This window comes from Triticum urartu, chromosome 2, assembly GCF_003073215.2.
Source record: "Triticum urartu cultivar G1812 chromosome 2, Tu2.1, whole genome shotgun sequence".
NCBI classification, from domain to species: domain Eukaryota; kingdom Viridiplantae; phylum Streptophyta; class Magnoliopsida; order Poales; family Poaceae; genus Triticum; species Triticum urartu.
The window spans coordinates 674,394,568-674,538,746 of NC_053023.1; positions in this window are offsets into that span (position 1 = coordinate 674,394,568).

Genomic DNA, 144,179 nt, shown 5'->3' on the forward strand with positions numbered 1-144,179 from the left:
GATCCCTGACAGCGAGCTTGAAGAGACCGGCACATTCCAAGGAATCAACCCGGGAAGGAGCAAGCCGAAGGGGAAGGTCACGTTGCCAGTAACATTTGGCAGCGAGGTGAACTTCAGGACTGAGAGGGTCACTTTTGACGTTGCCGATTTTCCATTGCCTTACAATGGGATACTCGGCCGTCCAGCACTCGCCAAGTTCATGGCCGCCTCTCACTACGCATACAACATGCTGAAGATGCCACGCCCGATAAGCGTTATCTCTGTCCCTGGCGACAAGAAGGATGCTCTTATCTGCACCGACAAGATCTACCGGGAAGCGGCAGCCGTAACAGATCGCAAGTCACTTGCCGTTGAAGCTCCCGGGGGGAAGAAGAAGACCAAGTCCGGCAAGATTTCTGATGCCCACTCCGGCAAGCGCACCTCTTAGGAGTGCTGCGCTGCCGTCGAGGACGCACCATCGAGCTCCACCGGCAAGTGTAAGAAGACAATGGCAGCTCCGCCAGAGACCAAGAAGGTGTCCGCCAAGGAGGACGGCACTGGTGGTACCTTCACCATCAGTGCCACTCTCGACCCTAAATAGGAAAGCGCACTCATTGCTTTCCTGCGGGCGAATGTCGACGTGTTTGCGTGGCAACCGTCTGACATCCCCGGTGTTCCCAGGAAAGTAATTGAGCACCATCTTGCCGTTTGTCCTCATGCGCGGCCCGTCAAGCAGAAGGTCAAGAAGCAAGCAGTAGAGCGCCAAGAATTCATCGCAGAAGAGATCAAGAAGTTGGAAGCAGCAGGCCTTGTCAGAGGAGTGCTCCATCCTACGTGGTTGGCCAATCCTGTAGTCGTGTGCAAGGCGAACGGGAAATGGAGACTTTGTATCGACTTTACCGATGTTAACAAAGCTTGTCCCAAAGACCCATTTCCTTTGCCACGCATTGACCAGATTGTTGACTCCACAACCGGATGTGACTTGCTTTCATTTCTTGACGCATACTCAGGATACCATCAGATCTTCATGGCAGAAGAGGATGAGGAGAAGACCGCATTCATTACTCCATGTGGCACGTACTGTTTCATACGGATGCCTTTCGGTTTAAAAAATGCTGGTTCAACATTTGCAAGGGTAGTCCATGTCGCTCTTGAGCCACAAATACACAGAAATGTAGAAGCCTACATGGATGACATAGTGGTCAAGAGCAAGGACAAGGCAACTCTGATTCAAGATTTAGACGAGGCCTTTGCAAATCTACGCAAGATCAGCCTCAAGCTCAACTCTGAGAAGTGTGTGTTTGGAGTCCCCTCCGGCAAGCTTCTCGGGTTCTTCGTGTCTCAGCGGGGAATCGAAGCCAATCCCGACAAGATCAAGGCCATTGAGCAGATTGAAGCACCAAAGAGCGTCAAGGATGTACAAAAACTTGCCGGTTGCGTGGCTGCTCTCAGAAGGTTTATTCTAGGTCTGCTGAGCGCGCCCTGCCGTTTTTCAAATTATTGAAAAAGGCAGGTCCAATAAAATGGACTCCGGAAGCGGAGGCTGCGCTGCAAGACTTGAAGAGATACCTGTCCTCCCCTCCAACACTTGTCACACCTAAGCCACAAGAGAAGTTGCTGCTGTATATAGCGGCAACCAATCAAGTGGTTAGTGCTGCGTTAGTAGCAGAGAGAGAGGCAGATGACGAGCCAGCAACCATGGCAGGCGCATCCAGCGACAAGCAGGGGGCTTCCCCGACAAGCTCTGGTCCCGACAAGGATGGATCTGCGCAGGCGCGCGAGGAGATACAGAAGAGAATGGTGCAGCGCCCAGTTTACTTTGTCAATTCCCTTCTGCAGGGGGCTAGGTCAAGGTACTCTGGCGTGCAGAAATTGCTTTTTGGCCTTCTCATGGCCTCGAGAAAGCTGCGCCATTACTTCCAAGCACATGAGATCACAGTTGTCACTCGTTTTCCACTGAAGAGGATACTACAAAATCCAGAAGCGACAGGCAGGATTGTTGAGTGGGCACTGGAACTGTCAAGCTTTGGCCTCAAGTTTGAGAGTACTTCAACTATCCAAAGCAGAGCATTGGCAGAATTCATAGCAGAATGGACGCCAACACGAGATGAAGAAATTCCTGAAACGAGCATCCCCATCAAAGAAGCAAGCAAAGAGTGGCTGATGTACTTTGATGGTGCCTTTTCGCTGCAAGGCGCCGGCGCTGGCGTGCTGCTTGTCGCACCCACCGGAGAGCACCTCAAGTACGCAGTCCGGATGCACTTTCCCAAAGAGCAAGCAACAAACAATACTGCAGAGTATGAAGGCTTGCTTGCCGGTCTCAGGATCGCGGCAGAACTTGGGATCAAGAAGCTCATTGTCAGGGGTGACTCGCAGCTTGTCGTTCGCCAAGTGAACAAGAGCTATCAGAGTCCGTTGATGGAAGCATACGTCGATGAAGTGAGAAAGCTAGAAGAGCACTTTGACGGCCTACAGATGGAGCATGTTCCAAGAGCTCAGAACGCCATTGCCGATGGCCTATCAAAGTGCGCCGCACTTAAGTTACCTGTGGAACCAGGGACCTTTGTGCTCAAGCTGACTCAACCATCTATAACGCCATCAACTAGACACAGCAAGAAGAGGAAGTTGATTTCTGGTGACTATTTTCCGGCAGAGCTTCCCGAAGCCGCCGCCAAGAAGGTCCCCAAGATCAACGCCAAGAGTGCTGAGGAGCAGTCTGCTCCGGCAAGCCCTAGGGTTTGTTCCGTTGAAGCAGAAGCCCCCGACAAGTTTTGCTCCGGCAAGCTTGCCAGGGAACGTCAAGCTCCGGCAGAGCCGCAGGTTCTCGCCGTAGAAGCGGACGTTCCCGCAGCAACAGATTTGCCTTGCGCTGAGGAGCAATCTACTCCGGCAAGCCCCAGGGTTTGTTTCGCTGCAGCAGAAGCTCCCGGCAAGTTTTGCTCCGGCAAGCTTGCCGGGGAACGTCAAGCTCCGGCAGAGCCGCAGGTTCTCGCCGTAGAAGCGGATGTTTCCGCAGCAGCAGATTTGCCTTTAGTCCTTGTTGTCGAGCCGCAAGCTCCAGCATGGGCGCAGCAGATTGTCCGTTTCCTTCAGAGAAGAGAACTTCTCGAAGAGCAAGAAGAAGCGGAAAGAGTAGCCCGGCAGTCAAGTATGTACCAGTTTCTCGATAAGACACTGTACAGAAGAAGACTCAACGGTGTGAAATTGAAGTGTATTCACCGGGAAGACAGACAAAAGCTGTTGGCAGAGATACATGGAGGCATATGTGGACACCACATTGGCGCAAGAGCACTCGCCGGCAAAGCATTCCGGCAAGGTTTCTTTTGGCCGACAGCCCTCCAGGATGCAACTGCACAAGTAACCAAGTGTGAAGCGTGCCACTTCCATTCCAAGCAGATACACCAACCAGCTCAAGCTCTCCAGACGATCCCTTTATCCTGGCCATTTTCGGTCTGGGGGCTCGACATCCTCGGCCCCTTTCCCCTAGCAGTCGGGGGCTTTGAGTACTTGTACGTTGCAATCGACAAGTTCACAAAGTGGCCGGAAGTGGAACCAGTGAGGAAGGTGACAGCACAGTCAGCAGTCAAGTTCTTCAGGTCGATTGTTTGCCGCTTCGGGATCCCTAACAGGATAATCACCGACAACGGTACGCAATTCACGAGCCGCACCTTCATGCAGTACGTCCAAGATCTTGGCGCCAAGGTCTGCTTCGCTTCTGTTGCTCACCCGAGAAGCAACGGTCAAGCGGAAAGGGCGAATGCTGAAGTGCTGCGTGGGCTCAAGACCAGAACTTTCGACAGGCTGCACAAGTGCGGAAGAAACTGGATCGAGGAGCTGCCGGTGGTTCTTTGGTCGATCAGGACGACGCCAAATCGAGCCACTGGCCAGACACCTTTCGCTCTAGTCTATGGAGCAGAGGCAGTTCTCCCCACGGAACTCGTATACGGGTCACCTCGAGTGCTCGCTTATGATGAGCTTGAGCAAGAGCAGCTGCGACAAGATGACGCGCTGCTCCTTGAGGAAGACCGTCTTCAGGCTGCTATACGAGCTGCACGCTACCAGCAAGCTTTGCGCCGCTACCATAGCCGCAAAGTTAACGCCAGAAGTCTCGAGGAAGGCGACCTTGTTCTTCGGCGTGTTCAGTCCGCCAAGAATTCCAACAAGTTGACGCCGAAGTGGGAAGGCCCTTACCGGGTGAAACGAGTCACTAGGCCTGGCGCTGTCCACCTTGAGACCGAAGATAGCATTCCGGTGAGCAATTCCTGGAACATTGAGCATCTTCGTAAGTTTTACCCGTAAGGCGCGGTTGCCGGAACCTATTCCGGCAACCACCTTTTGTACAAGTCTTGTCGCTATTGCATGTAATCCTTTGTACAAAGCCGGGCCCAGAACCCGTGCATAAGTAAAGCTCATGTGCTCCGCACATCTTGTCAATTTCATGCTTTCTATTTTTTGCATATGTGATCTGACACATTGTGCAGCACCTACTCCCCGGTAAGCAATAAAGAGCCGTAAGGCTCCATATCTTTATTTTCTCTTCTTTCTTTTTTCTCAAGGAAAGGAAGGTTCCCTCACGCACAAGTTTGCCGGGGGGGGGAGAAGATAATGGTATGGACCAGGCGTCGTTCAAGAAAATTTCGCCTTACTGGGAAGCAAACAACAGAAAAGCTAAGTTGCCAAAGTTTGAGCAATCAGATTTTTTAAATTTTTAAGTTATCTCCCTTGAACGACCGCACTTTGTATGAAAAACCTGTGCGCGGAAGAACCAACTCGTAGCTAGTTGCGCCCTTACTTTGTTTCGAGTCCGCTCAACAACTTAAGTGAGCTGCGACTAGTTATGACAAGGTTTCTTGTCGGTAGCGGCACCGCCAGCAGGCTGCTGACGTTCCGCACTCAGCGCTCGCGGCTAAGGTGCCTACACCGGCAAGTTCCCTAAAAGCGTAGGGCAAAAACATACAAAGGGAGGAATCAAGTAAAGGGAATAACGTTGCAATCATTACCCGAAATAGAGTTATATTACAAGGTAGCTTGTCGCGGCTCTAATAGATTGTTTTCATAACATGACCAACAGCGACAAGAAAAGAAGAAAGTGGGCGGCCTAGTCTACGCGATCGCCCTCGATCCTCTTGATCCCGCTCACCTTGTCCACAATGGGTGCGACAAGGGTCTTGAGCGCCTCCAGATCGGCATCCGGCGGCAGGGTCTTGAGGACGTTGGTGAGGTTGAGGCCCGGGTTGCGGAAGGCCACCTTCACCAACACCTTTTGAAGAGCTCCCGCGCAGATCTTGCGCGACTCGTCGGCCAGCTGCTTTGGGATCTTCTCTCGGAGCCGCTGGAGGGCCGTCGCCACGCCTTTGAAGAACAAGATGAGCTTGGCGCTGGGTTGGAGGTTCTCGTCGGAGGGATACCCGAGACCCTCCATCCCCAGCTGTGCCAGCTCCCTATCAATGTCTGCGGCAACATTCACGAGACCCTCCGTCCAGTGCTCCACATTCTCCCTGAAAGCATTCTGGGCGGCGGCAGCACTTTCCAGCAGCGCCTTGTCGGCCTTGATCTCATCCTTCAAGGCCACCTCCTGCTTCTTGGCGCTGTCCAACGTCTTGGTCAAAGTGGTCAGCTTCAACTCAAGATCTGCATTGGAGTCCTTGGCGGCGCTAAGCTCTTTGCCCTTCTCGGCGAGATCGGCCTCCAGTTGCGCCACCTTCGTCTCCAGCTCCTTCTTGGCGGCCTCGGCAACTGCGGCAGCATCCTCTGCTTGCTTAAGGGCTCCGCCAAATTGTTGCTCACGCGCGGCAAGCTCATCCTCGTGGGCGTCAAGATTGACTTTCCGCTGCGCCAGCTCGCCCTCCTGCGCAGACAGCTTCTCAGCATCAAGCTGTTGTTGCTCTTCAACGTCGGCCTTCTCAAGGAAGAAGGCCTTTCGCTCTTCGGCGAGTTGCTCCCGCTCCTCTGCCAGGGACCGGAGAGCTTCCTGGTTGAGACTCCGACGCTCCACCGCGCGCTTCTCGATGTCCGCTCCCGCCTTCGTGACAAGCGCCTCATGGGATTCCAGCTTGGCTTGCCGTGCGCGGTAGAGCGACAACAACTTCCGCAACAGCCGCTCCTCTTCAAGCTCGCCGCTGCTGCTGCTCGGCGCGTCAACCAGCTTCAGCCCAGCGGAGGCGAGCACCTCTCCGTCGAAGCTCTCCCCTTCAACCGGCGCCCTGGAGCTCGACGCCCAGGGGAGGTTGATGAAGACGCCATCGCCGGCCTTCAAGTGGACGCCTGGCTGGGGCACTTCGGAGCCTGGCGCTGTGGCAGCGGCGGACGGGTCGGCGGTCAACGTAGCGCCTGGCGCTCCTGCGGCCTCAGGGCCGTCAGTACGATCGCCAGACCCCTTGCCAGCTGCTGCGGCGGTAGCTTTGGCGGCCTCTGCGCTGGCGGGATCGTCAGCACCGGCTGCTCCCTCGGTGGCAGCGGCGTCGTCGGCGGCAACCTCGGTCTCCATCGGCTCCGCAGCAGATGGGTCTGACGGCTGGAAAAGGGAGAAGAGTCAAGCAAACATCCAAAAAAAAGAAGATCAAAAGAAGAAGAACCCAAGGGAAGTTTTGAAGCGAGAGGATTACCTGTGCCTGGTTCTGCAGTCGTGGTCTCCGCCGCCGGGGGGCCGCTGGTACTGTCCCTTGCCGGAGAACTCTCCCTTGCCGGGGACTTCTCCGTTGCCGGAGAACTCTACCTTGCCGGAGGACTCTCCCTTGGCTCCTGGTGGGGCTGCTCTGCTCCTACACAAACCAACAGTTAGATATCAGCAAAGACAGAGTATCCATGCGCACTTCACAGCGGAAAGCGAACCATATACTTACGCTGGGGGCTGCTCTGGAGAAAAGTTGCCGGGTCCGGCAAGGTTGTCTCGGGCGCACCCCTGCTGTCGCAGTGGGTTCGTCCTCGATGACAATCACCGGGACCTTGGCTCTCTTTGCTGCTCTCTGCGCCAGAGTCCTAAAGAGGAACAAGTTCAGAGTAAAGCAAATGAGGTACAAGACAAAGCAGCAAGAATTGAAGAACTACAAGTACAACAAGGGAATCTTACTCTTCTTCCTCGTCGGAGCTGAACACGGAGAAGTCGAAGTCCGGCTCACGTCCGGCGCGAGGAGGCGGAGGAGTAGTTTCCCTTGGCCGTTTGGCGGGAACAGTGGCGGTGGCTTGAGATGACCCTGCTCCGGCTGCCGCCGCGGCGTGAGAAGCGCCAGGAGCAGAAGCGGTGGTCTGGGAGGTCCCCGCTCCAGTTGCCGTCGCAGCGTGAGGTGCTCCCGCGGCAACAGTGCTTGCCGCGGTGGAGCGTGTCACGCGGCGCGGCGACTGTTGACTCGCCTGCCGCTCCGCTACGTCACCGGCCTTGCGGAGACGCCTTCTTGGTGGGGATGGAGGCTCTGCTTGCGGCGAGCTGCCTGAAGATGAGGAGGAAGAGGAGTTGATCTCCAGCGAGCCGCTCGTATCCTTGGCGGGCTCGCTCGACTCGACGCCATGCCCGGCAAGCTCTTTCTTGCCGACGGGCTCCTCTCGCTCGGCACGGCTTGCCGCCTCTGCTGCATCTGCCTCCTCGACGGTGAATCCAAATTCACCCGCGGCTGCGACTGCCGCCGCCTCTTCCAACCTAGTGGCAATGCGTGTCATCTTCGCATCGGTGGTGTCGCGGGTGAGGCTATCCTTCTTGTCGGGGCGGACCGGCACTTCTACCAAGCCGTCGAAGAATTGCTGCACGACGTCGTCTGCAGACTCTTGCCAAGTTGGCACAATTCCATGCGAATCGCACAGCGGCATCATTGCGCGGATGCGGTCGAGCGAGGAGTTGTTGCACAGCGGAACGACACCCCCCGGCAACATGAGAAAGGCGGGCAGAGCCCGCAGTAGAAGAACAAGGCGAAGAAAGGATATCCGTTTGGAGCCGTTTTCCAAGCGGCGGCTGGAAGTACCTTCGTGCGCGGATGCGTTCGCGTCTCCGTCGACCCGAAGAGGTAGTAGTTCTCCCTCAGCTCCCTCGCGGCGAGCTTGGGGGGAAGATTGCCCGCTCCTTTCGCAGCGCCGCAAGCCGCTGCGCCTCGGTCGACTTCACAACCTTCCCCTTGTCGGCTTTCGGAGCCATGGCGGAACTGGTGGAGGAGGTCGACGGCGTTGGTGGTGCTGGTGGTGATGGGGGGCGGGGCGCTGCTCTCCTTCAGCTTTGAGAAGACGAGGGAGCGGCGGAGATTTCCGAGATTGGAGTAGCAACCGGCGAATGGGCGAACTACCCCTGTTTCCCCTGCTTATAAAGAGGGAGGGGGCGGACGTTCCGCCTTTCCGAATAAAGAAACCACCCACGATCTCTTCCACGACGCCGCATTCAACGCGTGCCGTTCGGGGAGGGCGCGGTGGATACGGAGAGAGATACGGCGTAACCCAGGCCGCACGTGCCCGTGCCCTGTTTTGGGCCTGGCCCAACAGCGCTCGGCACCGTGTATGGCCCAGGCCCGGGGGCTCCTGTCGGTGTACTAGAGTAGGGGTACCCTAGTATCCCGAACTTGTGCACGGGCAGTCGCAGCATCCCGCGGCAAGGCTTGCCGGGTGACCGCCAAGGTCCTCCGTGGTTCCTTTGGAGCCATTCAAGGACAAAGTATCCAAGCCAAGGAGACAAGACCCCGGCAAGAGGAGCTTGCCGGGAAGGCCAACCAAGGCATCTCAAGACCCCGGCAAGAGGAGCTTGCCGGGAAGGCCAACCAAGGCATCTCAAGGAACTTGCCGTGACGCGCCACGCGTCCCGGCAAGGCCCGGTGAGCGACGAGTTCCCGGATGCGACAAGACAACGACCGCGGCAAGGCGCTTGCCGCGGCAAGCCACCACTCTGTGCCCGCGCTCCAGCACATCCACCAACGTGTCGCTCTGGGACCCTTCTTGGCGTACGTGGCGGGAGGCTGTGCAGCCAGGGGTGCGCGCTGGCAAGCGGCGCTGACAAGATTGCCATCGTGGCGAGCGGTGGCGTCCCTGACGGTCCCTTTTGCACTGTTTAGGCGACGCAGATGGGCATTTAATGCCCTTGTCCCCTACCGTCAGGGTTAGGTATGATACACTGTGGCAGGTAGCTGTACCTACCGCAGCACCTTTCCATTTTTACCCTTTGTCTCCGTTGCCACCTGTCGGTGACCCCTTGAGCATATAAAAGGAGGCCCATGCGCAACGTGGAGGGGGGTTCGGAAAAAAGAGAGAACACTCAGGCTCGGTCTCGTTAGCTGCTGGTGTGTACTGTAGCACTCCGCGCTCCCGAGCAATAACTCAATACAAACCACAAAGCAGGAGTAGGGTTTTACGCATCCGTGCGGCCCGAACCTGGGTAAACTGCTCGTGTGCTTCGCCTCGATCCGCTCTTCGTGCGACCCTTGCCCCCGCCGAACCGAAAGGGACTCGGTCCGCCGGTCCCATAGGTGCTCGTGAATCAGACCCCCGGCACTCTGCTCCTACGGAGGACATCAAGCCGGATCTACCTCCTCGCTACGAGAACACCCCCGCCCCCGCGGAGTTCCTGTAGCTCTACGAGCTGAGCATCGAGGTGGCTAACATCAACGAAAAGGTCATGGCAAACTGGTTTCCAATGGCTCTCAAGGATGGCGCCCGCTCATGGCTCCTAAACCTTCCCATGGGATCAATCTCCTCCTGGGGTGAGATGCGCAACCGCTTCATCGCAAACTTCCAGGGTACTCGCAACCGCCCTCCAGCTGCGGGTGACCTGTGCCGCATCAAGCAACAGCCGGGAGAGACCCTGCAGAACTACGTCTAGTGCTTCAACAATGTTCGTCTCAAGATCCCCAAGGTGACAGATGAGGCCATCATCTCAGCATTTTCCAATGGCGTCCGCAACATGAAGATGAAGGAGGAGCTCTCCATCCATAAGGAGCTATGCAAGACTCTGGAGCTGTTCAACATAGCAACCAAGTGTGCAAGAGCTGAGGAGGGGCGTCTCTCCCTCCTCGAGCTCCCTACTGCCGACCTAGAGGAGAAGAAGGCCAAGGTCAAGGATGTGAAGCGCAAGGGAGTAGCCGTACTCGCGGCAGAGCCGGACATGAAGCGCGGCCGGGACCATCCCGAGTCGTCCAAAAGCAGCCGACCATTCTGTGCCTTCCACAACATACACAGCCACAACACCAACGACTGTCAAGAGCTCAGGGCCATTCGAGATTGACGCTTCGGCTGACGACCCGAGCGCAACGACCGGGGCTACGGCCGAGGAGGATGTCACATCCCTAGCTTCTAGTACTGCTTAGTGCTAGCATCTGGTGTTGCATCATGTTTAAATTCCTCAGAAACTTGAAATGGGGATGATAGAACCCGCAGCACCCCCCTTAAACCAACTAGGGTTTACTCAAATCTTTTTCAATGATTTCAAAATGCCCTTTAAAAATGTTCATCATTTCTGGATCAAGGTGGAAGCATCTACCGAAAATGGTTGACATTTTTGCAGGACATATTTGGCCTTTGAATTAATTGAACCATATTTGAATTGGAGCTATTTAAATGATATATATATATTAGTTGCTCCAAAAATGTTGGAAATTGTTAAGGGTCACTAGAATAACTCAGAAAGCACCCATAATTATTTCCAAGATTTTGTGAATGATTTACTATTTATTTTAAACCAGATCAGAAAAACAGAAAATAGAAAACATAACAAAAATAAAAGAGAGAGACAGAGGAGCTACCTGGGCTTACCTGGCGCCCCAACTGGCCCACCTCTGTAGCAGCCCAACTGGGCAAAGCCAGCCCAGCCCACCAGGGGCAAGGTTGTCTTCAACCTTGCGCCAGTAGGACGCAGAGCGTGTGCTCGCCGCACGGGCGCCCACCGAGCGCCACCTCCTCTCTGCCTGCTCACCCGAATGCTTCTAGACGATGCCGCGCAGCTCCCCCGACCTCCTCTCACTCTCGCTCGCCCTCATCCCCTCCTCTGCTTCCTCCCTTCTTTCTGTTCGTGGGTGCCGAGACTGCCGACGAGCACCACCGCGACCACAGCCTTCCCTGTGCCTCTCCGACGTGACCTCGAGCTCCGTTGTTGACCCATATGCCGTCTCCACCGAGCCACGTGACAAGAGCCTCGGAGCGCCGCCCCGACGTCTTCTTCCTCCTCGGGTCACCGAGATCGCCGGTGACCGTGGTTCCGCTCTGACGCGTCCCCGAGCCCGTTGGCCTTCTCCTCCGCCCCCAGTGAGCCCCTGATCGCTTCCCCCCTGTCCCCTTCTTCGATAGCACGCCCTATCCAGGCCACCGTTGAGGTCGAGATCTCCCTACCGCCGGCCATGTCACCACCATGGCTACGGCCGCGCAAGCTCACGTCCGAGCTCACGGCTGCACTCACCGCACTCCCTCGAGTCGAACACGACCATCCACGGCTCCTTTCGTGCCCCGCATCGCCCAAACCATTGTTAGCCGAACTCCGGCCACCGCACTCGTCGTCGCCACCGCCGCCACAGTCCACTTCGCTCCCTCCCGTGGCCACCACTGGATGCGCGCGTGTGCCAGCAACCCATAGCCACAAACCTCGCCCGAAACCGTCGCCCGTAGCTCAATCCCGAGCAGACTCCGCCGCGGCTTGAGGTCGTCGCCGGCCAAACTCCGGCGTGCTGACGTGGTCGAGTAATTAGTGCTAATCACCGCCAGCTAAACCACTTTTAGACGCTGACAACGGGCCCCGCAGCGGGTCAAATCCCAAGTCAACGCGGGATTAGTGCCTCTGTCACTGACCAATGGGTCCCGCAGGTCAGGTTTGACCTGGCTGACCAGTTGACCCGCTGACATCACTGTTGCGCATTGCTGATGCAGTAAAGCTTTTCTGGGATTTTAAATAAATCAGAAATGATTTATTTATTTCAGAAAATAGCTAAAACTTCTAAAAATCATAGAAAATAATCTATAACTCCAAATGAAATAAATTATATATGAAAAATTATCAGAAAAATTCAAGGAATCTATTTATTGCATTTGCATGCATGTTTGAACAACCTAGGGTTGCTGTACAGGGCAATTTGCATAATTGGCATTTAAAAAGCACATATGGAGTTTGAATTCGAACCCTTGGTTCAAACCAACTTCATTTAATATGATTGCTAGTTGCATTAGCTCAATCAACAGCATATTGCCATGACATTATCATGCATCATAATTGTTGCATTGCATTGATTGTGTTCCTCTTTGTTTGCCGGTATTTGTCCCCTCTCGATAGACGTGGTTCCGACGATGAGTTCGATGACACCGATGAAGAACTATACTATCATCAGAAGTGCTAGGCAAGCAAAACCCCCTTGTTCATTCCGATACAATCCCACTCTCTCGCTCCTGCTCTCTTTTACTGCATTAGGACAACAATGATTCAACTGTTACATGCTCAGTAGTTGAACCCCTTTCCTCTGCATGACCTGTCATTGCCAAAGTAAATAGATGAAACCCACTAGCATGAGTAGGAGTTGTTTGAGCCCTGATGTGCCTACTCATTCATGCTTGTTTGTCATCCCCGCTATTGCATAGAGTTGTGTCAGGTCTGATTCATCGGGGATGAATCGGAGGTGTGTGAACATGTCCTGCTGTGTGTGAGCTAAGTGTGTGAACACGATTTGGTAAAGGTAGCGGTGAGAGGCCATGTAGGAGTACATGGTGGGTTGTCTCATTGAAACCGTCCTCAGGAACTGAGTTCTGTGTCTGTGATCCATGAATAGCTACTACCACTCATTGGGATCCTTAATTGACCCTCTCGGCTTCTTAATCACCCTAGTACTCTGTCCAGGAGTTGCAACTAGTTTCTGGTGTTTGTAGGTTATGTGTTGGCGGCCGTGCGTAGCGCTGACCCTAGGGGTGGGCTATGATGCAGTAGATACACCGTGGCACGGTGTACCGGGCGCCCGTTTGGTGTCTCGGGAACCCTGTTCACATCATTCGGGGTCGTATGTGGAAACCTCGGCCGGACTCCCTGCGGATGGAACCTGGAAAGGCGATAAACCTGGACTAGCGACTTAAGTGTTTAGGTAGGCCGTGGCCGACACCCTCATTGGGCTTTCGCTTGAAGGTTGCCGAGTACATGTCGTGTAAACGAGGGTAAGTGGTGGGAGCGTGTGTGAAGAAGTACACCCCTGCAGGGTTATCATTATCTATTTGAATAGCCGGATTCCTTGGATATGGAAACTTGGACCCCTTGCATAGTTCATAGACAAGTGAAAGTGGATACTCTAAAACTCGCAAGATAAGTGTGAGTGCTATGGATGGCCTTCTCGTAGGTAGACGGGAGCGGATCCATAGTGGTGTATTGAATGGTGAATATGTGGACTCGTGTGCGCCACCTCAAAAGAATTGCTTGGAGTCGTAGTTCAGGTTAGCCACTGAGTCAAAGCTGGCTTGCTGCAGTTAAACTCCACCACCCCTCTTTGTTGATACCGATGCATATGTAGCTAGTTCTGATGTAAGTATTGCTGAGTACTTTTGTACTCATGTTTGCTTAATTTATGTTTTGCAGAGAGACTTCAGTCTCGCTAGTACTTTCGCGTGGACTTCGATGTTTAGCTTGATAACTCAGCTACGATCTTGTGCCCTCGGTAGGATCTGGTACTTAGTCAGGCTTCTTAGCCTTTTTCATTTGTAGATGTCTGTACTAAGACATGTTAAGCTTCCGCATGTGCTTTGATTTGTATGCTATGATTGTTGGGTCATGAGACTCATGTTTGTAATTTCTCGCTCCTCGGAGCCTAATGAATAAATACTTGAGTTGTAGAGTTATGTTGTGATGCCATGTTGTATTTACACATATCGAGCATATTGTGTGTATGATTGTAATGCTTGGTATGTGTGGGATCCGACAATCTAGTTGTTTATCCTTAGTAGCCTCTCATATGGGAAATGTAGTCTAGTGCTTCCATGAGCCATAGTAGTCCGCTACAGCCCGGTTCACCGGAGTCTTGTTAGCCCAGCACTACTGCTTAGGACACTTGACTGGCCGGCATGTGTTTCACCTCGTTCCTGTGTCTGTCCCTTTGGGGAAATGTCACGCGGTGACATCCGGAGTCCTGCCTAGCCTGCTATAGGCCGGGTTCCCGGAGTCCTATTAGCCCAGTGCTACAGCCCGGATTCACACACTGCTGACCGACATGCTCGATGTGATTCATGTATGCCTGTTCCCATAGGTTGGTGCCGCTTTGGGTTCACGACTAGCCATGTGGGCCCGGGTTCTCTGTCATATGGATGCTAGCGATACTATCATATACGTGAGCCAAAAGGCGCAAACGGTCCCGGGCCATGGTAAGGCGACACCCGTGGGAATACCGTGCGTGAGGCCGCAAGGTGATATGAGGTGTTACCGGCTAGATCGATGTGACTTGGAATCGGGGTCCTGACAGCTTTGGTATCAGAGCCTGACTGCCTGTAGGTTTACCAAGCCAACCGGTCGAAGTTGATTCTAGAAATACTTTAGTTATGTAAGGGAACTGATTGTGGAAGGGAACGTAAGGCTCTTTTTACTCCTTATCCTCATGACCTTCTGATCTAAGTCATCTTATCTTTTCTACGGGGTTAAGAACTAGGCTTCCCTTCTATCTATCAGGATGACGTGTTACTAAAACCGTAGTTGCCTAGGATTGTTGAGTTCAAGCCTCAGTTCCGTTCCTACTACTTCCGTATGTTGACAGATGATCTCAGAACATTGATATTGTGTTGTTGAGTGGTTATGCCACCATTTTTGCAGGACGTCTGAAATAATTTTGAGCATTTACAGCCGTTATGCTGTCCGAGTCATCCCAGGACTCTAAATAGTATGATGCATTTGCAAATCCCTTCTTCCCGTTCCTGATGTCCCTTTGGGCCAGTTCAACCACACTAATCGATGAGTTGAGGTACTCTATTGCCTCGACATATATGTTGGAGCTATTTTTATGGCCCTAGGTGTTTTAGGGAGTCACCTAGTGATCTAGCCATGTTTGTATTCCCAGTGTGTGATTCTGGCCATTATTCTCGAAAGCATCCCGTGATGCCATGTAGTAGTAGGTACTCTATTCATGGGTTCTTGAACCCGAGATTAACCCTACTTACCTCATGTTGATAGTGCTGCTAGTTCCTTTAGGCTATTAGTAACATTTGCGATAGTCCTCGAGGTTCGTGGTACATCCTTCTTCCAATTATCATGAACCATTCTTGGCAGGAGTTCTTTTGAACCAAAAGGTCACGACAGAGTGCTCCTGATGAGTTCTCCATTCTATGTTGTGACTCTGCCAACCCTACCTTTCTGCATGGGTTATCCGGAAGAAATATGTTGAACTCGTTCGACATACTAATCTATGAATCCACAACTTAGAAAGTTATATGTTCCTTTGAGTTGTCCTCCTTCAGTTATATTCCGACCTTCGTCTATCAATTGATAGTCAAGAGTATGTGAGCATTCGTTCATCGGTGCCTATTACTCTCGTGGTCCGTCGAGCCGTTCTATTTCAGAATGACTAGGAGAAACAAACTCCAGTACCTCATCCATATCTAGGATTGGGTCAAAGCAGTTGTATTCCGAAGATCAAATGCCAATCCAGCTTTTGATTTTGTTCTACCCTAAAGTATTGCCCTCGTTATGTTAGGAATAGCATAGGCATTGCACAACCTCCTATGAACTCTTGATACAGTGATACTTCTCGCCATCATTATTCATTCCTCGGTCCCGTGTTGTTGCAACCGGAGTGCCGACAAGTGAATCGTGATGTGTGAAATCAATACTCCTAGCAACTCTTTGCTTGGTAGTTAATGGACATTAATATCATTCTTAGTGTGCTGATTATTGAATCATCACCCTAAGGTTGATCGTGCTACCTAGTCCTTATTTCCTGGTGCACTCTTCGATCAACGGGTTAGGATTTTGCCAATACCTTGCTCTTTTGGTCATATCTTCTTGCCCTGAAGAGCAAGATTGAGCTCGAGCTTAGTATCATGACGGTGGTTCGTGATTTCCCGAATATCTTCTCGAAAGTATTACCAAGTTGTCACCTGACCACTATGTGGAGTTCGTGATCAAGTTTGTTTCTTGCAAACCAGCCATTCTCCAAGAATCTGTGTCGGTTACCCCCTAAGCTAGTTGTTTAAGCTAAACAATAACTTGGAGAGTTGGAAGATAAAAGCTTGCCAGCTTAGTTCATCTCAAGGGATATATTTGCGAGTGTTGAAGAAAGATGATATCTCCATCGATTGGTCCTCGTGATCAGTTGTTGGATCTATTGCCTTGTCAAAACTTTGAATTGAGTATGGGTTATCGTCAAGTCAAATCAGAACCAATGATGTTCGTAATGTTGTCTTACTCGTGGTTGATCCCTCGAGCATACACCATTACATCTTTGGTCTGACCAATGCTATCACCGTGTTCACATGATGGTGAAACTCCAGTGATATGGAAATTCCGATGAGTTGCTGTTGAACCCATCACCAACATTTTGTCTCCCCCATGACTCATGTTGAACATCAACTTAGTGTTGGAAACTTGTGTAAGCATTCCTTCATGTTTCGTTCATGGAGCATATGTTTGGATGAAAGTAGTGATTTCCTGTAATTCATGTGAATCTGATGCAAGTTGCCGCCGTGGATTAGAGAAAGTCAATGTTTCTTCTTTTGGAATCATCCCAAATCGGTCATGCATACGTGCGAAGTATCCTGTGGTTTGGAGACTTGCAACCTTCTTTCTATATGTGTCCCTAGCACACCAAGCCACTGATTGATTTGTTCAAGGAAAAGGAGTTGTTGTGCCAATCCTAGGTCATGCACAAGACTTCGTTACCTAGATGATGGTTCCCCACCTGAACTCGGTAGTATTTTATCATAAGACTACTATATGGTCATGCTTGTTTGGGATAGCGTGTTCACATGTGTTTAGCAAAACTAGCTCATGTTTTGGAGCTTCCTATCTTAGTTCATTTCCCGAGAATCTCGCAACATTATCTCGTTAATTTGAGTTGTAACTGTTCCTTCTCTAGACATGCTGTCTGAAATATCTTGTTTCCAACCAGATCTGAATCTCAGGCAGATATGATGGTTGAAACGTCTTCCAAGAGCTATAATATTGGTCCCTCTGTAACCCGGTAAAGTGGGTGTCGTGACTGACACACCCAGCCGGAAGACCTATTATTGTAGTATCTTGATTGAAGAAGTTGGCCACCTTCCCATAAGGATTTCGTAGGGTTTAGTCCAATAGTTGTTCCTTATGGATTTTATTGCTCCCGAAGTCCGACCTTTTACTTGATGTCCTAGGTACCAAACCATTTTAATAAATGAGTTGCGCTAGCACATCAAGGAGAACACTAGAAGCGGAGTGCTAAATGTCTCTCGGTCGATTATCCAGATTTTGTCCCCTTGGCCTCGCTAAGGTGAAATCTGAGAAAGTGTTATCTTCCTTTGCATCCGCATCCTCCACCAATTTCCATCACGGTGGTATGTTGTGTTGCCAGGATCCTTGTCACGGATATTGGTAAAACCTTGATGAATATGGAATCACTCTCTTCTGTTGAGTTTCTCCCAGTTACTAGAAACATTCCCAACATTTGCATTTTGTTCCCAGCTTGCACCGCCATTGTGCCATTCAACCATGGACTACCCTCCTCAGTAAATTCTGGTCAGATCATCTTCAAAAGTGGTCCTACCATGGGTCCCATCCATTTCTGTTGATAAGCAAAAAATTCATCCAATGGGTTGTCTTCAACAAGGTAGTCCACATCATCCATCCTAGTTTGAGTATGCCATTCTTCTGAACTTCCTCAAATGATCGATTGTGATTTACCTTAGGCTGGTATAAAGAGTTTCAGTGATCTAGATATCAAAAGTAATTCTTTTTGCCACTTAAGGGAATAATTCTATGAGTCACCTCCCCCGAGGTGTCCTGTAATGGGATCATGGCAGTTTCTCCTCGCTACTTTGAAACCCTCATCAATTGTTTCTTCCATCCTTTTAAGGTGTGTTTTCTGTCTCAGCTCAAGAGATGTTCAACGTCTCATTCCGCGAGTTGATCATGAGTTGCTCGGTCTTTAAGAAGATCGATTCCTATAGAGTTATCTTACTCTTTTATCCTCGTGTTGGGTGAAGATCTCACAAGCAAAGATGCCAAGATCAATATGACGCAAGGAGTCGACATCTTTAAGAAGGGCAGTTGGATCAAGAAGATCATGTTAGCTTGTGTCCCTCTGTCTTCTTACCTCACGACTTGAATCTCAGGACGAGATTCTTGTTTAGTGGGGGTGAGCTGTCACATACCTAGCTTCTGGTACTGCTTAGTGCTAACATTTGGTGTTGCATCATGTTTAAATTCCTCAGAAACTTGAAATGGGGATGATAGAACCCCCAGCACCCCCCTTAAACCAACTAGGGTTTACTAAAATCTTTTTCAATGATTTCAAAATGCCCTTTAAAAATGTTCATCATTTCTGGATCAAGGTGGAAGCATCTACCGAAAATGGTTGACATTTTTGCAGGACATATTTGGACTTTGAAGTAATTCAACCATATTTGAATTGGTGCTATTTAAATGCTATATATATTTTAGTTGCTCCAAAAATGTTGGAAATTGTTATGGGTCACTGGAATAACTCAGAAAGCACCCATAATTATTTCCAGGATTTTATGAATGGTTTACTATTTATTTTAAACCAGAACAGAAAAACAGAAATTAGAAAAGGTAACAGAAATAAAAGAGAGAGACAGAGGAGCTACCTGGGCTTACCTGGCGCCCCAACTGGCCCACCTCTGTAGTAGCCCAACTGGGCAAAGCCAGCACGGCCCACCAGGGGCAAGGTTGTCTTCAACCTTGCGCCAGTAGGACGCAGAGCGTGTGCCCGCCGCACGCGCGCCCTTCGAGCGCCATCTCCTCTTTGGCTGCTCGCCCGAATGCTTCTGGATGACGCCATGCAGCTCCCCCGACCTCCTCTCACTCTCCCTCGCCCTCATCCCCTCCTCTGCTTCCTCCCTTCTCTCTGTTTGTGGGCGCCGAGACTGCTGACGAGCACCACCGCGACCACAGCATTCCCCGTGCCTCTCCGACGTGACCTCGAGCTCCGTCGTTGACCCATACGCCGTCTCCACCGAGCCACGTGACGAGAAGAGCCTCGGAGCGCTGCCCCGACGTCTAATTCCTCCTCGGGTCACTGAGATCGCCGGCGACCGTGCTTCCGCTCTGACGCGTCCCCGAGCCCGCTGGCCTTCTCCTCCGCCCGCAGTGAGCCCCTGATCGCTTCCCCCTGTCCCCTTCTTCGATAGCACGCCCTAACCAGGCCACCGTTGAGGTCGATATCTCCCTGCCGCCGGCCATGTCACCACCATGGCTACGGCCGCGCAAGCTCACGGCTGCACTCACCACACTCCCTCGAGTCGAACACGACCATCCACGGCTCCTTTCGTGCCCCGCATCGCCCAAACCATTGTTTAGCCGAACTCCGGCCACCGCACTCGTCGTCGCCACCGCCGCCACAGTCCACTTCGCTCCCTCCCGTGGCCACCACTGGATGCGCGCGTGTGCCAGCAACCCATAGTCGCAAACCTCGCCCGAAACCGTCGCCCGTAGCTCAATCCCGAGTGGACTCCGCCACGGCTTGAGGTCGTCGCCGGCCAAACTCCGGCTTGCTGACGTGGCCGAGTAATTAGTGCTGATCACCGCCAGCTAAACCACTTTTAGACGCTGACAACGGGCCCCGCAGCGGGTCAAAGCCCAAGTCAACGCGGGATTAGTGCCTCTGTCACTGACCAATGGGTCCCGCAGGTCAGGTTTGACCTGGCTGACTAGCTGACCCGCTGACATCACCATTGCGCAATGCTGACGCAGTAATGCTTTTCTGGGATTTTAAATAAATCAGAAATGATTTATTTATTTCAGAAAATAGCTAAAACTTCTAAAAATCATAGAAAATAATCTATAACTCCAAATGAAATAAATTATATATGAAAAATTATCAGAAAAATTCAAGGAATCTGTTTATGGCATTTGCATGCATGTTTGAACAACCTAGGGTTGCTGTACAGGGCAATTTGCATAATTGGCATTTAAATAAGCACATATGGAGTTTGAATTTGAACCCTTGGTTCAAACCAACTTCATTTAATATGATTGCTAGTTGCATTAGCTCAATCAACAGCATATTGCCATGACATTATCATGCATCATAATTGTTGCATTGCATTGATTGTGTTCCTCTTTGTTTGCTGGTATTTGTCCCCTCTCGATAGACGTGGTTCCGACGATGAGTTTGATGACACCAATGAAGAACTATACTATCTTCAGAAGTGCCAGGCAAGCAAAACACCCTTGTTCATTCCGATACAATCCCACCCTCTCGCTCCTCCTCTCTTTTACTGCATTAGGACAACAATGATTCAACTGTTACATGCTCGATAGTTGAACCCCTTTCCTCTGCATGACCTGTCATTGCCACAGTAAATAGATGAAACCCACTAGCATGAGTAGCAGTTGTTTGAGCCCTGATGTGCCTACTCATTCATGCTTGTTTGTCATGCCCGCTATTGCATAGAGTTGTGTCAGGTCTGATTCATCGGGGATGAATCGGAGGTGTGTGAACATGTCCTACTGCGTGTGAGCTAAGTGTGTGAACACGATTTGGTAAAGGTAGCGGTGAGAGGCCATGTAGGAGTACATGGTGGGTTGTCTCATTGAAACTGTCCTCAGGAACTGAGTTCTGTGTCTGTGATCCATGAACAGCTACTACCACTCATTGGGATCCTTAATTGACCCTCTCGGCTTCTTAATCACCCTAGTACTCTGTCTAGGAGTTACAACTAGTTTCTGGTGTTTGTAGGTTTTGTGTTGGCGGCCGTGCGTAGCACTGACCCTAGGGGTGGGCTATGATGCGGTAGATACACCGTGGCACGGTGTACCGGGCGCCCGTTTGGTGTCTCGGGAACCCTGTTCACATCATTCGGGGCCGCATGTGGAAACCTCGGCAGGACTCCCTGCGGATGGAAGCTGGATAGGCGATAAACCTGGATTAGAGACTTAAGTGTTTAGGTAGGCCGTGGCCGACACCCTCGTTGGTCTTCCGCTTAAAGGTTGCCGAGTACATGTCGTGTAAACGACGGTAAGTGGGTGGAGCGTGTGTGAAGGAGTACACCCCTGCAGGGTTATCATTATCTATTCGAATAGCCGGATTCCTCGGATATGGAAACTTGGACCCCTTGCATAGTTCATAGACAAGTGAATGTGGATACTCTAAAACTCGCAAGATAAGTGTGAGTGCTATGGATGGCCTTCTCGTAGGGAGACAGGAGCGGATCCATAGTGGTGTATTGAATGGTGAATATGTGGACTCGTGTGCGCCACCTCAAAAGAGTTGCTTGCAGTCGTAGTTCAGGTTAGCCACTGAGTCAAAGATGGCTTGCTGCAGTTAAACTCCACCACCCCTCTTTGTTGATACTAATTCATATGTAGCTAGTTCTGATGTAAGTCTTGCTGAGTACTTTTGTACTCATGTTTGCTTAATTTATGTTTTGTAGAGAGACTTCAATCTCGCTAGTAGTTTCGCGTGGACTTCGACTTTAGCTTGATACCTCAGCTATGATCTTGTGCCCTCGGTAGGATCTGGTAGTTAGTCAGGCTTCTTAGCCTTTTTCATTTGTAGATGCCTGTACTCAGACATGTTAAGCTTCCGCATGTGCTTTGATTTGTATGCTATGATTGTTGGGTCATGAGACTCATGTTTATAATTTCTCGCTCCTCGGAGCCTAATGAATAAATACTTGAGTTGTAGAGTTATGTTGTGATGCCATGTTGTATTTACACATATCGAGCATATTGTGTGTATGATTGTAATGCTTGGTATGTGTGGGATCTGACAATCTAGTTGTTTATCCTTGGTAGCCTCTCTTATGGGGAAATCTAGTCAAGTGCTTCCATGAGCCATAGTAGTCCGCTACAGCCCGGTTCACCGGAGTCCTGTTAGCCCAGCACTACTGCTCAGGACACTTGACTGGCCGGCATGTGTTTCACCTCATTCTTGTGTCTGTCCCTTTGGGGAAATGTCACGCGGTGACATCCGGAGTCCTGCCTAGCCTGCTAAAGCCCGGGTTCCCGGAGTCCTGTTAGCCCAGTGCTACAGCCCGGATTCACACGCTGCTGACCGACATGCTCGATGTGATTCATGTATGCCTGTTCCCATAGGTTGGTGCCGCTTTGGGTTCACGACTAGCCATGTGGGCCCGGGTTCTCTGTCATATGGATGCTAGCGACACTATCATATACGTGAGCCAAAAGGCGCATACGGTCCCGGGCCATGGTAAGGCGACACCCGTAGGAATACCGTGCGTGAGGCCGCAAGGTGATATGAGGTGTTACCAGCTAGATCGATGTGACTTGGAATCGGGGTCCTGACAGAGGAGGACAAGGCGGAGGACGCTGGGACGATCGCAAACCCCGCCAGGAGTGGCGCGACCGGCCTCGCGAGGACCGCCGGCAGGACCAGCCTAGTGAGGGCGCCTAGAGGGATCCTCCCCGCGAGGACCGCCCTCAAGGCAATGCTGGTCTTCCTCCACTGCCGCTGATGTCGGTGTCAAAACCGGCGGATCTCGGGTAGGGGGTCCCGAACTGTGCATTTAAGGTCGATGGTAACAAGAGACAAGGGGCACGATGTTTACCCAGGTTCGGGCCATCTCTATGGGGGTAATACCCTATGTCCTGCTTGATTGATATTGATGAATATGAGTATTACAAGAGTTGATCTACCTCGAGATCGTAATGGCTAAACCCTAGAGGTCTAGCTTGTATGGCTATGATGATGAGTCTCCTATCCGGACTAAGTCCTCCGGTTTATATAGACACCGGGAGGATCTAGGGTTACACAAGGTCAGTTACAAAGAAGGGAATCTACATATTCGGTTGCCAGGATTGTCTTCCACGTCAACGGGAGTCCTATCCGGACACGGGTGCAGTCTTCGGTCTTCATATCTTCATAGCCCATCAGTCCGGCCCATGTCTAACAGACCGGACGCCTGAGGACCCCTTAGTCCAGGACTCCCTCAGTAGCCCCTGAACCTGGCTTCAATGACAAGGTATCCGACGCGTAGTGCTGTCTTCGGCATTGCAAGGCAGGTTCCTCCTTCCGAACTCCAAAATAGTCTTTAGACGAATTGATTGTGTCCGGGCCTGTAACATACAGCTGTAGAGCATATAGCATTCTACGAATCCAATCTGCTGACAACTTTTAGTAATGTGACGTCATGCTTCTTGGCCATTATTTTGAACCGTTTCCCGTCCCGCCATCCCATGTTTCGGGGTGTGGTTGTCATTGACATGTCTTGTCGAAGCAGAGATCGTGTCCCCTAATTGCAGGATTTTCATCAATTACGAGTGTGGGTAACCCAACCGTCCCGCGGGAAAGATTCCTTAGGAATAGGCAGGTTCTTAGGCTTAGGAGGAGGCGTTTGATACCCGCTAGCTTTATAAAGGACCCAAGGGCCGTCTTTTATGCCAAACATCTCCTCAGCCTTCCCGACCTCGAGTTCTAGCACCCAAGGTTCGACTTCATCGTTTTGAGCCTCCCCATCCTGTCCGGACCCAACTCTCAAGGCCGATGGGTGGCTTCCTCCGTCACGGAGGAGGATATCGCAAAGCTTCGGGAGGCCAGATATTTGACTACGGAGGTCCACCATAGGCTTCCTGCTCAAGGACTGGTTATTCCGACCACCAGATGTGGCGAGAGGGTCGTATTCATCTCCCACTTCCTTCGGGGGCTAGGGTTCGCTCTTCAGCCCTTCGTCCGGGGGCTAATGTCTTATTACGGACTAAATTTTCATGACCTAGCCCCGGACTCTATCCTCCACGTCTCGGCATTTATCACTACATGCGAGGCCTTCCTCCGAATCACCCCACACTTCTGCTTATGGCTCAAGACCTTTAGTGTGAAGCCGAAGGTGGTTGATGGGGAACAGGTGGAGTGCGACGGTGCTATGATCAGCCAACTCACCAGCACTCATTTGCCAAAAGGTTCTTTTACCGAAATTTCCAATTACTAGCAGCGGGAGTGGTTTTATGTTACAGAGCCCCGCAGCACCAAGTGGGTAGCTGCACCCACATTCCGTCCTGCCCCATCATTACAGCTTGCATCATGGGTCAACAAGGGGCTGGACTGGGGATCAGTTGATGAAGTGCAGACTTTACAGAGCCGCATCCGAACCCTCCTCGAGAGAGAGATCGATATTGTCAATGTGATCCAAGTGATGTTAGTTCATCGAATCCTGCCATGCCAGCGCAGGTCTCGCCGTATGTGGGAGCTTAATCCAGAAGGACCACAAACCCTCCAACACTTCTTTGGCACCACACACAAAGGGATGTGGAAGTTATTCTTCGGGAAGCGAAACATTGGCCGGACACCACCGAAGATGCTGGCCTTAACTGCAACCGTCCGGATACCCCGGTAAGCACTTGGCTCCCGAACACTTTGTAATTATGCATACCGTAATATGGTACTGAGCAAGCTATCTTCTTCCAAGGTTGGAGAAAGAAGGTGGAACTAATTATGTGTTCGGCCCCTCTGCCGGAGGGCCCAGCGAATCCTATTCTAACAAGGATGCTGGCCCTGGCACCATACCAGATGCCTGTGAAGGAGGGCGAGGCGAAGAGTGAGAGGACCAAAGATGGCCCCTATTCCAAGGGTGCATCGGACATTGTGTCTGGAGGAATCAAAGTCCCCTCATCCGAAGAAAAAAGTGAAGAGGGGGCACTGTCTCCCTTCCTCCTAGGAAGAGAAGGGCCGCCTCTGAAGATGGGGAGAAGAGGGCTTCTAAACGAGGCAAGATGCCTTAGGTGGCTGGCTCGGGCTTGGAGGACGTCGAAGCGTAGTCTCATGACGAGGACAAGCCTCATGCCAAATCATAAGTGAATCAAGGTTGTTTTAAACATGTCCCGTTCCTTTCTTATAATGCCCGGAATATATATTCTTTGTTTTTGCAGTTCAGCACATAGTCTTCCTCAACAATAATCCTTTTCCTCGGGGGACATTCTCCCAGAGAGGATGGAAAGCGAAACGCCCCCACCGGATTCCTCGTCCAATAGGCAGACGACTTGGAGGTGTCATCGCGGAGGGTCTCCCCCGACCAACAAGTGGTGCAAGGGATGATGAAGACATTACCCGAAGGAGATACTTCGGTGGCCCAAGGTCCAGGGGACAACAATGAGGGTCCCAAACAATCCGATATACAGCTGGAGACGTATGAACGGATCCCTTCAAAGGGTGGCCATACTCTTATGGAAGCCTTCGGAGACCTAGAGGCACCGGATATCTTGATGAACATGCTGCAGCAGGCGTCCGTCTCAGAGGAACATCATACCTTAATGGGCACGGTGGTTGAAAAGGTCCAGTCTGCGAAGAGCGGATTGGATGAGGCCTTTGTGAGCCCACTAAGAGGCTTCGAGGTTTGTACTACAATATGTGCAATTGTGTTTTATTCGCAAGATACACCTGTGTATAGATAGTAGCCCCTGAGACTCAGGTTAGCTTCCCATGGGAGGCGAATGGAGGATCAAGAAGAAACATTCAAGGACTAATATGATTGACTTGAACACAGGCTTCTTCTTCCTAGACTATGGATATTGTCGAGCTGCAACGGAAGCTTGATATGGCCGGGGATGACATTGCATTAATCAATGTGTGTCTTGACGAATCGCAAGGTATGTATTCGGGGCGATCCCTTCACATACATTTTTGTGATATACGCATGATGCTGAAATTTATATACTGTAATATGCATGACTGCAGATGGTGTTGCCGCCGTTGAAACTCTTTGGGCGGAGCTGGCCTGGGCCAAGGAGCAGAACCGGTGTAGTAATGTAGCTGCCAAAAAGGCATTGGCTGAGTTAAAGGCAGAGCGAGCTGCTCAGCGTCAAGACGGGAAGAAGATATCCACGATGGTGCTCGAACTAAAAAATGCTGCTAGCCGCTGTGAGCTCCTTGAGAAGGAGAATGAAGCCAAAACGGCTGAAGTTGACAAGGCCTTACGAGAGGCGAGGGAAGCGCGGTCTGAATCCAGAGCCGCCCATGAGGAGATCCGCAAGCTAGGGAGATTGCGGCTGGTGAGCCATTTTTTGCTAAACACTAAGTTTGGCGATCCGAAGTATGCTCAGCTTAACCAATTATGGATTTCTCCGGACGAGTTTTTAGACTTGCCGAAGAGTTCTTCCGATGCGGTGCAGTTTAACCAGGTGCGAGAGGGGTATGTAACGGAGAAGCTTTTCTGGTCACAATTCAGCGCGTCGAAGCGCCCCCTGTTGCTAAATGAGCAGATGTCCCAGTGGGCTGAGCTTCATAGGATATCCGGCAGTGCCATGAGGAACGTCATAACCCGGTTATGGAAACTGAGCATGTTCCAAATAGTTACTTCAGCTTGGTGCAACGGCTTGTTGATGCGGTGCCACGTATCGATGCTGTGAAGCGATCGGTGTGCATCGAGGGTGCACGGATGGCCTTTGCCCGAGTCAAGACATTCTGGGGGAAGATGAAGGCCATCGATGTTGCAGTGAAGAGTCCACCCTAGGGCAAGGACCACCAAGAACCGGAGCATTATTTTGAAGACGTCCTAGTGGCTGCCTGCTTGATAGAGGGCCAGTGCTCGAAAGACATAATGTTCGAGTGAGGTGTATGAGAATTTTACGAGACAATTTTACAGTTAATCTTATTTTATATATTGCTCGAAAGTTTGTGTTCCTCCTGTGTGGCCGTTTTAATATAACCTGAAAGTTTTCCAGTCGTCGGCTTCAGCCCCCTCGTGGGAAGTAAGGGGGTGTTCGGAAAAGCATTTGATCACTCTTGACCCAATGTCTTGGTCCGTGAAGGAGGTGTCAATGCGGCAAACCAGGCAACCAGACTATAGGGCATTAACACTTTCACTTAGCCATAGGAGTTTTATGGTGGGTCTACGACATAGCCCCTGGTATGTATGCGGCTTATTCATATGATGCGTGTACATATTTGACCGAAAAGAGGTCCTTCGTATGAAACGGAGGAATCGCTAGAGATTCCGATAAGTCATCGAGTGGTTGACCAGCTCTCGCCGCATCATGACAGTCATTTTTCGGCTTTCTCTACTGAGGTGCTGAGCCAGGTGAACCGGAAGCACAATCGCAGTAGTTCTCCCTTTACTACCCTAGCCGATAGAGCGAAACATAGGATGGCAAGCACAGGAGCCGGGCAACCCAACTATTGACCAAACTCGCGATGCCAAAGTATACTGCAAAAGCTGTTCGGACTTTGTTGGCAACTCAATTGTTCCCGTACCGAGCCCCTAGCAAGTTTAAGCACGGGTATATCTGTGAAACAACCATAGGAGGTGTGTTCAATTGCGGAAAGACGCGGATAAATAATACTGGTAATGTGAACTGGGACTGAGCGATATGCCAAAGATTACTTGATATATATAAAGGCCACGACCCCGGCTATCTGATATCCCTGGGTCGAAGGCAGAGGAAAAAGGCATGTTACAGGCTCGAAAAAGAGTGCGGTCTACAAAAAGTTATTTTGGACCTCCCGTCGCACGTCTGCGCCGCCTGTCCTCGGCGAGGGGAATCCTTGAAGGAAGTAGCCCCGTAGGTGAGTGTACGGATCCGAAGTCCGATAGAGTCGGTTTTAGATGTTTCTTCTTTGCGCCACCTGTTTTTAAGAGGTAATGAAGAAAGAAAGAAAAAAGGAAAGTAGATAAAAAATGTTACTGGAGTGCTTGCAGACCTGTCCGTATTATGCTTCCGCCAATGACCATGGTATCTTAAGTGCATAGTTATGTATGCGCAGTAGAGTTTTAACGGGTATATGAGATGGGAAACGAAAACCGAACTGCTATTTCTGCTCCGGATTTGATCGATCTTCGGGGGGAAATTGCTTCTGGCCTTCGACACTTGGTTGGTGAACCGCGCCGGCGTCACTATTGCCTGGCGGCCCCCTTCCCTTGTGTTCGGCGTTGAGCTTGCCGGCCTGCTTGAGGACCCAACAATTTCTATTGGTATGATTAGCTGGTTTATTGTGGTGGTCGTGAATCTGGGAGGGGCGGTCCAGTATTCTATCTAGGTTGGATGGTCCGTCTCTGTTCGCCTTGAATGGCTTTTTCCATTGACCATGCTTAGGATTGTTGAATCCGGCGTTGACCGCCGTGTCGCGTGATCTTTCATTATCATTGCGATTGTTGTGTTTACTTTGTCGTGGCCTGCCGTTGCCATCTCGGATTTCGGAAGTGCCCGAGTCACTGGCGCTATTGCTTCTATGAGCGAGCCAGCTGTCTTCTCCCGCGCAAAAGCGAGTCAATAGAGCGGTAAGGGCTGTCATGGATCTAGGTCTTTCTTGACCGAGGTGGCATGAAAGCCATTCATCCCGGACGATGTGTTTAAAGGCCGCAAGGGCTTCCGCGTCCGGACAGTCGACGATTTGGTTCTTTTTAACTAAGAACCTAGTCCAGAGCTGCTTGGCTGACTCTCCGGGCTGCTGGACAATGTGACTTAAGTCATCGGCGTCCGGTGGCCGGACATATGTTCCTTGGAAGGTTTCGCGAAAGGCGTCCTCCAAATCTTCCCAGCTGCCAATAGAATTTTCGGGCAGACTGTTTAACCAGTACCGAGCTGGTCCTTTGAGTTTTACTGGTAGGTATTTGATGGGCCATGTGTATATGGAGGAGGAAGTCCTCGATCCATACCGTGGGATCTGTTGTTCCATCGTATGATTCAATATTCATACATTTGAAGCCGTCTGGGAATTGATGCTCCATTACTTCGTCTGTGAAGCAAAGAGGGTGCGCAGCGCCTCTATGTTGGGCCACACTGCGACGTACCTCTGATGGAGTCTGTTTGCGGTTCTCGGCCCGGGCATGGCTAGGTTTGTCACATCCGAATAGGTGGCCGTCATCGCGTGTCGAGGTATGTCCTCGCGATCCGTAGGTCGCTCTTGGGTGTCGTGCACTATTACCCGGGTCCTGGTGACGGTCGTGTGCACAATCCTGAGCTGTTTTGTTCTTGCCTTTACGGCGAGGTGGGGCGGTCTGGTGTTCGGCTTGAGTTGCCGCTTTACCCGGACCAAGTTGTGCTTGACCTGACGTCCTGTGCGATAATGGCGCAGGCTCGAGCGCCCTGTCGTTGCCCTGGGGTAGCAATCTACTCTTTGGGTAGCTTTTGGCTGGGCCACTAAGGCCGTATTCTTCGACAGCTAGGACTTTGGTCCATCTATCATTGAGCAGATCTTGGTCGGCTTGATGTTTTTGCTGCTTCTTTTTCAGGCTCCTTGCGGTGGCTATTAGTTTTCGCTTGAAATGCTCCTGCTCAAGGGGTTCCTTACGAACGATAAAGTCCTCAGTGCCGAGGCTCACCTCATCCTCAGAGAGTGGAAGGTAATTGTCGTCCTCTGAATCTTCGTACTTGGCCTGCTTACCAGGGCTAACCTGCCCATCTTCCCGTTCATCCTGGTCATTAGCCGTATCAATGGGGTCTTCGCTGTCTTCAGCATCGTCGTCCATACAGTCAATGTTCTCGGAGTCGCAATCAAGTGTACCGGTCGAATCCTTGATCGTGGCTATGAAGTGGATTGTGGATGGGAAGCAAAATTCTCCGCCGCCAGCCCCTGGTTTGAGCCGGATATAGTTCGGTTGTGAGTCCTCTGTCAAGGACATGTTCTTTAAAGAGTTTAGCACATCACCCAAAGGCGAGTGCTGGAAGATGTCCGCGACGCCGAATTCGAAGATCGATAAACAATCAAGCCCGGCATCCGCAGGCTCACGTGGTTCAGAACATACGGACGGAGATGAGTCCGGAGTTCCGGTGACGAAGACATCATGAGAGGTTGAGTCCATGCGCGGCTCCAACACCGTGGAATCTGTGGCCTCCGTAGTGGGATCAATCCTCCCATCCTTGGATGGCGCGGCTTGCTCCGGATCTAGGGCAAGAGCGGTTATAGGAGCAATCTCCTGGATGCGTCCAGATGACAGATTTAGGTCATGATCATCTGGGTGACCGGGAGCGGCTGCCGCGGTCTCAAATCCGGCGAAGATCAAGTCTCCATGGATGTCCGCAACGTAGTTCCGGCTCCCGCATCTGACCTGATGGCCAGGGGCGTAGCTTTCGATCTGCTCCAGATGGCCAAACGAGTTGGCCCGCAATGCAAAGCTGCCGAACACGAAGATCTGTCCGGGGAGGAAGGTTTCTCCTTGGACAGCGTCATTATTGACGATCGAAGGGGCCATCAAACCTTGTGGCGACAGCACAGAGGAACTCTCAATGAAAGCACCAATGTCGGTGTCAAAACCGGCGGATCTCGGGTAGGGGGTCCCGAACTGTGCGTCTAAGGTAGATTGTAACAGGAGACAAGGGGCACGATGTTTACCCAGGTTCGGGCCCTCTCTATGGAGGTAATACCCTACGTCCTGCTTGATTGATATTGATGAATATGAGTATTACAAGAGGTGATCTACCTCGAGATCGTAATGGCTAAACCCTAGAGGTCTAGCTTGTATGGCTATGATGATGAGTCTCCTATCCGTACTAAGTCCTCCGGTTTATATAGACACCGGGAGGATCTAGGGTTACACAAGGTCGGTTACAAAGAAGGGAATCTACATTCGGTCGCCAGGCTTGTCTTCCACACCAAGGAGAGTCCTATCCGGACATGGGTGCAGTCTTCGGTCTTTGTATCTTCATAGCCCATCAATCCGGCCCTTAGCTAACAGGCCGGATGCCCGAGGACCCCTTAGTCCAGGACTCCCTCAGCCGCCACCAAGAAGGAACGACGACCACCATCAGGACGAGTGGGCTGGGGGCTTCCAGGAACCGCGTGCTATCGCCTGCATCTTGGGCAGAGCTCAGGCCCAGGCTTCCCAACGTATCTTCAAGCAGTTTTCTCGTGAGGTGAATGCAGCCCTTCGCAAGCTCGAGGCCACGACTGGCATCCTCCCGATGCTCTGCTCACCCGTCATCAGCAATGACCAAGTCACCAAGACCCTCATCGACTGCAGCGCGGGGCTCAGTGTCCTGTCCATCGAGACGTTCGACAGCCTTCAAGTACCCTATGATAAGTTGCATCCTACTAAGCCCTTCTCAGGAGCGACCGATGGCTCCACCACCACGATAGGGCAAGTTCGTCTCCCTGTCACCTTCGGTCAGCGCGACAACTACCACACTGAGCTCATCAACTTTGACGTTGCTCACATCCGTCTGCTGTACAATTCCATCCACGGGTATCCGGCCCTGGCCAAGTTCATGGCAGTGACCCAACACGGCTACAATGTCCTCAAGATGCCAGGAAGTGGCGGGATCATCACAGTCCGCTGCGAAGAAGGAGATGCGGTGTGCTCCCTCGAGCGCGCCTTCTAGGCCGCAGCAATCGAAGACCCTGACAGCAAGGGCGTGTACCCTCCTGAGACCACCCCCAAGAAGAAGAAGCAACTACTCCGCACAGGGCCTCATGGGAGTGGTGCCTCTAGCAGTGCCACATCAGGATCGACACCCGCACCTGGGGCGCCTCCCTCCCTCGCATAGGAAGGCACGCCCGACACCCTCCTCGGGCAAGGGCTCATGGACTCTCTTCTGGAGGGCCTCAGACCTAGCCGACATCACGAGGGAGGCGCTTGGGCACCACGTGGAGGCGTGCTTCGTGGCACGTTTCCCTCAGGAGGGCACCGGGCGAGGAGCGCCCGGCGCTCAGGAGTTCACCGTCAAGGCCACCCAGGAGCTTCAGGAAGCAAGGGAAATGCGCGGCGACCGCCGCCCACCTGGTGCAGCTCCCCACCCAGGCGAGGGTGGCGAGCTGCGCGTCTGCATTGATATCCCAAGACTCAATAGGGCCGCATCTCAGGGGCGTTTCAGGCCTTCGCGCGCTGGCCGGTGCGAGGGTCCACCTCATAGCTACGTTCGCATGCCGTTTGGCCTGATGAGCATGGCAGCCGCCTTCCAGCGCAACCTACGAAGCATCCTGGCAACCCAGGAGGCCAGGCATCATGCGGTCCTGGCAGAGATGGAGACGGTCCTCAGGGAGCCACCTGAGCCCCCAGATCCTCCCGAGGCTCAGGGTCTTGGCGGCTCATGAGGAGCGACTTCTTCAGCGCGCACCTTCACCTACCCAATGCTCATTTGGCAACGAAACCAGGTGACACTTTCCAAAGCTTATTCAGCTGGGAGAGCCCCTAGGGCTGCATTATTCCTAGGACGCGAGGGCACCTGTCCAGCTGCAGGAACTCTGCCGACGAGACGGGCTGGGAAGAAGAGATGTTGGAAGCCGAGGCCTTCTACGAGCCACCCAAGAGCCTCGCCGACCCACCGACGCCAACCACCACTGGGTACCGCTGATAACTCAGGAGCAGGATTATGCTAACCATGGATCACAGGTGGACCAGGCCGCATCTCAGGGGCGCTTCTGGCCTTCGCGCGCTGGCCAGTGCGAGGGTACACCTCCCAGCTACGTTCGCATGCCGTTTGGCCTGTTGAGCGTGGCAGCCGCCTTCCAGTGCAACCTACGAAGCATCCTGGCAACCTAGGAGGCAAGGCATCATGCGGTCCTGGTAGAGATGGAGACGGTCCTCAGGGAGCCACCTGAGCCCCCATGGCCTCCCGAGGCTCAGGGTCTTGGCGGCTCATGAGGAGCGACTTCTTCAGCGCGCACCTTCACCTACCCCAACGCTCCTTCGACAACGAAACCACGTGACACTTTCCAAAGCTTATTCAGCTGGGAGCGCCCCTAGGGCTGCATTATTCCTAGGACGCGAGGGCACCTGTCCAACTGCAGGAACTCCGCCGATGAGCCGGGCTGGGAAGAAGAGATGTTGGAAGCCGAGGCCTTCTATGAGCCACCCAAGAGCCTCGCCGACCCACCGACGCCAACCACCGCCGGGTACCGCTAATAACTCAGGAGCAGGATTACGCTAACCATGGATCACAGGTGGACCAGGCTGTGTCGGCATATGGAGCCCCCAGCGCTGCGACTCCACCCCAGCTAGGGGCGGCACACTGGGGGCTGCGCAGAAGGGGTGTGGAGCAAGGCCCACCCTCATGTCACACGGGACAAGGCGTCACCCGGAGGGAGGTCCTCTGCCGGGGAGGTGCCGCCGAGCCCTCCCCCCCGGCAGAGGACCCATGGTTGCCGAGGGTGCCGCTGGCGTCCCCTCTGCCCCTTGGTCTCGTCCTGGTTTTCGGACGCCCCAACGGTGGTCGAGGGTGGCACAAGGCGGGCCCCTCGTCTGGCGATATGAATCAAGGCTCGCGCCTATGAAGGTCTTCGCCCATGACACTCTCACGTAATAATGAGTGGAGTTGTACACGCCTCGAAGCCTCTCGAGAGCCACCCTCGGGCCTCGGGGGCTCCCTCCCACGTCCTAGTGGCAGCACTTAGCTCCGCGCTGACGAGAAGACTAGACTAGGTGCCGGACGTGGCTTTTCATTGCTTTCCATAGTTGACTTGCCCCTCTTTAATAAAAATTTGATTTCTGGCGTTCCTTGCCGGCTTGGTTCCATCGCCTTTTTGCCTCCGTTTCTGCCCTCGGTTCATTGTTTTGACCCGTGCTCTCCCTCGCATGCCTCGCGAGGGGGCTGGACAGGTGCCCTCGTGAGCGTTTTTCCTTTTCTTCGTGAGGCACCCTCACTCGAGCTTGCAAGCAGGGCACCTCTCTCAATCCGTGCCCCTCGGGTACCGTGATGTGAAGCGCTGGGTTGTGGCCGGCTGCGCCTGCGACTAGGGCTTGGAAGAATAAGAGTTTCCTAACGATTTTTGGCAGTTCCTAGATGCATCCCGAGCCAAGGAGTGTCGGATCACGGGTTCTGGCGAAACCCTCAAGGTTCGAACACTCGGGTGCACGCGAAGATCTCCCCCTACCGATCCACGTCCTAGCTTCGCTAAGATCGACGAAGTCGCAACACAAAGGACAAAAGATTTATACTGGTTCGGGCCACCGTTGTGGTGTAATACCCTACTCTAGTGTGGTGATGGTGGATTGCCTCTTGGGCTGAGGATGAACAGTACAAGGGGGAAGAACAGCCTCCTGAGGTGAGGTGTTCTTGTGCTTGGAGAACTTGTGGTTGTTCGAATCCCTCTCTCTAGCTATGGTGGTGGCTAGTCCTATTTATAGAGGCCTTGGTCCTCTCCCCAAATATTGAGCGGGAAGGGAGCCAACAACGGCGAATTCAAAAGGGGACAGCTAGTACAGCTTATCCTGACAAAAGCAGTCTTCTCCTGCCAAAGGCTCTGGTGCTGACGCCGTCTTGGGCTCCATGGTGACCTCCGTCTTGCCGTCCTACTAGTCTTGGTCTCGTTGCACCGATATGGAAACCTTTGCTTGATGCCTCGCTACTCTACGTCTGCACTTGCCTTCTTAGCACCAAAGAGGAAACAAGGACAGTATGCGTGCTGGCACCCACCTAGTCTCGATCGTCATGGCTCACGTCACTGGAACCTCGCGAGGTTTGTCTTGCCTTGATCTCGCCGCCCCTCGTGAGCTAGCTTGGTGAGGCCGCTCCTAAGGAGGTCTTGTGTCGTCCGCCTCGCGAGGCTTGGCCCCTCGCGAGGGTCTTGAGTCCTTGCTGGTGAAGATGGGCCGTACGGGCCCGCTCGCAGAACCACGCCGTGGGCCGTTGGCAGGCAAGTCTGGGGACCCCGTTCCTAGAATGCCGACAGTAGCCCCCGGGCCCAAGGCGCGCTCGGGCTTGGCTTTGCGGTGAAGCCAAGGGGGCAAGTGCGGAGCGCCGTGGGCCCCAATAGCCTGCGGCCTTGGTCGATGCATGCCGGTTGATTGAACGTGGGCGTCTCCGCTTCCCCACATCACCTCAACAACGGCCCTATTTGGCGAGTCCGTGTGATCGTGGGGGCGCTGGTTGGCCTTCTTCTGCTTATAAATGCGGAGGGGGCAGAGGCCCCGTCGCCCATCCCTTCCCATTCCGCTCGCTTCTTCCCCATTGCTCCATCATCAGTTGTGACACCCATGGCACCGTCGAAGAGGTTCTCCGCCATGGAGAAGGGGAAGGCCCCTCGCTAGGGGCCCAGCTCTCCGGTGCCCAAGCGTGGACGCGGCCGTCCTCGCAAGCACACCACAACCCCCGCTACGGCTCCGTGCAGCCGTGGCGGTGCCGCTCCGCGTGGCAGGGGTCGCTCTGGTCGTGGCACTCCTGCTGATGAAGGGAGACATGCCGTGGTCACGCGGCCTCCCCGGCCATGCTTCCACTCGGCCGAGGTGCTGCCGGAGTTCATCATCTGGTCGGAGAACCTGGCCGGCAACTGGCTTCAGCTCCCACGTTTCTTCGTCGATGAGCTGCCAGCCTCTGGTCCAGGCAGGTTCTGGCTGCAAGCGGACGATTGTTGCAGCAGGGCTTCTTGGGTCACGGTCGAGGTCTCCACCGCGGGCAACAAAGCTCTGGCCCACGGTTGGCAGACGTTTGCCCGCACGCCCGGCCTGGGCAGGCGGTGCACCCTCCATTTCAGGTACGATAGTGACGCGACCCTCTATGTGAGGGTGTTTGGGGAAGATGGTCGCCGCGCTGGGTGCTGCCCAGAGGTCAATGACGGCGAGGAGGTGCTCGGCCTTGGCGATGGTCGTGATGAGGATGAGGGCGAACCCGCCCTTGGGGCCGACCACATCTCGTCCAGCTGCGGTGGCTCTTCCTCCGGCGACAGCTCCAGCAGCGGTGGTTACGACCAGCCGCCGCGCCCACTTCGAATGCGACAGTGGGTCGTCTCGTCGCCGCGTCTCCATGAAGCGCGAGGAGGGGTTTGGCTGAGCTCGCGACGGCACTAAGAGCCTGCCCTCGCGGATCGCTGTAGGGGCATGCGCCACTTTTATTTTGCTCTTCCTTTCCTTCATGTATCAAAAAAAAACTAGAATGGGCCCCGGAGGGGCGTGTATCGAACTATGATCTCAACCATTTTGCTATGTTTGTTGTTTCTGTGATGTGTCGTTATTTTGCGAAGAGGTAACTTAGCTAGACTTGCTCGGAGTAGCCTCCTCCTCAGGAGGCGCTTGCTTCCTGGTGCCTGCCGGGGCCTCCTTGGCCTGGTAGGCGCTTAGGAACTGCAAAAAATTCATTATGAGGCTCATCGTTCACCCGAGCCTTGGTCACACGCGCTGCCGGCCTTGACCCAGTGCTTTGTATCATGGTACCCGTGGGGCACGGATTAGGAGAGGTGTTCTAGCTTGTGGGCTCGAACAAGGGTGCCTCGCGAAAAGCAAACGAAAGGCAGAAAAGGAAAAACGCTCACGAGGGCACCCGTCCAGCCCCCTCGCGAGGTATGCGAGAGAGAGAGAACAGGCTAGACTAAAGACGGAAATAGAGGCAGAAGGCGACGGAACCAAATCAGCGAAGAACACCAGAAGCAAACTTCAATTAAAATAGGCTAGCCAAATACGGAAAGCAAATGAAAAGCCACGTCCGGCACCTAGTCTAGTCTTCATGTCTTCTCACGAGCGCAGAGCTAAGTGCTGCCACTTGGACGTGGGAGGGAGGCCCCGAGGCCCGAGGGCGGCACTCCTGAGACTCCAGGGTGTGTACAGCCCCACTCTTTATTACGTGAGAGTGTCACGGGCGGCGATTCCTTACAGGCACGGTGCCTTGCTTCACAGGCGCTGGTCCTTGCTTCACAACCCCGTCCTGTGTCTCCAGGCGCGTGGTGCCGGTCCTGGAGACATGGACGACCTTGAACGGGCCCTCCCACATGGGTGAGAGCTTATGCAGGCCTTCCCTGGAGAGCACCCACCTCAGGACGAGGTCACCCACCTCGAGCATCCTGGAGCGGATGCTGTGACAGTGGTATCGCCGCAGCGCCTGCTGGTATCTTGCTGCCCGCAGTGCAGCTTCGCGGCGGTGTTCCTCCCCCAGCACGAGGTCCATCCTCCGTGTGGTGTCCTGTTGCGTCTCATCGAACGCCAGGACCCGTGCAGAGCGATGCCTGACCTCGTGAGGGAGAACCGCTTGTGCTCCGTAGACGAGGAAGAATGGGGTCTCGCCTGTTGTCTTAGTGGCGGTGGTGCGGATGGACCACAGCACGGACTAGAGCTCGTCGTGCCAGCCCCTGCCACAGGCATCGAGCTTCTTCTTGAAAGTCCTAGTCTTGAGGCCTCTCAGGACCTCTGTGTTGGCGCGTTCAGCTTGACCATTGCTTCGGGGTGCGCTACCAAAGCGTAGCAGATCTGCGTTCCAAGGTTAGCACAATACGTTTTGAAGAGATTACTGGTGAACTACAAACCATTATCGGTGATGATGCGGTTGGGGACCCCGAAACAGCTCACGAGACCCTTGACGAGCTTGACTGCAGAGCCAGCTGGGATGGTGCGGACGGCTTCGACCTCCGCCCACTTAGTGAACTTGTCGATGGCGATGTAGAGGTATCGATAGCCCCCAGGCGCCCAAGGGAATGGGCCCAGGATATCCAGTCCCCAGACTGCGAACGACCATGAGAGTGGAATGGTCTGGAGGCCCTGAGCTGGCTGATGGATCTGCTTGGCATGGAATTGGCAGGCCTCACAGGAGCTTCACTAGCTCAGCTGGGTCACTGAGCGCCATCGGCCAGTAGAATCCGCTGCGGAATGCCTTGCCGACAAGGGTTCGTGACAACAGTGGTGCCCGCAGTCCCCACCGTGTATGTCGGCTAGCAGCTCCTTCCCCTGTTCCGTGGAGATGCAATGCAGTGAAACGTCATTTGGCCGCTTCCTGTATAACTCACCATCCTGGATGCAGTATGATGTGGCTTGCCGGGCCACACACTCCGCGTCCTCCTCCTTCTCCGGCAACGTCCCTTGCATCAGGTATTCCTTGAATTCCTTGGTCCACCATCCCTCCTAGGGCTCGAGTGCCAAGAGTAGGCACGCTCCCGAGATTGGGCCACAGGCTGGGGCTCCTGTGCCAGGCGGCTACGGGAGTTCCTCCCGAGGCTGAGCTGTTCTTGAAAGCGGTGGTGTTGCTGATGGCTTGAAGAGCCGCTCCTCAAAGACGCCAAGATCTTGGGGTTGCCGCTTGGATGACCTTCTGGCGATGTCGTCAGCTTCCTTGTTGGTGCCATGGGGCACATGCTGCAACTACAGGCCCAGGAATTGCTTCTCCATCTTGCGCACCTTCGCGAGGTATGCTTCCATGTGCTCGTCCTTCGGCTCGTATACCTTGTTGGAGAAGTTGACGAGGAGCTGTGAGTCGCCCCTAACGGTGAGGCGCTTCACCCCTAGTGCCGCCGCAGCCTTTAGGACGGCTATGAGGCCCTCGTATTCTGCAATGTTGTTGGAGACCTTCTCGCCTTGCTGGAAGCAGAGCTGCACTATGTAGTAGAGCTTGTCCTGAGTGGGCGAGATGAGCACTGCTCCAGCCCCCGTGCCTTGGCGCGCGAAGGCACCATCAAAATACATGACCTAGTCATCGGGCGCCTCGCTTCCTTGTGAGAGGGACTGGTCCTTGCCTATTTCGAGCACTGGGGCGTCCATCCATTCTGCCACAAAATCGGCGAGCGCAGCCCCCTTGATGACCCTGGTCGTGCTGAACTCCAACTGAAATGCCTGCAGCTCGATGTTCCACTCGACGATCCTCCCGGCGGAGTTGGGGCTCCTGAGCACCCTCTCAAGTGGGTAGGCCGAGACGACCTTGATGGGGTCTCCTTGGAAGTAGTGTTGCAGCTTGCGCGAGGCCACCAGGAATGCAAGTAGGAGCTTCTGAGGCATGGGGTACCATCCTCTTGCATCCCGCAACCCCGTGCTAACGAAGTATACCGGGTGCTCAATGAGGGTAGGCGAACTGATGAGGCTTGCACCTTCCGGGAGTTGGGGTGCCTCCTGAGGTGGTGGAGCCCCCAATGCTTGATCGCCTGTCGGGGCCTTTGAGGGTTCGGGGGCGTCGTCCTGCTGAGCTTAATCCTCTGTTGTCGCTGCTGCGGCCCTTGTGGCGCCCTCCTGGTCTTGCATCGTCCCTGCTGGGGGCGTAGCTCAGAGCGATGTGCCCTTGGCCTGGTGTTCTTCCCGAACCACCACTCGAGCCGCGCTGGCGGAGTAGGGAGTGGCGGGGAGATAAAGCACTAGGGGCTCGAGAGGTCGCGATGCCACCATCACTGGAGGGCTAGTCAGGTATCTCTTGAGGTCTTGAAATGCTCGGTCGGCCTCCAGGGTCCACTAGAATGGGCCCTTCTTCTTCATCAGCTTGAAGAAGGGTAGGGCATGCTCTCCCAGCTTGGAAATAAAGCGTCCCAATGAAGTCACCCGTCCAGCAAGCTTCTGCATTTCCTTGAGGGTTTGTGGTGGACTCATGTCTTCAATGGCCTTGACCTTCTCTGAGTTGGCCTCGATCCCCCTATGGGACATAAGGAAGCCTAGCAGCTTGTCAGAAGGGATGCCAAACATGCACTTCTTCGGGTTGAGCCGCAAGTCCACCTGGCGGAGGCTTTCAAAGGTCTCCTCCAGAACTTGGATCAAGGTCCTTGCCTCCCAAGACTTCACCACGTTGTCGTCGACATAGGTTTCAGCGTTCCTCCCGAGCTGCCGAACCAAGGCGATGTGCATGAGCCGCTGGAAGGTTGCGCCTGCGTTGTGCAGTCCGAAAGGCATGCAAGTGTAGCAGTACACCCCACACGGGGTAAGGAAGGCTGTCTTCTCCACATATTCTACCGCCATCTTGATCTGGTGATATCCTGAAAACGCATCCAGGAAGGACAGCAAGTCGCACTCGGCAGTGGAGTCGACGATTTGGTCAATGCGTGGAAGCTGGAACGGATCTTGGGGGCAGGCCTTGTCGAGGTTGGTGAAGTCGACGCACATCCGCTCCTTCCCGCCTTTCTTGGGGACGACGACAGGGCTCTCCAGCCACTTGGGGTACCAAACCTCGCGAGTGACACCCGCAGCCTCCAACTTGTGGGTTTCTTGGACGATGAAAGCTTGCTTCTCCGTGGACTGCCGCCTCGCCTTCTGCTTCACGGGGCGTACGTTGGGGCACACCTTCCGGTGGTGCTCTACCACCCCTCTTGGGACCCCCACCAGCTGATCGGGCTCCCAAGCAAACACTTCCTTGTTCGCTCGCAAGAACTTCACTAGCGCCTCTTCCTAACCAGGCTTGAGGTTGGCGCCTATGGTAAAGGTTGCCCCTGAGGACCCGTCCTCCTCCACTGGCACTCGCTTGCTTTCTGCCTTGTCCTGAGTGAAAAACTGCTTCTTCTTGGTTGGCGCGGTTCTGTTGGCCTTGGAGGTATCCGCGTCGGCGGGCTGCGCTATTGCGGCGGTCTTGAGGGCGAGCTTGAGCGTCATCAAGGCTTCCTTGGTGTCCCTGTTGGTGTCAAAACCGGCGGATCTCGGGTAGGGGGTCCTGAAATGTGCGTCTAAGGCGGATGGTAACAGGAGGCAGGGGACACGATATTTACCCAGGTTCGGGCCCTCTCGATGGAGGTAATACCCTACGTCCTGCTTGATTGATCTTGATGATATGAGTATTACAAGAGTTGATCTACCATGAGATCGTAGAGGCTAAACCCTAGAAGCTAGCCTATGGTATGATTGTATGTTGTCCTACGGACTAAACCCTCCGGTTTATATAGACACCAGAGGGGGCTAGGGTTACACAGAGTTGGTTACAAGGAAGAAGATCTACATATCTTTATTGCCAAGCTTGCCTTCCACACCAAGGAGAGTCCCATCCGGACACGGGACGAAGTCTTCAATCTTGTATCTTCATAGTCCAACAGTCCGGCCAAAGGATATAGTCCGGCTGTCCGGAGACCCCCTAATCCAGGACTCCCTTAGTAGCCCCTGAACCAGGCTTCAATGACGATGAGTCCGGCGCGCAGATTTGTCTTCGGCATTGCAAGGCGGGTTCTTCCTCCCAATACTCCATAGAAGATTTTGAACACGAGGATAGTGTCCGGCTCTGCAAAACAAGTTCCACATACCACCATAGAGAGAAAAATATTTCCACAAATCTAATCTGCTGACACGTCTGACAGCATGACATCATGCCATGGCCCGGTCATTATTTGAACCGTTTTTCTCAACCAACACTGCACATATCGTGATGCGCTTTTCTTGACACGTCTTGTCGAAGCAAAGATCATGTCCCCCTTATTACAGGATTCTCATGAATACGGACAAGGGTAACCCGATCGTGCCCGTTGGTATGACTCCTTGATTTTAGGCAAGTCCGAAACGGCCACAAGGAGGACGCTTGATATTCACCCTATTTATAAAGAGGCCAAGGCCTGTCCTTTTTCCCTCTCGTACTCAATCGAATCCTTCCCCTGCCTCAGGTTCCAACACCCAAGGCTCAGGTCAGGCGCTTCAGACCTTCAACCATGTCCGGATCCAACCTTCAAGGTTGGTGGATGCCTTCCTATGTCAGAGAGGAAGACATCAAGAAGCTAAGAGAGGCCAAGTATTTGACCAGCGAAATCTGGCACAGGCTGCCTGCTCGAGGGCAGGTCATTCCCACTCCCAAACTTGGCGAGAGTGTTGTATTCATCTCTCACTTTCTCCAAGGGCTAGGCCTCGCTCTGGATCCCTTTGTTAGGGGGCTCATGTTTTATTATGGGCTGGATTTCCATGACCTGGCCCCGGATTCCCTCCTTCACATCTCGTCGTTTATCGTCGTGTGTGAGGCCTTCCTCTGCATTACCCCACACTTTGGCCTGTGGCTCAAGACTTACAATGTGAAGCCGAAGATGATCGAGGGGCGACAAGCAGAGTGTGGAGGAGCCGTAATAAGAAAAAGCGCTGATGTTCCGTGAGAGTGGTTTTATATCACAGCTCCCCAGAGTCCCAAGTGGGTATTCGCCCCAGCCTTTCGCTCGGACCCCCCATCACAACTGACGTCATGGATCAACAAGGGGCTGGACTGGGGGCCAGTAAATGATGTGCCGATGTTGCAGAGTCGCATCCGAGATCTCTTAGAGAGAGATGTCAGCCTGGTCACAGTAATGCAAGTCATGCTAGTTCGTTGAGTCCTGCCTTGCAAACGTCGACCCCTCCGTATGTGGGAGTTCAACCCAGAAGGACCACAAACTATTCAGCACTTCCTCGGCATGACGCTCAAAGAGATGTACAAATTGTTCCTCGGACCACAAATAAGGTGTCCGGATACTACCGAGGATGCGGGTCTGAGCTATAATCGCCCGGATACCCAAGTTAGTAATCTCGTGGCTGAACATGTTGTCTTTTTATTTATCATAACATCATTCTGAAAAAGTCGCTATTTGACCATGACTGGGTAACAAAGGCGAAGATGATCAGGTGTTCGGCCCCCATTCCCGAAGGCTCGGCCGATCCAGTACTAGCCAGAATGCTCGAGCCGGCACCTTATCAGACACCCTTAGGGGAAGATAAAGGGGGGAATAAAGAGGCTGAGAGCAGGCCTCACTCATTATTCATCCAAACCGGGGGAATTAGCGCCCCCGCGAAGGAGGATAACCAGGGAGAAGAATCTGAAATTCCTTCTCCTCAAGGAAGGAAGAGGACCACCTCTGAAGACCCGGAAACAAAGGTTTCCAAACGGGGGAAGAAATCTTCGCCGGGGGGTCCTGCCTCGGAGGGTACTCTTGCCGCACAGTGCTCGCAAGGGGATCAGCACTCTACCGAGTTGTAAGTAAACAAAAAGTACTTTAATAGTAAAAATATCCTGCATTACTTCTGAAGACAATAAGCGAAGCATGTATCTTGTAGTTCGGATCGTAGCCCTTCTTGACAGAGTTCGTCGATCTTCTTCCGGAGATGATGGAGAGCAAAACACCTCCCCATGCCACCCCGCCTCATGAGGCGGGCGACCCTGAAGTGTCGTCCCGGAGGGTTTCTCCTGATCCCCCAAGGCTAGAGGGTAATCCTTCGGCCACCCGAAGCCCTCAGTATTCGGCTCCTAAAGAGAGCAACAGAAAGAGTCTGGAACCGTCCGGTGTGCGATCGGACGCACTGAGGGATCTTCTGGAGCAAGCGTCCATCTCAGAAGTGCATCGTACACTAATGGGCACGGTGATTGAGAGGATTTCATCCGCCGAAAGCGGGTTGCATGAAGCTTTGATGAGTCTGCTAAAAGGCTTTGAGGTACGTGAAATAGTGTATGTTTTAGACGGTACCGCACATGTTGGGTGTGCCCTATGCAGATAGTAGCCCCTGAGACTCTGGTTGCTGTCGAGAGCGGCAGCAAATAAAGGATCATAGTCCCAGGAATAATCAGGCCGCCTTCATATGCAGGTGGCAGAAGGTCCGGTGGCTAGCTGGACTGGTGAGGTTGCCGAGCTTAAGCGGCAACTTGATGCGGCTGATGTCGACATCGTGCTTGTCAACAAGCGGCTCGACGAGGCACAGGGTATGTGATTTCTCCGGTGATCAACACATAGTAAGAGGATCATGATGCTAGTATCTTTAATATGTTGTGACTGCAGATGGAGCTGCCGCCGTGGAGACCCTTTGAGCGGAACTTGCCCGAGCCAAGGAACAAGCCAGGAATAGTGATGCGGCCACTCTAAAGGCGGTCGAAGAGCTGAGAGCCGAACAGGCTGTGCACTGCCAAAGCAAAGAAAAAAATAGCCAAGATGGCCGTTGTGTTGAAAGATGCCACTGACCGTTACCAGCTTCTTGAAAAAGAAAGCCGAGCGAAGGCGACGGACCTGGAGAAGGCCATGGTAACGGCTAAGGAAGCCCGCTGAGGGAGTCCTAGATTAGGGGGTGTTCGGGTAGCCGAATTATACCTTCAGCCGGACTCCTGGACTATGAAGATACAAGATTGAAGACTCCGTCCCGTGTCTGGAAGGGATTTTCCTTGGCGTGGAAGGCAAGCTTGGAGATATGGATGTTCAGATCTCCTACCATTGTAACCGACTCTATGTAACCCTAACCCTATCCACTGTCTATATAAACCGGAGGGTTCTAGTCCGTAGGACAACATACACATCTACAATCATACCATAGGCTAGCTTCTAGGGTTTAGCCTCTCTGATCTCGTGGTAGATCAACTCTTGTACTACCCATATCATCAATATTAATCAAGCAGGACGTAGGGTTTTACCTCCATCGAGAGGGCCCGAACCTGGGTAAAACTTCGTGTCCCCTGCCTCCTGTTACCATCCGGCCTAGACGCACAGTTCGGGACCCCCTACCCGAGATCCGCCGGTTTTGACACCGACATTGGTGCTTTCATTGAGAGTTCCTCTATGCCGTCGCCGTCAGGCCCGATGGCTCCTACAATCATCAATGGCGATGCAGTCCAGGGTGAGACCTTCCTCCCCGGACAGATCTTCATCTTTGATGGCTTCACGCTGTGGGCCGATTCACTTGGCCATCTAGAGCAGATTGAAAGCTACGCCCCTGGCCGTCAGGTCAGATTCGGAAGTTTAAACTACACGACCGACATCCATGGGGACTTGATCTTCGATGGATTCGAACCACTGCCAAGCGCGCCACACTGTTACGACGAGCATGATCTAGCTCTGCCGCCGAATGGAGCCCTGGAGGCTGCACCCGCATCGGCTCCAACCCCTAGTTCGGAGCCGACCGCGCCGATCGAGGATGGGCGGTTGGACGCCACCTCGGGGGCTGTGATCCCAATGGCGGTTGAGCCGAACACCAGCCCCGTACTCTGCAAGAAACGTGACTCCATGGAGCCGGATTCTTCTCCGGACTCCGAACCCTCCACGCCCCTGCTGAGCGAATCCGATTGGGCGCCGATCATGGAGTTCACGGCCGCGGACGTCTTTCAGCACTCGCCTTTCGGCGATATCCTGAAATCACCGAAGTCTCTCTCTTTGTCAGGAGAGCCCTGGCCGGACTACGGTCAGCAAGGTTGGGGTACGAACGATGAAGAAATTCAGAACCCACCCACCACCCACTTTGTAGCCACTGTTGACAACTTAGCCGACATGCTCGACTTCGACTCCGAAGACATCAACGGTATGGACACCGATGAAGGAGACGATGAAGAACCAGCGCCCACTAGGCCCTGGAAAGCCACCTCGTCATATGCCATATACATGGTGGACACCCCAAAAGAGGGAGAGGGCAATGGAACAGCGGGGGATGACCCCTCCAAGAAACAGCATAAGCGCCAGCATCAGCGGCGCCGCTCAAAATCCCGCCAACACAAAAACGGCGATTCCAGCACGGGAGATAATAATACCCCGGAAAGCGCCGAAGAACATCCCCCCGAGCAAGATTTAGCACATGAGGATGGAGAAACCAGCCCTCATGAGAGAGCGGCCGACAGAGAGGTCGAGGACAATAATTGTATGCCTCCCTCCGAAAACGAGGCAAGCCTCGACAATGACGAATTCGCTGTGGCAGAGGATCCCGCCGAACAAGAGCATTTTCAACGCAGGCTTATGGCCACGGCAAGCAGCCTCAAGAAAAACAGCAATAGCTTAAAGCTGATCAAGATCGGCTAGTCGATAGATGGACTGAAGTCCTTGCAGCCGAAGAGCATAAACCCTAACGCCCCTCCAAGTGCTACCCCAAGCGCAGGTTGCTACCCCTATTAGAGGAGGAAGCACTCGACGCGGCCGACAGGCCACCTCGTGGCCGCGACAGAGAGGCCTCATGGCCCTCCACCCAAGCCGCACCCCGTACCAAGGCACGGGAACATGCGCCGGACTTACGAGACATGTTGGAGGACAAGACATGGCAAACAAGATCGATCTACGGATCGCGTAAGCACCCCACGGCTTGAGACGACAACCGTCACGCCGGCCACAAATTCGGCAGGGCCGAACATAGTAGACAAAGCTCATTGGAGCTACGTCATGATATCGCCCAATACAGAGGCGCCGCACACCCATTGTGCTTCATAGACGAAATAATGGATCATCAAATCCCCGAGGGTTTCAAACCCGTAAACATTCGAATCATATGATGGCTCAATAGATACCGCGCTATGGATCGAGGATTATCTCCTTCATATCCACATGGCCTGCGGCGATGATTTCCACGCCATCAAATACCTCCCACTCAAGCTTAAAGGACCAGCCCGGCAGTGGCTTAACAACCTGCCAACAGGGTCAATTAGCTGTTGGGAGGACCTGGAAGCCGCATTCCTCGACAATTTCCAGGGCACTTATGTGCGACCCCCAGACGCTGACGACCTAAGCCACGTAATTCAGCAGCCAGATGAATCGGCCAGGCAATTCTGGACATGGTTCCTAACAAAGAAAAATGAAATCTTGACTGTCCGGACGCAGAGGCCTTAGTAGCCTTCAAGCATAATATCCGTGATGAGTGGCTTGCCCGGCACCTAGGACAAGAGAAGCCGAAATCTATGGCAGCACTCACGGCACTCATGACCCGCTTTTGCACGGGAGAAGACAGCTGGCTTGCTCATAGCAACAATATGACCAAGAACCCTGGTCGTTCGGACACCAGGGACATTAGTGGCAGGTCGCGTCGCAACCAACAGAAGCGCCGCATCAACGGTGACAATGCTAAGGATACGGAAGTTAATGCCGGATTCAGAGGCTCTAAATCTGGTCAGCGGAAAAAATCATTCAAAAGGAATCCCAGGGACCCGTCCAAATTGGACCGAATACTCGAACGCTTGTGCCAGATACATGGCACCCCTGAAAAGCCGGCCAATCACACCAAAAGGGACTGTTGGGTGTTCAAGCAGGCAGGCAGATTAAGCGCCGACAATGAAGACAAGGGGTTGCATAGCGATGACGACGAGGAGCCCCGGCTGCCGAACAACAATGGACAAAAGGGTTTTCCCCCACAAGTGCGGATGGCGAACATGATATACGCCACCCATGTCCCCAAGAGGGAGCGGAAGCGCGCGTTAAGGGACGTATATGCGGTAGAGCCAGTCGCCCCAAAGTTCAACCCATGGTCCTCCTGCCCGATCACCTTTGATCGAAGAGACCATCCCACTAGCATTCATCATGGCGGATTCGCCGCATTGGTTCTCAACCCAATTATTGATGGATTTCATCTCACTAGAGTCCTTATGGACGGCGGCAGTAGCCTGAACCTGCTTTACCAGGATACAATGCGGAAAATGGGCATAGATCCCTCGAGGATTAAGCCCACCAAAACGACCTTTAAAGCCGTAATACCAGGTGTAGAGGCCAGCTGTACAGGCTCAGTCACACTTGAAGTGGTCTTCGGATCTCCGGATAATTTCTGAAACGAGGAGTTAATCTTCGACATAGTCCCGTTCCGCAGTGGCTACCATGCACTGCTCGGGCGAACTGCATTCGCCAAGTTCAATGCGGTCCCGCACTACGCATACCTTAAGCTCAAGATGCCAGGCCCTCGAGGAGTAATTACGGTCAATGAAACACCGAACGCTCCCTCCGAACGGAGGAGCACACGGCGGCCCTTGCAGCGGAAGTACAAAGCAGCCTCTCCAGGCAGTTCTCCAGTCCGGCCATTAAACGTCAGGACACAGTCAAGCGCGCCCAGATTAACCTACAACAAGACCGCCTGGCACGTTCCGAGCAGGCGTAGCAATGCGGCCCCAACCCCAACCCCCGCAAAAAGGCGACGCCAGTACTTCGCGTACATAACTACGCCCTAGGAATACCATGGGCATAGGGGGAGGGGCACCATCACGACACGCCCAAAACACGGCTTAAACCGCACCAGGGGCTGTCGACTTGTTTTTACTTTTCTCTTACTTCCAGGACTCTACTCTTTGGAAGGCTTGTTCGGCAGTTCAATTTCCGCACAAATGATGCAAGGACCAGGGAAGCAGACAAGCCATGCCGCATACGAAAATCCCAGGTGGTCTCTATCACAAGCAGTATACCTGTTTCGCATACTATCCTGCAACTTGCCCCTAAAGCAGACATGCTAATAGTCCAACTTTTCGTTTATCGCATCACTTGTAACGTTCTGCTTTGATCGCAGCTATTTTAATGAACAATGCATAGCTTTTGTCTATTTTTTGCATTACCTTTTTTTAATATATATATATGTTTCTTAATGACATGTTGCACCCGTACACTTTGGTACGGCCAAAATATGCCAGGGGCTTCAGTACCCCTCAACATGGTGTGAGAAGTCCGAACACTTTAACAAGTGCGGCACCCCGAACTTATAGAATTATATGCATCGGGTCCGAATCATGTCTTGGGTCAATAGTTGGGTTTGCTCGGCTCCTATGTTTTGTTGCCTTACGTTCCGCTATATCGGCTAAGGTAGCACTAGGAGAACCACTGCGATTGTGCCCCAGTTGAGCTGGGCCGAGCACCTCAGTGGAGAAAGCTAAAACTGACTGTCATGATGAAGCGAGAGCTGGTCGCTGTTCGAGAGGTTTTTTTGAGTCCCTAAAGACTTATGCCGCTTCGGGCGCGGAGTAGCTCTATCCGGCCAAGGCGTGGATAGCGCCCCGAAATCGGTCTTCTGAATACTAGGGGCTTCGCCGAAATTTAAAATTATAGAATTCTATGGCTAAGTGAGAGTGTTCACGCATTATAGTCCGATTGCCTCGTTCGTTGGGCTGAGCGCCTCCCTCAAAGGACCCAAATATGGGAAAAAGAGCGCCCAGGTTTATCCCCGAACACCCCAGCACTAGCGGCATGGGGGCAGAAGCCGACGACTCGCCATCTCTCAGTATTGACAAACAGCCGCATAGAAGGTAATATTTTAAATTCAAGCAGCATTGCTTAGCGCATATGAACAAGTTTTCAGCGCACAGGATAACACGAGCGGGTTTTACTCAAAAAATACATCCTTGGTACATTCATCCGCAACAAGGCGGGCACCCTTCAGAACATCCTTATAATAATTCTCGGGCTTGCGATGCTCTCTCCCCGGCGGTGGCCCGTCCTTCACAAGCTTCTCCGCATCCAACTTGCCCAGTGCACCTTAGCACGGGCAAGGGCCCTACGGGCACCTTCAATGCAGACGGAGCGCTTGATGTCTTCAAGCCTCGGACAGGCCTCCACCAGCTGCCGCACCAGCCCGAAATAGCTCCCAGGCAGAGCCTCTCCAGGCCATAGCCGAACTAGGAGGCCCTTCACGGCCTGTTCGGCCGCCTTGTGGAGCTCGACCAGTTGCTTCAGCTGGTCGCTCAGGGGCACGGGGTGTCCGGCCTCAGCGTACTGAGACCAGAACACCTTCTCCGTTGAGCTGCGCTCCTCGGCTCGATAGAATGCGGCGGCATCAGATACACTCCGGGGAAGATCTGTGAACGCTCCTGGAGAGCTCCGGATTCGGGTAAATAACAGGTAACTCACGTTTATGCGTTTTCTTTGCATAAAGAATGCCTTACCCGCCGCAATCTTCTTCACCTCATCCAACTCCTGGAGGGTCTTCTGGGACTCGGCCTTGGCATACTTGGCATTTTCTATAGCTGCCGCGAGCTCAGACGCTCGCGTCTTTGAGTCAAGCTCCAAACTCTCATGTTTCTTCATGAGAACCTGGAGCTCTTGCCGCACCTTGCCAACCTCAGCCTCATACCTCTCCCGCTCGGTGCACTCCATGGCCACACTCTTCTCGGCCTCGAGCAGCACTTGCTTAAGGGTCGCCACCTCAGATGTGGCTCCTGCAATAGACATGTCAATCTTGTCATTTTTTGCAATTGCACCTTTTTATATACATATTCAAATAGGGTATTTCTTACCTTCCTTCTCCTCGAGCTGCTTCTTGGCACTCCCAAGCACTTGCTCGGACTTCTCGAGACTCTGCTTCAGCACGTCCACTTCGGCAGTCAGTGCGCCGGACGCTAGCAGAGAAGCCTGCATACGCATATTGACTCCTTTTGTTAAAGTCCTGCGAATTCTTTGATCCTCTATTCGTCTTTTCTTCCTGAACGACCAACAGAGCATCAGGGGCTACTATCTATGCGGTAACATTTTTTGAACATTCTTTACTTACCTCAAAGCCTGTTAAAAGGCTTGTACAAGCTTTAGTCAGTCCGCTTTTGGCGGACTGAACCTTCTGGATCACCGCACTCATAATAGTGCGGTGCCCCTCATCGATGGAGGCACCTTGGAGCGCCTCCAAGATATTGTCCGGCGCCTCCGGTTGGACGGAGGCCACCGGCACGGTAGGCTTGCTCCTCTTGGAAGGAGGTCGCCCGCCAGACTCTGGAACCCTTGAAGATTCCGGAGCTGTGTCCGGCCTCAAGCCGGACTTGGAGCCCTGGGGGGTTTCATCCCCTTTACTCCTGGAGTCCGGGAGGTCGCCTTGCGGCGCCTCCAGGACCACCTCCTCCCGGCTTCGAACCTGTTGGGACAACACATCGGTGTCGTCCGTAGGGCAGGGGATGAAGCCGTCGGAAGCGAGTTCACCTCCGACGGGTCCAGTGAACCGCTCGACGATGCGTCGAGTCGGTCTTTGGGTGGGCTGCATAAACATATTCGACATGAGGAAAAGCTGTGCGAAAAACAAATACTATGAATTACCCCGGTATCCGGACACTTACGATTTCACCAGGGGCTTGGCCCTAGGCTGCCACTCCTCTTCGTCGTTGTTGGTGTCGGTGGAGCAGTCCGGAGGAAGGGTTTTCCCCTTCTTGGACCCTCCGGCCTCCTCGGAGAGGGCGACCTTCCTTTTCTTCTCTCCTCCCGCTGGAGGGGGAGAGGTCTCTTCTTCTTCCTCCTCATCTTCACGAGAGGAAGGCGCTTCGGGACCGTCGGATGACGAATCCGACACCTCCTGGCGCCGGGCACTCTTTCGAGTCCCCGTGGCCCTTTTCGTGGCCTTCTTCTCCGGCACCACATAGGGTGCCGGAACCAGCAGCTTCGCCAAGCGAGCGTCCGCTGGGCCTTCGGGCAGAGGAGCCGGATAGTTGATCTGTCCGGACGTCGCCACCCAATCCTATCAAAGATAAGGGAACACAGATCTCGCATAGAGTCAAACTATGAAAAACTGATACCCTGTAAAAGGACAAAAACGGCTTACCGCATGAGCGTGATGCTGAGTACTGAATCCGCGATCCTCGGCAGCGGATGCGGGAGCCTCGGCGCCCTTGAAAAGCACCCTCCAGGCATCTTCGTACGTCGTGTCAAAGAGCCTGTTTAGAGTTTGATGTTGCGCCCGGTCGAATTCCCACAGGTTGAAGGCCCGTCACTGACACGGGAAGATCAAGCGGATGAGCATAACCTAGACTACGTTGACAAGCTTGAGCTTCTTGTCCACCAGGGTTTGGATGCATGTTTGGAGTCCGGTCAGCTCTCCTTTTTTACCCCACGACAGGCCGGTCTCCTTCCAGGAGGTGAGCCGCGTAGGGGGTCCGGAACGAAACTCGGGGGCTGCGACCCATTCGGGGTCGCACGGCTCGGTGATGTAAAACCACCTTGATTGCCACCCCTTCAGGGTCACCACCAAGGAGCCCTCGAGCCACAGGATGTTGGCCATCTTTCCAACCATGGTACCGCCGCACTCCGCCTGGCTGCCACGCACCACCTTCGGCTTGATGTTGAAGGTCTTTAGCCATAAGCTGAAATGAGGGCGGATGCGGAGGAAAGCCTCGCACACGACGATAAACGCCGAGATGTTGAGGATGAAGTTCGGGGCCAGATCGTGGAAATCCAGGCCGTACTAGAACATGAGCCCCCGGACAAATGGATGTAGAGGGAAGCCCAGTCCGCGGAGGAAATGGGGGAGAAATACCACCCTCTCGTGGGGCCTAGGAGTAGGGATGAGCTGCCCCTTCTCGGGGAGTCGGTGCGCGATGTCGCTGGCCAGATATCCGGCCTTCCTCAGCTTTTTGATGTGTCCCTCCGTGACGGAGGAGACCATCCACTTGCCTCCCGCTCCGGACATGACTGGAGAAGGTCGAGGTGGTAGTGCGGACTTGGGCGCTGGAGCTCGAGTGTGCAAGAATGGATAGGCAAAGGAGGAAGAAGGCGTGGGTGAAAAGGTGGATCCTTATCCCCTTATATGGGTGGGTGCGACTGCATGCCCCCACCAGCCTGGTAAAACTTGCTTATCTCCAAGCGCTGTAATCAAAGGCGCGGTTGGGTTACCCACGCCTGTATTGATGAGAATCCCGGAGGGACACGATCTCTGCTTTGACAAGACGTGCCAAGGAAACCGCCTCGCATAACGCGCTGAGGTGGGATAATGAAACAATTTGGATAAAGGCTTGGCCGTGGCGTGTCGCAGCACGGAATATGTCAGCAGATTAGATTTGTATTAATATTATTATTCTCTCTATGGCAATCTGTGGAAACTTATTTTGCAGAGAAGGACACTATCTTTGTGTTCAAAATCTTCTATGAAGTGCTTGGAGGAGGAACCCGCCTTGCTATGCAGAAGACAATTTAAGCGCCGGACTCGTCGTCATTGAAGCCTGGTTCAGGGGCTACTGAGGGAGTCCTGGATTAGGGGGTGCTCGGGTAGCCAAATTATATCTTCAGCCGGACTCCTGACTATGAACATACAAGATTGAAGACTCCGTCCCGTGTCTGGAAGGGATTTTCCTTAGCGTGGAAGGCAAGCTTGGCGATACGGATATTCAGATCTCCTACCATTGTAACCGACTCTATGTAACCCTAACCCTATCCGGTGTCTATATAAACCGGAGGGTTCTAGTCCGTAGGACAACATACACATCTACAATCATACCATAGGCTAGCTTCTAGGGTTTAGCCTCTCTGATCTCATGGTAGATCAACTCTTGTACTACCCATATCATCAATATTAATCAAGCAGGACGTAGGGTTTTACCTCCATCGAGAGGGCCCGAACTTGGGTAAAACTTCGTGTCCCCTGCCTCCTGTTACCATCCGGCCTAGACGCCAGTTCGGGACCCCCTACCCGAGATCCGCCAGTTTTGACAGCGACACCCGCTCTAAAATCAGGGCGGCATAGGAGGAGCTATGTCAAGCTGGAGATATCGCGGCTGGGAAGCCCTTTTCGTTGCGGACGAAGTTCGGAGATCCAAATTATGCCCCTCTTGATCAACTATGGAGTTCTGCAGACGCATACGTGGATTTGGCAGCAAGTGCTGCTGATGCGGCCAAGTACTTCAAGGATCAAAAAGATTGTGAAGTGGAAAAGCTATTCTGGTCACACTTCCATGTTCCAATGCGTCCGTTGCTGTTGAATGAGAGAATGACCAAGTGGGCCGAGCTCCATAGGTTGTCCGGGCTTGCCATGAGGTCTGTTGTGGATCATCTGTGGCCAGAAGGGCCATGGCCGAATAGTTATTTTAGTTTAGTGCAACAGTTCCTTAGTGTTGTGCCGCACATTGACGCTATGAAGAGGTCGGCATGCATAGAGGGTGCGCGTATGGCACTTGCCCGTGTCAAGACATACTGGGCAGAGATGGAGGCCACCGCTATTACAACCCAAAGTTCGGCCGTAGGCGGGTACCTGTCGAGCACTACTTTGAAGAAGTCCTTGAAGGCGCTCGTTCAATAGAGGCTCAGTGCTCGAAGAATATTATGTTCTAGTGACATGTATTCCCATTGTAAAAACAATGTTTTATTGAATTATAAAGGCTGTGTTTATACTTTTGCCTGAATGTATTATGATGCCTCCTGTGCGGCCGTTTATTTATATATGTATATAACCTGAAAGTTTGTGGTCGTCGGCTTCAGCCCCACGCATATAATGTGGGGGTGTTCGCAAAATATGCGTATTCAGACTTGATCCTACGTGTTGGTCCATTAAGGAGGTGGTGGCACAGCGAACGAGGCAATCAGACTATATTGCTTTGACAATTTCACTTAGCCATAGGAGTTTGACGGTGGGGCTACAATATAGCCCCTGGTACCTCCGTGCTCATTCGAAGACGGTGCGCGTACGTACATGACCGGGAAACGGCCCTTCGTTAATGCAGAGGAATCCCGAAGATTCCGCTAAGTCATCGAGTGGTTGACCAGTCTTACGCTTTATCATGACAGTCAGTTTTCGGCTTTCTCTATTGAGGTGCTCATCCCGATGAACCAGGGCACAATCGCAGTAGTTCTCCCAGTGCCGCCTTAGCCGATAGAGCGGAACGTAAGGTACCAAACACGGGAGCCGGGAAAACCCAACATTTGACCAAACACATGATTCGGAGCTGATGCATATAAGGCCAAACTCACGAAGACGAACACTCCCTAAGGTATTCGGTCTTTATACCATATTCCAGGCTGAACAATGCCCTTAAAAATAAACCCCGAGTGTCCAGGTACGTGCAATATTCTGACGTGGTGAAATGCCAATAACGCCAGCATCCTTCTCGGTTGTATTGAGTATCCGGAGGATGTGAACAACAAGAGACAGTAAAAAAGGTTTACGCAGGGTCTTAATCTGAAAAGAAACCATTGAGCGGGTCCCTGCTGCACGTCTGCGCCTGTATCTCCGTTGTGCCGTGTCCTGGACGGGTGCAGCACGATTGTCATCCGTAAAAGAGAAGAACTTAGGTGAAAGTTGTCGTGCCCAGAAATTTTTTGATTATTTTCGATAAACCATTAAAATTCAAGATAAGTCAGGTTGAGCCGAACTAGCCCTGATTACACGAGGGGAGCCCCTAGTGCCGTCTATGAGGGTTTAACCATCAAACCAATCTCAGGTATATCTAGTGATGTGCCGGACTCGTCTAACCGTGTCCGCGGTCTTGACGACCTGTCCTTTATTCTGGTTGGTGAGGCCGTCTAGTGCTCGGCTGTTAAAGCGGCCGCACGTTCTTCCGCGCGTAGAGAACACTCAATATTTTCACTGACTGTGATGGTGCCATATGGACCAGGCATCTTAAGCTTAAGGGAAGCGTAATGTGGTACCGCATTAAAACAAGTGAAAGATGTTCTTCCGAGTAGTGCTTGATATCCACTTTGGAATGGAGCAATGTCGAAGTCTAACTTCTCACTTCGGTAATTGTCGGATGAACCGAATACAACCTCTAGTATTAGAGAGCCCGTGGAGCGGGCCTCTGGGCCTGGTATTACTCCTTTGAAGGTAGTATTACTATGGCTGATTTTTGTTGGGTCTATCCCAATTTTGCGGACTCTGTCCTGATATATCAGATTTAGATCACTGCCGCCGTCCATAAGGACTCATGTGAGATGGTATCCGTTTATTATTGGGTCTAACAGCAAGGCAGCCCATCCTTCATGTCGGATGCTTGTCGCGTGATCCCTGCGATGAAAAGTGATCGGGTAGGCCAACCAAGGGTTGAACTTGGGGGTGATGGGCTCTACGGCGCGTACGTCTCAGAGTGCATGTTTGCTCCTGTTCTTCGTTACGTGGATCATGTTTACTGTTTTAACCTCTGGTGGGAATTTTTTCTATCCTTCAGTGCTTTGCTGGCGAGGTTCGTCCTCATCTTCGCATGGTGTCTCCCTCCCCTTGTGTTCGGCGTTTAGCTTACCGGCCTGCTTGAAGACCCAGCATTCTCTGTGGGTGTGATTTGCAGGTTTATTGGGGGTGCCATGAATCTGACATAATTTGTCTACAATCTTGTTTAGGCTGGACGGTCCATCTCTGCTGCCTTTGAAAGGCTTCTTTCGCTGACCTGGTTGAGAGCCCCTGAATCTGGCGTTTACCTCCGTATTATATGGGCTATCTTCTTTATTTTGACGCTTGTTTTTACTACGTCATGGTTTTCCATTGCCATCCCTTACTTCGGATGTTCTTGGGTCACCGGTTCTACTGCAGGCTAACCTGCGATCTTCGCCCGCGCAAAAGTGGGTCATGAGGCCTGTCAGGGCTGCCATTGTTCTCGGTTTTTCTTGGCCAAGGTGTCTGGCGAGCCATTCGTCTCGGACGCTGTGCTTGAAAGCTGCTAAGGCTTCGGCGTCCGGGCAGTCGACGATTTGGTTCTTCTTAGTGAGAAACCCGTTCCAAAGCTTTTGGGCTGACTCTCCAGGCTGTTGAATTATATGACTTAAATCGTCTGCATCCGGAGGTCGGACATAGGTCCCTTGAAAATTAGCCCGAAAAGCATCCTCGAGCTCCTCCCAACTTCCAATTGAGTTTTCAGGGAGGCTTTTTAGACAGTGTCGATCTGGTCCTTTAAGCTTGAGGGGCAAGTACTTGATGGCGTGGAGATCGTCTCCGCGAGCCATATGGATATGGAGGATAAAGTCCTCAATCCAGACCCCAGGGTCTGTGGTCTCGTCGTACGCCTCTATGTTCACTGGTTTGAATCCTTCTGGAAATTCGTGGTCCAGCACCTCATCGGTGAAACATAGGGGGTGTGTGGCACCCCTGTATTTGGATGTATCATATCGTTCGGACGGTTGTAGTATTCGGTTTCGATTTTGTGCCGAAGCGCGCTTCCTAGATCCATAGATGGATCTGGTCATATTGGGTTTTTGGCGCGAGTCCTCACATAGATCGTGTGTTGACTTATGTGCTGCCTTGTTGGCCACTCTGTCATGGTCACAAGGTGGTTGATCCGGCCAGTTGGCCATTTTATTTTTCGGCTGTGTGGGCTCTAAGGCCTCATCGTCGAATTCAGGTAATAGCTTGCGCTTTGGATGGCTCTTTGTGTGGTAACTTCCACCATACTTTTCTTCGTTGTCGAGCACTTTGTTCCACCTGCTGTTGAGCGTATTTTGTGCGGCATTAAGCCTTTGCTTCTGTTCTTCAGACTCATCGCTGTGGCAATAAGCCTTCTGCGGATGTTCTCTTGTTCCAAGTGTGTTTCCGGGATGATGTGTGCAACTTCGTCCGGACTGTTTTCCTCCCCCGAGGGGGGTTGATGAGATTTATCCTCGGCGTCGCCGTGTTCGGACATCGGATCCGTATTATTTTCGCCGTTTGCAGTTTCATCGTGCTCTGCCACTGGGTCAATGTGGTCATCGTTTCCTCTGGAGTCGACTGGAGTGTTATTTTCTCTTGCGCTGTTATCGCTGTTTTTGCTATGGCGGGACTTAGAGCGGCGCCGCTAAAGTCGGCGCTTGGGTTGCTTCTTGGAGGGGTCATCCCCCGGTGTCTCGTCTCCATTGCCTTCTTTGGGGGTGTCCACCATGTATATATCATATGATGAGGTGGCGGTCCAGCGCCCCATGGGCGGTGGTTCCTGTTCGTCTCCTGCCTCGTCATCCATACCGTCGATGTCTTCAGAGTCGAAGTCGAGCATGTCGGTTAAATCGTCGACAGTGGCTACTAATTGGGTGGTGGGTGGGGAGCGAATTTCATCGTTGTCCGCATCCCATTCTAGCCGGACATTGTTCAGCCAAGGTGAGTGCTGAAAGGTGAGTGCTGAAAGATATCCGCGGAGGTGAACTCCATGATCGGCGCCCAATTGGATTTCATAGGCACGGACGCAGGCAGCTCGGAGTCCGTGGCCGGAGATAAATCCAGTGGTTCGGCAACACGGCTCTCGTGAGTGGTGAAGTTAGTATCCGGCACCATCGCCACTAAGAGTGCTGCCTCCATGGCAGGGTCTATCCACCCGTCTTCGGATGGTGCAATTTGCTCCGAATTGAAGGCCGGAGTAGTTGCAGGTGTGATCCCCCGAACACTGTCCGACGACACAGCTAAATCATGCTCGTCGTGATCGTGCGGTGCACCTACATGGGCTCGAATCCGTTGAAGATCAAGTCTCTGCGGATTTCGGCAGTGTAGTTTAAGTTTCCGAACCTGACCTGATGGCCAGGGGCATAGCTCTCGATCTGCTCCAGATGCCTAAGTGAGTTGGCCCGCAGTGCGAAGCCGCCGATTACGAAGATATGTCCAGGGAGGAAAACCTCACCCTGGATAGCATCATTACCGATGATCGAAGGAGCCATCAAGCCTTACGGTGACGGCACAGTGGAACTCTCAATGAAAGCACCAATGTCGGTGTCAAAACCGATGGATCTCCGGTAGGGGGTCCCGAACTGTGCGTCTAAGGTGGATGGTAACAGGAGGCAGGGGACACGATGTTTACCCAGGTTCGGGCCCTCTCGATTGAGGTAATACCCTACGTCCTTCTTGATTGATCTTGATGATATGAGTATTACAAGAGTTGATCTACCACGAGATCATAGAGGCTAAACCCTAGAAGCTAGCCTTTGGTATGATTGTATGTTGTCCTACGGACTAAACCCTCCGGTTTATATAGACACCGAAGGGGGCTAGGGTTACACAGAGTCGGTTACAAGGAAGAAGATCTACATATCCGTATTGCCAAGCATGCCTTCCACGCCAAGGAGAGTCCCATCCGGACACAGGACGAAGTCTTCAATCTTGTATCTTCATAGTCCAATAGTCTGGCCAAAGGATATAGTCTGGTTGTCCGGAGACCCCCTAATCCAGGACTCCCTCGGTCCCCATTGATGGTGAGGACACCCTTCTTCCCCGACATCTCCATGAGGTTGTAGGCCGGATGGGTCGCCGCCATGAACTAAGCCAAGGCCGGGTACCTGAGGATGGCGTTGTACGGGAGGCTGATGTGGGCGATGTCGAAGTCGATGAGCTCGGTGCGGTAGTTATCTCACGTGCCGAAGGTCACGGGGAGGCGGATCTGCCCCCGGGAGCGGGCGGAGCCTCCACCAACCCTCGAGAAAGGCTTTCTAGGGAGGATCCGTTCGAGCGGTACGTGAAGAAGGCTAAAGTCCTCGACGGAGAGCACGTTGAGGCCGACGCAATTGTCGATGAGCGTCTTGGTGATGGACACATGGCAGATGGTGGGCGTGCAAAGCATTGGGAGCGCACCCATGCCGAAGGTGGAGGCGGGATGATCCCCTGAGTCAAAGGTGAGGTCGGCCTCGGGCGCGGCCCAGCCTGGCGGAGCGCCCGGGCGCTTGGAAGTGGCACCGATCTGGCGAAAGAACGGCTTGACGTGATGATCCGAGGGTGGTGCTTGTGAGTCATCGAGGAGGGCCACAACCGCTTGGTGCGCTGGCGCCACGTAGCGCGCGGCGAAGAGGCCACGCAACTCCTCCCAAGATGCCACCGTGGATCCGGGGAGGTTGAGCAGCCAGGCACGCGGTGCGCCAGTGAGGGGCATGGGAAGCTAGTTGGCCATGACCTTGTCGTCGCCCCCGGCCTTAAGGACGGCCTCCTCATACGCCAGCAGGAAAGCCGTCGGGTCTGCCGCGCCGTCGTAGCGCAGCGGCATCTCTGGCTTGAACTTGGGTGGTCATTGCACCTGCCGCAAGCTAGGAGCAAGGGCTCGGAGCCCCCGATCGCCACTGTGGGTACCCGTAGACCCAGCCGGAAGGGCGGCGCCAGCCATGGGCGATGGGTGCGAAGATGGTGGAGTGCAAACCGAAGGAAGGAAAACTCCGGCGCACCCCTGGCACGCCAAATGTCGGATCACGGGTTCTGGCAAAACCCTCAAGGTTCGAAACTGGGGTGCGCGTGAAGATCTCCCCCCTACCGATCCACGTCCTAGCTTCGCTAAGATCTCAAAAGGACTAACTCGACGAACTCGTAACACAAAGGACACTAGATTTATACTGGTTCGGGCCACCGTTGTGGTGTAATATCCTACTCCAGTGTGGTGGTGGTGGATTGCCTCTTGGGTTGAGGATGAACAGTACAAGGGGGAAGAACAGCCTCCTGAGGTGAGGTGTTCTTGTGCTTGGAGAACTTGTGGTTGTTCGGATTCCTCTCTCTAGCTATGGTGGTGGCTAGTCCTATTTATAGAGGCCCTGGTCCTCTCCCCAAATATTGAGCGGGAAGGGAGCCAACAACGGCCAATTCGAAAGGGGACAACCAGTACAACTTATCCTGACAAAAGCAGTCTTCGCCTGCCAAAGGCTCTAGTGGTGACGCCGTCTTGGGATCCATGGTGACCTCCATCTTGCCATCCTGCTGGTCTTGGTCTCGTTGCACCGATATGGAAACCTTTTCTTGACGCCTCGGTACTCTGCGTCTGCGCTTTCCTCCATAGCAGCAAATAGGAAATGAGGACACTGTGCACGCTGGCACCCGCTTGGTCTCGATCGTCATGGCTCACGTCACTAGAACCTCGCGAGGTTTGTCTTGCCTTGATCTCTCCGCCCCTTGCCAGCCAGCCTGGTGAGGCCGCTCCTGAGGAGGTCTTGTGTCATCCGCCTCGTGAGGCTTGGCCCCTCGTGAGGGTCTTGATTCCTTGCCGGTGAAGATGGGCCATACGGGCCCGCTCGCAGAGCCATGCCATGGGCTGTAGGCAGGCAAGTCTGGGAACCCCCGTTTCCAGAACGCCGACAAGGAGGCCTCGCCAGGCACTGGGAAATGCACGCCTCACGAGGCGGAAACTACTTCGAGCGTGCCAAGCTAAGTTATTTCTACACGCCTACATAAAACGCCGATGCTGCAACGCGACATAGGAACGATAAACATAGCATAGCAACTTGGAAATCATGGTACGTTGCACGCCCCTGTGGGGCCCTGTCGGTGTCAAAACCGGCGGATCTCGGGTAGGGGGTCCCGAACTGTGCGTCTAAGGAGGATGGTAACAGGAGGCAGGGGACACGATGTTTTACCCAGGTTTGGGCCCTCTTCATGGAGGTAAAACCCTACGTCCTGCTTGATTTATTCTTAATGATATGGGTATTACAAGAGTTGGTCTACCATGAGATCGGAGAGGCTAAACCCTAGAAGCTAGCCTATGGTATGATTGTATGTTTTCCTATGAACTAAAACCCTCCGGTTTATATAGACACCGGAGAGGGTTAGGGTTACACAAGGTCGGTTACAAAGGAGGAGATATCCATATCCGTACTGCCTAGCTTGCCTTCCACGCCAAGTAGAGTCCCATCCGGACACAAGACGAAGTCTTCAATCTTGTATCTTCATAGTACAACAGTCCGGCCAAAGGATATAGTCCGGCTGTCCGAAGACCCCTAATCCCAGACTCCCTAAGTAGCCCCTGAACCAGGCTTCAATGACGATGAGTCCGGTGCGCAGTGTTGTCTTCGGCATTGCAAGGTGGGTTCCTCCTCCGAACACATCACAGAAGGGTTTGAATACCAGGATAGTGTCTGACCCTGCCAAATAAATTGCACATACCACCGTAGAGAGAATAATATTTCCACAAATCTTAATCTGCTGACATGCTTTGGCAACATGACATCAGGCCATGGCTCGGTGATTATTCGAGTCGTTTTTCTTCAACTAGCTCCACACATAACGCGAGGTGGTTTCTTGACACATCTTGTCAAAGCAGAGATCGTGTTCCCCTAATTACGGGATTCTCATCAATACGGTCGTGGGTAACCCAACCGTGCCTAGGACTCCTAGATTTTAGGAAAGTCCCAAACGGCCACTAGGAGGACGCTTGATATTCACCCTCTTTATAAAGGGACAAGGCTTTTACTTTTTTTCCCTCCCGTGCTTAATCGAATCCTTCCCCCGCCTCGAGTTCTAACACCCAAAGCCCAGGTCAGGTGCTCCAGACCTTCAATCATGTCCGGATCTAGCCTTCAAGGCCGGTGGATGCCCTCCTCCGTTACGGAAGAGGATATTAAGAAGTTGAGGGAGGCCAGATATCTGACCGCCGAGGTTTCGCATCGGCTACCTGCCCAAGGGCAGGTCGTCCCTACTACCGAACCCAACGAGAATGTTGTGTTCATCTCCCACTTCCTCCGAGGTCTAGGCCTCACTCTGGATCCCTTTGTTAGGGGTTTGATGTTCTACTACGGGCTAGATTTCCATGACCTAGCCCCGGACTCCTTTATCCACATCTCGGCATTTATTGTCGTATGTGAGGCCTTCCTCCGCATTACCCCTCACTTTGGCCTGTGGCTCAAGACCTTTGATGTGAAGCCGAAGATGGTCGAGAGGCAGCATGTAGCGTGCGGAGGCGCATTAATAAGAAAGATCGCTGGAGCTCCATGTCCAAAGGGTTCCTTTCCAGAGGTGTCCGGATTATGGCAACGGGAGTGGTTTTACATCACAGCTCCTAGAAGTGCCAAGTGGGTGGCTGCCCCTGCTTTCCGCTCGGGCCCTGCACCACAACTGATGTCATGGATTAGCAGAGGGCTGAGCTGGGGCCAGCCAAGGATGTGCCTATACTGCATATCCGCATTCAAGATCTCTTCGAAGGAGATTTCAGTCTGGTTATGGTGGTGCAAGTCATGCTGGTTCGTTGAGTCCAGCCTTGCAAACGCCGGCCCCTCCGCATGTGGGAGTTCAACCCAGAAGGACCGCGCACTATTCAGAATTTCCTCGGCCTGACGCCCGAGGAGATGTATAAATCATTCTTCGGACCCCAAATAGAGTGTCCGGATAATACCGAGGACGTGGGCCTAAGCAGCAACCGCAGCGCCGACCAAGTAAGTAATCCTCTAGCCGAGCACACCGTCTTTCGTTTATCATGACGTCATTCTGAGAAATCACTCTTTGACCAGGACTGGCTAACAAAGGCGAAGATGATTCGGTGTTCAGCCCCCTTCCTGAGGGTTTGGACATTCCGGTACTCGAAAAGATGCTCGAGCTAGCACCTTGCCCGGAGCCCTCAAAGGAAGATAAAGGGGGAATAATGAGGGCGAAAGTGGGCCCCCACCGCTACCAATTCCAACCGAGGGAATGAGCGCCTCCGTGAAGGAGGATAACCAAGGGGAAGAATCTGACATTCTCTCGCTTTGGGGAAGGAAGAGGACAACCTCTGGAGATCCGGAAACAAAGGTTTCCAAACGGGAGAAGAAACCTCCAAGAGAGTCCTGCCTTGGAGGGTGCTCTTGCCGCACAAAGTCCGCACGGAGATCAGCCCTCTAACGAGCTGTAAGTAATCAAAAGGTACTTTAATAGTGAAGATGTAATACCTTACCTCTGAGGAAAATAACCGAAGCATTTATCTTGCAGTTCGGATCTTAGCCCTTCTCAGCAGAGCTCGTCTTCGGGGGATCTTCTTCCGGAGATGATGGAGAGCAAAACGCCTCCCTCAGACTCCCCCGCTCAAGAAGCGAGCGACCTTGAAGCGTCGTCATGGAGGGCCTCGCCGGATCAGGTGAGGCCAGAAGATAATCCTATGGTCGCCCGAAGTCCCTAGTGTCCGGCTCTTGAAGAGAGCAGCCAAAAGAATCCGACACCGTCTGGTATGCGGTCGGACGCACTGAGGGATCTGCTAGAGAGAGCAATTATCTCAGAAGAACACCGTACATTGATGGGTACGGTGATGGAAAGGATTTCGTCCGCCGAAAGGGGTTGCATGAAGCCTTTATGAGTCTACTGATGGGTTTTGAGGTACATGAAATGATATAAATTTGTGATAGTACCGCACATTTTTAGGTGTGCCCTGTGTAGATAGTAGCCCCTGAGACTCTGGTTGTCGCCGAGAACGGTGGCAAACAAAGGATCGTAGTCCCAGGTAATAACCATACCGCATTTATGTGCAGGTAGTGGAAGATCCGGTGCTTAGCCAGACTAATGAGTTTGCCGAACTGAAGCGGCAACTGGATGTGGAGGATGCCGACATCGAGCTTGCTAACAAGAGGCTTGACGAGGCATAGGGTAAGTGATATTTTCTGGTGAATGTCACATAGTAAGAGCAGCGTGATGCCAGTATCTTTAATATTTTGTGACTGCAGATGGAGCTGCCACCGTGGAAACACTTCAGGCAGAACTTGCCCGAGCTAAAGAACAAGCAAGGAGTAGTAAGCCTAGAAGGCCACGCATTGCGAGATCAAAGAGAAGATGGCTGAGATGGCTGTAAAGTTAAAAGACACTGCCGACCGTTGCCAGTTCCTTGAAGAAGAAAACCGAGCGAAGGTGACGGACCTCAAAAAGGCCACGATGGTGACCAAAGACACCCACTCTACCATGAGAGCGAAGGAGGAGCTGCATGAAGCTGGCGATATTGTGGCTGGGAAGCCCTTTTTGCTGCGGAGGAAGTTCGGAGATCTGCGGTATGCCCCTCTGGATCGGCTGTGGAGTTCGGCGGACGCATATCTGGATTTGACGGCGAGTGCTGTCGATGCGGCCGAATACTTCCCAGAGCAAACAGATCGTGAAGTGGACAAGCTATTCTGGTCGCAGTTTAACGTTCCAGAGCGTCCGCTTCCACTAACTGATTAGCTTGCCGAATGGGCCGAACTCAATAGATTGTCCGGACTTGCCATGAGGTCCGTCGTAGATCATCTGTGGCCGGAAAAGCCAAAGCCGAATAGCTATTTCGGCTTAGTGCAGTAGTTCCTTGGTGCGGTTCCGCGCATTAATGTGATGAAGAGGTCGGCGTGCATAGAGGGCCCGGGGATGGCCCTTTCCCGTGTCGAAGCATACTTGGCGGAGATGGATGCTATCACTGTTGTGGCGTAGGGTTCGGCCATAGGCCGAGTGGCTGCCGACCACTATTTTGAAGAAGTTCTTGAGGGTGGTCGTTTGATAGAGGCCCAGTGCTCGAAGAATATTATGTTTGAGTGACATGTATTCCCATTGTAAAAACAATGTTTTATTGAATTTATCAAGGTTGTATTTATACTTTTGCCCGAAAGTAATATGATGCCTGTTGTGCGGCCGTTTATGTATACATGTGTATAACCTGAAAGATTGCAGTCGTCGGCTTTAGCCCCCACGCATATAATGCCGGGGTGTTCGCAGAAGCCGCATATTCACACTTAATCCTACATCTTGGTCCTAATAAGGAGGTGATGGCACAACGAACTAGGCAACCGGACTATAGTGCTTTAACACTTTCACTTAGCCATAGGAGTTTGACAGTGGGGCTACTATATAGCCCCTCGTGGATCCGCACTCATCCGAATTCGGGGTGCGTACATGCCTGGCCGGGAAACGACCCTTCGTTAAGGCGGAGGAATTCTAACATTCTGATAGGTCAACGAGTGGTTGACCAGTCTCACGCTATATCATGACGGTCAGTTTTTGGCTTTCTCTACTGAGGTGTTCGTCCGGATGAACCAGGGCACAATCGCAGTAGTTCTCCTGGTGCCGCCTTAGCCCATAGAGCGGAACGTAAGGCAACAAAACACAGGAGCTGGGCAAACCCAATATTTGACCCAAGACATGATTCGGAGCTGATGCATATAAGGCCAAACTCGAGACGACGAACACTCCCTAAGGTATTCGGTCTTTATTGTGGGCCTGAATAGTGCCCTTTGTAAGAAGCCCCTGGTGTCCAGGTACGTGCATTGTTCTGACATGGCCACATGCCAAGACGTCAACATCCTTCTCAATGGTACTGAGAATCTGAGGGATGGGTATCAACAAGAGACAGTAAAAAAGGAGGACGCAGGGTCTAAATCTAAAAAGAATCCTTTGAACGGGTACCTGCTGCACGCCTGCGCCCGTGTCTCCGTTGTGCCGTATGCTGGACGGGTGTAGCACGATGGTCATTTGTAAAAGAGAGGAACTTAGGTGAAAAGTTGTTGTGCAAAAAGGTAGGTTTTAAAGAAACCATGTACAATTCAAGATGAGTAAAAATTGCCACTTGTCTACGCGCGTTGAGCCCCTTGTATTTGTAATAGGGGTGTGGCCATCAAACCTTTATGAATTACATATAGCTGCGCTGGACTCGTCTAACCGTTTCCGTGGTCTTGACGACATATCGAATGCTTTAGTTGGTGAGGCTGTTTTAGTGTGCGGCTGCCAAGGCCGCCGCACTCTCTTTGGCGCGCAGGGATCGCTCAATATTTCCATTTACTGTAATGGTGCCACGTGGACCGGGCATCTTAAGTGTGAGGGAAGCGTAATGCGGTATTGCATTAAAGTGAGTGAAAGCTTCGTGTCCGAGTAGTGCTTGATAGCCACTTTGGAATGGAGCAATGTGGAAGGTCAAATTTTCGCTACGGAAGTTATTGGGGTAGCCGAATATAACCTCTAGTAGCAGGGAGCCCATGCAATGAGCCCCTGGGCCTGGCATTACTCCTTTAAAGGTAGTATTGCTATGTCAAATTTTCGTTTGGTCTATCCCCATTTTGCGGATTGTGTCCTGATATATCAGGTTTAGACTGCTGCCACCGTCCATCAGGACTCGTGTGAAGTGGTATCCGTCAATTATTGGATCTAATACCAAGGCAGCCCATCCTGCGTGCCGGATACTTGTCGAGTAATCCTGATGATCGAAGGTGATCGGTTGAGACGACCAGTGGCATGACTCCGCGGTGATAGGCCCTTGGGCATATTTCTCTGGGAGTGCCGCTTTGTTTCTCCCCTTGATCACGTGTAACACGTTTACTATTTTGACTTCTGGTGGAAATTTCTTTTGTTCCCCAGTGTCTTGCTTGAGAGGCTCATCCTCGTCTTCTCTTGGTGTATCCTCCCCATTGTGTACGGTGTTGAGCTTGCCGGACTGCTTGAAGACCCAACATTGTCTGTGGGTATGATTAGCGGGTTTACCAGGGGTGCTATGGATCTAACATATTTGGTCCAAAATTTTGTTTAGGCTGGACAGTTCGTCTCAACTGCCTTTAGAGGGCGGCTTTTGCTGACCTGGCCGAGAGCTTCTGAAATCGGTGTTTACCGTCGTGCTCTTTGGGTTGCCTTCTTTATTCCGGCGCTTATTATTTTTGTTGCGTCGTGATTTCCCGTTTCCATCTCTAACTTCGGATGTACTTGGGTCGCTGGTGCTGCATCGGGCTAGCCAGCTGTCCTCGCCCGCGCAAAAGCGGGTCATGAGGCTTGTTAATGCGTCCATTGTTCTCGACTTTTATTGGCCGAGGTGTCTAGCAAGCCATTCGTCTCGGATGCTGTGTTTAAAAGCTGCCAAGGTTCGGCGTCTAGACAGTCGACTATTTGGTTCTTTTTAGTAAGAAACATGTTCCAAAGCTTTCGGGCTGACTCTCCAGGCTATTGAGTTATATGACTTAAATCGTCCGCATCCGGAGGTCGGACATAAGTCCCTTGAAAATTTGCCCGGAAAGCGTCTTCGAGCTCTTCCCAGCTTCCAATGGAGCTTTCGGGGAGGCTTTTAAGCCAGTGCCGAGCTGGCCCTTTGAGTTTGAGGGGTAAATACTTAATGGCGTGGAGATCATCTCCTCGAGCCATATGGATCTGGAGGATATAGTCCTCAATCTAGACCCCAGGGTCTGTTGTTCCGTCGTATGCCTCTATGTTTACGGGTTTGAATCCCTCTGGAAATTCATGGTCCATCACCTCGTCGGTGAAACATAGGGGGTGTGCAGCACACCTATATCTGGGTGTACCGCGTTGTTCGGATGTTTGTTGTGTTGCATCGTATGCTGGAGCGCGCTTGCGTGGTCCAAAGATGGATCTGGTTGCGCCGTCCTTTTGATGCGAGTCGATGCGTGGATCGCGTATTGGCTTATGTGCGGCGTTATTTGCCGCTCTATGTTGGCCGTGGGGTCATCTATCCGGCCAGATGGCCGTTTTAATTTTTGGTTGCGGGGGATCTAAGGCCTCCTCATTGAATTCAGGTAGCAACTTCCGCTTCGGGTAGCTCGTGGTGGGGCGATTACCGCCGTACTTCGCTGTTGTGTTGAGTACTTTACTCCATCTGATTCTGAGTGTGTCTTGCGCAGCCTTGAGCCTTTGCTTCTGCTTTTTTAGACTCCTCGCGGTGGCAACAAGCCTTTGATGGCCATTCTGTTGCTCCGGGTGTCTGTCTGGTGTGATGTCGTCCGGATTATTATCTTTGACAGAGTCGGGTTGCTCGGTTTGATTCTCCGTGTTGCCGTGGTCCGGCGATGGTTCACCCTGCTCTAACGCTGGGTCTATATGATCGCTGTTTCTGCTGAGGCAGGATTTGGAGCGGCGCTTACGCCGCCCCTTTGACTGCTTCTCGAGGGGACAACACTTCGATGTGTCCTTCCATTCCTCGTCGTCGTTTTCTTTTGGTGTGTCCACCATGTATACGTCATGTGATGAAGTGGGCGTCCAATGCCCTGTGGGCAGTGGTTCCTGTTTGTCTCCTACATCATCGTCCATACCGTTGATGTCTTCGGAGTCGAAGTCGAGCATGTCGGTTAAGTCATCGACAGTGGCTACTAAGTGGGTGGTGGGTGGGCAACGAATTTCTTCGTCATCCGCATCCCAATCCTGCCGGACATAGTTCGGCCAGGAATCTCCTGACAAGGAGAGAGACTTTAATGAATTCAGTATGTCGCCGAAGGGTGAGTGCTGAAAGATATCCGCGGAGGTGAACTCCATGACTGGCGCCCAGTCAGATTTGATAGGCACGGGCGCAGGCGTTTCGGAGTCCGTGGCCGGGGAAGGATCCGGCGGTATGGCAACATGGCTCTCGTGAAGGGTAAGGTCGATATTCGGCTCGATCGCTGCTAAGGATACGGCCTCCGTAACGGGACCTATCCACCCGTCCATGGATGGCGCAAGTGGCTCCGAATTGAGGCTCGGAGCGGCTGCCGGTGCGATCTCCTGAATACGGTCCGAAGGTAGAGCTAAATCGTACTCATCGTGACCGCATGGCGCACAAAGCAGGGGCTCGAATCCGCCGAAGATCAAGTCTCCGCGGATATCGGCCGTGTAATTTAAGCTTCCAAACCTGACCTGATGGCCAGGGGCGTAGCTTTCGATCTGCTCTAGATGTCCAAGCGAGTTGGCCCGCAGTGCGAAGCTGCCGAACACAAAGATTTGTCCGGGGACAAAGGTCTCACCCTGGACTGCATCACTATCGATGATAGAAGGAGCCATCAAGCCTAACGGCGACGACACAGAGGAACTCTCAATGAAAGCACCAATGTCAGTGTCAAAACCGGCGGATCTTGGGTAGGGGTTCCTGAACTGTCCGTCTAAGGCGGATGGTAACAGGAGGCAGGGGACACGATGTTTCCCAGGTTCGGGCCCTCTTGATGGAGGTAAAACCCTACGTCCTGCTTGATTTATTCTTGATGACATGGGTATTACAAGAGTTGATCTACCATGAGATCGGAGAGGCTAAACCCTAGAAGCTAGCCTATGGTATGATTGTATGTTTTCCTACGGACTAAAACCCTCCGGTTTATATAGACACCGGAGAGGGTTAGGGTTACACAAGCTCGGTTACAAAGGAGGAGATATCCATACCCGTACTGCCTAGCTTGCCTTCGACACCAAGTAGAGTCCCATCCGGACACGAGACGAAGTCTTCAATCCTGTATCTTCATAGTCCAACAATCCGGCCAAAGGATATAGTCCGGCTGTCCGGAGACCCCTAATCCCGGACTCCCTCGGGCCCCATACTTGTCTCTCTCTTAATGCAGGAAGAAAAGGAAGAACAAGACAAAAGTGGTGCTGCCCCCATAGCCATTCGCGAGGATGGGCGCATGGCGCTCTCCTCGCCCCAGCCATGGGTCATGAAGATCTTGTTTGGGGAGATGGCTTCAACCTCCGCTCTGGTCGCCGGGGCGTCGCAGTCGGTGTGCTACAGCCAATGCTCGAGGGGGCTCCTCGGCGGCATCTCGGCGGAGAAGAACTGCGGAAAGAAAATCCAAGTGCGTGGAGGCATCACCGCCCACATCACCAGTTCGCGCGAGGATTCCGCGGCGTGGGCACCTAGGGCGACGATGTGCGTCACCACGGCGTGGCGACCATGGCCATGGCGTGGGCGGCGCCCCTCGCTGCCTCTCCCTTCGGAGCCCTCGGATTGGGCGTACAGAGGCAGTGGATATCCGGGAGGTGGCCGCTTGCACAAAGGCCTCGACACCTCTAGCCTCACGACTACGTCACGGTGATGGGCCAGCCTCTTCTTCGGTGGAAGTGGCCCGAGCTCGTCGCGGGGGTTTTTCCTTTCTCTGCGGCCGAGAACCTCCGTATCGGCGCCATGTGTGTCGTTTCTAGCGATGAAGCGAGGGAGAAGAAGCGAGCGGAGCAGGAAGGGATGAGCGACGGGGGCTCCGCCCCCTCCTCATTTATAGCGGGAGAAGGACAACCCGCGATCCCCACGATCACAGGTAAGGATGATTTCTCTCTGCATGCTGCAGGGACTCCTCAAGTCGGGCAGTTGCCAAGGTAGCAAGGGGAAGCGGAGATGCCCACGTCCCATCAATCGCCACGCGTCAACCGAGGCCACAGGCTATTGGGGCTCATGGCGCTCCGCACTTGCCCCTTGGTTTCGCCTCGAAACCAAGTCCGAGCGCGCCTTCGGCCTGGGGGCTACTGTCAGTGTCCTAGGAACGGGGGTCCCCAGACTTGCCTACCTGCGGCCCACGGCGTGGCTCCGCCAGCAGCCCCGTATGACCCATATTCACCAGCAAACACTGAAGACCCTCACGAGGCGGACAATGCAAGACCTCCTCTGGGGCAGCCTCACCAGGCTGGCTCACGAGGGGCAGAGAGATCAGGGCAAGAGGCACCTCGTGAGGTCCTTGTGACGCAAGCCATGACGACCGGGGCCAGGCGGGCGCCCGCACGCGCAGTGTCCTCGTTTCCTCTTTGGTGCTAAAGGGACAGGCGCAGGCGAGGAGTCCCAAGGCATCAGGCAAAGGTTTCCATATCGGTGCAATGAGACCAAGACCAGTAGGACGGCAGGACGGAGGTCACCGTGGAGCCCAGGACGGCGTCACCACCAGAGCCTTCAGCAGGCAAAGACCACCTTTAGTCAGGATAACTTGTACTAGTTGTCACCTTTCAAATTTGGCCATTGTGGCATCCCTTCCCGCCAGCATTTGGGAAGAGGACCAGGGCCTCTATAAATAGGGCTAGCCACCACAGTAGGAGGAAGACGAACCCAACTGATGCGGGACACTTTAGACCACCCTCAAACACACTTGCTCACCAAGCACAAGAGCACCTCTCCTCAGGAGGCAGTTCTTCCCTTCTAACTGTTCATCCTCAGCCCAAGAGGCAATCCACCACACCACACTAGAGTAGGGTATTACACCACAACGGTGGCAACCCTGTGTCCTTTGTTCTGCGAGTTCGATGCGCTGAGCCTTGAGACCGCGGTGAGGGAGAGTGCGAGGGGAAGGAGAGATCTTCATGCGCACCCCACTGTTCGAACCTCAAGGGTTTTGCCGGAACCCGAAATCCGACAACTCTAGCAACCCATCATCTACTTATTACTTCCCATTGCCTTCCCCTAGGCCCAAATAATGGTGAAATGTCGTGTAGTCGATGTTCACATGAAACCACTAGAGGAGAGACAACATACATCTCATCAAAATATCGAACGAATACCAAATTCACAAGACTACTTATAGCAAGACTTCTCCAATGTCCTTAGGAACAAACATAACTAGTCACAAATCATATTCATGTTCATAATCAGAGGGGTATTAATATGCATAAAGGATCTGAATATATATATAATCTTCCACCGAATAAACCAACTAGCATCAACTACAAGGAGTAATCTACACTACTAGCAACCCACAGGTACCAATCTGAGGTTTTGAGACAAAGATTGGATACAAGAGATGAACTAGGGTTTGGGAGGAGATGGTGTTGGTGAAGATGTTGATGGAGATTGACCCCCTCCCGATGAGAGGATCGATGGTGATGACGATGGTGACGATTTCCCCATTCCGGGGGGATGTTTCCCCGACAGAACAGCTCCGCCGGAACCCTAGATTGGTTTCGCCAAGGTTCCGCCTCAAGACGGCGGCGCTTCATTCCAAAAGCTTCCTTCTCATTTTTTTCCAGGGCGAAAGACTTCCTAGAGAAAAATATGGGCACCGGAGGCCTGCCAGGGGGCCCACGAGACAGGGGGACGCGCCCAGGGCACTACTAGGAAAAGGACTATAGATAGGATTGATACTAATGGTGCACCATGGAAGCAGTGCGCCACTACTATATACTAATGGCGCACCGGTTGGTGATGCGCCATTAGTGTGGAAGACACTAATGACGCACCAGAAACAGGGTGCGCCACTAGTATTAAATTATTTTTTTCCATTTTTCCATACATACTAATGGCGCATCAGGTCGAAGTGCGCCATTACTAGTTCTAAGTCAGTGCGCCATTACTGTAAAAAAATTTATTCTTTTTTTTGCAAAACTACTAATGGCGCATCGTTTCACAGTGCGCCATTACTAGTTTAAACTAGTAATGGCGCACTATTACCCGGTGCGCCATTAGTATATATATTTATTATTTTTTACTTTTTTGCAAAACTACTAATGGCGCACCACCTGCAGGTGCGCCATTAGTAACCAGGGTTACTAATGGCGCATTTTCTGGTGGTGCACCATTAGTAACCTAGGATCCCAACAAGATATTTTGGACAGCCCCACACCTACCCACTCACTTTCCCCACTTCATTCCCTCCACATCCTTCTCCAAGCTTTCGGCCATCTCCTCCTCCTCACCTCATTTCCACCATAGATTCATCAAAATTAAGTGGTGAAATTACCTTTTTTTGGATAGGTAAGTAAGGGGAAAGCTATCTTCATGATGTAGATCTACTTTTTTTCTCCCTAGCTCGCTCCAACAACGTGCACATGCACTTTTTGTGGCCTAGCTAGATCTATGTATGTTTGTGGTGTTGCATGTGTTTGTGGTGTTGCATATATGTTTGTGTTTGAAGGTACCGGTATTTGAAATGCGATAGTTTCCAATATTTTGCCGGAATGTTTTGATTCATTTCCGTTTCGGCGAGAATTTTGGCACTATGCATTCTTTTTTGTCCTATTTTTAGGGAAGGTCATGCCAAATTTTTTCTTGGTTCTAAAATATCGTTTTGCTCTACCCCGCAGGCGACCATGGTCCGCACGATGACTGAAGGCATCGTGAATAGGTTTTTGAGCTCCGCGAAGGCCGAGATGCTTCAAAAGAACGAGACGGAGATAAGATGTCCGTGTCGAAGATGCAAGCTGAAGAGCCTTATTGCGGACCCGGATTCCGGGCAGGTGCGGGACCACCTGCTCTTGCGTGGTTTCATGGATGGCTATCGGTGGCAAGGTGATGAAGATGACTATGAAGTCATCCATGGGGCCGGGCAAGAAATGAGGAAGGCCAACAAGACAAGTACCACCGCGGCGAGGGCGGGCGAGAAGACAAAGAATCTCCAGGACATGATCACGACGGTGATGCTGTACACAGTCATCATGTAGAAGATGTCGTACATGATGATGAGGAAGATCAAGACGAAGGGCATGATCATGAAGATGAAGATGCCGGAGCAGACGACGATGGAGGCTGGGTGCAGGACCCTCATATTCAAGAGCTGCTTCTCAAGCAGACGGATAACGCAAGAGCTGCCGCCCGAGAGAAAGCCAAGCTGGATCAACTGGAGATAGACGCGGTTACTCCATTGTGTGAAGGATGCAGGCCCGAGGATACCCGCCTGAAAGTATCGCTCATGGCTCTGGAGATGAAGGTAAAACACAAAATGACCGACGCATGCTTCGACGAGAACATGTCATTCTGGCACGAACGTCTTCCCAAGGGGAACAAGTGCCCGACCAGTTTCGAGGAGGTGAAGAAAATCGTGTGTCCTCTGGATTTACCGCATGTGAAATACCATGTGTGCATGAACAATTGTATCATTTATCGGGACGAGCACGCGGAGTCTACCATATGTCCGGTGTGCAGCGTCACTCGATACAAGAAGAGGAAGAAAACTCCTCGAAAATCGGTGTGGTACTTTCCGATCACTCCTCGTCTGCAGCGGTATTTCGCGGACCCTAAGGTAGCAAAGCTCCTGCGTTGGCACGCGGATCGGGAGGAGAAGAAGCGGGAAGATGACGAAAATGATCCGGAGATAAATAAAAAAGACAAGATGCTGAGTCACCCTAAGGATGCGAGCCAGTGGCAAGCGTTGAACTTCGAATACCTAGAATTTGGGAAGGATCCAAGGAACATCATGCTGGGCGCGAGCACCGATGGAGTCAATCCGTTTGGAAGCCAGAGAAGCACACATAGCACCTGGCCTGTGTTTGTGTGGATGTACAACCTTCCCCCCTGGTTGTGCATGAAGAGGAAGTACATTCACATGAGTATGCTAATTGAAGGGCCGAAACAACCAGGGAACGACATCAATCTGTATCTGGGGCTGCTGAGGGAGGAGCTAGACACGCTGTGGAAAACGCAAGCCAATACGTGGGACGCCGTAGAGAAAGAATATTTCCCTATGAGAGCCGCACTGCTCACGACGGTGCACGACTATCTCGGTTACGGATATCTCGCGGGGCAGGTAGTCCATGGATTTTCTGGATGCGTAAGGTGCATGGATGACACAATGTATCGCCAGCTAGATAGAGATCCCGGGTCTTCGAAAACCGTGTTCATGGGACATCGTAGGTGGCTTTGCGACGATGACCCGTGCAGGAAATGCAAGGATCTGTTCAATGGTGAAACCGAACCCCGAAAACGCCCGTGTACGAGGAGCAGCGAGGAAATAGACGAGCTGTTGAAAAATTGGAAAGACTGCCCACTGCCGGGAAAGAAGCAAAAGGCGCCAGAGCCGGGAAAGAAGCGAAAGGCGCCAGAGCCGCTGCTGAAGGTATGGAAAACGAGGTCTGTTTTCTGGGACTTGCCGTACTGGAAGATCCACCATGTGCCTCACAGCCTTGATGTGATGCATATCACGAAGAACGTGTGCGAGAGTCTGCTTGGTACCCTGCTCAACATGCCAGAGAGGACCAAAGATGGGCCGAAAGCAAGGGCAGACTTGAAATCAATGGGCATCAGGCAGGAGCTTCACGCTAATGATGATGATGATGATGATGATGATGATGATGATGATGATGATGAGGCGAAGCAGGACACAGAAAGTCATCGCAAAGGCAAAAAGGCCAAGAAGACCAGAAATGACTACCCTCCCGCGTGCTTCACTCTAAGTTAGGAGGAGATCGAGCAGTTTTTCACCTGCCTCCTAGGAGTAAAACTTCCTTACGGTTACGCGGGGAAGATAAGCAGATACCTAGACCCAGCGAAGCAGAAGTTCAGCGGGATGAAGTCTCACGACTGTCACGTGCTGATGACGCAGATACTTCCAGTTGCAATCCGTGGGATCATGGACGCGCACGTCCGTGAAACGCTATTTGGCCTATGCAACTTTTTCGACGTCATCTCTTGGAAGTCAATTGGCGTGAGGCAACTCAGAAGGCTACAGGAAGAGATCATGGTGATACTATGCGACCTCGAGATGTACTTCCCACCCGCATTCTTCGATGTTATGGTGCATCTGCTGGTCCATATCGTGGAGGATATCATCCAACTCAGGCCGACGTTCCTGCACAGCATGATGCCATTCGAAAGGATGAATGGTGTCATCAAAGGATACGTTCGCAACATGTCACATCCAGAGGGAAGTATAGCCAGGGGCTTTCTGACCGAAGAGTGCATCTCCTACTGCACGAATTATCTAGGCATCAAGAACCCCGTTGGTCTGCCCGTCAACAGGCACCTCGGCAGGCTTGCTGGATGGGGTCACTGTGAGGGTCGCCGCGAAATGCATGTCGACTTCGAGGGTCGACTCGCCGACTTTGAAAGAGCAAACCTAGTCGCGCTACAACACATAGACGTGGTCGATCCTTGGGTGGTAGAGCAAAAAACCTTTATTGAGAAGACGTACAATGACCGAGGCCAACAGAGGACGGACAGAGATATACTCAAAGAGCACAACTCATGTTTCATGCGTTGGTTCAAGCAAAAGCTTCTGTCGTACCCTTTACATGAAGATTCTTCCGCGGAAGAACAACTCATATTCGCCTTGTCACAGGGCGCCGAGAACAAAGTGATGACCTATGAGGCGTACGATATCAACGGCTACACATTCTACACCGAGGACAAGGACATGAAGAGCGATGGTTATCAGAACTCCGGGGTAACGATGGAATCCTACACCGGTAACGACAAGGACAGATACTACGGAAGGATCGAGGAGATCTGGGAGCTGAGCTACACTGGAGAGAAGGTCCCGATGTTCCGTGTCAGATGGGCCAAGAGCGTCCTAAAAGAAGACCGGTATTTCACCACCATGGTTATACCCGAAGCCAAATCCAAGACCACGGGCGCAAACGTCACCGCGAAAAATGAGCCATGGGTACTGGCTTCCCAAGTGGACCAATGCTTCTTCATTACTGACCCATCAAAGCCCAATCGTGTTGTCGTGAGGAGAGGCAAAAGGAAGATCATCGGAATGGATGGAGTAGCCAATGAGCAAGACTTTGACAAGTACAGCGACCCGAAGATCGAACATGACGACGACGATGAAGTAGCAGCACACACCACAAGAAGAAGCAGGACCACCCTACCTAAAGGACATCCGTTCCACAGAAGAACTCCATTTGCGAAAAAGAAGGGCAAGAAGATTGTGAACAGATAGCTAGCTAAGATCGATTGTATTTAAATCCTAGTCTTCATTTCTCGATTGTATTTCATGGGCACTTTTTGATATCATGAATATTTTTAAATTTCATGGGAACTTTTTGAATTCATGAGGACACTTGATCTCGATCCGCCTCCATCTCGATCTCAATTCCCCCTCCATCTCAATCTCGATCCCCCTCCATCTTGATCCCACCCGCACCCTCCCCCGCTAGCTCCACCGCCGCCGACGACCCACCGCAACCCTCCCCCGCTCCACCGCCGCCGACGAGCACCCGGCCCCCCGCACCCTCCCCTGCTCCACCGCCGCCAACAAGCACCCCCCGCACCCTCCCCCGCTCCACCGCCGCCGCCGATGATATTTTCAAGTAACAAATTTGAACAAATTTTTTAAAAATTATTACTGTTTTTATAAAAAAATATTACTATTATGATTTAAACAAGTTTGAACATATTTAAACACAAATAAATATCAAAAACAGCATTTAAAATGCATAAAAATATTGGGGAGCCTGGGAATCAAACCCAGGACCTCCTGGTGTGTGTGCTGCGTGCTGACCAGTCAGGCTAGTGGGTGGGTTTTGTTGTAGATAGGGTTAGGCTGTAGATATGGTTAGTGGGCTAGATTAAAACAAAATTCTAATGGCGCACCGAGGGGAGGTGCGCCATTAGAATAGTCATACTTATGGCGCCCGGCTGGGTGGTGCGCCATTAGAACCCTCCCCCTAGCTATCCTCCCTCTCCCTCGCCATATCCCCTTCGACCCTCTCTCGCTCGCCACCAGATCCACCCGCGCGCTGCCCCGACCCATGACGCCGCCGCCCCGACCCTCACCGGACTCCACCCCCGCCGCCCCGACCCTCGCCGGACTCCTCCTCGCCGTCTGCGCCTTCTTCCACCTCCGGCCACCGCGGCCTCACCGTCTGTGGAGGTATCTGCTCGACGGACGCGCTCCTCGACGGCGGCGCGAGCCTCCCCGCGCGGCTGCTGCTCATCGACGACGGTTAGTCTCTGTCCCTCCCTCCCTCTCTCCCCCGCTCATCCCCATGCTCCCACGGGGCGGCGACCTAGGGTTAGGAGCAGGAGCTCGCTGCCGCCGCCCCGTCGTGCCGCTGCTGCTACTTCTTGCGACCGCCTTTCCCGCGCGCTCGTGCGCGGACGCCGGGCCCCACGTGCTCGTGCGTTGCCGCCGCCGCCGTCACGCGGTTGCTGCTTCTTGTTGTCAGTTTGCTGCCATACCTTCAATTCCTGCCATGCTTATCTTCAATTAACCATAGGGTTCCTAAGGTTTCTCAAATAGAGATATAAGTAATGGCCATTATAGATAGATGCGTGCAAATCACATGTTGTTAATATTTCCATACATGTAGCTACCATTTGGTCATACAAATTGGTGCTCCTGCATATTGTTTTTGGTCCTTATAAATTGTTCAGTAGTGTTCCTGGAGGATGACTAAGGAATTAGTGCTCTGTTATGATTTCTTGATAGAATTGTCGAACTACTGTCCTATGTATTAGTACTGATTATTTGGGTCCTTATCCTTGCTTGAAAGGATACTGGTAGGTAAATCGGTGGCCTTATTAACCATGCTATGCCATTGTTAGCTGTATTAGTACTGATTATTTGGTTAGCTGTAGTAGGAGAGTGCCTGCTGATTAGTGTTTATTTGCTTTTTTTGGTGCTTAATTGGTTATTTGTCTGAAGTAGTGTTAGTTCTGATCATGATTGTTGTGCTTATGGCTTTAGAAAATGATAACTGTTTGAATCTGATAGGCAGGTGTCCTTTCAGATTTTGTTGGTAAATCTGTTTTATTCAATGGTTATTGACAGTAGATTATCATTCCTATTTTAGGAAGGTCTATTCCTGCAATATCATTGTTACCTTTTATTTGGACTACTACTGCTAGGACTTGCTCCAGATTTTAGGATTTCTTTTCTTTTAGGATTTATTTTCTTCTAGGACTAGGTTTTTATTATTTTTCTATTGTGATTGTTTTTTGAGCTCTTTCTTTTTCATTTCCTACTATCCTTATCCTAATTAGCATAAATTGTTATGATGTGTGTAACAGGATTAGATCTTGGATTTGCTAGTGGACTTTGGGAGTTTCTTAGCCAGCTTGGTGACTCCATATTTTTCACTATTTCAGCAAGTCTTTTGTAAGCATTAAACTTTCAGCACTACATTTCTATCTTATGTGTACATCTGTTTGCTTCCAATTGCTATATATGTATTGTTGTTACTAAAAATGATGAAGCTCCTGTCAATTGCTATACATATATATGTGTATGATGATCCTCCTTTCCTGCAGTAGTATAACTAGGATATAAAGCACATTGAACTAACAATCTTGTATGGTGCCTAAACTACAATGATTCAGGAACATCAGATGACCCGAGGGTTGCAGTACATGGAATGCATTTGCAAATGCAGCCAAAACCTGATATATATACCAAAAAGATTGTTATATTCCTCCCTGGTACAATAAATAATAAACTAAAATAGTTCCTGGTACAAAAAGAATAAACTATACATAGTTAATTTCTTCTCTTCAGCATCTTTCTGAATGACCCTAATAGTCACTGACAATATCTGGACAGATTGAAAACAATTTAACTTCAGTACTTCAAGTAATTTGCATGAAAGATTTTTGAAGTCCAACTTCTGAATCCAGAATTTGATTAGTTCCATAAACTTGTATGACCACAGATTTAGAAATTTTTTAAAGATTTGTATGACCAAAGATACAGTTCAGATTTGATTAGTACCATAAATTTGTATGACCAAATATATATTTCAGATTTGTATAGTTTCAGAGATTTGTATGACCAAAGATACAGTTCAGATTTGAATTCTTTCAGAAATTGGTATGACCAAAGATGCTATTCTATATAAATGGGCTGCTGTAGAACTGTTCTTCATCTTTACAGTGCTGTTGTATAGAAATATGCTGAATATTCTGCTTTGATTGTTGCTCAAAGAAATTTAGCAAAAGAATGGGGTCTTGGGAGACGCCGCTACTGCTTGAGGCCCTTGAGAGGCCCTTCGTGTCGTGATGATTTTGCAGGTACCCCGAGAGGCCCTTGAGTTTGCCGGAATGTCGATTAACTTCCGTTCCGGCAAATTCGGGTACTCCATATGTCCTATTTTCAGCAAAGGTCATGCTGAAATTTTCCGTGAATTTTAGCATGACTTTGCTAAAAATCGGACATATGAGGTACATGCTACTAATGCATGGGCCGGGGTATCTTAGTACTTAATTAAGTAGGATCAACTGCCCCTTTATTCTTGTTGTATTAAACCATAGGTGGCAATAGAGCCAAGTGATTAGTGCCAAGTGATTAGGCCCAACCTAGGGTGCCTCGGCATCAATAAACCCTAAATGATGAAAGCTTAACTTGGCTGCCCCGGATGCCTCGATGTCGATGAGAACCTAAATGATGTACGCTTAGGCTTTTAGGGTGCCTCGGCGTCGACAAACCCTAAATGATGAAAGCTTAGGCTTTTAGGGTGCCTCGGTGTCGCCAAACCCTAAATGATGAGACCATGATCTTGTTCCTTGACAATAACCAACTTTTTGACCAAACTTTTTTCCTATTTAGAGCGAAACATGGCCCACAACGATGAGGCCGGTGGTTCGAGCGGCAAGCAATTCTGGGAGCTGTCCCAGGAGATGGAGGAACAACCTCACCGCTATGAGGACGCCGCGGAAGACACCGATCCTGATTATACAACCCCTAGTGGCGTCGGGGATGACACCACTGATGGTGCCGCCGAGGATGCCACCACTGATGATGGCGGCGAACACACAGATGGCAGCCAACCGAAGAAGCAAAGGAGGGACCGGCGCCCGAATGCGCTCCGCACCGTCAAGGAGGAATTCACTCAAGTGGACTCCGACGGGAATCCAACGGAACCCAAACATATAGTCAAGGGGTACTCGGTTCAGCTCGGGTGCATTCTCCGGAGCACCGTCTCGATCAACACCGAGAACCTTAGGCATAAGGACCGAGGGAATTTGCGCAACCTCCTCTTCACGAAGCTGCACGAACGATACAAGTTCCCCGCCGAATTTGAAAACACACGCCTCTCAGGGAATAAAGTGAACAGTGCCACCCTCACGAAGATGAGCACGGCCCTGTCTACTTGGAAAAGCATGGTGAAGAGAATGGTTGATAAAGGTGATAGTTATGAGAAGATCAAGGCGAAATATCCTTCGATGAGCGAAGATGAGTACAAGGAGTTCAAGATCAAGTGCGAGAGCAGTGCAACCTCCGAATCAAGTCAGTGGGGGAAAGAAATGCGGGAGTTGAACTTAGGGGAACACAAACTCGGTCCCAGCGGTTACAGAGTGGCGGAGCCTATATGGGACAAGGAGGACGCGGAGCGTGCCGAGCAAGGCCTACCGCCCCGCTTCAAGAAATACAGCGGTGACAAGCAGACCAGGAACTATGTCAGGGCCCGGTACAAGGAGGACCCGATAACAAAGGAGCTTACCACGGATCCGAACACCAGGGCGCTTGAGCTTCTTTTGGTAAGGAATACACCCCCACGTAATTAGCTCCATATGGTTGCACTCTAATTAATCCCCAATATTTCTAAATGGTTCATGTTCCTTTCGCAGGACACTGAAAGCAGTAGCGCCGGGTCGTCTAAGAGGTCCCCTTTCGACACCCCTTTAAATAGGGCGTTGAACGTAATGAAAAACAAGGATAAGCTCACTAAGCCGACGTCAGCTGGTCGTGTGGCCGGCAAAGGCTTGTCCACAAAATGGGGGTCATACTATACCGCTGGTGTGCGGAAGGAGAAAAAGACCAGCTCGGAAAGCCAGAAGCGCGAGGTTGAAGAACTCAAGGCACAAGTGGCGCGGATTCCGGATCTTGTCCAAGAGCAAATGCAACAACAACTTGGAACGACGCTCAAAGCCATGGTGCCTACGTTGATTCATGGGCTGACGACGTGGATTGCGGGCGGCCAACAGGGGCCTCCCCCGGTTCCCAGCTTCACGGCCAGCAACTCGCACAGCGCGTAGGCGGCTCCATTGGTGTCTCCGGCGGCGCCATTGGTGTCTCCGGCGGCGGCGCCATTGGTGTCTCAGGCGGAGGCGGTATTCGTGTCTCCGGCGCTGGCACGGGCATTGGAGCTTAATGCACCCGGGTGTACGCCGGCCGGCACCTCGCCAGCAAGCGCCCCCTCCGTCAGTTGCACGCCCGCCGTTGGCGGTGCCTCGACATTAGCCGAGCTCGACGGCATCACGGTAACTAAGCCTCTCGGCCGATGACTTCATCTCCTTGCCTTTGACTGGGCATCCCTGACGCCCTGTACATGTTTTCGCAGGGCACCGCCGACGTTCCTTGCACTCTTCTGCACTTCGTGGGCGCCGAGTTGGTCGATGTCGCCAAGGGCAGAATCGTTCAACCGGGCAACCCCATGTTCCACAGTAATCTGATGCCACCCACAATGTATAGGGTTGAAGTGGTTCGAGTGCTGCCAGGCTGCGACGAGCTGTTACCTCCGATTTGACCCGCTGGGGCCGACGAAGAAGATGAGATGACCCTCAGCACCTGCGTAAACTGGCCCCTGCTTTTTCCGAAGAGCCAGATTCGTTTGGGGGCGGGGGACACCACCCCACAGACAAGACCACCAGTCGTGCCGGCGCCAAGCCATGGCAAGAACGCCGCAACGCTACCGGACCTGCCGGACATCCCTATGGCACAGGATCCGGACAGCCCAATGGCACAAGATCCGGACGACAACGACAACGACGACGGTACATTTACCAAAGTTGATAAGTACTTTGCCGAACATGGGTACACTGACGAGTTATGCGGGCCTCTTTCTCAAGAACCCAACCAAGACGACCGCGATCTAGCTGGTACGGCGGAGAAATCCAATTGCAACAGGCGTCATCTGGCGTTCAGTTCTCAGGACACGCCTCCAGCTCCCGCCTTCACCGAGCCTCAGATAGCTGAGGTGCGAAATATTATCAGCCCCAACACGCTCAAGAAGGCGGTCTGTGAGAAGAACTCGGTCCCATTACAGTTGATCAAGAAGAAGGGACGGAAACGAAAGACTAACAAGGGCGCCGGTGCGAGCTAGCCGGCACCGAGTTCAATCTGTGCTCAGGACGGGCCACCTTCACCTAAGGATATCTCGAGGAGGGTGCATGTGGCGGGTAGGGCGATGCTACCGCCAATTATGCTGAATGCTGCAACCGGTGCTATGCGGAGTCTGCACGACAGTGTTCTTTCTTTGGAGAAGCGGCGTCTCAGAGAGAAGGATGTGGCATACCTGGTTTTCGTGGCCAAGGTGCCAGAGGGCAAGGGCTTTGTGGATGGCGACATCGGGGGTACGATCATCCTGCGGTTTGATGACATCTTTGCTATGTTTAACCTTCATCAGCTGCACTACACCTTCGTTCGGCTGTTTTCGCTGAGTATGGAGATGCGGATCATTAGAGACAAGACCCCGGACATCGTGATAGTCGACCCCTTCTGCATGCGTGCCAAGCACTTGAGCAGCGCTGGGGACCGCCAAGTTGTGAGTTCACACCTCGAAGGCGTCATTCTGGAAAACCCAGATAAGGATAACTTCCTTGTGGCTTACTTTCCCGAGTAAGTCATCCCTTAACGGCCCCGTAACATATGATTTCTTAGATTTTGATCGTTCTTTTTTTTCTAACATTCCGTGTTCTGTGCAGTGACACACATTGCACACTCATCCTGTTAAGCACAAAATATTCCATGGCAACGTATTTAGACCCGAACCGTAACTCCAAGATAGACTACACAAATGTCAAGAAAGTTCTTGATGATGTTCTCCCCGCCTACGCCAAATCTGGAGGCACCTTCACCAGGGCAGTTCATAAGTACGGCAAGCACATGTTCTCACACAATACGAAGTTCTGCTGCGTCAAGCTGCCGCCTGGCGGTCAGAAGGATGCCTACTACGCCCTCCATCACATGCGGGCGATCGTAAGGGACCATCATCAACTTCTGCTACCAGATAATCCCAAAGATTGGGTCGCGAGCTTGTCGGCAGTCCAGGACGTAGACCTCAGACAAGAATTCTTTCGCATCCAGTCGGAGTTTGCGGACATCATCCATCAAGATGTCCTTCATACCTCGGGGCAGTTCTTCCTCAGATATCAACCGTCCAACAGTGAGATAGATGAAATGCTACAAATGCAGGGTGACAACGACCGTGATTTCATGACCATCACGACAGACGGCAGCTTCATCCACGTTCCTGTCCGATGAGTCGAGTCGAAAGTAGTGATGTGTAGTTCTGAAACATTGATTGGCTCATGTTGTAATTATACTTTAATGAATTCGTATGTCTCTTTGGTTTGGACAGTCGTTCAACTTAGATGTAATCGATGCTATTTATTAGTAGGACCATGAATCGTGCTATTAATGTCTTGCTTTTCTCTTCTGATCCTTTTGTTGCATACTTACATATTGCTTATGTATTGTCTGTTGTTTGGCTTGTGCATAGAGATGCCGTCGTATGTCGTGTACAAGGGTAAGGTTCCTGGAGTCTACGACGACTGGGAGGAGTGTCGGAGACAGGTTCACCGTTTCAGCGGTAACATTTACAAAGGGTACACCACTAGGGCGGAGGCCGAATGTAGATACGCCTGCTATCTAGAGGGAGAGAGGAGGGAGCGTTGGAGGAACCGGATGAAGACCAGTTTGATCGCGATGATGCTCATTGTGATGACCACAGCTCTCTTCTATGTGATGGTAGTTTAGATGATCGATATCGATTTGTAATGTGAAGGCAAACTCAATACTCGCGGTCTTGAGACTTGTAATGTTTTATCTTTGTTCGGTCTTTTGAATTCGGAGACTACTATGATGAATTGTATTCGGAGACTAATCTTCTATTGTATTCGATGAATCTGATGTTGCTGTGTGCTGCTGTCTATATTCTGTCCAATAATATATTTTGTAACCTGTGCAAAAATTAGAAAAGCAAAAAAAAAACCTAATATTCATACTAATGGCGCACCACACAAGACACTAATGGCGCATTAACTGCTGGTGCACCATTAGAATGCCAAAGCACATGGGTACATATGGCCCCCTGGGAGGCATTCTAATGGCGGACTGTAGGCTATACTAATGGCGCACTACGTGGTGCGCCATTACAACACCAGATACTAATGGCGCACCGGTGGTGCGCCATTAGAATTTAATTCTAATGGCGTGATGCCAGTGGCGCACTGGTAGTGCGCCATTAGAAGGCAAATTCGGTGCGCCACTAGCATGCCTTTTCCTAGTAGTGGGGGGTAGGGCGTGCCCCCTGAGGGAGTCCTGGACTAAGGGGTCCTCGGGCGTCCTAGCTATTAGCTATCGGCCGGACTGATGGGCTGTGAAGATATGAAGACCGAAGACTGCACCCATGTCTGGATAGGACTCTCCTTGGCGTGGAAGGCAAGCTTGGTTACCAGATATGTAGATTCCCTTCTTTGTAACCGACCTCGTGTAACCTTAGATCCTCCCAGTGTCTATATAAACCGGAGGACATAGTCCAGATTGGAGATTCATTATCATAGCAATACAAGCTAGACCTCTAGGGTTAGTCATTACGATCTCGAGGTAGATCAACTCTTGTAACACTTATATTCATCAATATCAATCAAGCAAGATGTAGGGTATTACCTCCATAGAGAGGGCCCGAACCTGGGTAAACATCGTGTCCCTTGTCTCTTGTTACCATCGACCTTAGACGCACAGTTCGGGACCTCCTACCCGAGATCCGCCGGTTTTGACACCGACATTGGTGCTTTCATTGAGAGTTCCTCTTTGCTATCGCTAAAAGGATTGGTGGCCCCTTCGATCGTCAATAATGACGCTGTCCAAGGAGAAACCTTCCTCCCCGGACAGATCTTCGTGTTCGGCGGCTTCGCACTATGGGCCATCTCATTTGGCCATCTGGAGCAGATCAAAAGCTACGCCCCTGGCCATCAGGTCAAATTCGGGAGCTTGAACTACGTTGCGGACATCCGTGGAGACTTGATCTTCGCCAGATTCGAGACCGCGACATCCGCTCCCGGTCACCTAGATGATCATGAACTAAATCTGTCATCTGGCTGCATCCAGGAGATTGCTCCTATAACCGCTCTTGCCCTAGATCGGGAGCAAGACGTGCCATCCAAGGATGGGAGGATTGATCCCACTACGGAAGCCACAGATTCCACGGCGTTGGAGCCGCACATAGACTCAACTTCTCATGATGTCTTGGTCACTGGAACTCCGGACTCATCTCTGGCCGTAAGTTCCGAACCACGTGAGCCCGCAGACGTCGAGCTTGATCGTTTATCGATCTTTGAATTCAGCACCGCGGACATCTTCTAGCACTCGCCTTTGGGCGATATGCTAAACTCGTTAAAGAACTTGTCCTTGACAGAGGACTCACAGCCGAACTATATCCGGCTCGAACTAGGGGCTGACGGTGGAGAATTTTGTATCCCACCCGCCACCCACTTCATAGCCACGATCGAGGATTTGACCAACGAACTTGACTACAACTCCGAGGACATCGATGGTATGGACGACGATGCCGGAGAAGAAGAGGTCCAGAACCCATTGTTCACCGGATACTGGACGGCCACTTCCTCGTATGATGTATACATGGTGGATGCACCAAAGGAGAACAGCGGCGAGGACAAGGAAGATCCAGCTGAGGATAAACCTTCTAAAATACAGTCCAAGCGCTGGCGTCAGCGGCACTGCTCTAAGTCATGCCGCAGCAAAGACAACAGTACCGGCATAGGAGAAGAAAACACTCTAGAAGGTGCCAAAGACAACGAAGACCGCATCGATACAGCTAATGAACAAGATGAACGGGAAGGCGGGTAGGTTAGCCCCGGTAAACAGGCCACGCACGAAGATTCGGAGGACGATAATTACCTTCCGCTCTCCAAGGACGAGGTGAGCCTCGGCACCGAGGATTTCATCGTGCCTGAGGAACCCCTTGAGCAGGAGCGCTTCAAGCGCAAGCTAATTGCCACTGCACGGAGCCTGAAAAAGAAGCAGCAGCAGCTTCAAGCTGACCAAGATCTGCTAAATGACAAATGGACCGATGTCCTAGAAGCCGAAGAGTACAGCCTCAAGCGCCCAACCAAAAGCTACCCCAAGCACAAACTGCTACCTCAGTTTGATGAGGAGGCGCCGAACTACATACCTCCATCGTACAATGTGGTGGACCGGCCACCACATGGTCGAGACAAAACGACAACTCATGCCGAACACCAGCCAGCCCCGCCTCAGCGCACAGGTAGAGGTAAATTAGCCCATGGGCATAAATATGACCTCCGGCAAAACCTGAACAATAAACCAAGACACACTAGATCAATCTACGGATCGCGAGGGTGTGCCTCGACACGCGACGACGGCCACCTATTCGGACATGACAAACGTAGTCACGCCTGGGCCGAAAATTGCAGACGGACTCCATCCGAGCTACGTCGCGATATGATCCGATATAGAGGCGCTGCACACCCACATTGCTTCACTGATGAGGTCTTGGATCATGAATTCCCAGAAGGGTTTAAACCCGTGAATGTAGAATCATACGATGCAACAACGGACCCCACGGTGTGGATCGAAGACTTCATTCTCCACATTCATATGGCCCGCGGCGATGACCTCCACGCCATCAAATACCTCCCTTTCAAACTCAAAGGGCCAGCTCAGCACTGGCTCAACAGTCTGCCTACAAATTCTATTGGCAGCTGGGAGGACTTGGAAGAGGCATTCCTCGATAACTTCCACGGTACATACGTTCGACCTCCGAACGCTGATGACTTAAGCCATATAGTTCAACAGCCCGGAGAGTCCGCCAGGAAATTCTGGACTAGGTTCTTAACTAAAAAGAACCAAATCATCAATTGTCCGGATGCCGAAGCCCTAGCAGCCTTCAAACACATTATCCGCAACGAATGGCTCGCTCGCCACCTCCGCCAAGAAAAGCCAAAATCCATGGCAGCTCTCACGGCACTCATGACCCGCTTTTGTGCGGGCAAGGATAGTTGGTTGGCCCGTAGCAAAAACAATGCAAGGAACGCCGATACCCAAAACTAGCAAAGACAAGTCTCGGCGCAACAGATACAAGCATCGAAACAACAACGATAACACCGAGGACACGGTAGTCAATGCCAGATTCAGGGGCCCTATGTCCGGTCAGCGGAAGAAGCTGTTCCAAAAGAACAATTCTGGCCCATCCAGCTTGGACCGTATACTCGATCGTCCGTGCCAGATTCATGGCACCCCAGACAAGCCACCCAATCATACAAATAGAGATTGCTGGGTTTTTAAACATGCTGGCAAATTAAACGCCGACAATAGGGAAAAGGGATCGCAAAGCGAGGACGATGATGAAGAGCCCCAGCAACCGAACACAGGGGACAGAAGAAGTTTCCCCCTCAGGTCAAAACGGTGAACATGATATATGCTACCCACATCCCCAAGAGGGAGCGCAAACGGGCGCTCAGGGACGTCTACGTGATAGAGCCAGTCGCCCAAAATTTTAAAGCATGGTCTTCATGCCCGATCACTTTTGATCATAGGGATCATCTGACCAGTATCTGGCATGGTGGCTCAGCCGCACTGGTCTTAGACCCAATAATTGATGGGTTCCACCTGACTCACGTCCTTATGGACGGATGTAGCAGCCATAATCTGCTCTATCAGGATACAGCGTGAAAAATGGGCATTAACCCATCAAGGATCAAGCCTACAAGGACTACCTTTAAAGGAGTCATACCAGGCGTAGAGGCCCGCTGTACAGGCTCAATCACACTCGAGGTTGTCTTCGGATCTCCGGACAACTTTCGAAGCGAGGAGTTAATCTTTGATATCATCCCATTTCGTAGCGGCTATCACGCACTGCTCGGACGAACTGCGTTCGCTCGATTCAATGCAGTACCACACTATGCTTATCTAAAGCTCAGGATGGCCGGTCCACGCGGCATCATAACAGTCAATGGAAATACAGAATGCTCCCTCCGTACAGAAGAGCACACAGCTACCTTAGCAGCAGAAGTACAGAGCGGCCTTCTCAAGGAGAACCTTAACTCGGTTGACGAGCCCACGAACACCATTAAGAGGGTCCGAACTACTCTGCAGCAGGAGAGCTCGGGTTGTCAGGATCTCGACTAGCAATTCGGCCTCCGTTGTAGTTTCGATCAAGTGATGGCATTCGTGCCGCGCTTACATAATTACGCGCTCAAAATCCCATGGGCATTGACGGAGGCATGGCTAGCTTGTGGTCCGTAGTATGGTCCAACCGACGTCGGATACAAATATACTTTCATTTTCACTTTTTTTCCTTTTTAGGTCTCAATCCCACAGGCACCATCTGATGGCCTGGCCATCGGTCCTCTTGAAGGATAAACACACCAAGACGGCGAGAAACACAGACGTATGGGGGAATTTTTAGGTGATTCCATTAACAATAACTTTACCTGTTTTTTAGGCCCCACACACAGCTCTCCCTTGGTTTCGGCATGTCAAATAAGTTGTTGCTTATCGCACTACATGTATAAATGCGCCTTGACATACTAATTAAATTACAATGAGAAAAGTTTGCGACCGGAGCTGTAGGACTCCAACTTTTTTGTACCTTTTCTGTTTTCTTTCTTTTTTTCCTTTTCAGTTCCCCTGTGGATAATCCTATCAGGTAGCACCAGTACACTTTGGTACGATCGATGCTTGCCAGGGGCTTCATAGCACCCCACATTACGGCAGCAAAAGTCCAAACACTTTTTATAAGTATAGTTCGGCACCCCGAATTTAGCATTATATGCATTGGCTCCGAATCATGTTTTTGGTCAATAGTTGGGTTGCCCGGCTCCTGTGCTTGCTACCTTACGTTCCGCTACATCGGCTAAGGTAGTAAAGGGAGAACTTCTGCGATTGTTCCTTGGTTTATCCAAAGGAACACCTTAGTAGAGAAAGCCGAAAACTGACTGTCATGATGTGGCAAGAGCTGGTCAACTATTCGGAGGTTGCAAATCGTTGGAGATTTCTTCTGCATTACACGAAGGATTGGTACTTCATCAGACGCTTATAGCCCTCTAGTTCTGATACTAGGGGTTGCGCCCATTTTTAATTGTCGCACTCCTATGGCTAAGAGAGGGTGTTAAAGCCACATAGTTTGGTTTCCTGGTTCGTTGCTCTAAACAACTCCTTCAAGGACCATCTAATTGGATCAAGATCTTTTAGATTCCATCCCGAACACCCCAGTACTACCAACGTGGGGGCAGAAGCCGACAACTGGTTAACCCTCAGATTTCATACAACACGGCCGCATAGGAAGTAAAAATTTAAAAACATAACAAGCATTATATTGCATAAACGTTTTCGTTTCATCATACAAGGTAGAGGGAGCTCGAATACATTCATTCAAAGATGGTGTCCTTCCCACAATGATCTGCAACAATGCAGGACCCCTCTAAGACATCGCTGAAGTATCGCTCAGGTGTGCAGTACTCCTTGCCCTCCGGCGGCCCCCGGGTCACGAGCTTGACAGTGTCCACCTTCGCCCACTAGACCTTCCAATGAGAGAAGGCCAGACGTGCGCGCTTGATGCAGACGGACCGCTTGATGACATGAAGCCGAGGACAGACATCCACCAGCTTCTTCACGAGGCTGAAGTTGCTGCTGGGAATAGCTTCAGCTGGCGACAGTCAGACTAGTATATCCTTCATGGCCAGTTCGGCCACCCTGTGCAGCTCGACCAACTGTTTCAACTGATCATTGAAGGGCACCGGATGTTCTGGCGTGCAATATTTTGACCAGAACAGCTTCTCCGCGGAGCTCCCTTCTTTGGCTCAGAAGAACTCCGCAGCGTCGGTTACACTGCATGGCAGATCAGTAAGGTCCCCTGGAGAACTCCGAATCCGGGTTAGTAAAAGAAATTTCCTCTTCACACTCCTGCCTTGCATGTTGAATGCCTTACCCGCCGCGATCTTCCTAGCCTCCTGGATCTCATGGAGGGTGCCATGGGCTTCAATCCGGGCCACCTCCGCACTCTTACGAGCCTCGGCAAGTTCGGCCTCTTGAACCGACACATTGTGCTCCAAGGTCTCGCACTTTTTCACTGCGTCCTGGAGCTCCTATTGTACTTCATTGACCCGATCCTTGAGCCTCTTATGGGCGGCCTGCTCCTTGACAGCCCTCCGCTCGGCTTCGACCAGGGCCGCTTTCAGGGCCTCGACCTCGGTCGTCCCCTCTGTTCACATCATGGTATTCGGATCATTGCATATCATTTTCCCCTTTTCTTTTTTCAAATCCATAATAGGTTATTACTTACCTTGTCTTTCCTGGAGCTGCCTCTTCACCTGGTGAGGGAGTCCTAGACTAAGGGGTCCTCGGGCGTCCGACCTGTTATCTATGGGCCGGACTGATGGACTGTGAAGATATGAAGACCGAAGACTATACCCGTGTCTGGATGGGACTCTCCTTGGCGTGGAAGGAAAGCTTGGTGAACAACTATGAAGGTTCCATGTTATATAACCGACTCTATGTAACCCTAGATCCCCCCGGTGTCTATATAAACCGGAGGACTTAGTCCGGATAGGGGATACACAATACCATAGTCATATAGGCTAGACTTCTAGGGTTTAGCCATTACGATCTCGTGGTAGATCAACTCTTATAATACTCGTATTCATCAATACCAATCAAGCAAGACGTAGGGTATTACCTCCATCAAGAGGGCCCGAACCTGGGTAAAGCTTCGTGTCCCCTGTCTCCTGTTACCATCAACCTTAGACGCATAGTTCGGGACCCCCTACCCGAGATCCGCCGGTTTTGACACCGACATTGGCGCTTTCATTGAGAGTTCCTCTGTGCTGTCACTGAAAGGTTTGATGGCCCCTTCAATCGTCAATAATGGCGCTGTCTGCGGAGAAACTTTGCTCACCGGATAGATCTTTGTGTTCGGCGGCTTCGCACTACGGGCCAACTCATCTGGCCATCTGGAGCAGATCCAAAGCTACGCCCCTGGCCATCAGGTCAGATCGGGAGGTTGAACTACGTCGCGGACATCCGTGGAGACTTGATCTTCGCCGGATCTGATAACACAGTAGCCGCTCCCGATCACCCCTATGATCATGACCTAAATCTGTCATCGGGCCGCATCCAGGAGATCGCTCCTGTAACCGCTCCGGCCCTAGAGCCGGAGCAGGCCGCGCCATCCAAAGACGGGAGGATTAACCCCACCATGGAGGCTGCAGATTCCGCGGCGTTGGAGCCACACATGGACCTGGACTCACTCGATGCCTATTCCACCGGAACACCGAACTCGTCCTCGGCTGTAGGTTCCAAACCACGCGAGCCTACGGACGCCGAGCTTGATCATTTATCGATCTTCGAATTCAGCGCCGAAGACATCTTCCAGCACTCGCCTTTGGGCGGCGTGCTAAACTCATTAAAAACCCTTTCCTTGGCGTAGGACTCTCAGTCGAGCTATATCCGGCTCGAGCTAGGGGCTGACGATGGAAAATTTTGGTTCCCACCCACCACCCGCTTCATAGCAATAGTCGAGGATTCGACCAAAACACTTGATTACGACTCCGAGAATATTGACGGCATGGACAATGACGCCGAAGACAATGAAGACCCTGTTGATACAATTAATGATGAACGGGACGACGAGCAGGACAGCCTCGGTAAACAGGCCACACATGAATATTCGGAGGATGACAATTACCTTTCGCTCTCTGAGGATGAGGTGATCCTTGCGCCAAAGATTTCATCGTGCCTGAGGAACCTCGCGAGCAGGAGCGCTTAAAGCGCCAACTAATAGCCACTGCAAGGAGCCTGAAGAAGAATTAGCAGCAGCTTCAAGCTGACCAAGATCTGCTTAATGATAGACGGACCGAAGTCCTAGCCGCCGAAAAATACGGCCTTGGTAGCCCAGTCAAAAGCTACCCGAAGCATAGATCGCTACCCCAGGGCGACGATAAGGTGTTCGAGCTCGTACGATCATCACACAATGCGGCAGGTCGACAACAACTTGGTCCAGTTAAAGCGGCAACTCAAGCCGAACTACGGACCGCCCCACCTCGCCGTAAAGGCAAGAACAAAATAGCTCAAGGTTGTACATACAACCTTCAACAGGGTTTGGGTAGTAAAACAGGATACCCAAGAGCAATCTACGGATCACACGGACACACCTCGACACGTGACGACGGCCACCTATTCGGATGTGACAAACCTAGCCACGCCCGGGCTGAAAACCGCAAATGGACTCCGTCAGAGGTACGTCGCAGTGTGGCCCAACATAGAGGCGCCACACACCCTCTGTTCTTCACAAATGAAGTAATGGAGCATGAATTCCCAGACCGGTTCAAACCCATGAATATAGAATCATACGATGGATCAACGGATCTCACAGTATGGATTGAAGACTTCCTCCTCCATATCCACATGGCCCGCGGAGATGACCTTCACGCCATCAAATACCTACCACTAAAATGCAAAGGATCAGCTCGGTACTAGTTAAACAGTCTGCCGAAAAATTCTATTGGCAGCTGGGAGGACTTGGAGGACGCCTTTCGCAACAACTTCCAAGGAAGTATGTCTGGCCACCGGATGTCGATGACCTAAGTAATATTGTCCAGCAGCCCGGAGAGTCAGCAAGGAAGCTCTGGACCAGATTCTTAGTTAAAAAGAACCAAATCATCAACTGTCCGGACGCGGAAGCCCTCGCGACCTTCAAACACAGTGTCCGGGATGAATGGCTTGCACGTCACCTCGGTCAAGAAGGACCTAGATCCATGAAAGCCCTTACCGCTCTAATGACCCGCTTTTGCACGGGAGAAGACAGTTGGGTTGCTCATAGAAGCAATAGCACCAGCAACTCGGGCACTTCCAAAATCCGAGACGGCAATGGCAAGACACGACGATGAAAATACAATAGTCGCAATGATAACGATAGATCACGCGACACGGTGGTTAACACTGGATTCTGCAATCCCAAGCCCGGTCAATGGAAAAAGCCATTCAAGGCGAACAGAGATGGAACATCCAACCTAGAAAGGATACTAGAACGACCCCGCCAGATACATGGCCACCCCAATAAACCAGCCAATCATACCAACATAAGCTGTTGGGTCCTCAAGCAGGCCGGCAAGCTCAACACCGAATACAAGGGAAGGGGGCTGATACGTCTCCAACGTATCTATAATTTTTCATTGCTCCATGCTATATTATCTACTGTTTTGGACATTATTGGGCTTTATTATCTGCTTTTATATTATTTTTGGGACTAACCTATTGACCGGAGGCCCAGCCCAGAATTGCTGTTTTTTTGCCTATTTTAGGGTTTCGAAGAAAAGGAATATCAAACGGAGTCCAAACGGAATGAAACCTTCAGGAACGTGATTTTCTCACCGAACATGATCCAGGAGACTTGGGCCCTACGTCAAGAAATCAAGGAGGAAGCCACGACGTAGGGGAGCGCGCCCTCCACCCTCGTGGGCCCCCTGTTACTCCACCGATGTACTCCTTCCTCCTATATATACCTACGTACCCTCAAACAATCAGATACAGAGCCAAAACCCTAATTCCACTGCCGTAACTTTCTGTATCCACGAGATCCCATCTTGGGGCCTGTTCCGGAGCTCCGCCAGAGGGGGCATCCATCACGGAGGGCTTCTACATCAACACCATATCCTCTCCGATGAAGTGTGAGTAGTTTACTTCAGACCTTCGGGTCCATAGTTATTAGCTAGATGCCTTCTTCTATCTTTTTGGATCTCAATACAATGTTCTCCCCCTCTCTTGTGGAGATCTATTCGATGTAATCTTCTTTTTGCGGTGTGTTTGTTGAGACCGATGAATTGTGGGTTTATGATCAAGATTATCTATGAACAATATTTGAATCTTCTCTGAATTCTTTTATGTATGATTGGTTATCTTTGCAAGTCTCTTCGAATTATCAGTTTGGTTGGGCCTACTAGATTGATCTTTATTGCAATGGGAGAAGTGCTTAGCTTTGGGTTCAATCTTGCGGTGTCCTTTCCCAGTGACAGTGGGGCAGCAAGGCACGTATTGTATTGTTGCCATCGAGGATAAAAAGATGTTTTTTTATCATATTGCATGAATTTATCCCTCTACATCATGTCATCTTGCTTAAGGCGTTACTCTGTTTTCATGAACTTAATACTCTAGATGCATGCTGGATAGCGGTCGACGAGTGGAACAATAGTAGTAGATGCAGGCAGGAGTCGGTCTACTTGTCTAGGACATGATGCCTATATACATGATCATACCTAGATATTCTCATAACTATGCTCAATTCTGTCAATTGATCAACACTAATTCATTCACCCACCGTAAAATACTTATGCTCTTGAGAGAAGCCACTAGTGAAACCTATGGTCCCCGGGTCTATCTTCATCTTATTGATCTTCCAATACTTAGTTATTTCCTTTGCTTTTTTACTTTGCTTTTATTTTACTTCTCATCTTTATCACAAAAATACCAAAAATATTATCTTATCATATCTATCAGATCTCACTCTCGTAAGTGACCGTGAAGGGATTGACAACCCCTTATCGTGTTGGTTGCGAGGAGTTATTTGTTTTGTGCAGGTACGAGGGACTTACGTGCAGCCTCCTACTGGATTGATACCTTGGTTCTCAAAAATTGAGGGAAATACTTACGCTACTTTGTTGCATCATCCTTTCCTCTTCAAGGAAATCCAACGCAGTGCTCAAGAGGTAGCAGGGGCCGCAAGGCAATAGGGACGACGAAATGGTTCAACAGCTAAATGCAGAGAGCTAGAAGGAATCTACCCCTGAAGATCGACCAAGTCCGGAACAAAAATAGCAGTTCGGCTTCCGCCACCCATCTCATATACACGATGAAGCTATACCACGCATACATAACTATGCACTTAAGATACCATGGGCATCGGCGGAAGCACAATACGGATAAGTCTGCAAACATTTCGGTAACGTTTTTTATATACTTTATTTTTTCAATACTTCTTAAAAGCAGGTAGCGCAAAGGAGAATCACTTAAGACCGACTCCATCGGAGTTCGGATCCATACACTCACCTACGGGGCTACCTCCTTCAACGATTCCCCTCGCCGAGGTCAGGCGGCGCAGACGTGCGACAGGAGGTCCAAAATAAACTTTTGTAGACCGCACTCTTTTTAGAGCCAGTAACATGCATTTTTCCTCTACCTTCGACCCAGGGCATATCAAATGACCAATGTCCTGGCATACACATATATATATTAATTAATCATTGGCATATCACTCAGGTCCTAGTTCATACTATCCGAATTAATCACCCGCGTCTTTCCGCAAAATGAATACGCCTCCCATGGTTGTTTCACGAACATACCCCGGCTTAACTTGCCAGGGGATCGGTACGGGAACAAATGAGTTGCCTACAAAGTCCGAACAGATTTTACAACGTACTTCGGCGTCGTGAGTTTTGCCTTATATGCATCAGCTCCGAATCATGTCTTGGGTCAATAGTTGGGTTGCCCAGCTCCTGTGTTTGCTATCCTACATTCCGCTCTATCGGCTAGGGTAGTAAAGGGAGAACTACTGTGATTGCGCTACCGGTTCACCTGGTGACGCACCTCAGTAGAGAAAGCCGAAAACTGACTATCATGATGTGGCGAGAGCTGGTCAACCACTCGATGACTTATCTGAGTCTCTAGCGATTCCTCCGTGTCACACGAAGGACCTCTTTTCCGGTCAATTATGCAAACGCATCATATGAATAAGCCACATACATACTAGGGGCTATGTCATAGACCCACCATAAAACTCCTATTGCTAAGTGAAAGTGTTAACGCCCTATAGTCTGGTTGCCTGGTTCGCCGCGTTGACACCTCCTTTACGGACCAAGACGTTGGGTCAAGAGTGATCATATGCTTTTTCGAACACGCCTGTAATTCCTACAAGGGGGCTGAAGTCGACGACTGGAAATCTTCCAGTTCATATTAAAACGGCCGCACGGGAGGAACACAAGCTTTCAAACACAATATACAAATAGATTCACTATAAAATTGTCTCGTACAATTCTATACACCTCACTCGAACATTATGTATTTCGAGCATTGACCCTTCAAAATAATGCTCCGGTTCGTGGCGGTCCCTGCCCTAGGGAGGACTCTTCACCGCAACGTCGATAGCCTTCATATTCCCCCAGAATGTATTGACTCGGGCAAAAGCCATCCGGGCACCCTCGATGCACACCGATCACTTCACAGCGTCGATACGCGGCACTGCGTCAACAAGCCGCTGCACCAAGCCAAAGTAATTATTCGGAATAGGCTTAGTTGGCCATAACCGGATTATGACGTTCTTCATAGCAGCACCGGATATCCTATGAAGCTCGGCCCACTGGGACATCTGCTCATTCAGCAACAGGGGGCGCTTCGATGCGCCGAATTGTGACCAGAAAAGCTTCTCCGTTGCGTACCCCTCTCGTGCCTGATAATACTGCACCGCATCGGAAGAACTCTTCGGGAAGTCTAAAAACTCGTCCGGAGAACTCCACAACTGGTTCAGCGGAGCATAGTTCGGGTCGCCGAACTTAGCTTGTAGTAAAAATGGCTTACCAGCCGCAATCTCCCTAGCTTGTTGGATCTCCTCACAGGCCGCTCTGGATTCAGACCGCGCTTCTCTTGCTTCTCGTAAAGCCTTTTCAATTTCAGCCGTTTTGGCTTCTTCCTCCTTCTCAAGGAGCTCAGAGCGGCTGGCAGCACTTTTCAGCTCAAGCGCCATCATGGATATCTTCTCCTCATCTTGACGCCGAGCAGCCCGTTTGGCTTCTAACTCAGCCGATGCCTTCTTGGTAGCCGCATTACTACACCGGGCCTGCTCCTTGGCCCGGGCTATCTCCGCCCGAAGAATTTCAACGGTGGTAGCACCATCTGCAGCCAGGTACATCTTTCAGCGTCAAGCTTATATCACAAAAATGTATGTATAGAGACTGTTCCGAATACATACCTTGTGACTCGTCAAGACGCATATTGATCAACGTAATGTCATCCCCAGCCACATCAAGCTTCCGTTGCAGTTTGTCAATATCCGCAGTCCGGGAAGTAGCCATGGGGGAAGCAGCCTGTGTTCAAATCAGTTTAGTCCTCCAAAATTTCTTTTTGATCCTCCGTTCGCCTCCCAGGGGAAGCCAACCGGAGTCTCAGGGGCTACTGTCTATACACAAGTGTATTTTCTGAATAGAACACAATTGCACATGTTACATTACAAACATCGAAGCCTCTTAGTAGGCTCGCAAAGGCCTCATTCAATCCACTCTTCACGGATAGGACCTTTTCAACCACCATACTCATCAAGGTACGATGTTCCTCTGAAACAGACGCCTACCACAGCATGTACGTTAAGATATCCGGCGCCTCTGGGTCTCTAGAGGCAGCCGCAGGAGTACGGCCACCCTTTGAAGGGATCCGTTTATTTGTATCCGACTGCATTCCGGACTGTTCTGGGTCTTCATTATTGTTCCCCGGACCCTGGGCCGCCGAAGTATCACCTTCGTATAGCATCTTCGTCATCCCTTGCACCACTTGTTGGTCGGGGGAGACCCTCCACGACGACACATCAAGATCGTCTGCCCTATTGGACGGAGAGGCCGGTGGGGGCGCCTCGCTTTCCATCATATCCGGGAGAAGGTCCCCCGAGGAAGAGGATTGTTGAAGGGGACTGCGCGTTGGGCTGCAAAAAATGTTATTTTCAGGCTTCATATGAAAAGAACGGGATATGTTTAGAACAACCTTGTTCACTTACGATTGGGCCGGAGGCTCGTCCTCGTCATGAGACTGCGCTTTGATGTCCTCCAGGCCCAGGCCGCCTCCTAGAGGCATCTAGCCTCTCTTAGGAGCCTGCTTCTCCCTATCTTCGGAGGCAGCCCTCTTCTTCTTGGGAGGGAAAGAGATAGTGCCCCCCCCCTTTACTTTTGTCTTCGGATGAGGGGATTTTTATTCCTCCGGACACAAAGTCTGAGGTCCCTTAGGAATAGAGGCCGTCCTTGGTCCTCTTGTACTCCGCCTCGTCCTCCTTCTCCGGGATCTGGTATGGTGCTGGGGCCAGCATCCTTGTTAGGACAGGATTCGTTGGACCCTCGGGCAGAGGGGCCGAACACATAATCAGTTCCGCCTTGTTTGTCCAGCCCTAGAAAAATATAGCCTAGTCAGTATCATATTACTGTATGCATGATCGCAAAGTATTCGAGAGCCAAGTGCTTACCAGGGTATCCGGACGATTACAGTTGAGACCAGCGTCCTCAGCGGTATCCGGCCAATGTTTCCGCTTCCCAAAAAAACTTCCACATCCCTTCGTGTGTGGCGCCAAAGAAGTGTTGGGGGGTCTGTGGTCCTTCTGGATTAAACTCCCACATGCGGTGAGGCCTGCGCTGGCAGGGCAGGGTTTGGCGGACTAACATCACTTGAATCACACTAACGAGATCGATATCTCTCCCGGGGAGGGTTCAGATGCGGCTTTGTAAAGTCCGCACTTCATCAACCGATCCCCAGTCCAGCCCCTTGTTGACCCATGATGCAAGCTGTGACGGTGGGCTAGGACGGAAAGTGGGTGCAGCAACCGACTTAGTACTATGGGGCTCTGTAATGTAAAACCATTCCCGCTGCCAGTAATTGGAAGTCTTGGTAAAGGAACCTTTTGGCCAGGGAGTGTTGGCGAGTTGGCTGATTGTAGCACTGCCGCACTCTGCTTGTTCCCCGTCGGCTATCTTCAGTTTCACACTAAAGGTCTTGAGCCATAAGCCGAAGTGTGGGGGGATTCGAAGGAAGGCCTCGCATGTAATAATAAAACGCCGAGACATGGAGAATCGAGTCCGGGGCAAGGTCGTGAAAAACTAGTCCGTAATAAAACATTAGCCCCGGACGAAGGGGTGAAGCGCAAACCCTAACCCTCGGAGGAAGTAGGGAATGAACACAACCTTCTCTCCGGATCTGGGGGTCGGAATAACTTGTCCTTAAGCAGGAAGCCGATGGTGGATCTCTGCAGTCAGATATCTGGCTGCCCGAAGTTTTGCAATATCCTCCTCTGTAACAGAGGAAGCCACCCATCGACCTTGAGAGCTGGATTCGGACATGATGGGAAGGATGGAAGCAATGGAGTAGAACCTTGGGTGCTGGAACTCTGGGTTAGGAAGGCTGAGGAGAAGTTTGGCGTAAAAAATACGGCCCTTGGTTCCTTTATAAAGGCCTCCGGTATTGAACACCTTCTACTAAAGCCTAAGAACCAGCCTATTCCTAAGGAATCTTTCCCGCAGGATGGTTGGGTTACCCACACCCATATTGATGAAAATCCCGCAAGAAGGGGGCACGATCCCTGCTTCGACAAGACGTGCCAGTAAAAACCACGCCCCCAAGACGTGGAACGGCGGAACAGGAAACGGTTTGAAATAAAGGCTGGGAGGGCGTGAAGTCACATTATTAAAGTTGCCAGCAGATCGGATTCATGAAAGTGCTATACCCTCTACAACTGTGCGTTGTAGATCCGGACACGTTCGTTTCGTCCAAAGACTATTCGGGAGTTCGGAAGTAGGAACCCGCCTTGCAATGCCGAAGACAGCACTACGCGCCGGATACCTTGTCATTGAAGCCAGGTTCAGGGCCTACTGAGGGAGTCCTGGACTAAGGGGTCCTCGGGCGTCCTTCCTGTTATCTATGGGCGGACTGATGGGCTGTGAAGATATGGAGGACGAAGACTGTACCTGTTTTCGGATGGGACTCTCCTTGGCGTGGAAGGCAAGCTTGGCGAACAACTATGAAGGTTCCATATTATGTAACCGACTCTATGTAACCCTAGATCCCCCTGGTGTCTATATAAACCGGAGGACTTAGTTCGGATAGGGGATACTCAATACCATAGTCATACAGGCTAGACTTCTAGGGTTTAGCCATTAAGATCTCGTGGTAGATCAACTCTTGTAATACTCGTATTCATCAATATCAGTCAAGCAGGACGTAGGGTATTACCTCCATCAAGAGGGCCCGAACCTGGGTAAAGCTTCGTGTCCCCTGTCTCCTGTTACCATCAACCTTAGACGCACAGTTCGGGACCCCCTACCCGAGATCCGTCGGTTTTGACACCGACACCTGGGCCAGCTCCTCCTCAACCTCCGCCAGTTTCTGCTTTAGTCCTGAGACTTCGGCAGTATGCGAGGCCGCGGCCAACAGGGATGTCTGTGCATACATTTCAGACAGATTTAATTAGTTTCCTGCAATAGGAGATTGATCCTCTGTCCGGTTTTTCTTTCCGAAAACCGGACAGTGTCTCAGGGGCTACTGTCTATATGGGGAGTTTCTCCTTTTTTTCGCTGCTTACCTCAAAACTTGTTAACAGGTTACTGCAGGCTTCGGTTAGTCCACTCTTGGCGGAATGAACCCTTTCAATTATCGTGCCCATAAGGACACGGTGCTCATCCACAATGTAAGCGCCTCGCAGCGCTTCCAGCAGATTATCTGGTGCCCCTGGTTGGACAGGGGTCACCGGGGGAACGGGCATACTCCCTTCTTCCGAAGGAGGTGGCGTGTCGGATTCTGGAGCAGCCTCGGTCTCCGTAGTTGAGTCCGGCTGAGGGTCGAACTGAGTTCGGCCCTCCCCACCAGTCTCCATCGGGACTGATTGCCAGGACCCCGATTCCAAGTCACATCGATCTAGCTGGTAACACCTCATATCACTTTGTGGCCTCACGCACGGTATTCCCACGGGTGTCTCCTTACCATGGCTCAGGACCGTTTGCGCCTTTTGGCTCACGTATATGATAGTGTCTCTAGCATCCATATGACAGAGAACCTGGGCCGACATGACTAGTCGTGAACCCAAAGTGGCACTAACTTACGAGGACAGGCATACATGAGTCAACATCGAGCATGTCGGTCAGCAGCTTGTGAATCCGGGTTGTAGAACTGGGCTAACAGGACTCCGGGAACGCGGGCTGTAGCAGGCTAGGCAGGACTCCGGATGTCACCGCGTGACATTTCCCCGAAGGGACAGACACAGGAACGAAGTGAATCACATGCCGGCCAGTCAAGTGTTCCGGAGAAGTAGTGCTGGGCTAGTAGGACTCCGGTGAACCGGGCTGTAGCGGACTACTATGGCTCATGGAAGCACAAGACTACATTTCCCCATAAGCGAGGCTACCAAGGATAAACAACTAGGTTGTCGGATCCCACACATACCAAGCATTTCAATCATACACACAATATGCTCGATATGTGTAAATACAACATGGCATCACAACAAAACTCTACGACTCAAAGTATTTATTCATTAGGATCCGAGGAGCAAGATATTACAAATATGGATCTCATGACCGAACATTCAGAGCATACCAGTCAACGCACATGCGGAAGCTTAACATGTCTAAGTACAGACATCTACAAATGAAAAAGGCTGAGAAGCCTGACTATCTACCAGGTCCTGCCGAGGGCACAAGATCGTAGCTGAGGTAACAAGCTAAACGTCGAAGTCCACGGGAAACTATTAGCGAGACTAACGTCTCTCTACAAAAACATAAAATAGGCAAACGTGAGTACAAATGTACCCAGCAAGACTTACATCAGAACTATCTACATATGCATCATTATCAACAAAGGGGGTGGTGGAGTTTAACTGCAGCAAGCCAACTTTGACTCGGTGGCTATCCTAAACTACGACTGCAAGTAACTCTTCGGAGGTGGCGCACACGAGTTCACATATTCACCATATCAATACACCACTATGGATCCGCTCCCGTCTCCCTACGAGAAGGCCATCCATAGCACTCACGCTTATCTTGCGAGTTTTAGAGTATCCACTTTCACTTGTCTATGAACTGTATAGGCAACCAAGTAGTCCTTTACCGCGGACGCGGCTATTCGAATAGATGATGTTAACCCTACAGGGGTATACTTCTTCATACACGCTCTTACCACTTACAATCTTTTACACGACATCTACTCAGCAACCTTCAAGCAGAGGCCCAACGAGGGTGTCGGCCACGGCCTACCTAAACACTCAAGTCTCTAGTCCTGGTTTATCACCTATCCAGGTTCCATCCGCAGGGAGTCCGGCTAACGTTTCCACATACGGCCCCGGACGATGTGTACAGGGTTCCGAGACACCAAACGGGCGCCCGGAATACCCAGCCACGGTGTATCTACCGCATCATAGCTCACCCCTAGGGTCAGCGCTACGCACGGCCGCCAACGCATATCCTATAAACACCAGAAACTAATTGCAACTCCTGGACAGAGGACTAGGTGGATAAGAAGCCGAGAGGGTCCATTGGTTTCGGGCCCAATGCATGGTAGTAGCTGGTTCTTAAATCACACATACAGATCTCGGTGCTTAAGGACGGCTCCAATGAAACAACCCACCATGTACTCCTACATGGCCTCTCATCGATACCTTTACCACATCGTGTTCAACACACTTAGCTCACACACAGCAGGACATGTTCACAACTTTCCAATTCATCCCCGATGAATCAGACCTGACACGACTCTAAGCAATAACAGGCATGAAAAACAAGCATGAATGAGTAGGCACATCATGGCTCAAACAACTCCTACTCGTGCTAGTGGGTTTCATCTATTTACTGTGGCAATGACAGGTCATGCAGAGGAAAAGGGGTTCAACTATCGCAGCATGTAACAGTTGAACTGTTGTTGTACTAATGCAGTAAAAGAGAGAAGAAGCGAGAGAGTGGGATTGTATCGAAATAAAATGAACAAGGGGGTTTTGCTTTCCTGGCACTTCTGAAGATAGTATAGTTCTTCATCGGTGTCATCGATCTCATCGTCGGAACAACGTCTACCGAGGGGGAACAACACCGGCAAATAGAGAAGAAACACGATCAATGCAATGCACAATATGATGCATGATCATGACATGGCAATATGCTGTGATTTGACCTAATGCAGCTAAGAATAGAAGGGTTTGAGCTTATTTGAACCAAAGATTCAAATTCAAACTCAAACTATGAATTTATAAAGTGCATTATCTTGTTTTGATATGAACAGCAAGGTTAAGTTGCTTTATCATGCATGAAACCAGTACCAATGGATAGATTGGATTTTTCTGATCATTTTTCACATATAAATTATTTGATCTGAAGCTACGGTTGAATTACTATGATTTTTAGAAGTTTAGGCAATTTTCTGGATTTTCTAGTTATTTAGAAATAAACTAATTCCAGAAAATGCATTACTGCGTCAGCACTACGTCAGCATGACGTAAGCGAGTCAACGGTGCAGCCCAGGTCAAACTGACCAGTGGGGCCCGCGTGTCAGTGGCTAACTAAACTAACCTAGTTTAATTAGCACTAACCTAAGTTAAACTAATTAGGTTTAAACATAAACTAGATTAATTAGCCAGGCGGGGCCCGCATGTCATAGACCCAGGGGAGGTCAAATCCCATGGTCAACCGGGGCTAAACCACCGGCGGTCAAAGCGGTCAACCCACCGGCGTTTAGCCGCCGGCGAGGCCGAAGGCGGTGGAGGGCATCGGGAATCGCCCATAGGCGACGATTTGCGCGGCGGAGAGGATCTACGTGACGAGGAGACTCATCCGCGTCTAGTGGTGCTCACTACAACAGCTCTGGTGAACTAAAACGACGACGGCGGCGATTTGCGCGCCGGCCGGAGTTCGGGCGTCGAGCGAATCGGCGTTGCGGGGAATGGCAGGAGCCGCGGGTGGTCGCGGTCGACTCCTGGGAACGTGCTGAGCACGGTGGTGCGCTCGGTTGCGGCTCTAGGGGACGGTGTCCACGGCGGCGACATGGACGGCGGCTGGAAGCTCACGGCTCCGGCGATTGGCGTGGCTAGAGCAAGCAAAAACGCGCGAGGAGAGAGAGGAAACGAAGAGGAGCTCACGGCAGAGTCTATGGTGGTCTTGGCGAGCTCGAGGAGGGGCTGACAACGACGGGAGGTCGCCGGTGATATCGGAGCAGAGGCGGCGAAGATGGCGGTGCAGAGGGTGATGCAGAGGGTTTGGCGTCGCGAGTTGACGGAGAGGCGCGGGGAATGGAGGCGGAGTTCCCGGGCATGTCCAGAGGGCGAGGGGGAGGCTGTGGCTGCGATGGTGCTTGTCGACGGTGACGGTGGCGCTCGGACCGTGCGAGAGAGAGAACAGAGGAGGGGGATGAGCTCGAGGGAGTGAGCGAGAGGGACCAGGGGGCTGTGTAGCGCCTCCAGGCGCTCGGTCGACGGCGGGGGAGGAAGCAGGAGTTGGAAGCATGAGGTGGCGTCCGGTGCGCGCGTGGGCGACAAGGCAGAGGTGGGAGACGACTGGCAGTTGCCAGTGGGCTGGGCCGGCTGGAGGAGCTAGGCCAGGTGGACTACCAGGTAGGTCAGGTGGGTCTCTCTCTCTCTCAGTTTTCTGTTTTTGTTTTTCTATTTTTCTGCAACTTCTGAGCTTTATTAAAAATACCAAAACGTTTTCAAAAATCCTAAAGATAATTGTGGGCTTTGTTTGGATTATTCCTAACAGCCCTCACTTAAGTTCAGAATTAATTGAGGACTTAACATAATATATAGCATCTAAATGTCCAATTGCAAATAGCATATGATTTAATTCAGTGACCTTCACTACAGAAAAATACACTTCCGTGATGATACGTGTTTGTCACAGTAGGTCACGTTTTTTGTCATGCATGTACATCCATGACAAATTTATGACAGAATCAAGATAGTCATACCCGTGCTGTCGTAGAAGTGTTCCATGACATTACCAAAATTATCATCACGGAAGTGTCCACTTCCATGACGATAAATCGCGCGTCACAGAAGTGCTTTCGTCAAGGGTGACCGACATGTGGCATCCACCGTAACGGAACGCTGTTAAGCAATCGGGTCGGGTTTTGGATCCGATAACCCGTTAGCAGCCCTGACCAATGGGAAATTTCCACGTGTAAAATTCTTATTGGCCGGACGAAACACGTGTCAGCTCGTCAGTGGGTCAGATAGGCGCCTATGATACATCGACACGTGGCATGGCCCAACAGAGGCCCATTCCTGTGAAAAGGCCGGCCCGTTTGACTTGGTCAAAAGGTGGCGGGCCGGCCCATGTAAAGCCTGTTAACGGCCTGTTCGCATATAACCCATTTACAGCCCGCTAACCCAAGGCCCGTTACACCCTATTCGAATTAGGCCCAGTAGCGTCATCTGGGCCACCCAATATGATTCCAGCCCGTTTTCACTTCTGGCCCATGTATGGCCTATGACGTCTTTCGGCCCATATGAGGCCCTATGTAACTCTTGGCCTATTAACGGCCCGTGGTGAAACTGGCCCGTAATGAATAGTTTATCACTATACACCCATTAATGGCCTGTGGTGAAACTGGCCCGTAATGAACAGTGTATCACTTTATACCCATTAACGGGCCGTTATTCTGTTGCGCCGTTTCCGGCCCATGTTATCTTTCGGCCTTCTCAGAGCCCATTTATTCTTGGGCTCATTTCCAGCATTCGTTTACTTACGACCCGTTACTGTCATTTTCTGCTTGTGGGCCAAATTCAGCCCATGGTTACAGTCAGCCCGTTTGTGGTCCGTTAATACGTTGGGCTGTTTTCATAGCGTCATCAAATATGGCCTATTAACGATGGCCCGTTATGGTCGGCCCATGAACGGATGATTCCATCTCTAGCCCGTTTACGGCCATAATGCGGCCTGTTATTGGCCCATGTTTGGCCATCGATCATACTACACGTATAAGGCCCATTGATGATACGGCCCGTAGAAGGCCCATTGTTTCTACGGCCCGTAGAAGGCCCACTATTTCTACGGCCCGTAGGAGGCCCAGTGTCACTACAGTAAATGTTAGCCCATGGTTATTGTGGCCTAGTTTTAAAAAATAGGTTATTGCAGCCACTAGCAAACCACGGAAAAAGAACTTCAATGACTAGAAGCAAACAAATAAACAAGACAACAAGGAAATAAATAAGCAAGCAACTTACGCTAGGCTATCATGGATATCACACATATTACATCCACTGGGCATCAAAGTTCGCCACCAGTGCAAATAAACGCGCCGACAAAAGAATATACAAAACTAAGAGCACTTCAGAAGGCAGTAGGCCTGGCCAGGTCGGGCCCCCCAAACAGCTGAAGAAGCTGAGTAGACCTCAGTTGTGTCAACGATAGATGCATCAACACTAGATTTAAGGCATGATGGTGCGCACGGTAGTCCTCTGACATCTTCATTGCATCTTTGACTTCAAGTCGGAGCTGAGCTGAAGCAAGCCTTTCCGCTTTAAGTTGAGACTAAAGAAGTCGAACTAATTGAGGCAGCGACTGCACAGAGGTTGTCTCACACCTGCTGGTGAGTAGCTTCAACTCACTGTCTTCATCAAGACAGGACCTTGGGGTCATCTCGCTGTCCTCAAGATGGTTTGTCTCACTATCTTCCCTAAAGTTCTGCCTGGCGTAAGAGATACGAGTCTGAAAGAGAAACAAGGAGACACGTAACAGGTTTCACAATTATATAAGAAAATAAATGGATCTATTCTGCATAAGGAACATGTTTTTACAACTACAATTTGAAACTGGTAGTTGTTACAAACATCCAATCAGATGTAAACAGCAAAGCAAACAACAGTGGAGGAAATGATGCCTATCCAAATCTATACTAGAACAAAGTTTGAAGGCTTGAGAAGGATGAACTTACATTACATGTTAACACGGGCTGGACAAAGCCCTTCTCCATGTTGATGGAAGGATAATTCAATAAATTCCCCAAAGAAAATTCTTTATAAGCATTGCCATTATTCTACATTTTGCAAAGAGTAAATATAGATCAAATAATATTGGAAGAAACAGAGGATAATGAAGCTCAGGTGCACACTGATGATACATAATCAAATAGCAATTAATTAAGTATAGCGTTACAAGGCAAAACGGAGAGAGGTACTGGCAAGAGCAATGCAGAGCCCATTATTGTTTTGAGATCGTATGATCCTTTGAGCAAGGAGATTCATCTGAAATTAGATTTCATACAAGAGAGAAGGTAAGGCACAAGCAGAAATTTAGGAGTTCAAATTTTGAATTGATATCATAGACAGTACCTGACGCTGGGCTCCCAGCAGTTCTAATAGGGGTTTGGCCACTGGAGTAGGGGTAAAGTGTGGTACAGTTGGGCCTGTGTTTTCTGTGGCTGCTGATCTATCTGATTTAACAGGTATCACTACCTTTTCCAAATACCTAGTTTGTACTCCTTGACGATCTGCACTCACCCTCTTCCTTTTGGACACCTATTACAAAAGAACAACATTTGACTTGAAAAACATAGTGTGACGACACATGGAATAGGTACAGAAAATGGATAGGTACGGCATATACTCATATATGATGCTTAAACTAAGCAGATGGTGTAACAAAGTAGAAGTAATGCAAGAGGTCAGAAGCAAAATATGTGCGACCAATACAACTTTGCAAAGTTAGAGCAAGCACCTTGATGGGTGAATAAGGTAGGCCTTCCTCCACCATGCCAAGTTTGTTAGGCAGTGGATCATTCTGCAATATTCCTCTCATGTGCCCATTCTCATATTAATTTTGATAATGTTCAATATCTGACATGCATGAAAACATAAAAACAGGTGAGATTTTCTTTGTAATGCAGAAGTGATTCTAATCCAATACTGCCTCCCTGTAAACCCCTTTGTGCTATCTCTGCAATTCTTTTAAAAGATGCCATGCATGCTGTAATTTGTTGTGTGCATTAATATAATGTGGCCTACTACTCAAAATATGAGAGCTCCAGAAGTGATGACACTTCGCAGATGATAGCTTCAACATATAGTAAAGAAGAACAAGTCGACCTGACCTGACAGATTCAAAATATACTAAGGGAGAACAACTTGACCTAACCAGTCGACCGCAAGAGAAGAGTATCATCTTAAAGAAGAGCAGAAGAGCAAGCAGATTGAAGATATTACAAGTCTTTTAATACAATGTCGGTTGGCCACCCATGATGAACAAGAGCGCGTAGAGAAATACTATTCTTTCCGGTCTCTCCATATGTGGCTCATATGCATTTTGAAACTAAAGTAGGAACATTTAGCTAACCAATTAAACATCTCTCAGTTTTACTAATATCAGCAATAATATCATATATGAATTTGTACAACTAAGCTTGTTTAGCTCGATGGGTGGAGCAGTGCTATTACGACACGAACCACGTAGGCTGATTGTGGTCATCATAAACTGGGGAAAACATAAGCATGATGAGTAGAGTGTTGACCGTGGCTGTGGGATGGCCGATCTGAAGCTGCAAACCGCACAAAGGGTAGTTAGCAACCGCTATTTGCTTTGAAATAACAACTAAGATTTGGTATGGAGAAGAAAGTACGGTCAACAAGTGACAAAGAAATGCAATTGTGCTGTCTATCTATATGTCGCGGCATGCATTTGGAAACTCAAGTGGGACCTTTAGCTAACCAATTAAATGTGTCGGTTAACTAATATCAGTATCATATCACAATCATATTTGAAAAACTAAGCTTTCGAATTCTGAGTGTTGTGTTGTTTAGCTTGAAGGGTGGAGTAATGCTAGTACGACAGAAAGCACCTACACAGATCATAGTAGAGTAGATAAAAGGGGAAAACCCTAAGCATCAAGAGAAAAATCAGGAAAGTGGAACTAGCTGGACCAGTGGGTGGCGCACATGCTTTTCAAAACGAATATAGGAACATTAGGTGACCAATTAAACATTCTCTGTTTTAGTGATATGAGCATCATATCAGATTCGTATTTCAACACGTAAGCTTTGGGTTGAGGTCTTGAGGAGCAGTGCTAGCACGACACGAAGCACCTACGATGATGGTAGTGAATATAAAGGGGGGAAACCATAAGCTTTACGAGTATAGTGCCCATGCCATGGCGGATCTGAAGGTGCAAATTGGACAAAGCTACTTCGCAACCAATGTTTGCTTTCAACTAGCCACTACGATTTGGTACGGACAAGAAAAGTACAGTAAACAAATTACGATCTATTTTCCGGGTGAGATCAATAACTTAAGCACATATGGAAGAGTACTACCTCTCTTGCGATGCCATGTAGGCCTATGCTGATACGTTGAGGGTGCTGCGGGTGCGATGGCTGTCGGCGGCGGGGAAGAAGACTTTAGACGGCAGACGGCCGGGTCGGGGGATATATCCTCTTGCCGTGGACGAGGCGGTTGTAGGAGCGGCAACGGCAAGGTGGACGACGGCACCGATGAAGCGAGAGGAGGCGATGAAAGGATGCTGGTCCAGCACCATGGATGAGAGACGTACATCTCTTGCAGTGGACGACGGGGTAGGGGTAGTGGCTCCGGCAAGGTGGAGGATGGGGTGGCGGACGGAGGAGGCTGGTCGTAGTGCGGAGGTTGTCCTGCCGCCGACGGTGTATGAATGGGGAAATGGAGGGGAGGGGGGATCTCAAACTTTGGGACGCGCTTCTCTGAAATGGGGGAAAGTTACGAACTTATCCCCCGTTTAAAATTTCGGACATTTCGTCGGTTGGGGATAGGACGGTAATCTCGCATCTCCCAAATATTTGTCGGTAACTATTTCGGGCGAGGAGAGGGTGTTTTGCCACCCACAGTTGGCGCCCACGATGTATGAACGGGGCTGACAGGTAGGGCGGTTGTGTCACGTCTGATGGAAGTTACACATCTGCCCCTATTTAAAATATTAGCCTACAACAATTTCGGGCGAGGAGAGGGTGTTTTGCCGCCCACGGTTGGCGCCCACGGTGTATGAACGGGGCTGATAGGTAGGGCGGTTGTGTCACGTCTGATGGAAGTTACACATCTGCCCCTATTTAAAATATTAGCCTACATCGATTTCGGGCGAGGAGAGGGTGTTTTGCCACACACGGTGTATGAACGGGGCTGACAGGTAGGGTGGTTTTTTCACGTCTGATGGAAGTTACACATCTGCCCCTATTTAAAATATAAGCCTACATCGATTTCAGACGAGAGTTTGTTTTGCCGCCCACCGTGTATGAATGGGGAAATGGAGGAAGAGACACATGTCTTTCGGACGATCTTGAATCAAATGTGTTTTGCCGCCCACATTTGGCGCCCACCGTGTCTGAATGGGCTCAGAGGCTGTCGTGTCACGTCTGATTGAAGTTACTAGTCTACCCCTATCGACAGCAGTGTAAATCCTGTCGATAAGGATGTCAAGTGTCAGGGGTAGACAGTAATTTCCATCTCGCAAACACTTGCTTCGAGCAGCCAACAAATTATAGTGGGTGTTTAGCCGCTTCGTTCAAAACTTGGGAGAATTAGCATTCACGTTTGCCCTAGGACCTGGCAAACTAAATTCAAATCCAATTTGTATTCGATTACGAATATCCACAGATAATTATACGTTTTGTTATTTATTTCTTCAAAACCACAACAAAGATTTATTCCACCTTTATATATGATTATGATTTAGAAATGTTGTGATCTTCGAATTCAGTAGGTTGGATACACTCTGAGTCAAACAGTTATTTCATCCAATACAATATGCTCACACGACAAACAGTTCACCTTATGTCAATCATACAAGTTCTGAGGATTACCTCGCCTAAAAAATTCGGATCATTACAATACATGGACAACATAGGGGGTCTTGCAACATAATCCATTCAGAGACATGACACAACATGAAAGTACAATAATCTAATGAAAATTTCAACTGGTATCTAAAGAAGAACCGGGATTATCTTGGGCTTCAGATAGCAGAAACAGCAGGACCTCCTCCGTCTTCAAATGCAACATTCTTACTTTCTCCAATTCTTGGATTTCTTGCATAATGCGTGCCGCTAATTCCGTAATTTCCAGCCTCAACATAAATATTACCTCATTCATGGCAGCCACACCATATCTTTCTGCCTCTAGTAGAGCCTCAAGCACTATAATATCTGTGCTCAGACTGCTCTTCAGCGGTGTTGCCTCTGAACTGCTACCATCTGGTAACATGGATGGCACACTGCTTCCATAAATAGATTCTGGGGTTGTACATTGTGTCTTGGTGTGAACGGCATCCTGAAAGGTTTCCGCTAGACATCAGTAAGAGATAGTTATCATATGATCCAGGTAGTAAGCTTAGATGGGAAACGACGGACGAATTATTGTAGAGCATGGCAAACTATATTTAAATGGTTCGAAGCAGCATCAGTCGAAAAGAAATTAAAATGGTAAGATGAAACTAGGGATGTAAGTGGCAAATAAACGAAATCCGCCAGTCCCATCTAGTTAGTTTTTGCTACCTCCCTAGTTCATTTTCCTCAAAAAACAAAAACTCTTTTGAACTATCATACCACTAGTGGACTTTAATCGGGATTAAACCGGAACCAGTTGACATCCCTAGTTGAAAGGGAGTGTACACCTGCTATATTTAAGTTGCCAAGGCATCTAAGTAGTTGAAATAATCTGAGAAAGGACTTAACAGTGTGGCCTCATATAAATTACGAATACAGTCTTGTGATGAAGTTGAGAGGAAAAGTTAAGGACTCAAATGAAATAGGCATGCATTTCTTTACGATATTACAGCAGGCATTGCTGACATATTGGCCAACTCAGGTATAGCATAACAACAAATAAGCATTCGAATCAAGCAATACAGCAAAGCAGACAACTGAACTATTTGTAATTCGGTAGGATTACACGTTGAGGGCACAAGCCAAGAAAGCAGCCCACTCGCATTACATTTCACATGTACTAAAACACACTGGCTTACCATATGTTGCTATGAAGCCTAGCTGCTGTTGCAATGTTTATTGAAGATATCGTCAACATCCCGTGGTTGCGAATCTAGTTGTTGTAGTTTATTCTGCACCATCTATTTAGGTAAAATTAATTTTAATCGCATGCACTGGTCCGAATTGATCATCAATGGTTCATCTAAACTAATGAAAGAAGGGTGTGTGCATACACGACAATACTTCCTCCGATTCTTTTTACTTTGCGTATAACTTTTTCTCAGTTTTCTCGTATTAGTCTGCGCGTTGCTGATTCCTAGCGCTGGTTTCCTTTTGTGCCCCGCCCCATCCGCCTCTGCCCTAATTAATTGGCAAATTAGTCTAGAAAAATTAAACCAGTGCCCTCCTTGGTATGCGGGTCAAGAGTTATGCGTAGAGTAAATAGAATCAGAGGGAGTATATCTGCTTCCCTCTATTTTTATGCTTGTTCGAGGTTCCAGCCCCAAAAGAACAAATATTTTGCTTGATGGGGTTGGCAGCTCCATAATTAATAGAAGCATCAAATTAGTCATGCAACTTGGGAAGATCAAGAACACACAAACAAGTAATGAACAGAGGCTCGGAGCAGTGATGTAATAGCTAGCATAAAAAATGTAGGGTAAAACGAACAAAAAGCAGCGGAACCACATGCTAGTTTGCTGATGTGTAATTAAGCATAGAGAACATTAAGCAGTCGAATGGAACCAACAAGAGGCATCAGAACAAAAGTAAAGGATATTAATTATAAGTGCACTGGTATGTAATTTAGCACATGTAACAAGTTCACTGCCAGAAGTATGGCCCTATAGGTGCAAGCAGAATAACGTTTCTCATGAAAAACTGAATGATGCCCTGAAGAAATGCAAAGGTGCGGTGCTTATGCTAGGAAAGTGAGCATAGGCGCTGGCCGTTGGATAATAGTACCTGATTCTCGGCGGCGTATGGGTATCGTTGTCATACTTGATAGCTAAGGATCGTCGATGGTGCTCGTGTTGCGGTTTTGTTTGGGCCGGCTGTCGCCATCACTGAAGCGGCTCCGGTGCTACGGTTGCGGCGCCTGTCAACATACAAGAAAGCTCATCTGTGGTAAGTGAACAGTTGCACGATAAAGAGAAAAACTGAAGGAGTACAAATCGAAATAACCTGATGAGGCTGCAGCGTCGGTAAAGCAGGGCCGGTGGTGTCGGGGATATACCCCGCGGTATGACCCGGCTGGATTTGTAAACCGGCTGGGACTTGGTAAACCGGCGGATGGTAAACCGGCGGGGAGTTAAGACAGAGAGTCAAGACAGATGGCTAAGACAGACGGTAAACCGGCTGGTGTTAAACCGGCAGATAATGTTAAACCGGCAGACAATGTTAAACCGGCAGACAATGTTAAACCGACAGACGTTAAGAAGTCCAGGAAGGGAAGTCAAAATAGTTTAAGTTAATGTCCGAGTTGGACTCCACATGTAACCCGCCCCTTCAACATATATAATGAGGGGCAGGGCTCCTCAAAGGGAGAGGAGAAACAAACAATCTCTAGGGCTAGACAAACTAGAGGAGAGCCGGTTTATGGCGACTCCCTCGTGATGATAATGAAATCTAGCCTCAAAAAGCATATAGGGTTGTTACCGGATGATGTTTCCCAGGGCCCGAAGCTGTCTAAACCCTTGTCTTGTGTTGCGTCTCTCGATTCCGCTCAACCCCTCTCAAGCTACCACATAGATGCGTTGGCCTCGCGACTAAGTCCTCACACTAAGGACATCTGTCGTGACAAAACCACGACAGTTGGCGCCCACCGTGGGGCCCTCGCACGGTGGTCTTGAGTTTTTGAAGGGATCTTTATTAGGGATCAAAAAATTCGCAATTTTCTGGGTGAAGAAGAATCATTGCAGAAAGATTTACATTGTCTCGAAGGCGCACGGTCGGATCAAGTCCCGTTGAAAATTCAAGAGGAATTAGGGTTTGGGTTGTGGTTTGTCTACTGCAGCAAGTCGCCGAGACCAAAGCGGTTGAATCATAGGAATCCTTGTTTTCTTCCGGTTGACCAATCAAGTGGCACATGCACAAAGGAATCGGACTAGATGCGGTGTCCTCAAAACAATGGGAAGACACCTTTGTTCGTACAAGACAACACTAGCAATCATAATACTTAAATTAGTGCTCTGCCACGTGATGGTCAGGTTAATCTACAACTCCAAATTTTTTATTGGCCAAAACTGCTACATGGGGAAGTGACCAGATCGGAGTTGCCTTTGCAAATTCATAGAGTATATATACTACCAAGACTGAAGACAATCCGTCCTGGTGTTAGATGTTGGGGTTAATATGCAAGTAAAGACAAAACACCAGGATAGCAAAGTCAGACGATGGGAATCGATCTTGCCTTCACGGCCTCGCCCTACCGTTCGCTTCGGACCGGGCGTTTTCAAGTCTACTGTCGCCGGATCATTACAGCGGTTCTCCTCCTCGCTCTGCCCCGCAACTGAGTAAAGCCACTTTGGAGCGACCACTGGCCCGGGCCGCCCGCTGCTGCGTCGTTTTCATTTTTCTCTGCCGTTGGACAAGTCGGCGTGGTTCGCTGCGAAGTTTTTTGCCATTGGCATGGAAGGATTTACGTCATTGACCAACAGTTGGAACGGCATATACAAGATTGAATCAAGAGTTAGGGTTGTATCTATGTACGCTGTTATGCGGGACCAGGCGATTCATCGGACTGGATCAAAATTTCGCTGTGAGGCCGTCAAATTTACTAGGGACTGGTGAAAAGACCAAAAATCATCTTCAACTACTGCTATTGGGTCACGCCACACGTCAGGACAGATACGTGCTGAATACGGCCTCCTATGTCCGATTGCTCAATACAGTGAATTCTAGTGAAAATTGGACGTGGTGTTTCTCTTGCATAATTAACCGATGCCAGATCGGATCAATTTCTAGTTTCCAAAACTACAAGGTCAGAGTTGCAGAGTGCTCAGCGCCGGCAAGCTGGGAGCTCGGGCTCTGTTTCCGTCCCCAAGTCATACTCGCGCCTGCTCTGGTTGGCTTACACTTCGAGTGCCCGCCGGCCGTCTCAGCTCACTTCGAGTGCCCCGCATCTGAGACCCACAGCCACGCCGCCGGGTTGTCCTCGCCAGCGCGGCTTGCTTCAGCTGCCGTTGTCGAACTGTTGTGACTCGCCGCCGAAGTCCCGTTTTGCTGCTCCAACTCACAAATGCCGGTCTATCGGCCTCGCCTTGCCTTCAAGTTAAACCGGCGCGTTCGCGGCCTCAAGGAACCACCGCCCTGCTGCTCCGACGGCCGCCTTTGCTGTTGAGTCACCTGCCGGTTTGCCACGAACGCCGCCATCATCGTTGGTTCGTCGTGAGTTCCGTCGTGGCCACCTACAGGGGCCGTCAGCGAGCCGTAGATTCAGACTACCGCTACATGGGCCGCCGGTGCTGCGTCAACCCGTATTTGCTGCATCAAACCGCCTCCGCTGATTCTGTACCTCGCCCCTGCTTTTAAGGCGTCGTGCCACCGCCGGTTGCGTATAGAGCAGCCGCCGCTATGAGCCAGGATGGAGCGCCGTGGGCGTTTCAGGGCCGCTTCCACGTCATCTAATAACCGTGCCGCCGTCACCTTTCGCTCAACAGACGCGCCACGTTGATCTGGCCCCGGTGCCAATCCGCTCGTGACCGAGCTCGCCCCGCATGTGGCAAGTCACCGACGCCCCTCTATCTCGGCCAAACCACCCGCCGGCCTTACCACGCCCGCGTCTTCCCCTCGCCTCCTGTGCTTGCCCTCACGGGCCCTGAGCTGGCTTCCCTAGCGCCGCCACCTTCACTCCCTCCTTCCAAGCCGTCTGAACAACTGAGTGCCCCCGCCGTCGAGCGTCTCTACCTTGCTCCGCTATAGCGCGTTGAGCTGCCCTAGCGCTGCTTGGAGCGGCGCCGCGGCATCTGCAGTATCCGACCGCTGTCGAATCACAGCTGAGTTATAACCCGGACGCGAGCCGCTCCACCTCGCTTCGGCCACGAGTCGCTGCATTCGCCGAGTCATCTCTGCTGTGCGTGGGCCGGTCTTCCACTTCGCCGACTCTGCCGCTTGGAGTCGCCCCGGATTGTTGCTCTTCGTCATCCAGCATGTGTTCTCAACCGCGGTGGTTCAGCTTGCTGGTTGTTTAGCACCACGGTGCCACGTGCAGTCTTTAACCCGCCACTCGCTTTGGCCACACGCTGCTGCCGTCAAGCCGCCGCTTCTGCGCCGAGTCCCCTTCAAACTCCACTCGGATGCAGCTAACAACCCGGACTCGAAGCCCATGGCCGTTGTTGACCCACCAGTGCCTCGGCGACCTGCTTCCACGGCCACTGAGTCACATTACTCCACTTTGCTGTTGTGCCGTGAACTGGCCCTTAGCCGCAGCTGGCCTGCGCCATTGCCTCTGAATCACCATGTTTCGTGCTACTTTGGGCCAGTCGTGATCTTGCGTTTAAACCGCCCTGTCGCGCTTAAACCGTCGCATCAAGGATGCCCGGTCGTACCCTCGTGCTTGACCCGCCGTGTCAGGGATGGGACGGTCGTGTCCTTGATTTCAACTCGCCGGTGACTCATCGACCTCCCATCCTCCGTCGCCTTGGCATGCACCTCGTGCTGCTCCGAGAGCCGCCGACCTTCGTTTCTAAAACGCCGCAGGGAGCCACATCATTGAACCGGCTGCGCCTCGCTATCACTTTTGCCTTGAGTCGTCGACCGGTTCTCCCTTGCTTTGTCTTCACCCGCTCATTTCCTGCTCAGCTTTCTGCCTGCTCCCGCTTTGGCCTTGCTGGCTGCCTAACGCATTGACTGCTGCTTGGGCGGTCCTGGGGGTTCAGGAAAAAGAAACGAGTTTTTGACTGCTAATAAAGGGCAATTCCCGCTGCTACAGTGAAGAAAAAAAATTAGGTGTTACAACTGTCGGAGTAATGGGCCACGCATAGGCCAACCCGAGCCCCAGAACCTTTCAAGACATCGGGGTAGGCTGCGCCCCTCAAGACTCTAGGACAAAGAGCCGCCTTCAGGACGTCAACAGCAAGACGGCCGACTGATCACCCATGGCCGAGTCCCAGGGACGACTTCAGGGAAAGCCGACTCCTGACTAGCGACTTCCAGAGAAGCCGGCTTTGGGAAGTCGGCCTGCGACTCCAACACCCCTCACGATCTCATCAAGTGGGACGGGGCAGGCGAGTGGCAACAATGAAGCCCGCTCCTGCCCCTTACCAAGGGCAGGCATGGCCACAGCACGCCGTACCCCGGAAGATCTCCGTGCGGCGTGGCACTGTTGCCATGCAGGCCCTGACATCAGCACCGCAGGACCGAATCCTGCACCCACGACGGCTTGTCTGTACGGCCTAGAGGCAGCAGGTCCCACCAGTCGGTGAGACCCCAGGAGACGGCAAGAGGACCACCAGTCGGACCCGTCGGGAGTCGGCCCGGGGGAGTCGGCCGAGCCCTCCCCCGGGGCCCACGCGCCATTAATCAAGATGTGATGGGGAGTGGCGACAGTGATTGCCCGCCGAGTGGCGGGGCTGTTGCCACGACCTCATGATCAAGCCCGCATCATCAGAAGTACGGCTACAGTAATCAGCAGCCGGCAAGACCCGCCCGCGGCGGATGCAGCCTGTCGGCCCCGTACCAGGCCAGTCGACAGGGCCCGCCAGTCGGGGGGCCCCAGCGGTCGGCAGAGAAGACGGAGGCCAGAGGCACTGACGGCTGGGCTCGCGTCCTGCCGGATTACCATTGTACCCCTGGGGGGTAGGCCTATATAAACCCCCCAGGGTACCCATGCAAAGGGTTGGAACCCATTAGCTCTAGGCCAGATCATATAGAAGGGAGAGAGCTAGCCTTGCCCTCTCTACCTCCAAGAAACAGCTCAAGGAGCAACCGTGTAAACACTTTGCCATAGTGACCATGCGGAGACCCCGCAGAGCAGCAGTAGGGGTATTATCTCCCCGGAGAGCCTTGAAGCTGGGTAAGATTCGCCGGCGTGCATTCCTTCGCCTCATCCCGTTTCCAGGCACCGGCGACTTTCTACCCGCCCCCACCATGATAAGCCATCCTTTGGCATATGTCGCACCCAACCATCGACATTTGGCGCCCACCGTGGGGCCTGGTGCACCGCCGTCCGGAGACCTGTTCTGGACGGGAACCCTTTTTCTTCCTGGCGAGCGCAGCCAGCCAGGCACGCCAGACGGAGTTTGCGCCGACGCGCTAAGCGGCGTTGAGATCGCCTGCGCAGCCAGCTGCCTGGCCGAACTTGTCGGCGAGGTCCGCCTCTCCGACGAACCTGCATCTAACGCAGGCACGGGCGGCCCCGAGAGCCTCCTCGCGGGCCTCCTCGATCAACTCCACGTTTCCGGTGAGCTTGCCGTAGACTTAGAGTCTGCGGGCTCCACCGATCCGATGCTGGTCGACTCCGACACCGCGTCGCTCGACGCTTCCCCACTAATGTGGTGGTCTACGACGAACCTCTCCCTCGCGCAGAGAGCGACGGAAGCACCGTCACCGAGGTGCTCGTCATCGGTCATGATGAGCTCCCCGGCGGAGGAGCGCACGACTCACTCGGCGCGGCGCTACAAGACCTAACTGCGCCCATTCCGGAAGACGCTGACGCGGAGACGTTGGAGGTGCACCGCCTTCAGCTCGTTGAAGGCGCGAAGAAGCTGGCCAGTATGAGGCGCTTGTCAGAAGCCTACCAGCGGGAGACGGATCGCGCCATCGGCGGCTCGCCGGCCCCGGCGGGGCCCAGCCGCCTTGGCGCGGTCCAGCAGCGCGGCGTAGCCATTGCCAACCTATTTGGGGCAAGCCACCCTGTGTACACTACACCAGCGGAGAACATCCGAGCCGCCCAGGCAGCGGCGGATGAGCTGGACAATTTCGAGGGCGAAGAACGCCGCCTCATGATGGAGCGAGTCCAGCGGCTCCTCGACGCGGCTGCCGCGCAGAATGAGGCCGACTGCCGCACGGAGGTGCCGCAGCGGTCAAATGACGACCTTCACCGAGATCAAGGCGCAACGTCTCGGACGCCGACTGGCGGCGCCCGAGGAAGAAGAGACAAGGAGCCGGCTGTCAGCCACAGTCGGACTCGCATTACCATAGAGTGCGACCGAGACGGCCGCCCGAGGGCAGTGGAACGAAGGAACGACTGTCCGCCTCCCCCTCCTCGCAAGGAGAGGCGAGTCTCCCCGCCGCCTGTTGATCATCCGACTCTCGGCGACCACCTTGGCCGCCGAGAGGGAGTTGGAGAGAATGACGCCTGCCACCGGATCGACCGGCTTCACCGATCCCTGGCGCTGGAAGAAGAAGACGAGCTGGGACCGCCTTGTTTCGGGCCCTGCATTCGAGACGAGCCCTTTCCCAGAGGGTTCACGCTCCCAAGAGATACGCCCAAGTATACCGGCTCCGTGAAGCGGAAAGACTGGCTGGTCGACTACTCCACGGCTGTCAGCATAGCAAACGGCAACAAGCGCGTCGCCATGAAGTACGTTCCGCTCATGCTCCAGGGCACGGCTCGGACGTGACTGAAGAGCCTGAAGCCCTGCAGCATCAACAGCTGGGTTGACTTCACCGAAGCGTTCGTCCGCAACTTCACCAGCACGTACAAGCGTCCTCCCAAACCTCGTCAGCTCTCCTTTTGCGTGCAAGGCCCCGACGAGTCGACTCGCGATTACCTCACACGTTGGGCCGAGCTTCGGAACTCCTGTGAGGGCGTGCACGAGGTGCAGGCCATCGAGTACTTCACAGCCGGGTGCAGAGAAGGCACCCTCCTCAAGCACAAGCTCCTCTGCGACGAGCCAGAAACCCTCGACGAGCTGCTGATCATAGCGGACAAGTACGCCACGGCCGACTCCTCCATGAAGGCGGAGATTCAAATCAGCACAACTGGCAAAGTGGCCCCTCAAGCTCCAAGGACTCCGGCGACAGACGCCAACCGGCGACAACAGCAGGGCGACCACAAGCGCAAGGCCCTGCAGCCGGCTTCCAGCAGCCGGCAGGTCGCGACCATTGAAGCCCAGCAGACAGATTAGCAGCCTCCGCCCAAGCGACAGAAAGGCGGCAAGCCAAACTGGTTGCTGGCCTTCTCCTATGAGCAGACCCTGGATGGCCCCTGCAAGTTCCATAGCGGCGCGAAGCCGTCAAACCACACTACCTGGAAGTGCCACTGGCTCACCAGGATCACCAAGGGAGACGGCCTCCTGCCACCCCCGCCTGCTGGGCAACCGCTTCCGCCTCCGCCCCAGCAGCCGACTGTCAGGCCAGTCGACACAGTACAAGACGAATACCCTGAAGAACACGGAGCCTACGTGGTGTTTACCAGCATGGCCAATGATCGACGCAGCAGGCGGCTGCAGCGACAAGAGGTGAATGCGGTGGCATCAGAGACGCCAGAGTTCATGCACTGGTCCGAAAAGCCCATCAGCTGGAGCAGGGCTGACCACCCAGAGGTGATGCCAAGTCCGGGCTCCTATGCCTTGGTTTTGGATGCCACCTTTGCTACGGATAGAAGAGCTGCGTGTTTCTCGCGAGTTCTGATAGACGGAGGCAGCAGCATCAATATCCTATACAAGGACATCATGGAGAAGTTATGAATCAAGCAAAGACAGCTTCAGGACAGCCGAACTGTGTTCCACGGCATTGTTCCTGGGCTTTCCTGCTCACCAATCGGCAAGATCCTGATGGACTTCCTCTTTGGAGACAAAGATCACTTCTGCCGAGAGTCTGTTTGGTTTGAGGTGGTGGACCTCGAGAGCCCATACCATGCGCTACTCGGCCGACCCGCCTTGGCCAAGTTCATGGCGGTCCCCCACTATGCCTACCTCAAGATGAAGATGCCCAGTTCCAGAGGAATTCTGACTGTGGCTGGCGACTACCAGAAGTCGTCTGCTTGCGCGGCTGAGAGCAGTCGGCTGGCCGAGTCCCTGGTAATCGCGGCCGAGAAACGGCTCCTTGAGCGAGTTGTGGCGATGGCCGGCAAGCGGCCTGAGGTATCGCCCAACCCAAAAGAGTCGGAGGCTGAGGGTTCGTTCAAACCGGCCAAAGAAACAATGAAGATACCCTTGGATCCGGAGCACCCAGAGAGGTACGCTGTCGTAGGTGCAAACCTCGACAACAAATAGGAAGGCAAGCTCATCGATTTCCTCCGTGAGAGTCGGGACATCTTCGCATGGTCCCCCAAAGACATGGCAGGTGTACCGACGGAATTCGCCGAGCACAAGTTACATGTCCAATCTGATGCAAAGCCGGTCAGGCATCTCCTGCGCCGCCTATCAGAAGAAAAGAGAAGAGTTGTCGGAGAAGAGATAGCCCGACTCCTAGCAGCCGGCTTCATTATGGAAGTCTGTTCTTTCCAGAATGGCTAGCAAATCCGGTCCTGGTGCTGAAGAAGAACAAGCAGTGGCGAATGTGTATTGACTACACGAGCCTCAACAAGGCCTGCCCCAAGGACCCATTTGCTCTACCAAGAATCGATCAGGTGATAGACTCCACAGCCGGATGTGAGCTATTGAGTTTTTTGGATGCATACTCAGGATATCACCAGATCAAGCTGAACCCGGCTGACAGACTGAAGACCGCCTTCATCATGCCGTTTGGAGCCTTCTGCTACCTCACCATGACGTTCGGCTTAAGGAATGCCGGCGCCACCTTTCAGTGTTGCATGCAGAAGTGCCTCCTCAAGCAGCTCGGCAGGAACGCCCACGTCTACGTGGACGACGTGGTGGTGAAGATGGAAAAGTGTGGAACACTGCCGGAAGACCTCAAGGAGACTTTTGAGAACCTGCGCCGATTCCAGATCAAGCTCAACCCCGAGAAGTGTGTCTTTGGAGTACCAGCCAGCCAGCTCCTTGGCTTCCTGGTCTCTGAACACGGCATAGAACGCAACCCAGTAAAGATCAAGGCCATTGAGAGAATGGAGGTACCCACCGACTGCTGGATGTGCAAAAGTTCACCGGCTGCTTGGCGTCCATCAGCCGGTTCATCAGTCGACTGGGCGAGAAAGCTCTCCCCTTATGCCAACTCATGAAGAAGACAACTTTTTTCGAGTGGAACCATAAGGCGGACGAAGATTTTCTCCAGTTGAAGAAGATGCTGACTACTCCACCCGTCCTGGCGGCTCCGACTCCCAAGGAACCTATGCTCCTGTACATCGCTGCCACCAGCCGGGTAGTCAGCACGGTCATTGTAGTGGAACGCAAGGAGGAAGGCAAGGAGCTACCTATTCAGAGACCGGTATATTACCTGAGCGAGGTACTGTCGACCTCCAAGCAGAACTACCCCCACTACCAGAAGATGTGCTATGGCGTACACTTTGCTGCCAAGAAATTGAAGCCTTACTTTCAAGAGCATCCAATCACGGTGGTCTGCACGGCCCCACTTGCCGAGATCATTGGTAGCCGAGATGCTTGGCCGAGTGGCCAAGTGGGCCATAGAGCTGGCTCCCTACACCATCCACTACCAGCCCCGCACTGCTATTAAGTCACAAGCACTGGCCGACTTCTTCGTCGACTGGGCGAGACCTAGTACCTACATCCAGCGCCTGACTCCACCCATTGGCGGATGCATTTCGATGGCTCCAAGATGCGCACCGGCTTGGGAGCCGGCGTCGTCCTCACCTCTCCTAAAGGCGACAAGCTCAAATATACACTACAAATCCATTTCGCTGCCTCCAACAACGTCACCGAGTACGAGGCGGTCATTCACGGGCTCCGGCTTGCCAAAGAACTTGGCATCCGCCGGATCTTGTGTTATGGCGACTCCGACTTAGTGGTCCAGCAGTCATCTAGTGACTGGGACGCGAAAGATGCAAACATGGCGAGTTACCGTTTCCTCGTGCAACAACTCAGTGGGTATTTCGAAGGGTGTGAGTTCCTCCATGTGCCAAGAAACGACAACGACCAAGCAGATGCCTTGGCACGAATCGGCTCTACCCGCCAAGCAATACCATCTGGCGTCGCCCTTCAACGCCTCCTCAAGCCGTCTGTCAAGCCTTCACCAGAATCAGACTCCATTTTTGTGATGGCTCCTCCCGAAGACGTCGGATCCGACTCCAGGGCCCTGGCAGTCGGTACGGGGATTTTGGCGGATGACTCCAAAGCCGCCACAGTCGAACCAGGCCCGGGGACTGCGGCGGCGGACTCGAAGACTCCAGAACTCGGCCCAAGGGCCGCGCCAGTCGGCATGGGGACTTCATTAACCCAGCAAGCGGTTGTTGACTCCAACCCGCCGCCTCCCAGCCCAACCGCCCTCGTCCAAGTCGCAGTTTTGTAGGTCGAAGCGTCACTGGTGTCTACCAGCGCTGCGTAGAGCCAGAGCAAGGCCAAGCGATTCTCAAAGACATCCATCAAGGCGAGTGCGGCCACCATGCGGCTTCAAGAGCACTTGTCACCAAAGCCTTTCGACACGGTTTCTTCTGGCCAACTGCCTTGAAAGAGGCCAAGGAGTTGGTCCAAAAATGCAAAGGGTGCCAGAAGTTCAGCTCCAAGCCACACCAGCCGGCTTCTGCACTCAAGACCATCCCCATTGCCTGGCCTTTCGCAGTTTGGGGTCTAGACATGGTGGGACCATTCAAGACAGCACGAGGTGACTTAATTCACTTACTTGTCGCAGTGGACAAGTTCACCAAGTGGATAGAAGCAAAGCCAATTAAGAAACTGAACGGTCCGATTGCCGTGACTATCATTTCCGATATCACAATTCGGTACGGCATACCACACAACATCATCACCGACAACGGCACAAATTTCGCCAAAGGCGCCTTGGCCCGTTTTTGCGCAACACAGGGCATCCGACTGGACCTAGCAACCGTCGCCCATCCACAGTGAAACGGCCAGGTGGAGCGAGCAAACGGCCTCATCCTGTCCAGCATCAAGCCCCGGCTGATCGAGCCTCTGGAGCGCTCGGCTGGCTGCTGGCTCGATGAGCTGCCAGCCATCCTCTGGAGTCTGCGCACGACTCCAAACAAGTCAACTGGCTTCACGCCTTTCTTCCTCGTCTACGGTGCAGAAGCCGTCATCCCAACGGACATAGAGTTCGACTCCCCACGAGTCACCATGTACACCGAGGAGGAAGCGGAAGAAGCACGGCAAGACGGCGTCGATCTGCTGGATGAGGGCCGGTTGTTGGCACTCAGCCGGTCCAGCATCTACCAGCAGAGCCTGCGCCGATACCACAACAGGAAGGTCAGGCCAAGATCTTTCCGAGAAGGCGACCTTGTGCTCCGGCTGATCCAGCGAACAGCCGGCCAGCACAAGCTGTCGGCGCCTTGGGAAGGCCCTTTCATCATCAGCAAAGTACTGGGCAACAACTCCTACTACCTGATTGATGCTCAGAAGCCCCGAGCATGCAAGAAGGACGACTCCAGCAAGGAGACAGAGCGGCCATGGAATGAAAATCTTCTCCGAAGATTTTACAGTTGATGCAGTACGTACCATGCTACCTTTTGTATTAAAGTACCAAGACTTCGGGCCCCCAGAGACGAGCTCGGGGACTGCCCTCTTTTGTCTGTATGATAAAAATTATGCCTGCAAGTATGTTACTCCTTTTTATGCCGTTTGACACCGGGCTCGACAAGTCGACCCGGGGACTTGCCGCCTTGCACTATGAAATGCTTCTTGTAGTCGGATAAGTAGTGTGTAAACGCCTAAACCGTCTCCTGTCAGAGGCCGCAGCTCGCAGAGCGACTGTACGGTGGGCAGAAGTAAGGTAGAATGGGCATTCGCATGAAAACTGGCTAAGGACTCAAAGCATAAAACATAGCTCAAGACGGCTTCCAGCCTTTTTCGCAAACCGACTCTCGAATAGTCGGATTGCCGCCTTCTGTTCGACTTGCTCAAAAACTCTTAAAAACGGCTAAGTACTTGCCTTCCCAAAGTAGCCAAGCATTTGATCCAGTGGCAGTCCGCAGAGCGGCTGTCCCATTGGCAAGGCAGGCAACTAAGAGAAAGCGGCAAAGGAAAAATGCCAAAAGAGCAATGAGCAAGAAAAGATAGAACTCGGATAAATATATTTACATAACATAGGCCCTTGGCCGAATCTTCGAGCAGAAGTTCAAAATACACCCCGCAGGTGGAATTGTGCGAATTAACAAGTTCTTCAAAGACTATTGAAGCAGATAAAATAAAGATAAAGCGGAAGCTTAGGAAGCAACAGACGAATTCGGAGGGTCGGAAGACGCGGCAGCATCAGGCGTCGGGGCGGCCGGCTGGGTAGTCTCGGCTTGATCGCCTCCAGCGGCAGTCTACTCGGTCGCACGCGGCTCGTTGCTGGAGGCACGGTCGAGCTGAGGCTGGCCGTCTGCTCCGTCTTCTGGTGCCTCCGCCTCGCCTCCTTCCTCCACCTCGCCCTCTTCCTCGACGCTGGAGCCAATCACCTCCGCCGAGTCCTCGCCGTAGTCTGGGTTCATCCCAAACCACTCCGGCGGTACCTCCTCGCCGTCTTCAGACCGCTCGGGGATGAAGATGCTGGTGTCGGTGTACTCGGCGATCGCCGCAGCATGCTTGACGAGGGCGTCTTCCGCAGCTGCCAGCTCCGGCTGGGCCTCCGACCGAAGCGTGGCCAGCCGGTCTAGATCCAGCCCCGGATACCATGCCTTGACGAACTCCAAGGCCCGGCACGCTCCAGCTCGGGCCGAAGAGCCCTTCCAGGCCTCAAGACGACCAGCCGCGACCTCTAGCCAGTTGGTCGTCAGGCTGGGGGTGCGCGGAGCCTGCATGTCCGGCCACAGGGCGGCAATCGCCTGGGCACCGACATGCTGAAGCCGGCGCAGCATCCGGTGATCCGGCCGAAGGCGAGCCTCGATGCTCAGGATGTGCTCATCAAGAGTTCGGGGGGCGTCGGCGGCAATCTCTACCCCCTCCGCCCTCCGACCTTCACGGTCAGCCTCGATGGCTTGGATGGCGGCCTGCGAGTGCCTAGGAAAGAAGTCTGCAAAGACAGGAAGAAACGAAGAAGCAAGTCAAAAACCAGGAGTCGGCACGACTTATAATCGGCAGCTCAAAGAAAGAAAGTAAAGAAACTCACCATCAACGATGTCTTCGATCTCATGGAAGCCGGAGGCCAGCATCGCCTCCTTGTCAGACCAGGAGGAGTGCTCGCTCGCGAACTCGGCCAAGAGGGCGGTCTCCGTCTCCTCCGCCTCCCTCTGCGTCTTCACAAGCAGCTCCTTCTGCTCTGCCAATTGAGTGGCCCGCAGATCGCGCTCCATGGCGAGCTTGCTGCACTCCTCCTCTTTGGCACGCAAAGCGGAGTTGGCGTCGCTCAGCTGCTGTTGAAGAGCAGCATTGGCCCCTGAAAAGAAGGAAGAAAGAAGGCGTTATGTCATCAATAAAGAAGGTCGCCAGGGAGATCCGGCCCGACTGCTCAGTAGTCGGCCCGAATCTTGGGGACTACAGCCCATGGGTGCGCCAGTGCGCCCCCGCAAAGAAGGAAAAAGACTTACTCCAGCTCTCCAACAAATCGGCGGTCCGCGTAAAGAGCACTGGTGTCTACCAGCGCTGCGTAGAGCCAGAGCAAGGCCAAGCGATTCTCAAAGACATCCATCAAGGCGAGTGCGGCCACCATGCGGCTTCAAGAGCACTTGTCACCAAAGCCTTTCGACACGGTTTCTTCTGGCCAACTTCCTTGAAAGAGGCCAAGGAGTTGGTCCAAAAATGCAAAGGGTGCCAGAAGTTCAGCTCCAAGCCACACCAGCCGGCTTCTGCACTCAAGACCATCCCCATTGCCTGGCCTTTCGCAGTTTGGGGTCTAGACATGGTGGGACCATTCAAGACAGCACGAGGTGGCTTAATTCACTTACTTGTCGCAGTGGACAAGTTCACCAAGTGGATAGAAGCAAAGCCAATCAAGAAACTGAATGGTCCGATTGCCGTGACTATCATTTCCGATATCACAATTCGGTACGGCATACCACACAGCATCATCACCGACAACGGCACAAATTTCGCCAAAGGCACCTTGGCCCATTTTTGCGCAACACAGGGCATCCGACTGGACCTAGCATCCGTCGCCCATCCACAGTGAAACGGCCAGGTGGAGCGAGCAAACGGCCTCATCCTGTCCAGCATCAAGCCCCGGCTGATCCAGCCTCTGGAGTGCTCGGCTGGCTGCTGGCTCGATGAGCTGCCAGCCATCCTCTAGAGTCTGCGCACGACTCCAAACAAGTCAACCGGCTTCACGCCTTTCTTCCTCGTCTACGGTGCAGAAGCCGTCATCCCAACGGACATAGAGTTCGACTCCCCACGAGTCACCATGTACACCGAGGAGGAAGCGGAAGAAGCACGGCAAGACGGCGTCCATCTGCTGGATGAGGGCCGGCTGTTGGCACTCAGCCGGTCCAGCATCTACCAGCAGAGCCTGCGCCGATACCACAACAGGAAGGTCAGGCCAAGATCTTTCCAAGAAGGCGACCTTGTGCTCCGGCTGATCCAGCGAACAGCCGGCCAGCACAAGCTGTCGGCGCCTTGGGAAGGCCCTTTCATCATCAGCAAAGTACTGGGCAACGACTCCTACTACCTGATTGATGCTCAGAACCCCAGGACAAAGAGCCGCCTTCAGGATGTCAACGGCAAGACGACCGACTGACCACCCACGGCCGAGTCCCAGGGACGACTTCAGGGAAAGCCGACTCCTGACTAGCGACTTCCAGAGAAGCCGGCTTTGGGGAGTCGGCCTGCGACTCCAACACCCCTCACGATCTCATCAAGTGGGATGGGGCTGGGGAGTGGCAACAATGAAGCCCGCTCCTGCCCCTTACCAAGGGAAGGCATGGCGACAGCACGCCGTACCCTGGAAGATCTCCGTGCGGCGTGGCACTGTTGCCATGCCGGCCCTGACATCAGCACCGCAGGACCGAATCCTGCACCCACGACGGCTTGTCTGTACAGGAGGCAGCAGCTCCCACTAGTCGGTGAGACCCCAGGAGACGGCAAGAGGACCACCAGTCGGACCCGTCGGGAGTCGGCCCGGGGGAGTCGGCCGAGCCCTCCCCAGGGGCCCACACGCCATTAATCAAGATGTGATGGGGAGTGGCGACAGTGATCGCCCGCCTGGCGGCGGGGCTGTTGCCACGACCTCATTATCAAGCCCGCGTCATCAGAAGCACGACTACAGTAATCAGCAGCCGGCAAGACCCGCCCACGGCGGACGCGGCCTGTCGGCCCCGTATCAGGCCAGTCGGCGGGCCCCAGCGGTCGGCAGAGAAGACGGAGGCCAGAGGCACTGACGGCTGGGCCCGCGTCCAGCCGGATTACCATTGTACCCCTAGGGGGTAGGCCTATATAAATCCCCTAGGGCACCCATGCAAAGGGTTGGAACCCATCAGCTCTAGGCTAGATCATATAGAAGGGAGAGAGCTAGCCTTGCCCTCTCCTACCTCCAAGAAACAGCTCAAGGAGCAACCATGTAAACACTTTGCCATAGTGACCATGCGGAGACCCCGCAGAGTAGCAGTAGGGGTATTATCTCCCCGGAGAGCCCTGAAGCTGGGTAAGATTCGCCGGCGTGCATGCCTTCGCCTCATCCCGTTTCCAGGCACCGGCGACGTTCTACTCGCCCCCACTATGATAAGCCATCCTTTGGCATATGTCGCACCCAACCCCGACAACAACTGAGGGTCACGTGGATGTTATGCTACATCACATCAGCGAAGCTCAACGTGCATGTACTATTTAGTATTATATGGCACCAGCATCTGCGTTCATCTGACAAAATCAAAATCAGGTGTTATCCCTCTTATGTATATTTTATAAGGACATTATAAATTCCTCTAAGCACCATTACACTCTCCTATTGGTGTTTTTATATACACGAAAAATCATTGTTATACTGCAGGGATAAAGCACGCACTTATAACGTTCTACAACGGCGTTTTCCTCCGTGCCACATTACCTGATGAAAGACGCCGCCTTTATAGTCTGGTTTACATCAACTTGCTAGGATCGTGCCCGCAGCTGACTCTCCCTCCTGTGCTGGCCTATAAATATCATGGACGACTCATCTGTCTACTCCCATAGAGGACTAACTCATGATTGATTTCCGCTTCATCATGGTGATGGTCAACTCCGAAGTGGATATTTTCTGGCCTAGCATATCAGGTGAAATCCATCCATTATATTTTTATATTATATATTGCTTTCTTTAAAAAAGGCAATTACTCCAGCTTGCAAAGTTATCTACTGTAGGACCCTAAACCACCATATTGGTGCCAATTTAAAAGGCCGTCAGAAAATTTCCGGCTTAAAAAGAAGGATTCCGGTTTACTATCCGGCTTAAGGGAAAGTTATCTCCCACAAAGCTTTGAAGCTCTCGATAGCCGGTTCAAAATACCGGTTCAAGAAGAATTTATCTCTTGCAAAAAGTTAAAGGTTGCCCAAGAGGGCCTGCTGCCCTGACCCGCGGTTTAAACATGGGTGTCCTGCCTTATGGGCTCATCTTCATATGATTACTTGGGGGCTTCCTGTTCAAACATAGGTGTATTCACCAAAGAGAACATGGCGTTACTACCCTCTTGATGTGGCTATCAAGGCAATATTATCGTCAGGGGCCAAAGAGAGTTTGTTGCACACCACAACTCAAACATAGGCACCCGGCGAGCACAGCTCAGAAATATATCACATGGGGGCTTTTTCTTGCAAAACAGAGTCCTATCCATTAATCCGGCTATCACGCCACAACAAAGCTTGGGAGCTTCACACCCAAGGGGCCAAAGAGAGTCTTGTTGCTACGCACAACTCAAACATAGGCACCCATTGAGCACAGCTCACAAAGTTACTTGGGGGCTCTTTGTGTAAAGTAACAAAGAGTTTGAAAGGACCCTTGTAATTGGGTATCGACCCACGGCTTGGAAGCCTGGTGTATTCACCAAAAACCCCGGGTTAACCTACCTTCATCAAGTAAGCGACTCCTATCCAGGTAATCCTGGCATGACCCGGCGAACGTTTGACAAGTTACTCTTATACAAACCATGAACTTGTCAAAGTTAAAACAGCGATTGGTTAATTGGAGGCCCATCTTAAAAGGCTTGGTCAAATGGTTTAACTCAGCGGCCTGGCAGCCCATGAAAAGCCTCGAATTTGGGCCTGGCAGCCCTTGAAAAGCCTCGACTACACGGTTTTATTTGCCTTTGTCAAGATTTTTCTCTTTTGATAAATTTTATGTTGAACTGGTGTCTATTGACCCGGCATGACTATTAGTCATCAAATTAACCCGGTGTTCGTTAACCTGGTTCGACTTTCAACTACAAGTTGTTAGTACATAATCACTTATAATCTGGTGTTTATTGACCGGGCCTGGCTTTGGACTATAAGTCGCCAGTATATATTTGGATTGCGCCATTGGAACTATGCGCTTATAAATCATTGGGTATATTATTCAAATAGCCAACATGGCTGGATTTTAATTATGGTTATCAATAAGGTATTATGATTAAGGTTTCTAAAGTCGCTTTTGCGCAATGGCTATCATATTATCAATAGATATGATTTATTCTACAATTGAAGGAATAGTCCCGAGTTGCTGCACGCTTATGACCCGGCACATGGGGGCTACATTATTTCAGTTGAAATTATATTAAATACACAAGTCTCATGTCGCTGCAAGCATGCACCATGACACTTGGGGGCTAATTCAAAGTCATTTTGTTGCTCACCTTATTGAAGACCCGACTCATCACATGGTAATGAGCCGGCCCTTGGGGGCTACCAATTGCCTGTGTCAACAATTTAAGGTACAAAGGCTTTTATCCATTACATTGAAGGGTCCACTGCTCAGTTGGTAAAGCACAAGGCTCTTAACCTTGTGGACGTGAATTCAAGCCCGATGATGGGGGCTACATCATATGATGTTATTTTCATTGAAGAATATATCAAAGTCCCAGCTCAATATTATCTTACTGACCCGGCCCTTGGGGGTTACAAATATTGATCAAAGTTTACAAGATTATATTTACAAAGTCCCTGCTCATTATTGCATAATGACCCGGCCCTTGGGGGCTACACTGGTTGAAGTTTTTATGAGAATAAGGAAATTTCAAGTCCCAGGTTGCTGCAAGCATGACAACCCGACACTTGGGGGCTACATATGTAGAGTACTCAATTCTGACTAGTGATTGATGAACAACCTGGATTTCTTCAAGACTGTGATATTCATGTTGAAGCAAGTCTTAAGCTGTTGCTATGCTACCTTCTTAAGACTTGGGGGCTACAAGTGATAGGCATATAAGAGGTATATTTTCAAGCTTCATGTTAACTACAATTATGACCTGGTGCCATCAATATTTGTAAACCGGCAATGATAAACCGGCGAGTTCAAGTGTGACACCCCAAATTTTTGACCTTGTTTTATTAATTAAATTTTTTGCCAGGAAATTAAAACTTTTATTTTCTGGGCTCCCTTTTTATTTTTGAACCTTTTTCTCCCTTGATTTATGGAGTTTTTCCCCAAAGTGAAAACTTTTCAAATATGTTATTGGACTTGTTTAACCTCTCAAGAAAAACTTTTCTTTTATTAGTAGAACTAATTACATAATTAATTTGCTTAATTTGTATTTTCTTGAAAAATGGTTTTCCAAGGTTATATGGCCATATTTGAACTACAACCCCTTTAAAAATTTATTCAAAAATCCCACCAAAATTTGGAGATGTCATGTGATGTTTCTAAATCACTTTTATACAAAAATATCTTTTATTCATGTAAATTTTGAGCTCTGCATCAATTTTTCTTCTCTGGTCCAGAGTGCAATTTTGCACTACAGCCCATTTAAATATTTCTTTCTGGCCTCCGCCAAAATTATGGGATGTTGGTAGTAGCATATTGATTCAACATTATGCAAAAACCTAGTGCTTTTCTTTGAAAATTTTGAGTGAATCAACCTCTTTTCCATTCTGGTCCAGCCTTGTGATTTCTACTGCAACCCTATTTATTTTTGCTCAGTAACCTTGTGACTTCTCCTACTTGTAGACAGCCCTACCAAACCCCTAAGTCTAGGAGCATGCACCCATTGGATAACTTTTGGTTCATGGAATAGTGCCATTAACCTTCTGTCCAGAATTGAAATTCTGCAAAACTTGCACTAGCAAGTTTGTGCTTTCCACCAACTAACCTCACCACCTTCTTGTGCATCCAAAGAGACTTCTGTCTGGAGATTTTGGCCCCTCCAAGAACTGCCTAGATGCCTCTGGCATTTTGACAAACACCCTGTGGGCATGAACAGATTTGGCATGAGTGTAAGTTTGTGTTATGAACTTCATCCTCTGACCCATCAAGCTTGTCCACTGATCTCCTTGCAAGACCTAGCCTAGACCTGCCAAACCCCAGCTCCAACCGAGCGCTCTGGAGTGCCATGGCATTTCGCCGAGCAGCTGGTAGGCGTGCACTGGGCGTGCCCAGAGCGCGCCAACTGCAACCGCCACAACACGCCAGCCCACCCTGGCGCCCTACAGAGCCACCGCCAGAGCCCTCTTGGCGGCACGCCGGCGTCCGCAGCGCCTCTGCCACGGTCGGCGCCGCCAAAGCCACCCCGGCTCGCCACCTGCCCCTGGGAACAGCGCAAGCTTATCCCCAAGCGTGTCTGCTAGCTCTCGTCGCCGCCACGTCGCCCTAGCTACAGAATGGCGGTCGCCGGCGTTCTTGTCCTCGGCCATCGTCGGAACCGCCCCCGACCGTCTATATAAGGACCCCCGAGCTCGCCAAACCCTCAAGCAAACTCTCTCACCCTCTCGCGGATCCTCCCGTAGCAGTAGAAGGACCGGAGATGGTCGTCTCCTTCTTCTCCGGCAACCACGGCCGCCGCCACTCCCTCGTTCACTCTGGCGCCACCAGGACCTTCCCCTCTCCACTCTCTTCACCAGGAACTCCCTCTCCCTCTCATGAGTCCAAACCCCCACTCAATTTTGCTCGGGACTCGCTGCAGGAGAAAATTCACTTTGCCCCCGAAACCCCATCCGCCGCGAAGCTCACCGACCGGCAGCTCACTCCGTCCCCGCCGATCCAACGACTACCGGGAGGACCGCCCCAGTCTGTTAGATCCATCCCCGCCCCCCCAGAGGCCGCAAGGAGCCGCCGCTCGCCGGCGTTGGTCGCCGGAGCCTCGCCTCGCTCGGACAGAGGAGGGAGAAGGGGCGCGGTGACTGGTCAAACCTGACTAGTGGGCCAGGCAGACCCACTGTCAGTGACCCCCGCACCGGTCCACGTGTTTAAGTGAAGACGTATAATTCCCCAGTACGTTTTCCCTGCACCGAAAGCGTATTCGTGACTGAAACGTTTTCTTTTTGTTTTATTTAAAAAAAACAGATTTTGACCACAACTTTGACTGGCTATAACTTTTTAATTATAACTCCAAATGAATTGATTCTTTTTCCTACATCTCTCAAATTCTGTCTAGTTTATTTTAAGATTTATTTGAAAATTTTCCAAACAACTTTTTTGTACTGTTTTTGAAATATGTGTTATTTGCATATTTTTGAAAATAGGATTTTTGAAGAGAAGAAAGCTTTCAAAAGATTTGGAGTGCACCCTGCCTTTCCACACCATGAAGGCAAGCATCTTGAACCCTAGCATAATATTTTTGATGTGTTGGTTGACACGATTATAACACCACCTTATTTCGGAGAACTCGTTAGTTTTTGTGATGATGCGATCATTTGCATGAATGCATATTAGTGATTTCCTTGCTGTTGGAAATGAATATACATGTGATGGTAATCATCCTCATGTGCCTTGCATGCATGCCAGAAAGGAACCCGGGAAAGCCTCTGCCTTGGGTAGGCGTGAGCTTGTCGCCGGTCTTCGTCGGGACGGTTATGTCCGGTATGGCATAGTAAGGTATAATGGGTGGCGATTCTGTTGGTTGAAATATATTTGTTATACATGTCATGCAGGGAACTTATAAGCCTCCAGAGTCGGCCGTAGATCGAGTCTTGTTCCGGTAACCCCCATACTTGTTTCGTACTGCCACTGGTCCCTACCGTAGGTGGGGTATGGTTCAGTAAGTTGTTAACCCTTGTCTTGGCACACACCGTACAGAGAGGCCATGGTGGAAGATACCGGTTGTAGCCGGTAGGCATGCCACCTGGTCCGGGGGCATGGGTGTATCCGGTTGGGACCGAGAGGGGGGCACCCCTTAGAGCACGCGATAGAAATTTGATCCCATGCTACGCGAGGTTGTAGCCTCCCCACTTAGAGTTTTGCTTAACAGGTGTCGTGGGTGATTCCAGACACGAGTAAAAGCCGGTGTGTGCAAGTCAGGTGTGTTTCAATTAAAAGATCGTAGACGGAATTAGTCCGATGGACTAAAGGAATCCGTTACTCGTGGGTAAAGAGTACACTCTCTGCAGAGATATTAAACCTATTCGAATAGCCGTGTCCATGGTTAAGGACTACAGTCTGGGATGGGTCAAGTGTCGGTCTTAGTGGCGGTCTTCGGAGGAGAAACTACTAAACCCGAATATTGATTATGACTTGTGATATATGATGGTTATGATTATTATCATTATGGACTAACCGTTTGCATTGTTTGAAATAATGAATATCCCTGGGACGGTACCACCCCCTGGATATTCACTATGATTATGTTTATATATATAGGCCCTTTATGTGGCGTCGCTCAGACGCCCGACTGTGGCAGGTTCGTTATTTCATTTACTTACAAGCCCTTTATGTGGCGTCGCTCAGACGCCCGACTGTGGCATGTTTGTTATTTCATTTTTCTCATAAGCCCTTTATGTGGCGTCGCTCAGACGCCCGACTGTGGCATGTTTGTTATTTCATTTTTCTCATAAGCCCTTTATGTGGCGTCGCTCAGACGCCCGACTGTGGCATGCTTGTTATTTTATTTACTTTATAAGCCCCTTATGTGGTGTCGCTAAGACGCCCGACTGAGGCATGCTCACTTTTACTATCCTTTCGAGACGTCGCTTCAGGCATCCGATCGGTGCATTTTATTTCTATTCTGTCATTGCATATTCCGGTTGCATATAAATAACCTGCTTGCATGCATCAAGATTTTATTTATGACTGACGATGTGATCATAGAATATTTCAGTGTATGTTGATCAATTATATTATACCTGTGTTCTTAATGTTTGCAAGTACATTCAAAGTACTCACTGGCTTGTCCCTGGCTATTGTCTTGGCCAGATTGCTTGCTTGGAGAGGAGCGTGGCGATGACAGCCTCGGGACCTAAGCAACGGTGATAGCAGCCTCGCGAAGATAGGAGTTAACCTGGTCAGCTATTCTTGTGGGAAATGGAGTCCCATAGACCGTGGTGATCCACAAACCGCTTCCGCCCTTAACCACTAGAAACCATTTGATGTACTCATAGGCCACAATGGTCTTGTACTACATATTTTGTATTTTTGCTTGGAATTTCTGTATCAAGTTGGTGCCTCATCAGCTAACGGTAATCCTGGGGCTGGTGAGCACAACGGCCATTTTCTGGAAAATTAATATCCGGAAAACCGGTCGTGACATCAAGTCTTAAACCGGCACAATTCTACATTCTCAAACCGGCAAGTTCTACATTCTTAAACCGGCTGAAGATCAAATCAGTATTTCAAAGGCCAATATTTTTGTTAAGCATTGGGAGCTGAAGTGAAAGGAGTTATTCTTCACAATATTTCACTATGACAAACCGATGTCAGCAAATTGATTACGAAGCTGGTCTATTGACTCGGATTTTATAGAAGAAGGAAGTGACAAGGACTCAAGGATAATCAAGATCAGTTTAACATGGATAAATCCAAATTAAACTGGGGGCTAATGTCGGGGATATACCCCGCGGTATGACCTGGCTGGAGTTGTAAATAGGCCGGGACTTGGTAAACGGGCGGATGGTAAACCGGCGGGGAGTTAAGACAGAGAGTCAAGACAGATGGCTAAGACAGACGGTAAACCGGCTGGTGTTAAACTGGCAAACAATGTTAAACCGGCAGACAATGTTAAACCGGCAGACGTTAAGAAGCCCAGGAAGGGAAGTCAAAATAGTTTAAGTTAAAGTCCGAGTTGGACTCCACATGTAACCCGCCCCTTCAACATATATAAGGAGGGGCAGGGCTCCTCAAAGGGGGAGGAGAAAGAAACAATCTCTAGGGCTAGACAAACTAGAGGAGCGCCGGTTTATGGTGACTCCCTCGTGATGATAATGAAATCTAGCCTCAAACAGCATGTAGGGTTGTTACCGGATGATGTTTCCCGGGGCCCGAAGCTGTCAAAACCCTTGTCTGGTATTGTGTCTCTCGATTCCGCTCAACCCCTCTCAAGCTACCACATAGATGCGTTGGCCTCGCGACTAAGTCCTCACACTAAGGACATCTGCCGTGACAAAACCACGACAGGTGGAGTTGAATATGGCGTCCGTGGAGCGGGTCCGATGCAGTGGACGAAGGCTTCGGCGGGCGCGTTGTACAGTGCTTTCGGTGAGGCGGATCTGTTGCGGCGGACGAGGGCTTGTATGAAGGGCCAGCGAAGGGGCGGGCGAGGGAGTCAGTGAAGGGCCTACGTTGTGGTGGACGAGGGCGCCGGTTAAGCAGATCCGGTGCGGTGGACCATGATGGCGGTTAAGGAGATCTGGAGCGGTGGACAAGCCAGTCACTGAAGCAGCTCCGGTGAAGTGGTGAGTTGGCAGTTGGGGGTTCCAAGGTGCGGAAGGTAGATACGGCGGGGTGTGAGGTCCACCGCTGTGGCGGAGGACTAGATTCGACGGCTTGCTGAGGAGATCTGGAGCGGTGGACAAGCCAATCGCTGAAGCAGCTCTTGTGAAGTGGTGAGTTGGCAGTTGGGGGTTCCAAGGTGCGGAAGGTAGATCCGGCGGGGTGTGAGGTCCACCGCTGCGGCGGAGGACTAGATTCGGTGGCTTGCCATGGTTGGGGGGTCGGGGAGGGGAAGGGGAGGGGCTCTGGGGAAGAATGTTGGGGGCAAAGAGGGGAAAACAATGGAGTTACCAAAGCAGCCCTTTTCCGTTCATGTGGCAGGGGTAAAACAGGAATATCGCAGGGCTAAACTTTCGGGCGCGTGATATTTCGATGTGAGCGGGAAGTTTGAAAGCTTTTGGCGCCTAAAATTATAAGTATTCTGCTCTCGTACGTCCGACTATGATATCATGGCCGAGAATTTGTTTGTTTTGCATGCAAAAAAAGTGCAAGTTTTGAAAATCAATGTCTCCAACTCGAAACTTAGATTGTCCATTCAATTCAAATATGGATCATTGAGCTACTACAAGCAAATACCATCATACGGTCCAATTCAAATGAAATTCCAAATGTGTTTATCCTAAATATGATGACAAAAGCAAAAATGTGTATGTGAATGAATAAAGTGGATGATTATAAAGTTTGAACATGCCCGTATGTGTATATCTCTAGGTTTGTTATATGAATTTGAAATCACGAAATCCCGGCTTAAAAAATGTACCTCCGTTTAAATGAATTACAAAAGCTAATGATGGAGTCGAATTCCAAAATTCCAATCTTAGGTTTGTAATTCTGGTACATCAAGGTATATCACACATGTTCAAAAGTATCGTTATCTCATAGTACAAACTGTGAAACAAATTGATCAACCATGAGTGTACAATATCTCAATTACGGTAAAGTCCCTCAAATATAGACACCTCACTCTTTATCTGAAGTCAACGCTCCCCCCACCACACACACATGCACAAACAGAAGTCGTTCTCTCCCCCAAACACCAACACACGAGCACATTAACACCCATCTCTCTTGTAAAGTCCGGACCCCAACATAGGTCTCTATCACTTTGTCTCTCGGGCATGCACACATCTCTTCCCTCACTCTCTAGGTCTCCCGTTATCTCTCTTACCCAAGCAAACACACTATGTAGAGTGTATATTTCCCATACACACAAAACGTCGCCCCCAAACGTCTATCTCCCTAGTTATGTGGTTCTCGCGCACTCACCTCACACACCACCCCCACTGCAAACAAGCACACTTTGTCTCCTTGTGCACCACTCTCATCTTTCTATCTCCCCCACATGCGGACCCGCCCCAGCTCCTTCCCTGTATACATATATGTCTTGACTCTTTGCATAGCTCCCTAATGTATAATTGTTCTCGATTTCGCACATTTTTCTCTACACCATCTATTCTAGCTCTCTCATGAAGTCCCTATCACTCACACGATGACTCGCTTCCCTTGCGTCTCCGTTCATAGGCCAATTTCGGACAACATCAACATTGTCTCCCTATTTATACGCCATTTATGGACACAAACGACCCCTCTCGCCCCCTCTCTTCCTCTCTCTCTCTCTCTCTCTCTCTCTCTCTCTCTCTCCGTCGCTAGCTCTCTCTTTCTCTCGCTCTCACACCCCTCTCCCACACACACACTCGATGTCTCTTCCAAATAGTCTGCTCCCCCCGCCCGCACCCGTGCTATCTCACTACTAGACATGTCACACCATTCCCCCTTCCCATATACTAGGTTTACATCATCAGTGGTCTCTCATCTCCCTCTCACACACAAACGCATGCACAAACACACACAAACACGCACAAACACCCATTTACCTGTATCCTCATCTCTCCTCATGTCTGCATGTGTATCTCACACACTCACTCTCTAATTATGTATATGTGTCTCCACGTTACACAACACAAAGCCCCGTGTACATGTCTCTCTCTATCCTCCACACACATAGACACAAAGAATCTGTTATCATTGCCTCAGTCTCTAACATATCACACACGCACACACACTCTCTCTCTCTCTCGCAAACACGCTCAACAAGGGTTTCTCCATGAATAACTTACCGTCTATTCATGAACAGTCGTGGAAGTACGGCGAACACGAGATGTGAAAAAGAATAAATCTACACGTGCTTAGACCACCTAGTATGACTACTAGGACTAGAGCAAGCCAAAAAGCGCCCCGCCGTCACTCCCTCCTTGTCGGCGACGGGAAAATCTTCGTTTTACACAGTCGGGAAGTCATTGTGCTAAGGCCCCACATGCCGAGGCGTTGAATAGAATGTAGATGCTAGTTTACGGAAGCAAGTATCGATAATCGTTCGTATCTCCATACTTATATTTCTTCTCTTATAAAAAACCGAGTTGGTGATGATGGTACGTGTGCCATCTTGCAATATAGACCGTCCGATCTATCTCTGATGGATGGAAATTAAACTAAAAGATACCCGCACCCCTCTCCACATTTGCAGACAAGGCCTTCCCTCGTTCATCCTTATCTCCAACAAACATCATTGTTGAGCAATTAAGAAAGGAAGCCTCTGGAACAAACTGTCCTGGTGGCCGCTACCGGCGTCGTCAATCCCCATGCCTCCGCTCAGTTTGACCACCAACCACCACCACACCCAAATCCTCTTCACCTTATCTCATATTTCTCGAGATATCATTAGTTTTTACACATGGGATTACTCCCACAAGGGACAATCACAACAAGTGTTTTATAAAAAAATGCATCTTGATGTTCCGTGCAATGCACGGATCTTGCTAGTACTCCTACACAAGACTAAGTTGGTGATGCTGGTGTGTCTGCCATCCGTCGTTTCTGACCATTAGATCTACATCTAACGATTGTGAGGTAAGTTGTTGCCTTTTCTCACCAACATCCCACTTGTCTACCAATTTGCAGAAAAACCCATAATTAGTATCTTAAAACCAACCACATCCCTCCCTGACCTCACCAAAACAGCCCAAGGAATATATTCTAATTGAAACATAATATATCTCTAGTGACATATGTATATCAAAATTAGAGTGTTTTCTATGAAGTTTGTGAATAAGTATTATTCTAATTATGATTTTTTGCAACGGACATGAACATTGCTAGTATTTCCAACCATGCATTTATTTTCCTAGTATTCCATAGTTTCGAGTTTTCCATCAAGATATTAGTCACTCATGGTTGATATTTACTTTCAATCATGTACACATATGCACTATGTAACTAGCCTTGCTTATTGGCTTCCAAAGCTTAATTTTCACTCCTACTTACAATATGTAGAGTATTTAACAAAAAAACTACCACTTTCAACAAGCCCTAGGTGGAATCTATTGTACAAAAAATAGCAAAAACATACCCAAAATTTCTTAATCCATGCCAAAAACTACCTAGTACTCCTACCGATTAGGTTCGTTTAAACCCATTTATGACAGGGTTGGCCCACATGTCCGTGCTGACGAGGCAGCTTAAACCAACACATTTTGTTTGACCGTTGACACGAGGGACCCACATATGACCTTCTATCCTGTTATTCCCCCTCAAATCATTATTTTTCCTAAACATTACTTCAAACGGTATGGGCCGCCGGTGATGAGCGAGTTGGCCGCCGCTCCGCCGGACGGGCCGGACGCCGCGCTGGCCTCCGCACGGGTTGGCAGGCTGGCCCGAGTGTCTCTCACGAGCGAGCAAGCCACCGCGCTGGCCTTCGCTTGAGCCAGATGGCTGGCCTTAGCGTGGCACGCGCGAGCAAGCCGCCGCACTGCCTTGCCAATCTAGCTAGCAAACCTTGCAGACAAGCAGCTAGACGGAGCTATCTTTGCTAGCTAGCGGCCGCGAGCACCGGACGGAGCTGGCATCCGGGCTGCCGCAACATGAGCTCCGCACCGCCGGCGGTTTTGACCTCACCTTCTGCCGGCGGCGGTAGCTGTGTCCCATGGCCGAGGATGACTAGGTGGACGGGCCGGAGGTAGGAGGTCACTCGAGGATTTTTGTTGGTAAGAGAATGTATAATGGTTGATACGGTAGTCTTATCTTAAGTCTGCCACATATGCAAGTGGTAGTAGTTTCTTGGCATTTTAGTGGTTGCTTGCATTATTAGAGCAAGTACAATAGAGCTGAGTCAGTGGGCTATAAGAAATAAACTACTACTACATGTTGGATATAAGATGGGTTGTAGATGACATGGCACTAGCTTATAGCCAGCAGCTGGCTATACTATTAACCATGTTCTTAGGGGTTTCTTGTAAGGAACAATGTACGTACTACTAGCGACAAAAGGCGATTCTAGGTTGCGTTGTACTCCAACGAGTACTACTAGTGGTTGCGGGAGTGTATACCTCGTTTTGTGGGTTCGATCCCGGTCAAACACACGGCGGCCTTTTAAAAAAAATAGTACTACTACACTTCGCTGCGAGCCAATATTTTACACGGGTAGTTTGAGTTTTGAAGTCAAACGGACATGCGGCCCCACAATCTGGGTGCACTGGACAGCCTAGCCACGTGTGAGAGAGGGAGACATCCATGCAGCATGCAAAGAGAGGAGAACGCGGGCGGACAGCCAATGGGCTGCATGGGGCATTTATAGCTGCTAACTCCTCCCATCCATGCGCCAGGGGTATTTCCGTCCAGAAAGCATGCAGCGAGCCCCTGCCTTGGTATCCGGGTCTGCTCTTATGCATAGAGTAAAAAGAATCGGAGGGAGTACTAGTAGTAAATAATAGCCTCACCGCTTCGTTGAGGAACGATCTACAATTGGAAGGGACGAGGCCCTGCGGTTACTACGCTCTTATCTCCTCCTCGGCAGTTCCCCTCCCCCCGAAGAGAAGGCAGTTCATCGCTGCTTCCATGGATTCGCCAGGCGGTTCTCCTCCTCGTCGGGGCTGGAAGACTTTGGACGACGATCCTGTGGGAGAAATCGCACACCGCTTCGACGTCTTCACCACCGCAAGACTCGGTTCTTCCTACACCAACTTTTTCAAGATGCTGCTTAAACAGGCCATGCTTGTTGGTCTTCCATGCATCCTCGAGGAGAAGGTTCTTCTATGGGACAATCCTTCGAACAGTCCACCGATCCCTGGCCATGGTTGCACGTTGACTCCGCTAGAGTTGCCGACGTTGAGAGGTAGTCGGATTTTGTCACATGAGCAGGTCAGTAATGGAGTTTGATCATGTACTACCTAGTTATTCCATTTCCATCCCGTAATTTCTCCACTGCCCACCGTCTTATAAATAGGTCTGGGTCGGCGCCAACGAAGATTGGCTTGCATACCTCCGACCGGATACCACCATCATTTTGCACAACATCCACAGCAGTGCGGCCGTTCCGGTAGACCCCTTCTCCACCATTGGGATCGGCCTTCCGGACTGGCTGGGCAAGAATACGTATGATGATGCCTACATGAGATTGAAGAAGATAGCAATTGCGGACCCGCCGACAAAGCGACGCGGCTACGACGATTACTATCTCATCGCGGTGTTCGACATAAGGATTGCCATCAATGCAGGAGGCAGTAATGGCAGAGGGTGGCGCATGTTGACGGCGGCAGATTTGTACCCCTACACGTTCGAAGACGCCGTGCGCCATCTAGGCCGCATCTTCGCGGTGACAAGCCAGGGGACTTGTTTCATCTGGTTGACATCCTACGGTACGCGAGATTACAAACGGAATGCATAAACCATCATTTGCATCCCTAATGGTACTCCATTATTTTGCAAGGACCAGTCATCCCCCGATCAAAATAAGATTGCCGATCCTGGATGTGCATTTGCATCCGCGATTTGGTCTAACCTAGAACCTTGTAGCTGACTTTGGCATATTTGGATCAACTATCTTAGCAGTCGTTACCCATGGTACCACTGATGTGCAACATGGTCACACAATCTACCATGATCGGACCATCACCATCTACCCAGGTATTCCATTTTTTAACCCTCCCGCCTTCTCTTTCATTGTTGTACTAGTAGTATACTTTGTAGTACTAGTAGGAGTAATTTTTACCTTGGAGGACTCGTATAGCTAGCTAGGCCCTTGAAGGCTTGAACCCACTAGCTACCACCATTTTTGTTTTTCCATGTCTTACTATCTCATCCATGTAGCCAAGAGTGGCTATATATAATAAGCCGGTTATTTTACTTCCTCTATACCGGAGTAGTACTATTTGCTGCACAGTATTACTGACCGCCACATTTGAGCACAATATTATTATGCATGGACCTTGACTATGTACGTCACCATGTGTCCAGATCTGGGATGCCACGTGTACCAGATGAACGGCGCCGAGTTCGACCCCCGTGATGCTATGTGGGTGCCGAGGAACACTCTTGGAGAGTACTCGCTTTTCATCGGGGACAGCTACCCCATTGTGAAGCGGATGCCACCTTCTGTGCGCGACACGGAAGGCCTGCCGTTCATGAAGCATGGTTTTGTCTTCAGTGCGCACCGCCGGATGAACGACATGCTGGGACACGCTATCCCTGATTTATGCCGCTTCAGCTTGGATGAGTCTCCATCGTGTGGAACTGGACTAGAAAGCTGCAACAATGATTCCCGTTGCCCACCCTATGGATCGTGCCATCCATGAAGAACACCTGGGACTGGAACCTAGAGGAGGACATGTAGCCCATCTATAATGTGCAAGTGGAGTACGGTAATTGTGAACGGTAGCGCTGTGAATATATGTAGACTAGTCATGCACAAATTTATCACATGAGTTAGAGATGAACTTGTGTGGCATACTGGCATTTGTCCTTTAGAATTTATTACTAGTAAATTTGTTATGTGTACGTGCAACTTGTGTGGTTGTTGCACGGGCTCCAACACGCTCTTTGAGAAAAAAGGTGGCACAACTTTGGATATACGTGACGTGGTGCATCATACAGTAGCATCGTTCGCTACAGTTGTACTAGTACACTCCTACTAGGATGACAACTCCTATAAAACCTTGCGCTTGGCTCTTTGCCTCTTCGGGAGGTTCAACAGTTCGTACTCGTGTGAACCTTGCACTTGGCTCTTCGCCTCTTCGAAAGGTCCAACAATGATGATATTACAGTACAATATGCTTCCGGCAATCTGACAACGATTGAACTGCTACACGTCCACCGCAAGGGCGAGGGCGAGGGAGAGGGAGAGGGAGAGGGCGTTGTAGTCAAAACCCTCTCCTCGTCCTGCGAACCACCGCGCGCGTGGGCGAGGGAGAGGCGTAGTAAGCAAGCTTCTCCTCGTTTGGTGAGTTGACGGGACACATCAAAGCAGTACTAGTACTAGTAGTAGTAGTCCATACTGCGTCCTTTCCGATTAATATGGCTTAATTTGAAACGAGAAAAATACACTGGCGGTCAACGTATGTACAGTACGCTCTTTACGGTCACTATATATAGTTTTGCGGCGATTATGCGATCACTAGCTCATCGTAGAGCACAGTATTGCACCCTACTGACCGGCCACATAGTCGACGTGGCACTTTGTTGACTGGTTAAATTGTCACCTGGTTTCTGGGTCCCACCTGTCAGTTGGCAGAGCAAAGAAACCAGTTAAACAAAACTTTATACAGGCGTGACACGAGTCCAATCCTTGCGCGCGAACCGCCCTGGCTGTGTATGTGAGTGCATGCACGTGTCCTCCCTCGGTCTTCCAACAAAGAGTGTACTACATGATGTACATCTACACTTCCAATGTGTTTAGCCTTTAATCTAAATCGATATTGATTGACTAATGCACCAACTTGTGCTGTAGGTATAGGCTACATGTCTATCCTTAATTACAGCATGCAACGACCTTCATTTAATCTTCTTATCTCAATGGTCGCATGCACACGTAAGTCTGCTACTTTTGGGCATTAATTATGCCCTGGTCAATGTGTAAATCTCTAAATGTAAAGTCTTTCACGGGCGTAGGGAGTAGGTTGAGCACTTAATGCGTGAGCGTGTGTGTTGCGTCGTGTGCTGTGTGC